We start from the raw sequence: 116,939 nt of genomic DNA, 5'->3' as shown, positions 1-116,939 counted from the left end.
AGCCGAAGCAGGAACAAAGCCACCGGTCACATAAACAGATATGCAAGGGGCAAGGGGGGCTCCTCACCTGTGCGTTGCCATTTTGAGCAATGCTGCCGCCGCTGAACGGCCTAACGTTTCAGCCATGTTGGGGTGTGCTAAAGGCGCGTCAGTGTGTGAATGGTGCAAATGTAGACCAACCCCGAAAGGCAGTAGCCATGACAAGTTATGTGACGTGTAGGTGGACCACAGTGGCCACAGCGAATGAGCTACTAATTCCTAATTTACCAATTCAAAAATTACTCAGAAGTAATGAATCAATTATACCAAATGTTAATTTTCATGAATAGGGCAGAACGCAATTTCGTCTGTTTCTTGCACAGGGCTTCCGATGATGTCAGAAAGTCCAGCCACTATTGACGGATCTACAAAAAATAGTGGGCAGACCAAGGCATCTATAGTCCGTTGCAGCTCAAGAAGGTAGGGCGAGACGGATCGGGGAGGAGGAAGCACACAGAACGCTAAAGAGGAGGAGGTTTCCCCCTCTCTTCTCCAGCGTTCCGTCTGCTTCCTCCTTTCCGGCCAGTCTTACCCTTGCCCTACCATCTTGAGTTGCAACGGACTATAGCAATTCAGCATTGAGGTCTACCCACTATGCTTTCAATCAAAGCCAGTCAGAGCTTAGCGTCGTTCTGACGTCACCAAAACTCCTGCGCAAGGAGCAGACGACTTGCTCTCCACGCTTTTTTCTGTGTGATGAATACTTGGTTTTTTGCAGGAGCGATTTGGCACGCGTTTCAAGAAACACTCTGCACAGGCTAGACAATGTTTCTTAAGCTTTAAAACGAATTGAAAAAATCAGTGCCTGCACATGGAGAGCTCACTTTCACCGAATGTGCATTTAGGTGGTGGGGCTTATATAAACTTTCGTGGCCTAGTTCTCTTCCTGTAAAAAATAATGCCAACAAACGTTCTAAATTCAATAGTCGAACTTGTTCACAGACGACCGAATTATGAATTGATGCAAAAATATATTCCAAAAGCCGGGAATCATTATGATCAAAGAAACTGCGCCGACTTTACATAACAAGATAAACAATTTAATCAAACTTTTCATTTCCCATGCAGGAAACATCATCAGTGAAACCTTCAAGCAGGAATGAGCGAAAAAACTTCATCAGTCCTAGTCCGCGTACACATCGGGGAGGGGGCTGCAGTTGAAGTTGCAGGCCGATGAGTCACTTCGGATGAACCATGATTCCACGAACCTGCACAGACCCTACCTTTGTTCACGCGCCAGAGTGGATGCAATCACCTAGTCGAAGCTGTGACCCGTATTCCAACAATTGTCTACGAGCTCTGTCTTCGCTCTTGTCGCATGCGTGGCCTTCGCCACGTCCCTTTTGTGTTCGTTTAGGCGAGTGCAGCGCCTCCGGCCTGTCTCCCCAATGGAGAATGCGTCACAGTCTAGACAGTTCAGTTTATACACAACACCACAGTGGGACTCTGGGGGAGGTGTAATTTTTAGGTTTAGAAATGAGGTCACATAGTTTACGATGGGGTCTGAAAGCTGTCCGGATATTCAAAGGGGCAAGGGCCCTGTGAATAGACTCAGAAACACCCTTCGAATAGGGTATTATTTTTCGCCCTGTCCTAAGTCTTCCATTATTCTGACTTCTTCTTTGTCCCATCTGCTTGCGCATGTTATCAATAAAACGTTTCGGATAATTACGATGGCATATCATCCGGTTGAACATAAAAAGGCCGACGTAAAAACCCTACTACATCGGTCCAAACGCTTTTCTTCTAATCCTCAATTGCGCGTATCTGAGGATGCTGTTATTGTTGACCTGTTGATGAAGCGGAATTATCCGAAACGTTTTATTGAAAACATGTGCAAACATATGGGACAAAAAAGAAGTCAGGATAATTGGAGACTTAGGACAGGGCAAGTAACAATACCCTATTTGAAAGGTGTTTCTGAGTCTATTCGCAGGGCCCTCGCCCCTTTGAATATCCGGACAGCTGACCTGGCCTAAGAGCCGCAAACTAACCCCCGAAACTTCCAAGAGCCACGAGGGAGGGGGGGCACACTTTTGTCTAGACAAAGAAACGAAACTCGAACTACTTGTAATCTATCCGAGTCAAAAGCAGTTCAACTGTACGTAAAGTAGCAGTCGCATACGACTACCAAACCACAACCTCTCTCAATTTAAAACGCGTTCCATTTCTCTTTTTGGGGACGTGCTCATCTGACCGGGAGGGAGACAGTTGTCTGTGTGTATGTGGGGGGGAGTGCTAGGGGAGGGAGCCGCGAGCCGCACTTTAACGCGCGAAGAGCCGCATGTGGCTCACGAGTCGCAGCTTGGCCACCCCTGGTCTAGACTGTGACGCATCCTGCATTGGGGAGACAGGCTGGAGGTGCTGCACCCGCCCAAACGAACACAAAAGGGACGTGGAGAAGGCCACGCATGCTACAAGAGCAAAGCGAAGATGGAACTCGTAGACCACTGTTGGAGAATGGGTCACAGTTTCGACTTTGAGAATGCGTTCACTCTCGTGTGTGAACAAAGGTGGGGTCTGCACAGGTTCGTGGAATAAGGGTTCATCTGAAGTGACTCATCAACTTGCAACCCTAATCGCGACCCCCTCCACGATGTGTATGTGGACTTGCTTAAATAGGACTTTTGAAGTTTTTTTGCTCATTCCTGTTTGAAGGTTTCACTGATGATGTTTCCCGCATGGGAAACGAAACATTTGATTAAATTGTTTATCTTGTTATGTAAATTCGGCGCAGTTTCTTTGATTACCAATTGATGTAATTTGCGGCACCATCTCCTGACAGGCACAGCTAGCAGACAACAGTGTGTGTCATATCTGCTCTACCAGGACTCCAAATAAGCATATATAAGCTCCGTATTTTTAGAAAATGTCTCATGACCCCTTTAAGACGACGAAGATTCAGAGATTATGACAGCTCACAGACACCCCTGGATGAAACATGGCACCTGGCTTTTCTCTTGCATGGTTAGACAGCTACCATCGTGGCTACCACCTTTGCACTTGAGGATGCAAGCAGGACTATGTATTCCTGCCTGTATAATTAAAAGACACCAGGACGACCCGGACTTTTTGCCGAGGGCCACCCGCTTCGCAAGCATTGGCGAAGAGCAAGGAACTAAACAGATGGCTGCTGCAGCAATAAACTGTGCCAAAAGACAGCGGTCCCCCTCCCCCCACTTCGTCCCCTTTTGGGCTAGCATCTCAAAGTCATTGCCTCACTATCCTTGTGGCTTCCATATTTCTGGCCTGGCTAGGTTGTCCAGCACCCAGACTAGCCAGCCACGTTTTGTACCGCACGGTGGCCAAAAGCACCATGCCATGCACATTTCGAGGGGCGCCGCCTTGATAAGGCACAGCAGAGCTGTCATGCATGGACTTGACGGCAGAAAGCCAAAGATCACAATATTAGTGATACTTGATCGTCTCATTTATGACCATTGAATGTAGTCGTTCACATTGGCTCTGTACGATTCCTCCGGGTCGGGTATGCAGCAACGCAGACCGACCATAAGCACTAAATCATGTTCACTTAGCGCCATTTTAGTGTCGAGTTAACACTGCACAGTATGTGTGAACTAGCCTTTAGCTGGGATTCTTAGGGGTAATGGATGGTGCTTTGCTGTTTAGCATAAAAGGGAAACTAGTAATAATTGAAAACAAGCGTGTTGTTGAATTGATACAAATACTTGAAGGAATAAAACATCAAGGACGAGGATGGAAACAGGACTTCTATGAAAGAAGTCCTATTTCCGTCCTCGTCATGTTTTATTCTTTCAAGTATTCGTATGGAAATGAGCCCACACTCTAAAACGTAAATTGCTATCTGAAGTGCACTAGCTTTAAGCTGGTATTCCACTCTTTAAAGCAATCTCAAGATGGATGCTAGTTGCAGTCAGGTACCAATTGTAGCCTCGAATTTCGTAGAAATACAAATGCACACCTTTGCAGACAAGGTACACCTGAAACATTGGACATGTTCATCGAATGAAATCTATTATATATATTACTGCCTAACAATATCTTCACTGTCATATGCTTCGTATAGACCGTGCACTTTCCAGTTTTAAATGAAAAACTGCTGTAAACATCTACCGGGATCAAAAATACAAAATTGGTTATAACCAAAAAAACACCTATTTCAAAAACATTTTGCCCTGAGCAAGGACCACTTTTGTCCAACCCCCTCCCCTTTCTTAGAATTCTGTCAAACATCTAATCTTACCTAGAATCAAGCACCCTGCAAGTCCTGAGTCAGGGGAATCATTGACCTTTGGAAGCAGTGGCAAAAGAGTTAGGTCAGTTAGTCTGCCACTACAAATTGTCCCAGTATTTTTGTTCTATTCAGGTCAGCTGGACAACAGCTTGAAACTACAGTGGTAGTCATTATAAAAAGAATCCTGCAAAAGAAGCAAAAACAACTTGCCTTCCTTATGACAGAAACAATTTGCTCGAGAACACCTACATTTTTGTCACCACACGGAGCAGATCTATAACAGGAAAGAAAGAAAATTATAAAGCTCCGGATGATAACACTAAAGAGTACTGACTTTGCCGGTGTTCTAACTCGTTCCTCGTTCGCAAGTACTGTTGCATTACAGTAAGCGTGAAGTGTTATAAGGGTGAATACAAATACTAAATTAAATTTGAATGCCTAGTTTTTCATGAGCTTTTTCCTTTGTGTCCAGTGTTTTTTATCAATCACAGTTTTCAGCATATCTACAATACAAAACACCTAAATACACAGTTTTGAAAAATAAATAGACATAAAAAACAATTCTGCAAATTTTTCCTTTTTTCTTTTAATGTAAATAAATATCGAAAAATGTGCACCCTAAACTCGTGACCTCAAGAAAAAAGCAAGTTTTGAGCATTGTTCATACACCGTGAAGTAGTTCCTACAAGATTTGGTTGTCGAAGGAAGAAGTGATGCTTCTGGCATTAAGTGTATGTCTCGATAGGATAACATATATCAAATCTAAAACGCACCTTTGTATATCTTAATTCGCCCCATAAAGGGGGACATTAGTAATGATCTGTGAGGAGAAACTCTTTTTATTACGATTCTTGTAGTGAAAACGAGTATACTACCTACCTACTCACTTATGAAAAATAAAATTTTCAAATGTCATTCAGGTCCAAGATGTTAAGTATGTAATCTATTTTCCTGTCCATGTTTAATGTCATCCGAAACGTAGTGCAAGTAAATATCATTCCTTGCCATTGAAAATGCATGTGCCTGTGTGTGCGGGATGTGAGCTTGGAAATGATACTTGGAGAGCAGAACAAAAGCACTGGTGACCCAAGAGTATGGCAGCACTTTCAACTGCAGACATGTGACTTCGATGTAATGTTGGTCATAATCAGAACGTCCCAATGAAGCAATATCAGAAACTTGTTTACTTTCAAACTTTGAGCAGAGTTGCGCTTGATCTTAAGACCAAGCTTAACTTCATTTATTTCCTTTGGTTTCTGTGGAGAATAAATTTCACCGCATTAGCCGTAACATCCGCCATGGACATTGAGGCCGGTGGAAGTACCAAGTACAGTGCCAGAACTTGGAGAAGCATGACTTTGTCGGGCCTGCCGTGACCTACTATGGAATGTACAGTGCGTCTTTGGTCCACAGCTCAGCAGCAAGGAGGACGGCACATGCCACGCGAACCGCCACGGACCCTTCAGAACTCGACTCGGGGAGCATTGGGATTTTCGCGCTCCACAATGTTCTTCTTCAGGCGCCTCGACTTCAAGCTGGACAGCGTCTCATAAGCCTTCTGAATTTCAATGAACGTCTCCTGCGCCTCCTGTTTCTGGAGGGGCTCGTGGAAGCGGTCGGGATGCCACCGGCGCGACAGCTTCCGGTAGGCGTTGGTGATCTCCTCCTGCGTGGCGCTGGCAGGAAGGCCCAGGACCTGCATGAAACAGGCCTTGTACGTGCTGTGCAAGGCCACCATCGGGAGAATGGCAGCAAGGTTGTTCACTTGTCTTCACTGCCTAGCAGAATGCGAGCTTCGAGGGTGCAAGCTAGTGATGCAAAACTATTGATAAAATGACTATCGAGAGTACTATCGATAGTTTTTGGATAGTCGACTATCGATACCACTATCGATAGTTTTTTAAAAGTCGACTATCGATACTATCGATAGTTTTGCATCACTATAGGCCGTAACTCAAGAAGGTAGGGCGAGGGTAAGACGGGCCGGGGAGGAGGAAGCAGACGGAACGCTAAAGAGAGAAGGAGGTTTCCCCATCTCTTCTCCAGCATTCCGTCTGCTTCCTCCTCCCCGGCCCGTCTTACCCTCGCTCTACCTTCTTGAGTTGCAATGGACTATAGCAAACACAGTTGCCGCACCGCCGCTCGCCTCCCTCTCCAATCTCCTCGCCCAAACTCACGTCTTCGTCATCACTGAAAGCTCAGCCAAAGTTGGGATGGTAAGTGCCTGGGCTAGTTGGTGTCCCATTTGGAAAAAAAATAAAGCGATATAAAGAGAGAAGAGGGAGCAACGCAAACTACTAGTGTCACCAAACTATTGATAGTAAACCGTCGACAGTACCATCAATAGGTGTACAATAGTCGACTATCGATAGTTTTCCGATAGTCGATTAATGATAGTTTTCCGATAGTCAACTATCGATAGTACTATCCATAGCTTTTCGACAGTCGACTATCGATAGTACTATCAATAGTTTTTCGATAGTCGACTATCAATAGTTTTTTTTTACTATCGATAGTCAGATTTCTGGCGACTATCGATAGTTTTGCACCACTAGCGCACGCGCAGCCCAGACATTGAGGAACGCAACAAGCGTGTGCTGGAGGCATAAAAAGAGGAGCCCTGCCGTTCACACCCTGGCAGTGACTATAGACCTTCTTCACAAGGGTGCTGCCATCTTGAATTGTTGCCACTTCCAGTATGGGCGAAAGCATTGTTTTGCCGACGCCACGCCAACAGAAGGCATTTAGAAGATAAGCGTAACCGTCACACTTTCTCGCTTTGCCTCCCCTCTTTCTTTTTACTACTTGTATTTTGAAACATTTTATTATTTGTTCGCCGCCCATACCGGATACGCCTATTAGGTGGCTGCAGACGAGAGTACACGGAAAAGGTCTATAGCATGAGTTTGTGATGCTGAGGACAGACAGTGTACGACTGGAAAAATAAAGATTTTAATTTTAATATTGCACGCTGACCGTGTTATCTTGACATTCCCTAAAGACTCCATGTTGTCTCTGCATTTGGCTTTCCCTCAGTACCTATGAACCTAAAGACACCTCTCCCATTTACAGTGACATGAGTAGCAAACACTATTGAAGCAGCCTGGATTGCAGACATGTTTGATGCCTGCTTTTACCTAATAAATTGCACTCGCTTCAGATTAACATCTCTTCAATGTCAGTCAACCTTTCTCAATCTGACAGTTCTCCGGCTGTCTGTTAATGGCAAGTTTATTTGCTCTAGTAGTTCTAGTTCATTAAAGAAACAAAGTGATAATTAGAGGATTACACAATTGCACGCTATAAATTTATCAAGTTTGCAGCACGCTTGAGGATGGTTGAGAATGACATTTGCCATTCTCACCTTCCGATAACTTAAAGGACCTCTTGCAAACCAGCCGAAGTGATGGGACTGCCAATCCCGGCGGGGTATTGGCTGATTATGACGACGACAGTATAAGTTAATCCTCCAGTACTTGCTTCAATATAGGCTGAATAGAAATAGAGGTTGACCCCTACACACTCTTTTACGTCACGCTGCAGCGGCGTTGTGTGGGGAACAAACACCAGGCAAGTCAGGCACTGCCATGTTGGTATGGTGGAAACCAGCTAGCCTTTCCATCACAAAGTTCTGCAGAGTTGTGTAAACTGGGGCTACACCAAAAGAGCTGACAAAGGTGTCAAGATGAGCTGCCACATGTTTCCTGCCAGCCCGGTCTGTCCGAGAATGTGGACAGGAACCAGAAAAACAAAAGGCTACACACAGTTGGAGAGTACTTTGCTACGGATGATTTGACAAAACTCGTTGCAAGTTTCACTTGTGTCATTTTAATGTGAATGCCAGACTTCTGTTACTCAGACTACTATAAAAACCCAAGTTAATAATATAAAACGAAATAGAATAATAAAAAAAAACTGACACCCTCCAAAAATTTATTTTTTATTTTCCTGACACACGATTCATTATGGTGCCAGAAGACTACCCAATCAATATTTTGCTACCACAACACATATATTTTTAATAAAGTCAAAAAACGCAACTGCTTGAAACCGAAACTGGACTGGAGAGAAAGAAGAAACAGAGGAGGAGGGAGTTGGAGGAAGTCATGTTGCTGTGCAACTTCTTTCAAATCGATTTATTTGGAGCTTTTTAAAAGCCACAAAAAATGGGTATCACATTTCTTTTTTATTTTTAATATTGTATGCGTGCCTTCGATGATCCACGGCTTTGATTATATTTGGTGGTTGCGTCTAAACCTTAGAAAACGGTGCATGACCACGGAGGAGAGAGTGAGTGCGATTCAAACCCGCCAGTTCTCGATCGGCGGTTTTCGCATGGAAAGAAACCGAATTTCGAGCCGCAAATTCTGTACTGGGCATTTAGGCTCTTAATGTCACGTACAACAAAAAACCTCGGCGAGCATAAATACCCTGTCAGTGTCCATTTAATGCAACCCAGGAACACTTACTTTGCACAAACACTTATTTGAATTATGACCATTCTGCACCGATTCATTGCCGCCTGTATAGCTACCCTGTTCTCCCCGAGGGCAGTCGCCTACAGTGCCACAGCCGCAATGCAACAAAGCTGCAACTTTAAAACCAGGTACAGCTAGACCTGGTGCTTCACAAAGCTGCTTTTCCACAAGCGATTTTGATTATTTTGTGCATGTGACCCCTCTACAATGAGTTGATGGTGAAAGGAAAAGGAAAGCACTACTCAAGCTCTGCCATTTAGTTATTTTAGCAGAATGTAACTGTGTTATCCGCTGGGATGTACACCCACTTGTTTGTGATTGGACATTCACAAAGTTTAACAAGGGTAAAGAGCCAGCCCCTAAGTTATTTGAGAAGAAATTTCTGAAGTAGAAAATAAATATGGTGGTTACTTCTACTTTCATACTGATGGTGTCAAGATGCCAATATTTGTTGGCTGTGCTGTTTACTCTAATTACATTATGAAAAGTGAAATGTCTTCATACATGGCAACTGTCCCCGAGACTTCATGCCCTTTCCAGCATTTTTACAGCTGAACTGTATGCTGCCTCCATGGCTGTAGATTATATAATGAGGGCTGTATTATTTGTTGAATCTCAGAGTGTTAACTATCGTAAAATACCAAGCAAGCATCCATTTAAAAGCCGGAGATAATCATGAAAAAAAGGGGTAGGCATGAAGGCTCTCTAGGGTATAGCACATGTTAGCTCCGAGAGCAGAAAAGCAGAAGGGCACATGGTAGGGTAGGCCCTTGTTTGATCCGAAGGAACAATACAGGGCCCTGGAGGAACCCCTAATGTTTAAAGCAGCTGTGCCACTTTCGTCCAGCCTGCTTTGCATCAGTGCTCACGCATAAAGCTCAAACGTTTGCTGGGGTAAGTGCTTGATAGGTTGTTTGCTTATATTTCAAATGTTTGAAAAGTATGGGGTGGGCACTTATTGCAATATGGGCACATACTCGGTATTTCATGGAACTGCAAAATATTCTTGGAAACATTTTGCACTACCAAATCGTAGGATTTAGTTGGTCGCCGAGTGCCATGGAAATAGAAGGCACCGAGGATGGCCGAAAGGGTTGCTACTTACCCAGGTGGCCCTCCCCAGCCTTGCGCATGCTTAAGGGGTGTCCAAACAGGATACTACAAAACGCACGACTCCAACAAATCGTGTGGCACTCCGCTTCCGGTTGTCTTTTTTTGCCGGGGGGAAACTTTCCCCCGTCAAATCTTCCCCTCGCTTCCACCACGGCAGCCTTGCTCTGCTCATCACATGGGTCCGAAAAGCCACTCACACGCTCTGTTGGCTGTCGGTCAATCGCTCAAGGCCTCCGCCGTTTTTCAAGTCCCGAAAACGGGAAAGGGAACGACACGAAGGTGAGGTACGCGAGGTCGTTGGAGAGGTCAGCAGGACGCAGGTGGCGTGTGACGTCAAAGCTGACGAACACCGACGTCAAAGAAAAGTGGAAGATGCGAGGAGAAAAGTCGAGATGTTGGCTTGACCACAAAGATTGTTAGGCGACACGACTCTTGCAAAAAATTGTCAAAATCAAAGCGTCCGCTTCAATATTCACGATTTGTCGGAGTCATGCGTTTTGTAGTATCCTGTTTGGACACCCCTTTACCCTACCAAGACGTCAAGCCCTTAATCAAGTTATCACTTTTTCATTCACGGCAGTTGGGGTGATCCATGGAGTGCAATAACAAGCTCCACATGAACAAGCCGGTTCTTTTGCTACCAAATCTCATTTCATCCTGCTCTCCATTAGCATCCTCTTGTGCCGTAATAACATGTGAATTACCAGATATATGACCTAAATAAATAACCCATAAATGTCAATATTTATGTTGAGTCTCCACTCACCGATAAAGAGGTCCCTGTTCGAGTTCAGGCAAGTGAGGTGAGAATGACATTACAATTAACGTTCATCGGGAAGGGGGGTCCTCCGCAAAGCATAATGTCTTGATTGCGTGACTTGAAATTTGGTAGTTACGAAATTAAAACCACTTCGACTGCCTATGGTATACGCAGCTGTGGCCCACGGTATATGCATCCAGAATACCAATAAGCAGAAATAAACAGCACAAAATGGCAAGGACACAACAGGGAGACACACAAACAAAACAAGCAAAGGGTGCTGACTAAAAATACAGGTATATCGTCTACAAGGCTAGAATTAGGTAGAAGAACACCATGAAAAATAACAATATACCCGCGAAGTCAGCACACTTGTCACTGATTTTTTACCAAGAAGGAGCTCGAGTAAAGCCCCTCCTGAAAGCAAGTGTTGGTATTATTAAAGTTTTAATTATTTCCTGCCGTTTATAAGATCTTATGTTACAAAAAGGTGAAACACTCTCCAACATGGTCTTGCAATGCTCCAAAGCTAGCCGAACCTATTAAACTCTAGCGACTCAGCTACTTTTCTGAACCTTTTCAAAATCTGTTTCAGTAAATGTTTTGCATCATCACTACTCTTGGCCAGCAGCAAGTTCCCTCCTGTTATGTACAAACTAAGCTAAACCAATGAAATGACTCAAAACCAATCCCTATGTCAAGTGGGTGAGCGGATCATGTTAAATTTTCTGCATTAAATTTTGCGCACGAAACTACAGCGGTGAAGTGTACTATGAAAGACATTTTGCAATTCACACGGTGTTCATTATAAAAGTGCTTGACTGGAGTCTCATCGCGATTCTAATGAAATTTTTCAGAATCCCAGGGAAGTCACAGGAATTGACAAGTGTTAAGTGTTTGGGTTTATTTTTAAGTGCTTCAAGTTTCATAAGTTTCAATTATTTTCCTTAATTGTACATTTGTTGTAGGCCTGATCAGTGGTTTTTGCTTTCTGTTGTATATTCCATGCAAACTCATACCCCCACCCCTCCACCTGTCACAGCCCCTGTTGAGAAGCATTCAGGAATAGATGTTTTTGTTTTCCACAAAGTGTGGCTCTCGGCACGCAAGCCACGTTGGCAAGGCCCATGCGAACAGGCCCCGCAGGGCAGTGTGGAAGCGCGTCATGGCCAGAGCCGGCACACACCTTGAGGGCGCTTGCTTCCCCTTGGGGGTCGAGGGCATCCACGAGCAGCCGCCACAGCTCCCTCCAGCCGTGGTGTCGGAGGTGGGTGTACAGCTCGTGCGCCACATTCTTAAAGTCCCGCCACAGGGGGCTGCCAAAGAAGTGGCGCAGCGAGTGGCGGCACTTGACCTGCGTACCGTCGCTGTCCGTCACGCTACAGTTGAAGTAGAGCCACGAGGCCCACAGCGAGCCATAAAGCAGGCAGCAGGCAGCGAGCACCAGGAGCCGCCAGCGCAATGAGCGCTGTGGGCGCGGCACCAGTCGCCAGCGCTTGGAGTGGTGGTTGAACATGTAACTCGACGCTAGGCTTGACCAGAAGACGCTGTGGGTGCTCCAGAAGTAGAGCGGGTAGGTCAGGTAGGCACCCAGCAAGGCCATCTTCAGGTCCCCTTCCTGCTCGCCAATGTTGCCCACCAGATGAACGCCTGGTAGGAAAGATCCCACCTACAACCACTGTGTGCGTTCCCCCGAGGGAGCAGGGTAACCTTGGACAACTCGAAGAGCCACACAAATATCACATTTTTGACTGCCCATTGAATACCAATTCATCCATTATATTTATATTTCCCTTAAAGGTCCTCATTGAGGACATCACAGGGAGGGAAGGAAAGGGGGGGGGGGGGGGGGAAGCACACTGACATAATAAAAAGAAAGTCAGCAAAACACAAAAAAGAAAAACATAAATGCATTAAAATCAAAAGAGCATGCACTCACACACAACAAAAAAAAAGTAGAAACACATTGATCCATTTGATGAGTTGAGCACGTGGACAGGGAATTATGCGATAGGCAGTCATTTATCTCAGAATAACAGTATATGCACAAATAACCAAACTGTTAGCACTCTTCTAAATATAAAATTAAACAAGGACGGAAAGCATCTGAACAAATGGTTGAGGCTATGTTCTCAGGAGGTATATTCCATTCATAAATTGAAAGTGGAAAGGAATTATTAAATGTGTTAGTAGATCCAGAGACACGTTGTACAGAGTTGGAGTTTGTTAATCTACGAGAAGATCGAAGAGGGGGATGTAAGAGCATCACTCTAATATCAGGATGAGGGTGGTAAATTTTATGAAAAACGAAGAGGCGAAAACATTTCCGGTGCGTAGCTAATGAAATAAGGCCCCAGTGTGACTTCATAGCCGGGACGTTTGCAGTGCCACTCATAGCTGGACAGGACGTAGCGAGCAGCACGGTTTTTAATGGCTTCGAGTTGGTTGAGGTAAACTTGGTGGGGACTCCAGATGGCAGCGGCATACTCAAGTTTTGGTCGGAGAAAGGTTTGGTAGGCTAATTTGCGAAGATTCGGAGGGGCAGAGTGTAGGCAACACCTGATGTATACCAAGGCTTTTGAAGCGGTGAGTGAAAGGGATTTGATGTGAGCAGTCCAGGATAAGTCAGACGTAAGGAACACACCGAGGTACTTGTTCGGCATGACAGCTTCAATATGTTGGATATTCACAATATATGTGCATGATGAAATCAAGCATGCACTTTCGAATGAATTGGACAAGTAAAGCACCGTTCACACATATGCAACCGAGTAAGATTGAGAAAGACCAGACCGGTTTTTAAGCCTCTTGCGACGTCTTAGGACCGGATGCACTGCTGCGGAGCAGGTTCTAAGACGTCGTAAGAGGCTTAAAAACCGGTCTTGTCTCTCTCGGTCGTACTCGGTTGCAAGAGTGTGAACGGGCCTTTAGAATTTGGAGCAATTTAGAGCCATCAGCTAGTCGGAAAACCAATTAATTATGGTGGATAAATCATTCTGCAAGAGCGCATTGTCATTAGGTGAAACAATTGGAGGATATAAAATTCAACTGCAAATCAAATTCGAATGTGAATATTTTACGCTCATTCTCTCCAAAAGCATAATTTATATCCTCTTTCTCACTCCCTCCATTTATTGTAAATTCAGCATGGATGCTTTAAAAAATCAAGGCTGGAAATCTTTTCTAGAAAATATACCTATATGAAAAGAAACCATTCTAGGCAAACTGCAAGTTCGTCTGCTTCTCTTGAGGGGTTGTGGTGACGTCAGAACGCCGAGTTCTGATTGGTTCGGAATAAAAGATAGTGGGTAGACCTCAAGGAAGCTTGCTTTGAGGTCTACCCACTATCCTTCAATTAGAGCTCGGCGTCTTTCTGAATTCACCGCAACTCTTGTGCAAGAAGCAGATGATTTGCTTTCCTCATTCTGCGAGAAACATCATGTCCCATACGGTAGAACCCCGTTACGGTAGAACTCGGTATGTATACTAAAACTTTCTATGTGATAAAAGGAGGTATCAGTCCTGAGTGAATTCCTATTTCGTCTAGAGCTCAAAAGGCGGGTATAGTAAACCGCCAAATCTCAGGATACTGGTTAAAGTCAAAATTGGCGATACAGGTAAAATATTAGCTCCCCATAAGTGCTTCCTCAGAGTGATCAGCAGCCTAAAAATGGTGCCATTTAGCTCACATATTCGAAACTCAGTCAACCGCCATATTCGCATTGAAAATTTATGAAAATCACTTACAACTTTTTAATAAGATAAAGGTTAGGTAGCTCTGAAACTTTGACATCTGGTTTGGCCTGCTAGCACGGCATTTCGGCAAGAAACGAGCATTCTGAAATTCATTGTTTATTTTTGCAAGAAAAAAAGAATTGTTAATTTTTTTGGGAGGACACTGTACATGATTACAGTCACATAGGTGATGGACACCACGATGTGAACAAATATGTGAATACTTGGGGCAGGTTATGTCAGAATTCTGTCAAAGTTGCTTGGTTGCCAGAAGCAAATGATCGACATTAGGAAATTCATTCCCGTAATTACTAAAGCCCTAAAAAAAGAAGAAGAAAAAAACGCAAAATCTGGCATGTGTACAATACCTATGAGCATTCCATATCAAGATTAATCTACCTGTTAAGTTTCATGCCCAAGGTGACCAACCATTTTAATTCTAGGCAGGACACATCACAAAATAAAACCGCCCTCTCCCATCAAACAAACAAATAAAATAATAATTAGCACGACATTTACATCGCGGCACAGTTTAAGTCAGGAGCGATTAGGTTAATAAGCGACTTGATTTGGTCGTACTCAACGTCATTCAAAAATACGCGCGAAACCTCCGCTCACGTGACCAGCACCAACCAATGCGGCGCGCTCGTTTTTATCGGCACGGGTATCGTCTGCTACACGCGCTTTTGACAAGCGTGCACACGTAGCACAGCGAACAGCCAATTTTATTTCTCGTAAATACGCACTCACTCGCTAGACACGCTTATTTTGGTTTCCGCAAGTGTTCAGGTAAATCAAATTGTGTCGAAATGTAACTGTTATGTCTAGTTTGTCAGAATAGTTTTGGAAAGCGTGAGGCCGTGGCTTCCAGTTTTGAATCGTCCATTCTTTTGACAACAAAGCCACCTCCATGCGACCTGCGATAGAACGCGCCCAGCCGGCCCGGTTCTGGAAGGAGCTTTGGACGGGAGAGGGAATCGGATGACCAGCGTCGGTCCCACTCGAAAGGCGCTAAAAAGATTGCGCACTACTCTCCACAAGCATCCTCCAAATGAAACCCACCAGCTGGTGAAAAAGTTGCATCTGCCTGGGTTCCCGATAAGAGCTGCCCGTGAAAGGGGACAGCTGTTGTTTCCCGAGCGGCGGTTCGCGCGTTCTGACGGCGCGAGCGCCCAAGGACGAAGGAGGACTCTTCCGAGAAGGGCTTTACTACGGATTGGCGTTCCAGGGCAACATAGGTCGTTGACAAAGTGGCTGGCTTACCGACAGCCACGGCCAGCGGCACCGGAATCGCGGCCAGGGGCAGCAGAGACTCCGGGATGACGTCCAGCGGCAGGGCGTAGAGCACCATGTAGCCCAGGGCGTCCGACACGACCATCTGGCCCACCGAGCGCGCTGTGCTGGACACGGGCTTGGCATTCCTCTGTATCTTCTCCTTGAGCTGTTCCGTCGCGGCCGGGTCCCTGTTGGCCAGCTTCACGTACTCGGGTATTCGCCACAGGTCTCGGAGCCACCCGATTCCGAAGTAGCCTCCCAGTGTCATCCACCAGACAAACGCATGCCGGTCGCGACCCAGGTAGAAGTGATGGGCCCCGAACCAGCCACCAGTTAGCCAGAGCACATAAGTTAATAGCAAACTCTTGGTCATCGCTGCACTCGCGCAAGGGCTGTGTGCCGACTACGGCGGAGCCGACTGACGGTTCGCAAACGCGCGGGAACCTGCGGGTATGGTGGCTCGGGGCCTCGGGGTCTCGGCGAGAAACACCACAAAACACCGGCCAACGTTGACACCGGCCCACCGGCACTACCACACACAACTAGAGTGTAGTTCACGCGGCCGTATGAATAGATAAATTAAATAGCCATAAATAACTATTACCGATTGTTACTTTTGTAGCGGGCGGTAGCTTGCGCCATCTATCTATAAAACTAAAAACAACGTGATTTATTATTAGAATGCAATTAAATGCAAAGGTGCTTTTTATTTTTTTTTATTTTAGGACCGACGATTAGTTTGCGCTTTCCACTTTTCCCCCGCTTCCTCCTCTCGACTCTTCTACACTTCTACTCTGTCCGCCGTGGCCTGTTTCCTCCTCCCCCAAGGTGAGGAGGATTTTCTGCCTTGCAGGGTCTCGAGTCTGAATGGGCATTTCTGTAACTACAGGGCTACAGGGTGATTCAAGAAGACGCCAGGCTCTTTAAATCGACCGCAAAATTCAGTTTCTTAACCTATCGCTACTATCGCGCTACGGCTTTGTGCAGCGTTGCCCACAGATGGTGGTTTTTTTTTTTTTTTTTTTTTTTTTTTAAATTTGCAAAGAGCGACCTTACCTGAAGAAAAAGTAAAGAAAGAAAAAGGCTTAGCTCCTATGGAAAGGCAGCGACGCTACCGGTCTTCAAACAACACGGCGCCGTTTCGCACGGGAGACAAGAGATGGCGCAACGAACGCCGCCAACGAACGAGAGCCGGCGTTTTTAGCAGACAATCTTTTCGACTCAAAAGCGGCGCGCGTTCATTTTTTTATACCACCTGAAACTGGGTGGAAGGAACACGACGGCTTGTAAGTAAAATGGTTAACTTACACCAGCTCGCCTGCGCCCTGACTGTTTTTTCAAGGAACTGCAGTTCCTTGTCTGCTAAAGACGGCGGCTCTCGGCGTCGTATGCTCGTTCGTTGGCGGCAGTTGGCGTCGCGACCGCTTGCGCCATCTCTTGTCTCCCGTGCGAAACGGCGCGTGTTGTACTACGTTAGAGCTCCCCACTACTAGTACCCTAGATACCCCTGGTACCTGCGCGCCTTTGTCCTGCGACTTATCTCCTGTCACCTGACTGCCCGACGCCTGGGGTGCTATGTTGCGCTTTTTGGACTCCCAGGAGACTAGGAAGAGGGAAGTGACGTCAACGACTAGAGCAAACGCAGATTGGATGTTGACAGAAGAAAACGAAATCAACACCCAATCTGCGTTTGCTGTGTCGTTGACGTCACTTCCCTCTCCCTAGTCTCCTGGGAGTGCAAAAAGCGCAACATAGCCCCCCAGCTGCTCGAAGGCACCATTGAGCTGAGTGTCACTCAGCTCTCTAGCGTCGTCGAGCCCGCCAGCCAACAGGCGGGCTGGGCGGGCTCGGTAAAAACGCAGGCGCGCCGCCGCTGGCAATTTTTGATTGACGCGCAGGACAGCGTGTTCTGCTCGATTGGGGTCACGTGGTCCGTAAGCGCTGATCGTCTGCAAGCGTCTCCACTTGCTTTCCTTCTTGCGTTGAGGCTCTCATTGAGGCCTCCTTACAACACAATAATGCAACACCTGGCAATTGTAATTAATTTCTCCTGGGGGCGTTCGTCAATAAATTTCAAATGCTCTTTATGGGTCGAGTTGCTCCCTCTTTTAAAAATCTAAGCTCTCTACGTGTCCAGCTTTTTCTTCTTTGAGACGCCAGAGGGCGAGTAGCGACTTTCCTGGTCTAGATACCGGATGTTGCGGTACAGAATATGGCGTTGCTTCCGTTATGGGTAATGAAATTGCCGTTTTCTTTTGCCGTCAAGCAAATAATTTCTCGTCTCTTCGTCTTGGCAAGTGTGCGGTTTTTTCGGTGTGCTTAGGCCCGACGTTAGTTGTCTAACCGCTCTACTGCATCCTGTTGCCCAGCGAGCAGGGTCTGTGCTCGGAGTAATTGCAATATGGAATTCGCCTGCTGCATGAACGACGCGCGTTTGCGAGCTGCGCCCAAAGCGGCAGCGTGATGGTGCTTTGTTGATTTGCTCACTTGCTCGCGCTTACTAACCGCTTGCCCATTGTCCGCTCACTTCAGATCTAACGCCAGCGGACTAGCGACGGATTGGAGGTCTGGGCATGACTCTTTCCCCGAGCGATAATGAATGATTTGTAAGTAACCGTCCTCTTCCTGCGCTGCCCCCGGCTGCCCAACTTTGCGTCCGTCACTTGCTGCATTCTCCTGCTGATCGTTGCAAGCACTCCACCCAAACTGCCGGGCACCGGTTCAAGTAGACTGGGCCTGGAAACCGAAGCAGGCCTCAACGAGCGATGTTGAGGCCTGCTTCTAGTAAAGTTCCTAGCCTGCATTGGTTCGGCTAATTATAGAATATTGCTCTATTGTTTGGCACTCTCAGCTGGCTCGCGACGTCAACAAACTTGACGCTGTCCGGAAACTGGCTCTACGGTCCATTTGTAATCAGTACGGTCGTAGCTTTTCGTTCTCCCTTCCACGGATGTAGCGGACCGAGTAGAACTCTTTTACCAAATTGTGAGGAACGACTGTTTCATCCCCTTTTCTCGTTACCATTTAATGTATCATCTATTCTACGAACGTTGTCACATATTCTTCTTTACTCGACTGTTTTAGATCCTTTTTTTTCCCCCCCTCTGACTGCTTTAGAATTGGCAATAATTTTTCCGGCAATGTTGTGGATTATTTCTTTTGGTTAACCACGTTCTGTAAATTGTGTGTGATTTGTATTATGTGCTTTCGATCTGGCATTGTTATGTATTATGTTCAATATTAATTAGTTTGCTTCTTTTTTTTTTTCTTATAAACTGACGTGTATGAGTGCATTTGAAGTGACAGATACGTTGTATATGCAAGGGTCACCCTTATCAAACTTTTGTATTTAAGGTTGAAATCATGTTTGTGTACCACACCTTCTGTAAACTGGTTGAATGTTAAGCACCATTCACACACTTGCAACCGAGTAAGACCGAGAGAGACAAGACCAGCCTTTTGCAACGGCGTAGGACCGGGTGCGCTACTGAGGAGCAGGTCCTGAGCCATCGCCAGAGGCTTAAAAACCTGTCTTGCCTCAGCCGGTCCCACTCGGTTGCAAAGTATGTGAACGGGCCTTAAGGTAAAAAATAAAAGCCACATGAGGGCTAATTCCACAGCACAGGTGGGCTAGGAAGGAAATTGAGCTTGGACCCAGGATTTTCGTGCCTGCTCAAAATGAGCTTTGAGGAGGCACAAGCCCCTTTTTCAGAACTGCCGTTGGTGCCTCCTTGAAGCTCACCAAGATTAATGAAGGGTCTGAAAAGGCAGGCTCTGAAATGTGGCCATTAGACCTTTCCAGCGCCAATTTATTTGCTCAACAGCCATGTTTTTTTTTGTTTTTTTTATTCAATTTACGTTGAAAATATTAAGACCATTTAAAAGGGCACAAAAAAATGTTTAGTGAAAAATACATGGCTATATAGTTGTAGCTAAAGACAGAAAAGGAAGGTACACATATCAAATATAGAATTATTCAAACAATACACATGGAACAAAATTGATCATTAATCAGCACATGAAAGCAATGTGATCAAAACAGATGCAGTGTGTGTACTTGCACAACTTTTCATCCAAGTGGAAGTATGAACATACAAAAGACTTCTACGGTAGGCAGCAAGATGTTCAACGCCTTGAATTAATTTAGTGTCGGGAAGAAGTTGAAGAGGTAAGGAGTTCCATCAGAGGAGCTCTGGATGAACGTGTTTAGTCCTCTTGGAATGGTGAAACCAAATTGCTTGTTCCCCAATCGCTCGATGACAACTTGTTGGGATAGATGAAGCTGGACTGAGGTTCCATGGCCCAGGGGGAACATAATGAATGTGTCACGAGGCACCCTCGGAAATCGACTGGTGTTCTTCCATATCTGGCATGTTAGTCGCTCAAATGTATTTATTCATTTGAATGGTTACATGTCAACCTCTCGACGAAAATCATCCAGTTGCAATGGGGATAAAGGAACTACACTTAACTCCAGAGGCAGCCAATGCTTCAAGTGCGAGCATGTGACCCTGAACAATGCACTGCAAGAGCATGTGTGCTTGGCAGGGACGCTGAAAGCCTGGAGCTCGCTCTTGTAGTTTCTGCTATGCTCACACTTGAAGTGAAATGGATTATAAATTATTTTAGCATGGTGAAACTTCAAAGCTTCTGTACACAATGTATTTCAGGGCGTCGTGTGAATCCTTTAAATGCTCAACACCTCATGACAAAAAATCTGTGGATGAAGTTACGTTGGTGGAAACACTCTATAGACCAGGAGTCTGCAACCTTTTGCTGCAGTGGACCAAATCGCTGCAAAGCAGAGACTGAGCGGGCCGGACAGAGAAATGGAGAGGGGAGGCAGAGTGAAGGGGGATTATCAGCCTATAAAAATATAAGATAAAAACGCTTTTGCCTATTTAACCCCTTGCCTACTAATAACGAGTGTTACTCATGCCACCCCTTAGGGACCATAAAGCCCGACCAGGAGTGTGACTCGCGTTTCAATTTCAGCCCTTGTTTACCGCGCTCTCTGACAGATGGCAAAACCACCCCTGTTGCTCCAGCCTACCTTGGGTAGTTTGTTTTGCTGCTTGACAGAGGGAGAACGCTTCATTTAGCCAAGGAAGAAAAAAGCAGTCGCTTGTGAGCGTTCATGCTAAAACAACATGGTTTTGGTACGGAGGTCCGCTCCAGCCGACAAAGAGACAAAACCTTCTTTTTGAAAGGGATTAACGCTCAGGCTTATGTGACGACGAATCCAACGGCCTTTCCAATTTTTAGGAACCTGACGATAGTTTGATGGGCAATGACAGAAGTAATGATAACAATGTGAATCATGCAAGCATTCCATCAACTTCGGCGTCTGCACGTCAGTGAGACTCTGACCATTAGTCCTGATTTGGAGCAAGATATGACGCCTGGAAGTTGAGAAAATGTTTTTGTCCTTTTTTAATGGAAATATTGTGCTTAAAATAAAACTTTTCTGTGCATTCCTTGAAGCGAAAAATAGGGACTCTAACCAAAAATTGAAGAAATAAGATGGGTTGGCAAGGGGTTAAAGGGATATGCAAATATGTTCTCTTGATTGAGGCATACGTAACATAAGATTACAGGAGCCTCCTTTCAGTAAGATTTTGGGTGTTCAATATTGCTTGCCAAGGTTGAGAGTCAGAAAGCATTTTGAAGGTGCTGAACTGACATTCGCAAGACCCACCTTTGACTTCACAGTTTTTATTCTGAAAAAGTATGTTTGCAGTTATATGCGTGCTGTAGCATCAAGGCCGCTGCGAGATTTCGTGGATTTAAAAACTTTAGGGAGGCCTGCGGGAAAACTTGACAAGGTTGTTTACCGCAAATGCCTTCTTCAGCTTGTCTGTTTGGGGATCAGCTGATAAACTAACTCTACATCCGATTATACATGGTTTAAAGCCAAACGTACCTGTTGTCCTGGAGTGTATGTGGGGGCTGGAGGGGGAGGAGGGTCATTTCCGGTGGCATGCTGGGGGCTGTATATATACTATTGCACTGTTTGTTTTCCGCTAATATGAATGGCCAACTAGCCCAATCGTCAACACTACGATACTATTGCCTCTCGGGCTGGACCCGGCCCACAGGCCATAGGTTGCTGACCCCTACTATAGACGGTTTGTTCCGTGGGGAGCACCATGTTGAATACTGTAGCACCATCTGGCGAGGTCGTGCGCCCTTACTGGGAGGAAGCTCTCTTCAGGACGCATCTGGTGCGTCTTGTGTGTTGCCGTGTTATGTGTGTTGAACTGCCTTTCTTGTTCAATGTTTACACCAACAGGCACTGCAAATATCTTTTTGCTTGGAATTATGGCATCCGTCACAGTGCAAGTGTTGCAAACAACAGCCAAAGCAAAAATGGAACATTGCTTTACTTAGATGCAAATGGTTTTATGCTTCACTGAGGTTTCTCCTGGCTGTAGATTCAGATGCAGGTGCATTGAAAATGCTTTTGTTCTGTGTCATTCAGAACAAGGAACGATCGGGTATGCAAAAGAAGTTGTGAGACGTGTAACCACAGGCTTTCAGATTATGGGCCACTTGTTTTTTTTTCTTTTAGACTTATTTATTTACAAATTCTTCATTCCCCAGTTGGGAGACATGGTACGGATAGAAAAACAACTTGGAATCCAACGGAATGGTCTAACAGCCGACAGTGCCTTTACACTGCAGAACAAAGGGCTCATACAATTGAAAGGTGTAGGTGTTAAATATAAATATTTTTAAACAAAACAGACAAAAAAAATCTTGAGTATTGGTCAAGAGGAAGCAGAAATACTATTCAAAGTACACAAGACGGCTTTCAATCTCTTAAAGACTAATAAAAAAATAAAAAAAAATGACAGAAAAAAAAAGATTACAATTACAAGTGTGGGTGATTAACAAAATCTGATGAGTTGCAGAAGTTTCCAGTAGCCGTTTCATTTTTGGGCCGTTCTCGAGAAATAAGAGTGCGTAACAGTGTCTATATTCTACAAATATATAACTGTAGGAGTTCAGCCATTTCAGCCTTCCCTTTCATTGCATTTGTTGTTTTGGGCCGTCTTGTTTCGTGCTTCAGGGGAAACAGCAACCAACTTTTTTTTTTCAAGAGCTAGTCTGGAAACTTGATATGCTCTTGCATATGCAGTCTCAGATAGCATCCGGTGGGCACAGCTTGTTGCAGCGTTTGCGCTGGAGGAACTGGCCCCGTGTATTATGGGTCCGATGAGGGGCTGTTGCGCAGTGCTTTTATCTAAAAGCTCTAGCACCTGGGTTACCTCCTGTTTGCATATGGTGAAAATTTGATTCAGTTTCAATCTTACCCACTGCTTGATAGGCCTCATCACCTTGCTTGCCAGCAGTGGAATTGGCTGCAGAAAAAGATAACATTTCTATACAGTTTTGGAGGAGTGGAACAGTTGGCATGCACACAGCTATATTACAAAATAGATTGATGGTAGAGAAACACATAGCATTCAGACGATCACAGAAAGGTTGAGCCAAAATTTGTGTAGAATATATTTTAATATAGTCGAACCCTAGTTTGTTTTTCATTTGGGTAACGCCAAAGAGTAACTCTAATTTCATAGGGTGTGCATGAGACTCAAGTGGTGTAACAATGCCCAAAAATAAGGGAGTCATTGCTGTTTTTTTTTAATACAAGCGTGCACATCTATAATCACATAATTTACAGTAAAAATTCGAAATTGCAAGTTTTTGTCTGGCTGGGGAGTTATATCATGCATTAGTAATTGCATGCAGCTTTTTGTTTTGCAAGGTGAAAAGCTTTTGACCCCAGACGAGAAAAGGGTAGCTTGAATGCTCGCAGGGGCTGGGTTGACCTTCGACATCCTGGAACGCATGCTGCACTCAAAGGAGAAGCTTCTCTTTCTGAGCCTTTCTAATGCTGAAACTTTCTCACTGATCCTTGCTCTGATTTATTTTTTTAACTCGACTTTACACCAGACTTTGCTACTAGATGCCGTCTTTACCAAGTCTTTTTTTTTTTTTTTTTTTTTTTTTTGAGGGACTAGAATTTTACAAAAAATGTAGCAGGTTTTTTTTAGCCCTGGATCTAAGTTGGAGGACATTAGAAAAAAGGTGGAATTGGTAAATTCGTTAGCTAATTAACTAAAACGTTTTGACTACTTTTATTTTCAGTTTTTAATGCTTCAGGTAGTTGTAGAATTGACGCTTGACCACCTTACAGTCTAACTGTGGCATGTAATTGTGATAAAAAATGAAAAACGTTTACAATTCTCTAATGCTAAATTGGAGTGCAGCTCTTGAGAGGAGGGGAGGGTATGCCCCTTCTCCCCCTCCCGTCCTCCTCTCCTGCTCCCCTGCCATTTAGCTGAAAATTTTCCGCTAAATTTAGCAAAAATTTTCCCGCTAAGTTTAGCGAAAAATTTCCTGCTAAATTTAGCGGGGGAATTTTTCCGTGAAATTTAGCGGGAAAATTTTCCTGCTAAATTTAGCAGGGAAATTTTCCCATAATACAACGTGCAGTTACGCCCACGTGCATTATTTTCATAATGCAACGCGCGCGTTTACGTTGACGCCAACGCCGCTCAAGCCAGAAACGGGTGCCTAAGAGCTGCACTCTAGGAACTTCATAGCGGGCACTATGGGATGAGAAATGTTATCCTTGTACATGGCCCCAAATTGAAACAGACCCACTGAAGCATGCCGGTGACGTCAATCTCTCTGCTCAGCTCCGGCTCCATAACCCACATATCCACGCCGCAGATAACCTTAGCAGTGCGACGTAAGTGCAGAGCGGAGGGATCAACATTACAGGCGCTCTTCAGTGTGTTAGTTTTGGTTTGGAGCTTTGTACAAGGATGACATTTCTCATCCTGTAGTGTCCGCTACTAATTTTTATCACATTTTGCACTACGGTCAGATTATGAGGAGGTCAGTGTCAATTCTCTGTTAATTGATGCCCCAAAAACTGAAAAAAATTTTAGTTAATTAGCTAGCTACTTAAACGCTTTCACCTTTTTTCTAGTGGCTCTCATGGCCGCCAACTTAGCTCCAGGTCTAAGAAAACACTAACACAAGTTCCCTTCTTTTTAGAAAATACCTTTCTGTAAAAAGACACCCTGTTTATTGCTGTGCTTTCATTAGTGGTGCAAAGGAAAAATTGCCCATTGCATAATGTTCATGCATCTCTATTTATAGGAATTACGTCCTTGCCTCTTTGCTACAATAGGCCCTTTTCTAAAGTCTGTGCCTGTCCGTCATAGCATGCTCATCAACTCTAAGCACGTATTGGACACGAGGGCTGCATCAGCATTAGGTGTGAATTCGGCTCGGCTTTGTATTGAAAATGGGCACAGCGTTGGCGTTCGGTGAGGACCCAATTACACGCTTTGTGTCCAAGTAGTGGCGACAGCCGATATTGCTTGATGTACTTTTGAAAAGGGTCTATTGTGAACGGTGCTGCTTGTGGAAGTACCCGGTAATTTTTTCCTTGGTGGTAATTTATAAAGCTTTGTTTATTTTAAATATCATTCATTAACGAAAGCTTCAGTGCCCTACCTAGAGACAAGTTACACCAACTTGCTGGGTTATTTATTGGAAGTGCTAGCAGGTACTGAGGGCCGAAAAAACATTGGGGATCAGTGTTTTTCAAATTCTTGGGGCGGGTCATTGACAAGCTTGTGAAACAAGTGTCGTTAGCTGTGTTACAAATCTTACCCGACCAAGTGCAAGTTGCTCCCGGAGGTCATTTGACGTGACAAAGTGGCGCTTGACGCGAGTAGGTTTTGGAGCACCCTGGTGCCCGGGAAACTTTTGGAGGGTGACCGTTGTGACATCCGCTCTCTCGGCACAGCACCAGGCCCACTGCATACTATGGCCAGTCGTCGACGGTGTCCCGCATGCAGCAGCAGTACTGGACCACCAAGCAGGCCTTCTTCCGCAAGATTGGCCGCAAGGAGGACGACTGCATCATTGCCAGCGATGCGGAGCTGGACGCCAAGCTGGAGCTGTTCGGAGCCATCCAGGATTCGTGCAGCAACCTGCTGAGGGTGCTCGAGGGCTACCAAGACCGCATCCTCGGTGGGTGCTCTCCCGCAGAGCGGCACAGCCGGCCGCTCAGAAGTGCCATTGCACGAGATGCTGAGTTGAGAAGTTTTCTCGCATTCTCACGTTTCTGGAGAATGCCTGCAATTTCTGATTGAGTTAACCAGCAACCATGATTTGAAGCAACGACATGGCTTGAGTGTCGCTACTCTGAAGCGTAGCCCAATGATTGACTCTAGGGGGGGTCTGGGGGGGAGGGAGGGAAGGAGCGAGGGAGGGAGGGGAAGGAAGGTGGAGGCGAGGTTGGTTCAGACTCTGGCATGCCTGCCTAAGACTTATAGTTCTTGTAGTTTTAATTGAATTGTTTCAGTCTTATAGTTTGAACTTAGAGTTGGAATTGTTACATATATTTTAATGCAGTAATTCGAAATGTCTTTAAATCTAAGCTATGTTTTGTTCACATCAAAGTAGGACACGGATGAAAGTAGGTATGAGAAATTGACCAAACTGTAGATCAAGGGCAACTAAAATTGAAGTATCATCGGCGTGAACAAAGTCCACTACTGTGGTTATTTTTAAATCACTTATGATAGTTTCGTTCGAGAGGGAGAGGAGCACTGCATTGTGGTCAGAAGTGCCTTCAACCACTTCACAAAAACAAAACTTTTCTACAAAATTTCCCCTCCCCCCCCCAAAAAAAGAAGAAAGATCTTAAATTGGCATTTTTATGCACTCGTGCAAAGGTTTTTACTTCCTGCAATAAATTAAAAGTAAGAGCTATGTCCAGCGATTCTATGTTATCTTCAAAGTCAACAGTACCCTGAAAATAATGAAGCCAATATGTATATGTTAGGTAAGTTTAAATCTCTGCCTAAAATAACTCTGGTTTTGTTGATCGAGATAACCCTTCAGACCTTGTAGAATAAAAATGGGCATGTGTGGAGGCCGTACACGACTCCAAGAAGATACCACACTGAACAATTTATTGTTTCTTTATAGCTAGAATATTCCCTCCACCCCGAAGATAAAGCTCAGGTTCACAGTTTCTTATGTTTTTCTGTATAGTATGGCATGTATCGTATGTTTCTCTGGTATCTTTGTCCTTCCCAATAACTAAGTGGACTCTAGACTCTTCCGACCGACAGAGGACCGCTCGGCATTTCCAGGCTGCAAGAGGAAGGAGCTTGGTGGGCGGCCCACGCGCCGCCAACTTCGGATTATCGCGCCTTCTTCCGAGAGGAATTTAGCCATCAAACTTCCGTGCTTGCTTCCGTCGAGGATCGCAAGCCTGAAAGCGGCTCAAGGTGGTCCCATCCACTACTGAGTCTACGTGCCAGATCACATGCTTCAGCATGAACACTTAAAATTATTTCCTCTTGAGACTTTTTTTTTTTTTTTTCCTTTTCGTTCATAACATTTTTTTGTAATTCTTACTCTAAATCAAAACCAACTGAATTAAAATATCTGCATGAAAACCAAACCGTCAATACACGCAAACAAGAAAATGCGTAGCTTCCCGCACGCACCATGAGCGGTTTTGCGCAAGTACGAAAGCAAGTGTGCGAATGCAGCGGCTCAATTCCTCTCAGAAGAATGATTGAAAAGCGGAGCCGGTGGCGAGTGGGCTGCCGTACCGAGCACCTTGATTTCGCAGCGTGGAGGCGCCGAGTGCTCCTCTGGCAGCCAGCGAGTCTGCAGAAGGTCAGCACAAGCGTCGGCACCTGCCCAACGCTGCACAATGGGGGCGCATGTTCAGAGGCGTGCTATCTCGGGCCCAGCGTCCGCCAACATATGTCGCACGCGCAGTCCGGAGTGCATCGCTCCTGCGCTCTAGACAGGTTTGATGCCGAGTGTACATACTCTGAGAATTTACTTCAAGTAAAGTGCAAGTATTCTAAACCTCCTTGAAGTAGTACTTCAAGTACAATGTACTTAAAGTACTTCCCAACACTGGTTTTAGATTTCATTCATGACTTGGGTGGTTAGCTTGTCTGGAGTTTCCACTGGTAGTTCTTTCATGTCTTGAATGGTAAGATTATTCCAGCTGTCTCTGTTCTCAAGGTTGGAAACTTTGACAAGTGGGAAAGTTACTTGCTCCTCTAACATAACCACTTTTGTATTGAACAAAGTTTAAGGTTGTATCGAGAGTATCCAAGTGGTGGGGGGACTGAGTTTGTTTATCACTTTCAAGGGATGTTTCCATAGCTTTAATTTTCTTTTTGCCATTTAACAGATGCAACGCAAGCGCCTGATCTGTCAGGCCGGAATTTGATTCAATATTCCCGCTCAACAGAAATTTAACACATGCAAACATTCAAACAAAAATGAGCTCTTTGTGGGCAGGGAAGCAGCACGATAAAACTGCTGTCACTGCGATAGCAGGGAAAGTTGTAAGAAGGAACATCCTACAGCGCAAAAATGTGCCGATTAAGCATGGTAGCAGTTGGGCTGCCACACTGCCTATTGAGGGTCCAATCTGTCGGTGCTTCTTTTGTAGCCGGCGATTGGTTGACAGCGTTTGGACGTTGCAATAGAAGGTGGCTCCCATTGGGTGCAATTCGGATGAAAAAGCAACCTTGTGAATGATTTGTGGCGTGTCTGTGGTTGGTCTTAATAGCTCCAGCACACATTGATGTCCGTAGAAAGCTTGAGGCTTCCATGAACAGGTATCCTGTTGCCAGGGGCGGATGGAGGAATTTCCTGAGGGGGGGTCAGGTGTTGGTCAGCGTACAATATGTTCAGGAAACCCCTCCCCCTCTCCCTCGTTTCATGCCCTAAATTTTACAGATGCAGAAATCAAGAGGGGGGTCCGGACATCAGACCCCCCCTCTAAATCCGCCCCTTCCTGTTGCAAGGAATGAAGATTTGCAGCGAGAAAGTGTGCCGATTAAGCAGGGTAGTAATTATGCTGCCCCTGCTTGGCATGCAACTTCACTGCACCCGCCACTGTCGGTTAGGTGACACAAGCTATTGCCCGACACAGTGGGGCTCATTTGAATGATCCCTATGCTGCCCGTCACTCTGCTCTAGCATACTTCCATGAAAAAAAATGCCCTGAAATGCCAGTTTCCTGTGAATGAGATAAAAATTGCCGGCTCTTCTTGACATGTGAGCTATCACCAAGTTTTTGCACGTTTCTTGCACAACAGAACCTGGGTTTGCGCATTGATTGCAATCTGTAGTATCGGTTTCTGTGACACGAATTCATAGTGCATTCCCACGTGTTTAGTACACCTATGAGCACGAATGTGCCTTGTCTGCGACCTGTAGTGTCAGTTCTTGTGCCATGCGAGTGTAAAGGAGGTGTCCCCGTGGTTTTCGTTAATTTCTGATAACATTTTGCTTCTCTCTTCACCACGGGTCGAGATTTTACGGCAACAGTGGTTCAATCTGATAAGCACTTGCAACATCGGATTTTGTATACTTCGCAGTACCTAACCGCATGTTGAAGGTAATTTTCTGTCGAGCAGTCAGTTCTCTCTCGTTCCCACAAGCAAAGGTCGACGAGCTTTAATGTTCTCGCAAAGTAGTTGCTTGACGGAAAAATGAGCAAGTATTTGAAAGGGACCGAAAATAGAGACGGGTAAAATTCCCCCCTCGGCGGTGCCTGACTTGCTGGCCTTGCAGCCCTGAGCCAGGAGGAGAATGCGCTGGGCCGCTTCCTCAAGGAGTGCGGGAAGCAGGACAAGACCCGGGCGGGCAAGATGATGGGGGCCACGGGACGGACTATGAGCCACTCGGCCCAGCAGAGGTAAGCTGCACTTGCTTGGTACACCTCTGGCATCTGCGGGATACACACCTTGCACTCCAGCCACCCAGGGTCAGCTCTTTATAGGGACACTGACAGGGTATTTATGCTCACCAAGGTTTTTATCTGTACATGACGTATGAGAGCCCAACTACCCAGAACACAATTTGCAGCTCGAAATTAGTTTTCTTTCCGCCCGAAAACCGCCGATCGAGAACTGGCCATTGGAGTCTCCTTCACTCTCTTCTCTCTGGTCACGTGCCGTTATTTTATGGTTTAGACACAACCACCAAAAATAATCAAAGTCGTGGGTCATCAAGGGCACACTTTCAATACTAAAAATGGACAAAGAATATTATGCCCATATTTTGTGGCTTCTAAAAAGCTGTAAATACGTTGATTGGAAAAAAAAAAAAAAAAAAACAAGTTGCACAGCCACGTGACTTCCAGTAACTTTCTCCCCCTCTGTATTTCTTCTCCCCCCCCCCCCCAAGTTCAGTTTCGGTTTCGATTTCGAGCAGTTGCGTTTTCTTACTATATTAAAGATATATGTGATGCTGTGGCAAAATATTGATTGGGAAGTCTGCTTGCACCATATTAAATCACGTGGAAAAAAATTTAAAAAAGTTTTTGGGGGGTGTCAGTGTCCCTTTAAAGGCGGGCATACACTTTCCACTTTGGCCCACCCCCTCCTTTCCTGTATCCTTTCCACTTTTTACCTTGCCCCAACTTGGCTTCCCTCATAGCTTAGGAAAAGGGAGCACTAAGAGGATTATCTTCCTTGCAGAAAACCTTGGTTGTACGTCGGCGTTTAGGATACAGGGAGACACATGGAGATTTATTTCAATTCTGCGAATTCAGGTAGATGTATCATAAATGTGTCGCACATGTAGAGACACCAGAGGACCTTCTTTTCACAGCTCTAGCAGGGGAGGATTATAAACATGTTTCGACGTCCACAGCTGTACGCAGGAAACGTGTTATGAAAAAAGAAACGAGCAAAACAGGCGACACATAAATGATAGACATTACAGCCTCACACATTTTGAAATTAGTTTATCACCCAAAAGTACACAAAAGGATAGCCGACGACGATGGTAATGTCACCTAGTTAAAGGGGGGGTACAACGATTTTCGGACTTAATCAGAAATGTGTGGAAGTTGCCCTCTGACACTTCTGAAGTAAAGAACAGAAAACCGATTTCGCCTGCTTGTCTTAGTTGTTGTGTAAAAAAAAAGGATAAATATTGGCATTTCTGGCAGCCCTCAACTCACTCCCAGTGTTCAGGGTCACACCGGGTTCCCCTCCAAGTGACGTAATTCGGGGTGCCGTGTAGCTTCCCGTGTGCCCTCTCGGAGGACGCTTCCTCTCCCTCTCTCTCTGCTGACATTAACGGGCATTATGCTACAACGTTTTGTCCAATGAACCGCCCCAACGGCCCACAGGAGTACTTTTTCCCTTTTAAATTTACACTGAGCTCCCAAAGATGTACGGCACAAAGTCAAGTTTCCCCAAAAAGTATTTGAACCCAATATTTATTTCGTGAGACTCATTTTGAGTTAAGAACAATTTCAGAACGTGCTTCTATTTGGATATCGATCTAAAATAGAAGGATGTTTCGGAATCGCTCGAATGAGTCTGGCAACCTAAATAGTTTACTAAAACTTTTGGGGGGGTGGAAGGAAGTTGATTTTGTCACATGCATGTCATAACCAAGCGCTGAAATTTAAAAACAAAATGTTTTTTTGGAGTGGAGTTAATCTAAAACTATTGGCAGCGACCTTTATCTTCGAAGTCCTATAATGCATGAAATGCATTCTAAGGAATTGGTGAGAGAATTGGTGTGTCACGTGACGTATATTTTCCCGCTGAATTTAGCAGGGAAACTGGATTGGCGTCTGGGTCAGAAGACGTGAATTTTACCACTAAATTTAGCGGGGAAACTGAGTTGACGTATAGGTTATGTGTCGTCAATTTTCCCAATGTGTATAGGTCACGTGACGCCACTTTTGCCGCCAAATTTAGCAGAAAATGCACGGACGGATGGACAAAATTTGTGGATTGGGGGTAGCGTTAAAAAGCATTTGATGCTTTTTAAAAGGCTCAACTGAATACTGAACTAGGTAAAGTGTAGTTTTTGTTTGGGAATGACCGGTTGGCTGTGGGGCAGGCTGACGCTGCGGCTGCCCCTGGTGCGGCTGTACCAGGAGGTGGAGACATACCAGTGCCGGGCGGTGGCGGACACCCTATGCACGGTGCGCAAGATGGAGCGCTCCCGCACGGACTACCGGGGGGCCCTGCTCTGGATGAAGGACATCTCTCAGCAGCTGGACCCGGACACCTACAAGCAGCTCGAGAAGTTCCGCAAGGTGGGTCACTCGAAGCACTGCTCTGCATGGGGGGCAGATGCCATTTATTCAGCTGGATAACTGAGAAATACAAGTAGTAGTATTCCCTACTTGGCCAGCCAGAGCATTCCACTCGGCTATTTGAGGAATTACGTGAGCATTGCTTGTCTTGTGGGACTGCGGCATTGAGGAATACAGGTACAGTCTAGGGTCAGTCTTTGCGAGGCGATTTGCTATAGCACATAATTCTTGTAATCTCTTTTCTAAATGATGAGCCGCACCTCATTTCTCATTGCAATAACCGACTCCAGGCGTCTCTGCTCGGAAATAATAAACTCGAATGCAAGGTTTTTTTTTATACATTCTATTTTACGACTTGGAAACATGTGAAACGGTGTCCTTGCCCTGAGTAAATTTGTTTGTAATAATAATAATAATAACTTTATTCACCATATCACATATGGTGGGAGCTGGAGAAAAAAAAGCTGACAAAGCAGCTTGATGGGTCCCCAACCCCCTCAGTTATGCAGGACCTGTGGGGGTATGCAGGTACCTATGTCACTGTGGGGGTATTATTGTAGGGGGTTGGAACAATCTACGAGGTGTGATCAAAATGTTCCGAGACTAGTTTTGTAGCATAAAAAGGGAGGGCGGCACGGTGATATGCCCGCAGTTGTTGTTATGCCAGAAGGCGTCGTTCAGTGAGCATTTGGAGATGCGCTACACAAATTTTTGTGACCACGTCTTTGAGCTGCATGGACAGCAGCCAGAGCAATTTCAGCACGAACTGAAACCAGAGTGAAGAGCAAACGTCAATTCTTCGTGAAACTCGGCAAATCTGGAACAGAGACCTTGAAATGAGCCGGCAGACTTGTTGCAAAAACGCAATGAGTCATGCAAAGTGTTTTGAGTGGCGCTGTGCTTGAAGAGTGGCAGAACATCACTGGAAGACGAAGAGAGGTAGAGCGACCTTCCCCAACCTCTTTCCTTACAATTCCCTGAATGAGGAAGTGTGGAAAGGTTGGGGAATTTCTATCCCTACAGGATCGGTCAGAGAAATTAAGCTTTCCTTCCTCTGAGCAACAGTAAAAGATGCGTGTGCGGTGCGACATACTTTACAGGCGCTTCAGCCCGCATGTCGATGCAGATCTTTGCTGGGAAACTAGCCTAACCCAGACACTCAGCTCGAATCCTCTTGGAACATGCAGACCAAGATGAAAATCCCTCTTGTCATCCTTGCGCCCTTCAATGGGGTGTTAATGCGTTTGGCACCTTAGCCAAATGGCTTCACAACGCAAGAGCTTGTCTTTCGAGCCTTCCCCACTCAACTCCTAAACGGTCTGTTTCTACGAGTTGTCCACAGCTTGCAGACAAGTTCATTTCTGCTGCTCGGGTGAGAACTCCTTCCAGTTCAAACTAGGAAAATGGAGAGGCCGAAGCGACTGGGCAGGCGCATAGCCGAGGGGGGGTGTTGAGATGTCAGAACACCCCCCGAAATTGTATTTGTACCCCCCCCCCCCCCCCTCCCCCCCTACTCTCACTGCCGCCGCCACCTTTGCCACTGCTGCTTTCTTTTCCGGGTGCTCGCAATTTCTTCCATACCTCGGCTCGCAGCCTCTTTGAAACCAGTCAATCTTTACGTGTTTAGAGTTTAGACGCTGTAGGGGAGACCAAGAGATGGCGCCAGGAGCGCATCGTGATCTAGATAAGAGCGTGCGCCGCGAGACGCGGGGGACTTTACGCCACTTGATGCTAGGGTAATAAACGTGGTGGGTTTGCTTCGTCTACCCTCGTCTGCTTCGTCTGCCCGGCTGGCGCGTCGCGCCCAGAGCACACAAGCTCTGAACATGGTGTCAGAAGTGGGATACACCTGCTCGTAGTCAGCGCTACCGCCATGCCGGACGAAGAAAAGAGCGTCCACCTCGGGGCCGCCACGGGGCTTCAACCGCCGTCGCCGTTCGTCTTCACGAGCCCAGGCGAATGGACAACGTGGATTCAAACCTACGAAAACTACGCCTTCGCCACCGGTCTACGTTCTGCAAGCGACGAAACGCAAGTAAGAACGTTGCTTTATTGCATGGGTCCGCAAGCTCGTACCGTACTAGCTTCGCTTGGCGTGCCAACCCCGGAGACGCAACCGTTTGTCGCCGTCAAGGAGAGGCTGACTCAACACTTCGTTCATCCGGCGAACGAAATTTACGAAAGCCGAAGATTTCACCGCAGGACTCAGCAGCCTGGGGAAACAGTCGACGCGTTTTTCACGGAGCTTCGAACCTTAATCAGACGCTGCAACTATAACAGCCCCGAGATAGAAGACCGCCTAGTGCGTGACAAGTTCGTAGTCGGCTTATTGGACGAGAAGCTATCGGACCAGCTGTGCCGTTCCACACGACTCACCGCTGACGAAGCACTTTTACAAGCCCGCCAGCACGAAGATGCTGAGAGGGAGCGCGCTTCTCGTTCGGCGCAAGCTGCAGCGGCCTTGAACGTCGACGCGACAAAGAAAAAGACTGCGTCATCCACTCCGTCGTCGCGCGCACGTAACCGGCAGCAGCGTTTGGACAACGCAGTTTGTGGCAATTGTGGGCGTTCTGCGCATGACCGCAAGGATTGTCCAGCACGGAAGGCAACTTGCAATTTCTGTAAAAAGCAAGGTCATTTTGCAGAAGTTTGTCGCGCGAAGAAGCGCAAGGAGAAGTTGGGCTCCGTCGAACTCTGCTCTGTTCGTACGCAACGGGCAAGATACGTCGAAGTAAGCGTCAACGGCCACGTGACAAGGTTCAAGGTGGACTCGGGAGCCGACGTCACCGTCGTTCCGCCGTCGCTTCCAGGCGTTCCTCGCAAGCTCGACGCAGTAGAAGGAGAGCTTATCGGCCCGGGGAACCAGCCACTGCCTGTTTTGGGCACTTTCCAAGCTACTCTGGCGTGGAAGGACAAGCGCACCGTCCAACAGCTTTACGTCATGCGGGCTCAAGCTACACCGCTTCTAGGGCTACCTGCGATAGAAGCTCTCGGCGTGGTCAAGTTTGTGAACACCACCTCCGCCGAGTCCGGAAAAACGGATGGACGTGTCCCGCCTTCCGACGCTCGTGTCAGCTGTGTTCCATCTTCTGACGCCCATATCTTTAAAGGACTGGGCGAACTCCAAGAAAAGTACACCATTCGTCTGAAGTCAGGGGCTCAGCCGTACTCGTTGAGCGTTCCAAGACGAATACCGCTGCCGCTCTTCGACGTCGTCAAGAGAGAACTTGATGCCATGGAAGCTCAAGGTGTCATCAGAAGGGTTGACAAGCCGACAGCATGGTGCTCCGGACTTGTCGTCGTCCCCAAGTCGTCGGGTGGGTACAGGCTGTGCGTCGACCTGACCAAGTTAAACCAAGTCATCGAGCGGGAGCGATACGTCCTGCCGACGGTTGACCAGATCCTGGGGCAGCTAGGCGAGGCCAAAGTGTTTTCAAAACTCGACGCGACCTCCAGTTTCCACCAAATCAAGCTCAGCGACGCAAGCGAAGAATTAACGACGTTCATCACGCCGTTTGGTCGCTACTGCTACCGTCGTCTGCCATTTGGTCTGGCGTCTGCACCCGAATATTTTCAACGTCAAATGTCACGGGTCCTGGAGGGGTTGCCTGGCGTCGTGAATATGATCGACGATGTCCTTGTTTACGGTAGAGACCTTGAACAGCACGATCAACGCCTTGCTGAGGTACTCCGACGACTTGAGCAAGCCGGGGTCAAGCTCAACGACCAGAAGTGTGAATTCCGGGTTCCCTCGGTCAAGTTCCTCGGAGTCGTCGTCGATGGAGATGGTATCTCGCCGGATCCCGACAAGCTTCGAGCCATTCGGGAGCTACCTCCGCCAATGGACGTTGCAGGCGTTCGCCGTCTACTGGGGATGGTGAACCACATTGGACGCTTCCTGCCGCACCTTTCGGACGTAACTGCCCCCATCCGTTCACTTCTCAACAAGTCAAGCGCATGGTCCTGGGGAGCAAGCCAAAATGACGCGTTCAAGCGGTTGAAGGCTATGCTGAGCTCGGAAACCTGCATGGCAAAGTACCATCCACGCTATCCTACGATACTGTCCGCAGATGCAAGCTCATTTGGCCTGGGAGCGGTACTGCTGCAAGATCAGCCGTCCGGAGCTCGTCGTGCTGTGGCCTTCGCTTCAAGGTCCTTGACTCCGACTGAAGCACGCTACAGTCAGACAGAAAAGGAAGCTCTCGCCGTGACCTGGGCTGTTCTTCGGTTCGACCAGTATCTGCGTGGGCTTAGTTTTACCGTGGAATCAGATCACCTGCCTCTCGTCGCCCTGCTGGGGAAAAAGGAGCTGGAGTTGCTGCCACCGCGAATTCAGCGAATGCGCATAAAGCTGATGCGCTACCAATTCGACGTTCGGCACGTACCAGGGAGACTTCTCGCCACGGCGGACACGCTGTCACGTGCCCCTTGCGATGTCCGGTCTTCTTCTACAGTATTCTCCGTCGAAATTTTCGCTAGCGAGATATTTAAAGGTCTTCCACCTCCCCTCGCTAACAGGCTGGAAGAGGTTCGTCGTCGACAAGCTGAAGATGGAGAATGTTCTCTCGTCGTCCGCTACTGCCAAGAGGGATGGCCAGACAAGAGGAAGCTGCCTCCCAACTTGGTGCCGTATTGGAAAGAGAGAGGAAGGTTGACAGTCTCGGAGGACCTTCTTCTGCTGGACTGCCGCCTCGTTATTCCTGCTGCTCTGCGTAGCAACGTCCTGGCCCTTCTGCACGACGGCCATCAAGGACTTCGCTGCTGTAAGGAGAGAGCCAGAGAAAGCGTCTGGTGGCCTAACTGCAACAGCCACATCGAACATTTGGTCACCAGCTGTGACAAGTGTGCGGAAACAAGGGTTGTACACTCGGAGCCCTTGATGTCAACGCCTACACCAGATCGGCCATGGCAACGCCTAGCCATTGACTTGTTTCAGCTGAAAGGCCGTGATTATGTTCTCATGGTGGACTATTACTCTCGATTTCCGGAAGTCGTCTCCTTGAGCTCTACGTCAGCCTCAGCGGTTATCGCGGCTATCAAGAGCTGCTTTTCCCGACATGGGATACCGGACGTTGTACGGACAGACAATGGTCCGCAGTTTGCTTCACAGGAATTCGCAAACTTTGCTCTGTCATACGGTTTCCAGCATGAGACCAGTAGCCCTCGGTACCCGCAGAGTAATGGCGCAGTAGAGCGCATGGTGCGCACGGTAAAGGATCTTTTGTACAAGTCCGAAGACCCATACCTAGCGCTTCTCAGCTACCGGGACACTCCGGGCGTCGCGGGAGTCTCTCCTGCCATGTTGCTGATGGGTCGGCGGTTACAGACGCGTCTTCCTGCTCTGCCGCAGCGACTCGCACCAGTTCAACCAAGCCACGAGAGGTTCCGGGCTCAAGACTCCAGGAATAAGGTCAGGCAGGCGAGAGACTTCAATCGCCGGCACAACGCTCGCTCTCTTAATCCTCTCAAGCCAGGTGACAGCGTCTGGGTCACGGATGCCAGCTGTCAAGCACGCGTCCTGAGCGCTGCCCAACGACCACGGTCGTACGTCGTAGAGACTCCCAAGGGAATCCTACAGCGAAACCGCCGGCACCTGGTGCCCTTCTCGCCGACCGTTACTGCGAGGGAGTCTGTCGAGCTTCCTGCTGCCGAAGAGCCTCCACGACAACCACCCGAAGAAGGTCAGCCTGGGGAGTTGCCCACTGCGGGCTGCTCTTCACCCTCTCTGGATCGTGCATCTTCCCCGCAAGGTGTTACAAGATCACGCTATGGACGTGCCATCAAGCCACCAAGACGGTTGGACTTGTAAACATCGCTTTCTTTCGAACTGTGTAACTAGAGTGCAGTAACGAGCTCCGGGGGGAGATGTAGGGGAGACCAAGAGATGGCGCCAGGAGCGCATCGTGATCTAGATAAGAGCGTGCGCCGCGAGACGCGGGGGACTTTACGCCACTTGATGCTAGGGTAATAAACGTGGTGGGTTTGCTTCGTCTACCCTCGTCTGCTTCGTCTGCCCGGCTGGCGCGTCGCGCCCAGAGCACACAAGCTCTGAACAGACGCTTTGACTAAAACGCCAAATATAACGCAATGCGTTATATGTCCGGCTTGCTCAAAGGTTATTCCCAAACAGAACCGGATTAGTGCCAAAATTCCACAAGCTCGCTGGGAGCAGGGGAACTCTGCGCACGGCATTACAGAGTGAGAAAGGCTTGAAAACCTGCCCTCGGGATCCAGAGACGCAGATTATCTCACTTCGAAATTGTCCATTCAGTCCCAGCGTAAATTGGCAAAAGGCGTAAGTTACGGCCCCGGTGAACCAGTCGGTGCGAAACAGCTGTGAAAAGTCTGCACAGGAGGAGCACGTTCAGACATTACATGGTGACATGTGTCATCTTTAAACGCTCTGATTGACTGGCTGAAGCCGTAGCCTTCGCCCCCTTTTCCAAGTTATGAGAAAAAAAATTTTTTTTTTTTTTTTTTATCTTTTGTCTTTTTTTGGTGAGTTACAAAGACTGGGCCAGCTCAGCACAACTCTACAGAACAAGAGTTTTTATACAGCAAATAAATAAAGAAATGAACTCGAAACTATGGTGCTCCTGCAGAACTTCAGGACAGAAGAAAAAGGGGGCCTTTCTTGCAAAAAATACAGAGAATAAAAAGTGACAACTCGCACACATTCTGCAGCAGTTGTGTTTGGGAGGAGAGGGGAGGGGAGGGGAGAGGAGAGGAGATTAGAGGAGGAGGAGGAGGAGGAAGAGGAAGAAGAAGAAGAGGAGGAGGAGGGGTGGGAGGGAGGGAGGGACAGAGAGGGTTAGGCTCTGGTCACCTCGTTTCTACGAGAGTAGATTGCATAGCGATGACCGTGGGGAGCTCCATAGAAATAACATCTCCATGCATTTGAGTGCGTGAACTGAGTTTCACATTGTTTAATCATTGTGATTGACAAATAATTGTGAGTATGTGTTTCCTGTGCATCGGTGCGCTGTGCCTGTTGTGAAAATGAAGTAAGCAAGTCAATTGACAACTTTATAGAAAAAAAAAAGAAACATCAGCAACCATTACCACTTCAAGCTCCCCATCATTGTATCCAGAAGAGCCAGCCCCTTCGGGAGAGACATCCTCGTCCTTTTTGTTAAAACTGGTGCTTCACTTGTAGGAGAGCACGTGTAAATGTAATTCTTCAAATTATTCGCAAAGAATATTAGATGAAGCTCACTTTTTCAGTATGTTCATTTGCTGTACGAACGTGCCTGCAGTGAGAAGATCAAGGAGAGTTATTCACTTGCACTTTCAAATTTGCTTTATACATCGGATCCTTTTATTTTTGGTTATATTACAATTGTTGTCCATCATAACTTTTTCTGTTCTTATTAGTAATGTATTAAAATGTTTCCTTTGCCATTGAGTTCTTGGAGTCTCCTGTGCACTTTCCTATGTAGGGATTATAGTTTAAAGTAAAGGCAAGTGTTTGTCTTAATCGTGTATACATGTATGTATATATATTGAAATGGAAGATTAAGATCAAGAGGGGCAGAGAAAAGAAGAGGAGGACGAGTAGAAGAGATAGGACATGGGTGGTAGATAGCTTTTGGAATACACGTTACTACAACATATATATATATATATATATATATATATATACTGTAAACGTCATATTTTTCACGGGCTCAAAAGTTTGCGATTTACGTCAAAGCTGAAGTTTTGGAATAATTCGCGGATTCTAATTTTCGCGACGCGGTGGGATCTTAATATAGATTCCAATGTGCTTACATTTTGGCGGAATTGTTCGCGGGACCTATTTTTTGCGAATTGTAGGCAATTTGCGAAACTCGTGTAAATTGTGTCTTTGCGAAAATTAAGTCGATCACAGTATATATACTAGGTAAATTTATAGGCCCTTAATAAGGGGAGTTTAAAGTTACAGCAGTTCCTTGGCAGCATGCTGTTATAAGCATACCCCCAGTCGCGGTGGCGTAGCCAGAAAATATTTTGGGGGGGGGGGGGGGTGTAAAGTACTAATGCAATCACAAAAAAAAAAAATATATATATATATAAATAAATATATATATATAGCCACTTCTTAAGGGCTTATAAGTTTACCTAGTAATTTATTTAACATGGGACATTTATTTAGCAAAAAATATCATAATGACAAGGTAAGCTGATACAGTGCTTGGCCACTGCACTGTTAGTCGTCAGATACACTAGACTTTTCACGTAAAAACTGCACTTCAAATGTGTCTCCTTAGGAGCCGATCAGGAAATTATTTTATAAAATAATAAGGGAAAACCTTGTAAAAGTCAATGAATTTGAATGCATTATTTTGGTAGACACTCGATATTTCCCTGTTAAATTGGACGGGTGTTGGAGAGGTTCTTGACAGCCTAGATGTGGAAAAGACGTAATTTGTGCGAAATCCATTCTAAGTGGCCATTTTGACTCTAGCCGTTCTAATTTTGCCCCCAAGAAAGAAAAGTTTTTAGCGCAATATTTACGTTGTGGAACTCATCCTCATTTAGGAGCAACTGTGAAACGTGTCTCTATATCATGATTGCGACCCTGAAATAGGTAGCACCTGTTTTGGAATCTCTCAAACGAGTCTCGCAACATAAATATTGCACTCAAAATGTTTTCTTTCTTCGGGAATTGTTGATTTGGTGGCGTGTCCTATCGAGGCACTTGAAGCAGCTGTTTTTGGGAGGGCTGACTTAGCTGTACACGCCATGTTTCAGGTGCAGGGTCACGTGAAGCGCACCAAGATGCAGTTTGAGAAGCTGAAGCTGGACACGCTGCAGAAGGTGGACCTGCTGGCAGCGTCACGTTGCAACATGTTCTCGCACGTGCTGGCCACGTACCAAGGCGCCTTGCTGGCCTTCTGGGAGAAGACCTCCTCGACCATGACCAATGTGGCCGAGAGCTTCAGGGGCTACCAGCACTACGACTTTGTGGTGGTCAAGGTGGGTGGTCCCTGCAGTGGATGCACCACTCGAGTCCATTTTGGGGCGGTAGGATTTGATGTTGTCCCTGTCGACTTTACTTTTGAACAGCGACCTCGTCCTGCTTTGTCGCCGAGTCTCGGGCACTTCTCCCCCAATGATAATTTTTTTCATCTTTCGTTGCAGCTTAAATTTAGTTGTTTTCCATGTCCAGTAGTGTTGCTTTGGATTAGTTGTTTTTGCCCCTCGGCTCCTTCCAGTTGCGTCTTCCTTGACTTTTCTGGACCCCTCGCCTCGTGACAACGTGCTCTGGTGCCGCGATCGGTTGATCCGTGTTGTCGTGCTCGTGGACTCGTACCATGCTTTTGGAGAGCAGAAAAGGGATCGAGTCTCAGCATATTCTCTGCTTATGATTTTTGTATGCACGGCAGAAGTTTACATAATCTCGAATAATGGCGTGCCGTGCCCACGTGAACTCGTCCGGACTTGTGGACCACGTCAGACGACATCGTCACCGTCTGCAATGCAGTGTCACTTCTTAGAAGTCGTTAAAGGGACCATGAAATTACCTTTTCACTTTTGCCAAATAACTTTTACATTAAACCTTCAATGTTCACTGAATGCCGCACAGGCATTCGTTTTCGTTTCGGTTTATTAACTTCTACACAAAAAATTAATGAAATATCAACTATTTCTTCCTCTCCAACTGGCCGCAAAACAAGCTGCGGCGTAATTTTGACGGTCGTGATGTACTCTGGCACAGGAACCGGAAGTTCTCTCGGCAGTAGGAGAATGAAGCGTTAGCGGCGGCAAGTTGGGGGTGCGCTGGTAGGTTTTACTGCACTGATGGCGCTGATATCACCAACGTTTTTTCTGAATCGGCACCTCTCATCGCCGCAATAGCCATGGATACATCATAGCTGAGCAAAATTCAATTAGATATGTTGCGGTTGTGGGTGACGCGGGCCCGTTCCGACGCTGGTCGAAACGGGGAAGTCTGTGTGTGCTTGGATGCTCTGTGCGATGCTCCTCGGCACCACACTCATCCACGAGCACACACACTTGGGGGCCTGCAGAGCCGCTCCGAGCTCTTCCCGTGTTCCGCTTTCCGCCGCACCCACTGTCACTCCCAACTTTCGCGTCGCATCCACAGGTCCAGTTTCGGCATACACTGACTTGACTCGGCTCGAAACCAAGCTGAGGTCCTCACTTTCCCATTTCTTTCCTTGTCAAAACAGCCACAACTAAAAAAAAAGAAAACAAATTGCCGGAGTTGGGGACAAAACATTCCGCTGCACCCTCCTCGAGAGGTGACCTCTCCCGCGGTTCCCAATTAGCGGGGGCCGCGAAACAGCACAAGCCGATAATCCCAGCTCTCCCGCTCAACCGGCGGGGCAAGGGGCGACCGACAACTCACGAAAACTCCAAAATAGAGAAAAATAGTCGAATTCTGTGACAACGTGGTTCATCGAGTGGCAAGCGGTGAAACTGCAACTGTTTCTTTTTAACCACCGGACTGCCGAAACTGTAATTCGGGCACTTCGGTACGGTACACTGCAGCCTTTTGGTATAGTCATCCAGCGATCGATCACAAACAACGTAAACACTACTCGAGCAACCAGAAAACGAAAGTCTGCTCCAGCAGCTCCGCGAAGAAAGTGCGACCAAGGGCAAACCTGTTCAGCAGACGACGCTCGGGGATGGACTGCGTAAGCGCAGTAAGGTCTTTCTCTTGCTTCGCTTTCGACACGATACAGTATAGACCACTTACAACGTAACCGCTTATAGTGCAGGACCGGGTATAACGTGGTTTTTTTAAACCACCGGTTCACCTCCCATAGAACTCCATGTAATTACATACCGCTTAGAATGCAGGCGCGCGAAGGGAAATACCGGTTATAGTGCGGTTTTTGGCACAGCCCGCCGACCGCGCCGACGACCGGAGCAGCGAGCTCGCTTCCCTGTGCGACAGTAGATAACGGCGCTGACGGCGCGAGCCGCGCGCTGCACTAGCGGGGCAAGGATGTTGCTCGAAAAAGCGGGGAGAAGCGAAGAGAGAGGCTTCCGTTGCCTTAGCGACGGAGGGACGCACGCACGTGTCGTTCACGTGCGTGCGTCCCTCCGCTGCGTTGGAAACAAAGAAACAAACAACCGCAACGACAGACCAATCGCAGGTCGAGGAGAAGTGTTCGCGCGCGTTGCATGCTTTCTCCTTTCCCCCCCAACCTCTCTTACAATGCTTCTCCTCCTCCTCCTCCTCTCCGGTCGCGGGCCGGCTGCTTCTATCCGTAAACATGGCGTCGGTTGTGATCGTCGTCGTAGACGGCGTTCATCTCATCGTTCTGCGTAAAAGCGCTATCCTTGATTGTGAATTTTCGTTGTGTGTCGCTGTGATAACCCAGCACGTAGTACTAGAAGGGAAGATCCACTTACTCGTGCGGCAATGTCGTGGCGGCGCTCTCAAGACGGCCGAAACGCCCGTGTCGTCGTGTTTGTTTACTTCGACTACAGTGGTGATTTCTAAGCATTTGTGTCCTCGAACATCGCCCGGATTTCTTATTTGGTGCATTTCATGCGTGTGCTCAAGTTCAAGGTATTACTGGCGCGTACGTATGAAGGATGCAAATTTTCACTCGTTTTCATCTCCGGAGAAAAGTGATTAGGGTTAGCAATCCTGAACGCTCGCGACGCCGTTAAAAGGCTGCGCCAGGCAAAAGCCGCTCATTTCTTTCAAAATGTGTGACACACTAGAGACAGAACTGTACTAGTCTGGTGAAATAAAGACTTTCCTCAAACTAAGCTTTATTTTTCATCTAACATAAAAATAAATTCTTTTACAAAGGTAAGTTGTTTCATGGCATGCATTTTGGCCTGAAAAATTGATGTTTTGGTTATAGCGCGGTACCGCTTATAGTGCGGATTTTCGCGACTCCCGAGACATACGTTATATGCGGTCTACACTGTAGATGGCGCTTGGCTCTGACTGAGCATTATCGAATTCGGCAATTTTCGTCACATCTCTAATTATCAGGGGTGGAAGCGCTGCACCAATTGCGCCATTGTGTGCCAATCCACTTTCGCTGCGCCATCCTGCTCCCTGGCGCACATGTTGCGCCAAAACTATCCAGACAAGTTTCTTTTTTTTTTTAAGGTTATATTTATTGGAGTATTCTTCTTTATTGGCCACAGTGGTTTACCGTGTTGTGTTCGTTTAGGTAATTCTGAACCAACAGAGCCTTTTAGCAAACCGTTACCGCGCACTACGGAGCCTTTGAAGCATTCCTTTAAGCACGCGCCCAAGTGATACAGCGACTGCGGGGCGCGCGCTTAAAAGCATGCTTCAAAGGCTCCAATAGTGCACGGTACGCGGTAACGGTTTGCTAAAAGGCCCTATTGTTATGAAGCCACCATACCGATGTGGTCGTGTCAACGGCGTGTAAGTCTGACTTTTGAATATGGCGCATGCGCAGGTCGCTTTGTCAGAGTACTCATCAGAACTCTGAAGTCATTGACTTCAGTTGCGAGTCAGCCGTTGTCCTGTTGTATTTTTTACCCATTCTTCGTCCCTGCTTACCTAAAACCGTTTTTCATCATGTTCATCTTTTTTTTTTTTTTTTTCTCAGTGGCATTGAGCATGACCGAGTGTATTTGAAATACCACACCCACAGGCATTAAATCGTGGTAACGTCTCCTACAAACGCCCGCCCCCAAATAATCACACATCCCTTTTTTTTTATATTGCATTTATCGCGTGGCTTGCTGTATCGGTCCACGACAAGCGTGCTCGCGCGGGTTCCCTCATGCTTATGGCGCCGTGCGTGGCAAGCGAATCTGCAGCATCCGTACTATGCAGGGTGACATGACATGCAAATTCCTAAGTCGTTCACGCATTTTTTTTTTTTTTTTTTTGATTTTTGCACGCGATATTGGTTCCCGTGACACCCGCGTTTGAAGGGGTCGGGTTCTTGCGTCTATATCGCACTGTGAAGCGCGAATGCGCTGCGTCCGCGTTCTGCTGCCGTACCCATGACTTGTCAGTTCATAGCGAATTCCCACATACTTATTGCAGACGCGAGGTTGCCATGTCTGCGATATGTATCAGTAACAAAAAGACATTGAGTGCGCAGGCGAGCTGGTGATAGTTAATCATGGTGTTGAAAACCCTAGACTATGGGGAGGGAAAAGTTGGGAAACTGAAGTTGAAGAGTTCCCGTTTCACATAGTTTGTAGTGCCCCACCCCCCCCCCCCCCCCCCCCCCCCCGACACGCACGCACGCACAAGAGATGCGGTGACTTCAGAACGATGCCAAGCTCTGATTGGTTTTGATTGAAATGATAGTGGGTAGACCTCAATGCTAGGTGCCCTGAGGTATACCCACTTACTTTTTTAATCAGGCAATAAGAGCTCGGCGTTTTGACGTCACGCGACCCCTGTGCAAGAAGCAGACAAACTTGCGCTCCGCATTGACTTAAGAAAAACCTTCCGTTTTATGGTCTTACTTGCTAGTTTTGTCAGTCAATTCTTTTATTAAACTCCTAGACAAGCTTTCTTGTTCTTTTTTAGTCAGTGATGCCTGTTTTAGTTAGGGTTAATTAAGTGCGTATGTGTATAGGTAGTAGCATGAAGTTTTCAATATTTGGCATTTGTACTTTTATGAGATGGAGTAGATTCATACTCTGTTGAGTATTGGAATACTTTGGTTGCTAAACAGGGACTTGAAACATTTGTATTTCCTAATAATGAACTGTAGTCAGTATTGGACTTTATTTCATACCATACTACTGCAGCTTGAAATGGTTTTGTTTTTAACTTATGGAACATGCGATTTAGGTTGTTAAATAGTGAAAATGTTTTGTTTTCATGAGGCTTAAGTTGTTCCTCTTTAGTTGCCTGTGCCTACTATTGTAAATCCATGAGAGGACCAACCCGTTACCACCAGGACCGTTCTCAATGGCAGCCCTTCAAATATTTTTTTGCTATGGGCTGGAATAGAATTAAGGAAAGGTCACGTTTGGAAATGGTCCTGGAACGTCACATGGAGATGCTTTTTTATTTATATTTCTTTTTATATTTCAAAAAACAGACCTGTGCTTATAGCACCGAGTTTGACTCAGGTTACCAGCTCCAAGATATGCTTATACTGCTACGAGACTCGATTTTTGTTGCTGCTCCAAAGCTGCTCCAAAGCTGAACTTTTACTGCTCCAAAGCTGCTCCAAACGGGCACCTTTGCTGCTCCCAGACCTGCTCCAAAAGGATGAAGCTTGCTTCCACCCCTGGATTACGCTACAAAATGTGGATCTGAATATTCTTAACAAACCTTTTAGAAAACATTTGCCGGCTGTTTATTGTTTATGATCGCGGTGCTGGTGAGGTAGGCTCTTACCCAATAGGTGACATGGATTCGGCTGACGTGCTGCGGTTCCGTAAATGCATAGTTGTGAAAAGGCAGAGAGCTTTCGAAGGAAAAAAGGTGCAAAAGAGTCCGGTTTTCTTTTTGAAAGTTCTATAGCGAGGAATTTTTTTTGGCTCTCTATTTTTGTGTTTTTATGTTTCTTTTCCCACCTTTTACGACGTGCGGTGGATGAAATTCGATTTCAAAATCGTTTCATGGTCCCTTTAAAAAGGGAACTCTATTCGATGCCGATACTTCGAATGAAGGCGTGCATGTGCTGACATACCTGTAAACATCTTGTTTTGATGGCATTAGACAATTCACATTCTTCCACGACGGCATGGCTCACTTGCTTCAAAAAATTGTGCCCCCCCCCCCTTCCTCCCCCCTCCCCCCCCCCCTTCCGAAAGGATATTACTAATCACTTTTTGAAAATAAATAAGTTGAAAGAAATCTTACGAGTGCCTCTACTGCACCCTACTTTGGTTTCGTTTTTACTTATTACAGGACTTATTAGCTTAGAAGTAATTTTAGAAGTTCTGCATATTTTTGTTCTGCAGGGTTGAGCACCGAAGACTTGTCATTGTTTTCAGGTTATTAAAATTGTACGACTCGCAGATTATGCGACGTTTTAGCGTGGTCCCCTGAAAGTCGTATAATCGGGGTTCTACTGTAGTGACATGCAGTGTGAAATATTCATCTGTTTCATTCCTAAAAGAAGGGTCTAGAAAGGATTGTGACTATGAAGTTTCTGCAGCGACGCAGTGTTTCTCGTGCCCTGTCAGTTTCGTTGTAGAAGGATTCAACTCTAGTATTTTACTCGGAGCACATTGAGCCCGGTGTGTTTACTACCTTGCACGAAGTACAAAACCTCTCAGTTACTTTGTAGTTGTGTACTTTTTCAGCGTCCTTATGTCTGGGGTGCCTGATAGTGCATTCCTTTCTAGGAGCTTCAAGAGCCCAGCAGGAGATTGGCCCAGGAGATGGGCAATGGAGAGGACAAGGGGAGCAGAGAGGATAACGACAGGTGGGTGCCGCCTGCACCACTCTCGCTCATTAAGCTCCAAAAGCTTATCTTTTCGGGCGAGGAGGAGGGGAGGGCAGTGAGCACTGCCTGTGCTCAGTGCTCTTTAACATCATTCTTGCCAGTTATTGAAAGCCTTATCTGATATCGTAGGAAACACTTTTCCGTCCTCCCGAAATGTCGAAAACAGTTTATGACGGAGCGAAGCGATACTGTTAGGGCTTCCCAACACTGTGCCTAAACCTCGGGAAGTTGCATTTTCGGATTGTAACAGTCGTAAGTGGTGCCCACTTTGCACCGGACACAAAATGGTGCCACCCGCGAGCAGTGGCGTAGGCAGAGGGGGGGTTTGGGGGTCCCCCTTCCCTACCCTCCCCCGGGAGACAGTTTTGCATGGGGGCATGGAGAGAAGGGGGAGCGCGGACTATCTCTAACTTATATGCTTTCAGGAGAAGTTGGGGCGATTGGTGGCTGAGTGGGCTAGCGCACACCAGTTCGGAGCACGTGGGGCGAAAGCTCACGCTGCAGAACCCAAAGATCCTGGGTTCAATCCCCACCCCCGCCCGTTTCGATCTGGATGAGCATCGTACCGGCATGCGGTCATGTATTACTACTGCGTGGTGCACGTTAAAGACCCCAGGCTAGCGGTTGTACTGCACTGACTAAATTTCTCATCTACAGCGAGTGACTCGCAGCAACTTTGAAATGGCTGACCTCTATAAATACCACACAGCCCCCAATCCCACCCTCCTCATATAGTTATTGGCATCTATGTTTTTTTTTATTGTCAAAAACCGTTTGAGTCGGACGCAGTGCAATAATGTTCCTGCTTACTATGAATGGCTGACTCGTATATTTTACCATACGCGCGTTTTATGTACCCGAAGTTGAGCACGTGGGAAAAGTGTTTGTGGGGTAGAAAATGCTCAAATAAATAAAATAGGCAATATTTCTTCATTCATGTTTATTTGATGGGATGCGGAACTTGATCTCATATATATAGAGAACGGATATTTCGAAACATTTGTGGGTTGAATGAAGGATGGCAATTTTAAGGCGAAGTATAACAAACTATCTTCACTAAAATGCACAGTTCAATCAAACGAAAGTTACGTAATGAAACAAACACATGGTCATAATATAAAAAGATGTCAGTGATATAAGTAATATAAAGAACTGCACTGTAAGCAACGGGTGGCGCTGCGCTCGCGCACACCTTGAGTACTACTCAAAATTACGTGCTTTCGACTAGTAATTACCACAAATAAAAAGTAACTGTGACTAGTTATTTCAAAAAGCAATTTTCAGGCTCTCTTGATCCTCTTATTTATGCCAAGCGCCTACACATTAAGATGCAGCCGCCTGCGTTCATGGCAAAGAATATTTAGGACGTCCTCCGCTTGAACTTCAATGTCGCGGTGAACATTCAAAAGCTCTAGACAGAGCAGTGGCTCATTTGAAGTGGACGCTCTCGGGTATGTTTTTAGCCGTTGTAGTGAGAAGGGAACGAGCGCTCAGCTTCCGCCGTTGTTACGAGCAGAATCGCTAAGACCTTGAGGAGACGATGGACGTTTTGGAATAGGTATTCCGGACAGAGGTCGACCGCTTGCAGCGCAGACATGACGGGCGTTTCATGTTTCTCCCTCTTGCATTTGGCAGCCCATATGAGCAGCTCTCAGTGGCGTTCAGGAACTGAAACCAGGCCTGAATAGAGCTCCAAAAACTGTTCAGCGCCGGGAGCTCCTCGCTTTCCAAGATCTTTGCAGGCAGAAGCGACGAAAGTAATTGCAATGTACGCCGGCACTTTTTAAATCTCCCATCTAACTGTGTAATCAGGTAATCCATGAAAGGAAGGAACACAGAGCGCTTAAAATGCTCTTCCGTGCTTTCAGCGGAAATGTTAGAGCAGTGACGTTGCCGACTTGTTACTTGCGGCATCTGACTTCCAACTTCCGCTGTCTCAGCCATTTTAATGGCGGCTTGGAATATTGCGTAGTATTTGTGCGTGGACACTTGCTCTGATTTTTCAGTGTCGAGATTTTTTTCTTTTTGCGTTGGTGTTTAATTCCTTGTGACAGTATAGCTATCCTTTTGTTTTGTCTGGCCGGCACACGTTGGTAATGCAGTGGTACCTCAAAAAGCGGGGCGAGTTGTGTGCTGTAAGGAAGCTTTTAAAGTTGGGAGGCCGCAACTACGACGACAGTAGAACAGTGAGCCACCACGCCCGTATTCCTGCGAATGAAGTCTGCTCCGTTTTGAAAAATGATAATACAGCTTTACCCATTTTATCTTAACAGCGCCTCCGTAATCTTTTCGTGATCGTCCGTACCGCCGAGTTCACCTTACTTCGTCATTGAGGGGGGGGGGGGGGGGGGGTAGTAGGGGGTAGGGTAAGGTAGGTAGGTAGGTAATGTTATTGAACCCCCCCCAAATTAAATCTTGGCTACGCCACTGCCCGCGAGACATTTGGGGAATGAGACGTCGATTCTCTACTCATAGCTTATTTAATGACTCTCCTGCCTGCTAACAACTGGTTGCAAGGTACTGTTGCAAGTCTCATCACCACAACAATGGGACAAAAAAAAAAATTGTAGAGCCCATCCACTTCATGTGAAGATGGAGGACCAGCAAAGCTGTTATCTCTACGACAAAAGCTACTAGTTTCCGCTTGGCATCAGCGGCCCGATCTTCGTTGCTCATTTTCGCCCGACGACGACGTTCACACTCCCGTTTCTGTTGCCGCTGACGCTCTAGACAGGCACGTTCTTCGTCGGTGAGTGGAGGATCAAAAGAAGCCGATGGACCCACACCATCCACCGCACCACGTTGGGCCGCTGCGCGTTTGGCTTCTCGACACTTTCACACACATTCGCGCTGTTGAGTGCACTGACGATCCCTCCTAGGTGCGCTTTCCTCTTCAGAGCGAACATCACGCGGCCTACCCATGGTGAGTCCAAAGGGCAACTGATAACGTCGCTAGGAAGTGGCTACATCAAAAGACAAAGGAATGCAGCCATTGGTTGGTTGCTATTTTAGGTTTTACAGCGACGTTACAGCGAATAGCTATATTGATTGAATAAAGACACATACATTCATAAATGTGATGAGCTCTTTCAATACATGACGTTGTAAGTTCTAAACCCCATTTTTCAAGGAATACCTTGACAGTTTTTCCCGATTGAGCCTAAGTCTCTTTAACAGCATTGCAGAAGCGAAAGAAAAGAAGGTTAGATGGAGCGCATTCTGCCCTCAGCTTCGTCACAGCACACTCTTAGCTGAGATAAGTCTGTGACCGTAGATGATAATAAGGGGTCAGGACCTGACTATCTAATAATGCCAAGGAAAGCTGTAAAAGAGGCGGGTTTCCCCCTCTTTTAGAGCGGAGCTGTTAAGGGCTAGGCTCCCCAGGATCGTGTCCGTGTATGTCGGCACAAACCTACCTGGACAGCTACCGCCATCTATAAGCGACGGCGGCAAGCACACAACCAGTGTGGTTTCCGCCGTCGCTCATAGATGGCGGCAACCTTTCCAGCTATAATAGAAGAATGGATAGTTGGGCGCGTTGGTGGGAATTCATCGTAGAAGACAGTGCGAAAGACAGACGATGACGAAGAAGAAGCACACAATGTATTGAGTACAGCTCTGCTGATCTTCCTTCTTCACGAGAGTGGAAAGGCTGAACGTTTCTATTTATTTATACTTGCCACGACCAATCGGAACAAAGGAGTGCCGTTTAAACGGGAGTTTTTTTTTGTTAACGTCCATGGACGCTTTTTGTTACAGATCCTAGCACATAACAGCTTCGCTGTAAAAATTGTCTGCATGTTTGGTAATTTTGCCAAACGTGTAGCTTTATAGGGTAGGTGGTGCTCTTAGTTTGGGTGGTGCCTAGGGTAGGGTTTTATATGGACACATTACATTGCACCATTGTCTCTTTAGGACGCTGCGTGCGCTCCCCTTCAGCACCACTCGGATACAAAGCCTTTGCCCTGAATTTTCTGGGTCACGAGGAGAGGGGAAGTGCACTTTTCTGCCCTTTTCACTCCTCGTTCTGCACGCTCTTTCTGCACCACCTGCTTCTGCACCTCCCATTCCTGCATGCTGGGTCCATGGCTCGGTCAGCAGAGCACTTGGGTTGCACGCCAATGACCGTGGTTCGATCGATCCCTGGCACCGGTTTCCATTTAGTATTTCAAGGTCGTTGAGTGGTTACGGACATAGGCAGGCGTCGGCAGGGGGGTGCAAAAGAGGCAGTTGCCACCTCTAAGCCAGACTGCCCCTCTCTCAAGCAAGTAAGGAGTGTGACCTTTGGTTTGCTAACAAGTGAAAAAACAACCGAAAGCAATTAAAAGAAATATTGAAATTAGCTATCAAAACATGAAAAAAGGGAGATGTCTTGCCCCTTGTTCCATAGAAGAAACATATGGAAGGAAAATTAAAAAAGCCAAGCCCCACTTTTGCTTCAGCGACCGCGACTCCTAACCCTGGGTGGGGGTCACAGTGTAAGAAAGGTCAGTAGTGATGAAGCCCAGACTCCAGTGCCAAGTAGAAAGTTGGTGAAATGACCCCAAAAACAAGTTCTCAAGTTCCTTTCTGGCCCTTTCATTTTTGTGTACCCTTACGTCTACATCCGCTTCTCCGTTGAGATATTGCCGCAGTGCGCGGCGTGTGCCCGGGGCCGTGCGGACATTGATAGGGAGGTTGGACCCCATGCGCCCCATGTGCTGAGGATGTGGGGGTTTAGGCTGCCTTTGCAAAAGCCACACCGAGTGCCGCATAGCTGATGCACCAAAGGATGTGCATGTGGTGGCCTCGAGGGAGCAGCTCTCTATAGTCGGTGACAGGTTAAGAGAGAAGTAGAAGTTCCATCCTACCTTCTTTCATTTTTGCAAAGTGAACGCTGGAGTGGAGGTCGCCTCCTTTCTGCTAAAGCGGAAATTGCTGGGAGGAGCTTCCAGTTTAAGTCTTAACCTGTCACCGACTATAGCCTTACTAAAGTACCACATGTTGTCAAGGCAGTTCACAGAAAAGCCAGCCATGAGCAGTGGTGAACATGACCTTTCAAGGAGGTTTGGGTGAGGGGTTGGGGATTGAAAGCGGGGCGTCTGCATTTGGACAGTGCAGTTCCGCAAAACCATGTTCGTGCCAAGTTGTCAATGCAACTGACCCTCAGGTCATAATTGACTGTCTCACCGTCTGACACCCAGGGAAAGGCGCGTCAGAAACCGCCCAGTCCACTTGCAGCCGTATACATTTGTTGTTTCCGAAAGTTTGTAGCGAACCTCACTCTTGCTTGCTCTAAATTTCTTCTCCATCGGTGTCTTCCCACACAAACGACTGAGAAGATTTTGCCTGTTACTTTTTATTTTTATAATATAATTGCTGGCTAACTTGGGTCAGAAAAAATAGCAGTGGATATCAGGAACTTGTTTATACAGAAAAAGGATCACAGCATTCCATTTTGTGGGACAAAGAAAGCAGTCACCTCTGACCAGACATGTATGTAATGCGTTACTAGTAATGAGTTACTTCTACATAGTTATTTCTTTCGGTAACGATTATCCTATTTAGTTAATTTTTACAGCGGAGCTGTTAAGGGCTTGTTTTCCCAAGATCGTGTCCCCCACAAAGAAATGTCGACACAAAACTAAGGACAAGTTACCACCATCTATGAGCGACGGCGGCAACCAGACAATTGGCTTGCCGGCCTTGCTCATAGATTGTGACAACCGTTCCAGCCTTTCCACCCTGGTTTTCACGAGAGTGGAAAGGCTGAATTTCTCTAGGCGTCGTCCTAGATGTCATCTTCGAGGTCGTCCTAGAAGTTGTCCTTGAGGTCATCTTCGAGGTCGCCCTTGAGGTTGTCCTCGAGGTCGTCCTAAAACTTGTCCTTGGCGTCGTCCTAGATGTCGTCCTTGAGGTCGTCCGAGAGGTTGTCTTCGAGGTCATTCTAGAAGTCATTCTTAAAGTCGTCCTAGACGTCGTCCTCGAGGTCGTCCCAGAAGTCGTCCTTGAGGTCAGCCTAAATGTCTTCAAAGTCATTCTAGAAATCGTCCTTGAGGTTGTCCTAGACGTCGTCCTAGGCGTCGTCCTTGATGTCGTCCCCGAGGTTGTCCTTAATGTCGTCCTTGAGGTCGTCCTCTAGGCATCGTCTTCGAGGTCGTCTTAGAAGTCGTCCTTGAGGTCGTCCTAGACATTGTCCTTGAGGTCGTCCTAGACGTCATCCTTGAGGTCGTCTGACCATAGTTTAGCTTCGCTGCTCTTCCTTCTTCACCCGAGTGGAAAGGCTGAAAGTGTTTTGAGAAAAGGAACGAGTAACATACTTAGTTCTTTTTAAAGCCAAGTAACGAGTAACAATATTTTGTTATTTTTGAGGAGTAATGTGTACAACACCGTTTAAACAGCCGCATTTTAATTCTAACCTGAGCAAGCGTCTATTGCGACAGAGGCAGAGGGGCAACCCGAAAAACAACTAAACAATATGACAGTATAGCAAACTTTGTCGCTGAGCACGGCAGTCATGCTCTACATTTGGGAATGTCCTTCGCCCAGCGAACACAATAAGATTCGTTAGCTGAACCTTCTAGAATTGTGTATAGACCGAATCTAGACCCGGAGGTTGCCGGCACGGGGAGGCACAGCACCCATTGTCAGCTTGGAACTTAAGAAGCAGGGAGAACAAAAAAGAGAGAGGGGAATTCACCAGCTCTTGCTGAAGCACAACACTGCCGTTTTTTCGAGCGCATCAGTAGAAGGAATCTTGAGCTTAGCCGAAGATGTATTCTTAAAGGGGGGTGCAACGAAATTATTTGCATCTCGTCATTTTAATTTTGTTTATTGTGTCCCGGAGGATAAAGAAAACATCTCCTCAATTAAAAAATGTAGCGATTCCACTGTATAATCGCAAAGCGAAAGTCAAGCTTTTTCCCCCACCTGCAGCCGCCAGTGGGAGGGAACAACGGCAAAAAGATTATGTGACCTCGCTCGGCTCTAAGCTGCAGCATAATGCCCGCTAATGTCAGCAGAGAGAGGGAGAGGATGCGTCCTCCGAGAGAGCACACGGGAAGCTACATGGCACCCCGAGTTACGTCACTAGGAGGGGGACCAGGTGTGACCCTCAAGGCTGGGAGTGAGTTGAAGGGTGCCAGAAATGCCAATCCGTTTTCCGTTCTTTACTTCAGAAGTGTCAGAGGGCAACTTCCACAAATTTTTGACTGAAGTTCGGAAATCATTGCACCATCCCCCTTTAATGATTCTTGTTTCAGTAGGTAGGTGTTGATAAGTATTTGTAATTGGAAATAAATTATAATTGGAGTTCTGCGTTTATGGACTCTGTATTTGGGGTATTGATATTTCTCAGTTTACTTTTCATTTATACTTTTGGAGTTTTATGACTTTGTATTATCGAGAGTGAAATTATGAGTTTTTCGGAGTTGTGTAGTTTCTGAGCTAGCACACTTATTTTGGAGTAATCTAGCTTTCTCACTCATCATATTTTGAACATTAGGAAAGGAGAGACTGTTCATCAAAGAAACTAAAATATCATGGAGGGAGGACACACGCATTACCTCGATCGGATCTTTGAACTGGACTTGACTATTTTATTTGAAGACTCTGGACATTCTAAACAAGCTTGCGTGCCTTATTTCATTTGCTTCTTTTAATGATACGGAAGAAGCCTATCTTGTCGTGTATATGGATAAACATTCGAGAGTATTTTTAAATTTGTATTATATAGCTTCGCCCAGTCAACTCCCACAAAAGACAGATTATGGATGCCTGCCTGGAAGATTTGCTGCACCAGGACTTGATCCAACCAAGCTCCAGTCAGTGGTCCTGTGCCCCAGTCCTGGTCGCAAAAAAGTCTGGAGTGTACCGGCTGGCAGTGGACTGCCGTCCACTGAATGCCAAAACCAAGGTTCCGGTGTACCCGATGCCCAGGACAGACTGGGTGCTTGCACAGCTAGGCGGAGCCCAATGGTTCACGAGCTTTGATTTGTCGCAGGGCTTCCTCCAGATCCCTGTTCACCCCGAGGATGTCCCCAAGACTGCTTTTATATGCCACCAAGGTACGTTTGAGTTTAAGAGGATGCCCTTTGGTGTGGCTGGTGGACCAGCTACATTCCAAAACCTCATGGACAAAGTACTGGCGGGGATAAAGCACAAGTTTTGTATGGCCTTTTTGGACGATGTGCTAGTATACTTAAGTTTGTTCCAAGAGCATCTGAGGCATATTGAAGAGGTCTTGGGCAGGATCACCCATGCTGGATTGACCATCAACCCTAAGAAGACACAAACTTGCAGGCGATCACTAAAGTTCCTGGGGCACATCATCTCGCCGGAAGAGTGCCGACCTGATCCTGACAAGGTTGCGGCCGTCAGGGACTTTCCAACCCCACGAACAATCAAGGATCTTCAGGCCTTCCTAGGATTGGCGAGGTACTACCGCACCTTTCTGCCGAAGTTCTCCGAGGTGGCTCAGCCACTGTCATTCCTCCTGCAGAAGAAGGTCTCGTGGTGTTGGAGGAACCCTCAAGAGGAGGCATTTCGTAAGCTAAAGTCTATGCTGGCTGATGACGTGGTGGTTGCACTCGCAGATCTCAACAGGCCATTTGTGGTGGAAACGGATGCCAGTGGGAGGGGCATTGCGGCAGTTCTCTTACAGGAGGCTGTAGGGAGGCTGAGGCCAGTGTCGTTCATCAGCAGAGCCCTGAAGGAAGCGGAGAGGCACTACACGGTGCAGGAGTGGGTGTGTTTGGCGGTAGTGTGGGCCGTTGACAAATTCCGCCCATATTTGGAGCACACCTAGTTTGAGATCCACACTGACCACGCCTCTCTTAGGTGGATGTTCACCACGGACCAGACTTCAAGCAGGGTGCGTCGATGGGTGCTGCGCCTGCAGGGATTTGATTGCCTCATCAGGCATCGACGGGGAAAAGCCAACATCCCAGCGGACGCGCTGAGCCGCTTCCCCGCCCCAGCTACATTAGGCTCGGAGACAATAGCGACTGACAACGAATGGTTCCCCATTGACACCGTGGAAACAGAATACCGGGTCCGGTTCGAGGAGAATGCGATGGTCCAGGAGACCGACATCTCACCCCTCCTCAGTGCATCCGAGCTTGCTGACGAACAGCGAAAGGACCCTGGAATCATCAAGTTGATTAGCTATCTCAAGGACGGCACCCTACCGACTGACTCTGCAGAAGCATGCCAGATTCGGAACATGGCTGAGGACAGCGAACTGGACCACGATGGACTGCTGCTGAAGATTGCAGGTGAAAGAAGACTCCTTTGGATGCCCAAACAACTATGCCAAACAGTGCTCCAATTGTCACATGATCACCCTCTAAGTGGCCACCTAGGTTATTTCAAGACACTGAGACGAGTGTCCGAAAGGTATTTTTGGCTAGGCATGGAGATCCGATGTCTCTCGGTATGTAAGGTCTTGCCATTCATGCCAGACACTGAAGCCTCGCCGCCATAAGTTAGGCGGACTGATGGACAGCACTTGGGCAGAGGAACCCATGGCAGAGCTGAGTGTGGACCTCATCGGACCATTGCCTACCTCAAAGCGCCGACACAAACACCTGCTGGTGATCATCGACAAATTTACCAAGTTTGTGGAGCTATTCCCACTTCGAGCTCCGACCAGCAAGGCCATATTAGAAAGAATGCTGGAAGTGTTTTGTTGACATGGCTTCCCCAAGAGTATATCTAGCGACAATGGGCGTGTCTTTGTGTCAAACCTGTGGAAAGCGGTAATGAAGCACCTTGGCATCAGAGACCGTCACACGGTGCCATACCGCCCAGCAGGACAGCTGGTGGAGCGGCATAATGCGACAGTAAAGCAGTGCCTGATGGCATATTGCAGTGCCCACCGTGACTGGGATCAACATCTCCCAGAGGTCGCCTTTGTAATGCGAACCTGTGAGAGCGTCACCACAGGGTACTCACCTGCCCTTTTGTGTTATGGGCGCCAGCTCCGCTGCCCTTGGGAACAAAACCCCGGCCAACTCCCTTTACCAATCAGGGGTACGCCGGGCTTCATGGCAGATTTGACATCTAGACTGCAGGACGCGTATGAGTTTGCTCTGGAGAACCAAAGAAAAGCGCAAGAGCAACAGAGGCGTTACTACAATCGAACCCGACAGCAGTCGGAGTTCCAAATAGGTGACACAGTACTACGCGACCTGCACACCCTCAGTGATGCCAGCAAAGGAGTGGCAGCAAAACTGGCTCCAAGACGTTCGGGACCTTTCGAGGTGGTGGGGAGAGTGGGAGCCAATGACTATCGTCTGAGGGACCAAAGAACTGGAAGACTGGCGGGACTGGCACATATGAACCAGCTGTTGAAGTTCCGCGAAGACCGACCGGACTTCGCTTTCTAAGGGGGGAGGATTGTGAGGGATAGCGTGGCACCGAACGGGCCCGTCCCGCGGATGCGGGGGGGAACGAGAGTAAAGAGGAAGAAGCGGCAGTGAAGAGCGAGCGTACGCGGGACTGGCCGCAGGTGACTGGAACGGTTTCGGAACTGGATACTGTGCATTGATACATAACATCTGGTAAATTAATAAATTACCAATGGTTCTTCCTTCAGTGCAATAACCCGTTGGTTCCAAAATGCTCATGCCCCTTTCACCATCCACGAGATTTTTTGCGTCTGGGCTGCGACAGTTAAACCGAGACTTGTCATATTTCTTCCAAAGGGCCCTTTTACAGAAGTGATTAGAACTGCCAATACATGCTTAAACATCTATGAGTATACAATGTTGTAAAAATGTCGCGGGAATGTATTGATTGTGACTCGTGAATATACAACCTCCTAGTTCAATTTGGCCATTATATATTTCTGTACATTACAAAAAATAATTTGTCACTCTGCGCCCAACAACAAAAACAAATGAACGTCGATGTGAAATTTTTGCCCTCGCCCAGAAAAAAATCCTGCCGATGCCCATGGTTATGCACTGACCAACCTACACATTTCGTGCTTACGTGGCTCCTGAGCTTAGTTGGCCCTATAAAGCCACCGCTTTCAAAAATGAAATAGCGTTGATATTGTATCTGTACGTGCATGCAACAATTTGCAAAATCCCCAACTGCCGAGCAGATAATTGAACGCTCGGACTGCAGTTGCTTTTAACTGTTTGGTTGGTTTTGCATTTGTCCAGCAGAGTCACTCACCTGTGGCATGTGTAGAGAGGGAAGCTTTGACTGCATGCTCACGGGGAGTGGGTTGATGGTCATAGCTTTTTTAGGATGCTTTGAGCATACACACTGAAAATGGATTAGTGCTTTTCTTTTTGGGGTAGAGAAATTATTTTTATTTATCTCTTACTCGATTCACCGATTGCTTGTACAGGAGCCAAGGCAACTACAACCATTCTATGTGTGTAATGTAGAATATAACAAACGAGGCAATAACAGAAAACATAATGACACACAAAAATACCAATACATCGAACTGGCACTGCATTCACAGTACGGACAGTCTGAAAATGAGAATGGAACATTTTAGAGCTGTTTAAAAATAATTCAAACGTCTGGGAATTTCGTTTTCGAAATTTTCGGGATTTCATTTGGAATTTAATTTTAACATTTTGTTGGGAATTTCATTTAAAAATTTTGAAAGTCTATAGAATGTGGATGATGCTGATGCAGTTTCTTACACACGTCCTCGGTGAAGAGCGACTGTACGCAGGAAAAAAGCATGTCGAGAGAGAGTGTCTTACACATTCTTCAGGAGGTTTGTTCCAATCCGCAACAGGCATCAGTGCGTAGAAAGTAGCTACACTTGGATACATTATTGTGGCAGAAGAACTTGCACATTGCTTTATTGTGTTTTTTTCTAGTTGGTCAGTTAGCGTCTGGTGCAACATATAGTCGCTGATAAATATTTCGCTTTTGCCACAAGTTAACTAGTGGAACAATTTTAGTTTGTTGATTCTTCTTGGCATGGCCAAGCGCGGTAGACTAAATGAACGATAAAGCTCTATTACCAACACGGGGCCCTGACATCACGCCACTGCAGTGGCGCTGCTATTGGGCGTGCGCATGCGGATACACTCCATTTCAAGCGAATCTGGTTCTTGCGCACACGCAGTGCCCACACCTCGTGTTGGCTCGTTTATAAACAGCACGTTGGCCTATAGAAGACTACCTTTCATGTTGGTGCGTGCCTTTTAAAGGGGCACTCCCCTTTAAAATGCGAGTTGGCATTTTTTTTTTAAATGTTGGTGCCCGAAGCATAATACTATCATGAATAGTATTCTATATACTTTACAGAAAAGTGCTCTAAAACAAGGAGAATTGAATTGTTTTTGGAAAAGTTGAGAAATTGGCAATTGAGCAGTCGACAACGCAAGCACCATTGAGTCACGGCAACACAAGGCATGTTAAAGGGGCAACCATGCTAGGGCTCCAAACAAATCAATGCTTTCATGTTAGAAGTATCTACACGAGATATGTCTACACAGAGCGATAAGTAAGGGAGGAACTGTTAAGGGATTGCTTCAGAAAAAGAGCAACAATCGATCAACATGGGTTACATAAAACTAGATGGGAGCAGCAGTCTGGACAGGGTCAGGAGCCTGTTGAGCACACTGCAGAACCAAGGAAGACCAAACTGGAAGTTGATTTCCGCCTGGATGTGGCCAAAACAGAAGAAAAGTGCCTGGATATACTCCCATTAAAAAAGTTGGAAATGTTACAAAAAAAAAAAAAGCTCATAAATCATCCTACAGTTTTCATTTATACCTTTTTGGATTCTGTAGACCTTCTATAGCCGGTTGCAATTCAAAAAGGTAGGGTGAGAGTAAGACGGGCCAGGGAGGAGGAAGCAGACGGAATGCTGGAGAAGAGAGGGGAAAACCTCCTCCTCTCTTCAGCATTCTGTCTACTTCCTCCTCCCCAGCCCGTCTTACCCTCGCCCTACCTTCTTGAGTTGCAATAGACGATAGTTTACTGAGGTATGCTTTTTTTTTTTTTCTATTTTCAGTATTTAAATGTGTCTTAATCCTGCCCACAATTTTTGCAAATGCCTTCAGTAGTAGTCAAATTGGCACTATATCAAAACTAAGTGCATATTTTCAATCAGGATGTAAAGGCAGACATTCTCTAGAATACCATTTTAATTCGACCACTAATTAAAAAAAAAAAAAAAAAAAAGCTTTAGAAGCAGTGTCTTCTCTTAAAGGGACACTGAAATGAAAAATTTTCAAGGGGCTTAAATGGGTCATTTTTTTCCCCTTCAATTTCCCCGAACAAAAAACTTTTCTTTTTGTGCAGTATTTACAGTGTTAGGCACAATTTACCTTAATATGCCGAGAGATGCCCCATCTGTGAGAGAAAACCCATTCCTATTTTTGTCTTTATTTTCTATTTTCTTTTAAACACCCAAAGATAGCCCACTCCTGGTAATCATAGTGTTTGGATCAATGATGACCTCGGCATAAATGCAGCTAGTTAGCTGTGGCGGGATATAAGGGAACATTGCTGACTGAAAAGTACAGTCATCTTTGCTTGGTTGCCCCTCACCGCAATAGCAAGTTTGTCAGGGAAACATGACCTAAAAACAACCCCATCTCCACGTGGTGAATGATGTTGATTGGGGCGAAGCTCTGGTGGCGCTTGTTTGCGTAGACGCTGAGCCGCAGCATGCCGAGCCTTTCGTTCGTTTCCATCCATGTCACGCTGCGGTCAAATGCTCAAATGCGTATATAACCACGTTCCATACCACACATTCTCTTTCTGACATAGAGGAAAACGAACGAAAGGTTCGGCATGCTGCGGCTCCCCGTCTACGCGGACAAGCACCACCAGAGCTTCGCCCCAATCAACATCATTTACCACGTGGAGATGCGTTTTTTTTTTTCCTACTTGAGCACGGGAGCACGTGCTCGTGAGCACGTGAGCTCATGAGCAGGAGCACGTGCACCTGACAGCGAACGGACATACGGACATGGCTAGCCCCTAAGGAGCTTCGCCCCTAATAGCTTTTGTTAAACTTTTCTTCATTAAACGCCGAAAGTTAACCCACTCCTTGTTTTCACCCGATTTGCTCTCGATTTTAGGTGGGCTATCTCAAGATAATATGGTAGGTGGAGTTAACCACCCGCTCTAGGCCCCGCCCACAGAATGGTGGCCCTCCCATTACTACCGGATTAGCTTGGCTGCTCGGCTAAACATGTTCGGAAGCCTAATGTCTCCCTGTCACGACGTCCGGTGCGTTCTAGTCTGTCACCTACACCATCTACTAGTCATGCGGGCAGGTGCGCTGCAGCGTATGGTGCAGCTACTATTAGAACACATTCTACTACCATCCACAGAACGCCCGTAAGACGCATTCATGAAAGTAGCGCATCTGTATCTGCTGTTGCTTGCGTATGTCTGCTATTTTGCCCTCGTCTAAATCCGTCTTCAATAATCGCCAGACACAAGGTGATTCTGACTCTTGAAAAGGGTCTATTGCGTCCAACAATGTAAATATTTCTGAAAAAATATTTGGAAGAGAAAATTTACAAAAAAAAAGTGTCTCTCTAAGCTCTTTTAAAAAAAAATACATTTTTCTTTTTATTTTAGTGTTTTTTTTTAAAATGATGGTGGCCATTTGATAAAGCACTGTTCGACAAAGGCTTCTGGGCTTGGCATCACTGGATGAAACACTTTTGACCAGATGGATGCCAGCTTGAACGGGTTCAGTGTGAGGCTTCATTGCCTCCCTGCGTGTTTAGTTGCAAAAAGGTCAAATGTAATCGATGCTTCATTCATCGCTTTGCTTAAAATAATTGTTGCCAACTGTCCAAGCCTTTATCTGAAATTGCAGAAAATTCTTTTCATCCTCCAGAAATGTTGAAATTGTCAACGGCTGAGCTTGCATTAGCAGTTGTTAACCACGGCCAATTTGCTAGCTCTCCACTGGGCCACAAAATGGTCACCGACAAGACATTCGAAGAATGGAGTGCTGATAATCTGAGCGTAGCCTATGCTCTAAGCGCGGGTGTGTGGATGGCAGGATGCTGCTGGCAGAGTCAGAATACCGCGACGAGGAAGGCAAGCGGAGGCGCAAGAAGGCAAGCCCTGGTAGGGCTGGCCTTGACGACGTGCCTCTACTCAGCCTGGACACCACTCTGGACAGCACTCTGGGCAGCACTCTGGGCAGCACTCTGGGCAGCTCCCTAGATGGTAACCGGGACGGCAACCGGGACGGTAGCCTGGACGGCAGCCTGGACGGCAACCTGGTCGGCAACCTGGTCACCAGTGGGCCTGTCTTGCCGGCCCCTGGCTCAGCAGACTGTGAGTGGTGTCTCTGCTACGGGGTTTACCAGGGTTTGCGAGCGCTGTTCAGTCATAAAAGCTAGAAATAATGCCCCTGTTCGATGGACACTTTAAAGAAAGGACCGTGTCCCGAAAGGAGGTCGTGCCACACGGCACTGTAAATTTCTCATGAAGTAAAAAGGCTATAACGTAATCTAAAAATATCTGGATTACTCGAGAAATAATTCATGCAGAAAGAAAACTCAAGCAGGGAAGTGAAAGGTGTGTTTGCACGCTAAAAATTAAGATTGCATTCATCCCATGAGTCAGTGAGGCACCTGGTAAGTTTTGTCGATGCATTAACCCAGTGGTTCTCAAATGGGGGTCCGCAGACTTTTGGGGGTTCGCGAAGGCATTTTAGGGGTCTGCGAAGCGTTGCCTCATCAGTTAAACCCAGCTATAAATGTTGTATTTTTTTTTAAATTGAGAAGAACATTCCAATTCTCGGGCAAGTTTTCTTATGTATATGTCAGTGAGAGAAGTATACTTAACACAGTCACTTAGTTATATCACTTTATTAAATCATTATCATAACTATTCTATACATTTTTTTCCCCTCACCACGAACGGGGTCCTCAATCATCTCCACTGATCCACGAGGGCTCCGCGAAACATTAATGGTTGAGAAGCACTGCATTAACCCATTTGTCAATGTCATGCTGCAACAGTGACACGGTTTTCATCAATTTTGGTAAAATCTGTGTTGAACATTGCAACCTTTTCTTTTTTTTAGCGGCAGCTGTTAGTGGCTTGTCCTCCTGTTTCACGACGGCACGAGCGTAAATGAAAAGTTTCCCCGTTAAATTTAGCGAAAAATTGACGTCATGTGACCTATGCACATATTCAGTTTCCCCGCTCAATTTGGTGCGAAAACACATCATGACCTTAAAATCATTTATTCATCAATAATGTATCGATGCTAAATCAACGCAACATCATTTCAATATCAGATCACTATATAACGCACGACTAGCGCAATTTCAATCGATCGTCATCGTCATACCAATAAATAAGCAGCGCAGCTGCCGCTGTCTAAACGCATCATGTTGTGTGATTGTCGCACAATTTTTCATCTGTTTTTACATCTGTTGATAAAATGTTGCCGAGTTTCAGCAATTTTTCTATAATCCTTCCATGAACAGTATAGAAAGACATGAGTAAAGAACACTGATACAAAAAGCATGGGGCCTGATGGAGTTTCTTCTGAATTTTTTAAAAGATACGCTGAGTAGGTATTCAAACATCTTACCCCAACCTTTCAATCATCTGTCATAAAGAGGCATTTTCCCAGTGCATGGAAATATGCTAAAATTGCTCTGGTTCTCAAAAGTGGCAGTACTTCAAACATTAGTAATTGTCGCCCTATTTCACTCACTGGTACATGCTCTAAATTACTTGAACATATTCTATCTAAACTGGTTACAAACCGGTTTTTAATTTATTAAAAGGAATGTAAAAATACATACTCATAAGTAGCTTTGCTAACATATTCCTTCTGATTAAATGCAATTAATGCAAAGGTACAAGCGAGCTGGACAAGAATGACAATAATAATTGTGTTTGTCCCTTGTCCCCTTTGTTCCCCTTCTCCAGGGATTATTATTGATATTCCTCCTGTTCTTGGGGATTCTGGGACAAGATAGCCATTGGTTAATTAGATAATTAAGGGGTAAATATTGCCACAGGTATCTAATTTTTCTCCTTCAATAGTAATGTTAAGAGAGATAATTTTATACCACATACTCGATGAAGAAGTGGATTAGAGCCTTTTTAATATTTTTGTTTTTAAATATTTTTAAAATTTAAAGGATTTGGGGTACAAATTACTTATTTTTAGGCATGTGCAAATGGTAGATTTTGAGTTAGAAGATAATTTGAAGCAAATAGTGGATTGGCAGAATATTTTCCAGGTAAATATTGAATAGTTTCTCCAAGCCTTTCACTCCTCCACCATGCCTAAACAAAGAACCCAGCTGAACTCGTGAAGGTTGTTCCCAAACTTTTACTTGTTCATTTCTAAGCTAAATTAAACATAATCTAACTAGATTTATGGAGCTGTGGACTTAGAAAGTCCTAAGCCTACATGGGATGGCAAGTAAACGACACATTTTACATACAATTAAACCTACAGAGATGCCCAGCTTTACCGAATCGAGAGGATTTATAAATCATCGTGCTATATGCAAATATCCTTTCTTTAAAGGGGTCATGAAACGCTTTTCCAACTTTTTCCTGTTTAGCTTTCCTCCTCAACTCATAAATCACGCATTCTACCAAACAGTTCAAGAAGACGAAAAGAGGGGGTCCCCTCTTGCTCGAAACTTGTTTGTATACCCGGACAGAGCCATTGTCCCCCTAGAAGGTTAGCCCGTCGCTAAAAATTCAGACAAAAGTTGCTTTCCCCACCCCGTTCACCCCAAGGCTGACAGTGCTGTGGAAGCTACGTGCTCGTTGGGCCAGCCACACTTTTGCCACGTGATCACGCTCTCTCGCGCATACCCACACGCAGAGAATGAGGTCAGGTGATGAAAGGGAGGCGGCTGATTGGTTGGGCAAGCGCGTAGCTTCCACCACAATGTCAGCTTAGGGGTGAAGGGAATAAGGAAGGTCCAGCATCGTGTGACGTGCGTTTGGACCCGGTGACGCGCTTTGGGAACCGCGGATGTATCACAGTGAAAAGGCAGAGAGCTTACGAAGGGGAGGAGGTACGAAATAGTCCGCTTTGTTTTCAGATTTTTGCACTGAAAGTCAGGCTTCTGTTTTTCCTTTTTTCTTTTGGCCTACTGAACGATGTGCTATTAGTAAAATCCCACTCTAAAGTGATTTATACCAGCCCAAAATTTGTTTAAGGCCCTTTAATCTCGAATTTGAGAAAATAAATATAGGCAATCATGAATAATGAATGCAGGTTGTCAGGACATCTCTGCCTAACACATACTTGTGCATAATAGCCACAGTTGAATTTTGATAATTTTAATGTAGTGGAGATATCAACATTCAAAAAAGATTTGTTTCTTTTTAAATGGGGTGTGCAATTATTTCCGGACTTCGGTCAAACATTGGTGGAAGTTGCCCTTTGACACTTCTCAAGTAAAGAACAGAAAACCGATCTCGCCTGCGTGTCCTAGTTGTTTTCTAAAAATTGTCATTACTGGCACTCCCAGTCTTCAGCATCACACCTGGTCGCACTCCTAGTGACGCAATTCGGGCTGCCGTGCAGGTTCCCGTGTGCTCTCTCGGAGGACGCTTCCTCTCCCTCTCTCTGCGAACATTAGCGGCCGTTATGCTGCAGCTTAGAACCAAGCGAGGCCACGTAATCTTTTCACTGTAGTTCCTTCGGCTGCCGCTCGCAGCTGCATGTGGGGGAAAATGCTTGGGTTTTGCTTTGCGATTATGCAGCGCAATCGCGACATTTTTGAATGAAGTTGTTTGCTCTATCCTCCGGGACACCATAAACAGCCTAAAAATGACGAGATGCGAATTCTTTTAATCCTAAAATCATTGCAGCCCCCCCCCCCCCTCCTCCTCCTCCTCCTTGAAATACATCAGGTGCGCACATGCACTACCCTGCTTTAAAAGTGTGCTTTTTTCCTAAGCACGTGACTACAATGTTTGTATTTTTCAAAGCTTCTATGTTTCTCTAAGAGAGGAAGATTGGTCTGGACTGAAAGCTCCAAAATTGATGTATTCCTTGCGTATAAAGTATCCCTTGCGACTGGCACAAGTGTTGCTGAGTGGCGTCCTGCGTGCAGGGGACCTGCTCTCGGCCGGCCCGTCTGAAGGGGACGACCTGGCTCTGCTCTCTGCGCTGTTGCTCTCTCCCGAGTCGCTCTGCGCCCTCTCGTCAGAGGAGGGCCTGGGCCGCCAGTGGCGGGCGGCCTTTGGGGAGCCCCTGGTGGACTCGCCCGCAGCTACCACCGCAGATGCCCCCCCGGCCGACTTCCTTCCCTCGCAGCTGCTCGACCTCGAGGGCGCCGCCCTCACCGCAGGTATGTACCCTCCTTCAGACACAAGCTCAGATGGCATGCTTGTCCGTGCTGTGACCCAACGACCCAACGTCGCTGTGTCAATGATGGTGTTGGATCGTCACGCGGGCTGTCGGGTCATGGTTTTACACGATGTCACTTCGTGTAACGTCGTGGGACACTGTGACATCGCGCGACCACATGTGCGACATTGTGCGATTAATCGGAGTGTGGCAATCGAAAAAGTTGCAAAGATCCACCATTTCTCGTACATTGCAATTCTACGTACAACAGTTGGAAATACAGCTCTCAGTTGTTTTTACCAGTACTGACAATCTCGGGAGATTGTAGCAAGTGGTACACGACAGGATAACAAATTCACAAAGGATGATGACGTAGGGAGAAACATAATCTGAGCGGAATTGCAAAAAGGAGTGCATAAGCAGTTTTAGTGAGACATGCAACAATGATGTCTAGCGATTCCATCATATTACAAGGAAGCCTGTTGCACTCCTCCGCAAATTATGGAATAAAATAATTTAAAAATTAACAGTTCTAATTCTTTGCTCTGCGAAAAATTTTATTTGTTTTATTTATTTATTTACAACTACTGCAGGCACCAGTGCTGCCCAGTCAAGAGGGAATTGCAACAGATGTGGCAATATGAAATGTTTAGATGCATCAACATTTGTTGATGCAACAAGATTTTTGTTATAATCTTGATTCAAAAAGATTTTTGGAATAGTTTAGTCTTGGCAAAGTGCGATCATATATGATCTTGCTGATCTATGTGGTGCTGTCAGTAAATAAGTATCCATTGGCAGCCCAGCTATCTGGTAACGGAGTAAATTGAAAAACATTAGCCTGTCAATTTACTGTCCAAAGGGCTGTCCACACGGGACTCGCTTTCTGCTATGGACAGCATATGCTAGATGGAAGCAGCGGTCTTCCCTTCTCTTCCGGTCCGCTTTGGGACGTTCCTTGCCGGGAAAAAGTCGCCCTCCATCCACTAGCACCCTTGGACAGAGTCTTGGAGCATCTTCATGACGTAGGACAGGACATAGCCGCTTGCGCACTCTGCTGGCTGTCGTCAAGGCCTCAATGTCAGTCCCCAACCTTCCAAAAACAAAAACAGGAAAGGGAAATAGAAAACAGCGAGGATGAAAGCCGTGCTGTTTGCGTGGTTGATGTCCTCACTAAAAACGTACACGCACGCTGTTATGTTCATGCCTTTTGAGAAGCGTTCATCCTTTTTTTGCCATGCACATCAGAAATCGTTTCCTGTTTGGACAGCCTTTAAGGTGGAGCCATTTTAGTTCGAGCTGCTTTTTGCATGATTTGCACTAGCAAACTAGTGCAAGTCATCTTTGGTACAGCACTAAAAGCTCTGGCAGTTTGGTTGCGAGGCTGGAAAACCGTTTGTAAATTAGGCTTCACAATATGCACATGGAAAACTCGTCAGCTGCTGACAAAATCTATGTGCGCTGCAGATTCGGCACTGCTCGCTCGGCTGCCAGGATGAGCCGCCGACTTTCTTCCCCTCACAGCAGCTATCCAAGCTGTTTTCTTGGTGGGGTGCAGCGTTGCGGACAGACATCTGAAAGCCTTTGTGTTCTTTTTACCGTAAAAATATCATTTGTGCAGCCATATGCAACACGGTGGGTTACAACAAAGGGACCCACAACGCAGTTCTCGCTTACACTGCACCCTTGAACCGGTGGGTTTGCCCATTTGCTTTCAAACTGGATAGGTGGCACCGAGGTTTATCCATTTGCTTTCAAGCTGGACAGCGGGCTTCATATGACATACAGTGTAGACCGCATATAACGTATGTCGTGGGAGTCGCAAAGATCCTCATTATGAGCGGTACCGCGCTATAACCAAAACATCAATTTTTCAGGCCAAAGTACATGCCATGAGACAACTTACCTTTGTAAAAGATTTTTTTTTATGTTAGATGAAAAATAAAGCTTAGTTCGAGGAAAGTCTTTATTTCACCAGACTAGTACACATCTCTCTCAAGTGTGTCACACATTTTGAAACAAAATGAGCGGCTTTTGACTGGCGCAGCCTTTTAACGGCGTCGCGGGTTGCGGGCGGACGTTGCGAGCGTTCAGGATTGCTATCCCTAATCACTTTTCTTTGGTGATGAAAACGCGTGAAAATTTGCATCCTTTATACGGTACGTGCCAGTAATACCTTCAACTTGAGCACAGGCATGAAATGCTCCAAATAAAAAATCTGGGCGATGTTCGAAAACACAAATGCATAGAAAGCACCATTGTAGTCGAAGTAAACAAACATGACGACACGGGCGTTTCTGCCGTCTTGACAGTGCCGCCACGACATCGCCGCACGAGTAGGTGTATCTTCCCTTCTAGTATGTGCTGGGTTATCATAGTGAGACACGACGAAAATTCACAGTCAAGGATAGCGCTTTTACGCGGAACGATGAGCTTCCACCACGCCGTCTACGTCGACGATCATGACCGACGCCATATTTGCGGATAGAAGAAGCCGGCCTGCAACCAGCATGCAACGCGCGCGAACGGCACGAACATTGCGTTGTGGTTGTTTCCAACGCAGCGGAGGGACGCACGCATTGGTCGTGGATGCACGCACGTGAACGACACATGCGTGCGTTCCCCACTACTTCGAGCAACCTCCTCGCCCTGCGAGTGCCGCTTGCGGCTAGCGCCGTTGTCTAGTGTCGCACAGGGAAGCATGCTCGCTGCGCCCGTCAGTCGGCGCAGTCGGCGGGCTGTTCCAGACACCGCACTATAACCGGTATTTCCCTTTGCGTGCCTGCATTTTAAGCGGTATGCAATTACATGGAGTTCTGTGGGAGGCGAACCGGTGGGTTAAAAAAGCCGCATTATACCCGGTCCTGCACTATAAGCGGTTACGTTGTAAGTGGTCTATACTTAGGGCTTCGTGTTTTCGGATAAATCCGAAAAACTCCGAAAAACACCCGCCGGTAAAATTTTGGTCAATTCGGATTTATCCGATAAACTCCGAATGTTTGTGCCAATGCAACTCCCCCCCCCCCGGCAAAAAAAAAAGTTTTTTTACAGTTTGATGAACACGGTGTCAATGGTCCTGGGAAAATGGCACCATAATTATCTTTCAAATCTCAGACCGTTGTGAACAGGGGTCTTGCCGCTTGTCTCTTCAATGTTGATTCAGGGCAACAGGTCATTGTACATTCGGGCCACGACAAAAGCCACTCTTTTGGTTTCCAGTTTGAGCCATGCGATTTGTGATTTAGAGAAAGGAGAAGATATGTTTTGGTAACAGCGAAAGCTATGGACCATAGAGATTGTATTAAATAGAGAAAGGGGACAGTTGAAACTCTCTATTACATCCTTAACCACTCCACCTCGCGCAGCTGCGGCCTAGATTGATGGAATAGGATGGGGTGACTACGAGCTTCGTAGCGACTGCCCTCGGGATTTATTGATTTTAAGGTATCGACGTTTATCGAAGCAACACTTGTGTGCGACTTTTGTCATGGGACAAATTAATATTGCCAATGGCAATGGCACGAACGTCAAATTCAACTGAAGAAATTTTAATCTATACAAGCGCGTTTTACTTTTTATCTGGCATACGTTTACATCCGGTTATTATTTGCATATTTATTTTCAATAGAAAACACTGTGAAATCAAACTCCGAATTTCGTAGAATTGGGAATCAAACAAATATAAACTCCGATATACTCCGAATCTTCGGCAAAAAATTAACTCCGAAAAACACCCTCCGAATTTGACGAAAAATAAACTCCGAAAACACAGAGCCCTATATATACTGTATAACAGGGGTCTCAAACACGCGACCCACGGGCCGCATGCGGCCCGCGACTCGCTGGGACGCGGCCCGCAGAAGGCCGGCTGCGAGTTCCGGTTTTCATGTCTCGAGCGCTAGAAACGACATGTGCTATAGTGATCTCATCTCGTCGATTCATTTTCACTTGAAAAGTAGCTCTGCTCTTTTAACATATGCACTCATCTTATACTTCTCTGTGTTCATTTGCCCTTTGTTTCGCTTTATTATTTTGCTTCCCCTTTTGTAATGTACAACAATTCCGCTACCATTCTGCAACCTCGAGCTGTCCGTTGAAGGATGCATGCCGGCCATGCAAACTCTAGCTTGGGAGAAAGTGCCAAAGATAAAGCTATGAGCTCGGGATTCTCCCATCAAAAAAAATATTGCAATTAAAAAACGAGTATTTGTTCAGAATGTTATAATAAACGTTTTGTGAGGAATTCAAGAACTGCCAATTAAAATTTTTTTTTTAAGACATGTTGAGTTGGGAATGACCGATTACTGGCTTTCTTGTTCTATTAAAAATGCCAGCACGTTGCGGGGCAGTGTAGTTTTAATTTCTGCTATAATATCAGGTCAGGGCCCAAAGTAGTCATATAAACAAATCAAATTTAAAGATGTCACTGGCAAAACTGTGAGCTTACGAAAAGCATAGGGCACGAGGTCTCTTCTCATTAAAATCTTCTAACCCCCCCCCCCCTCCAGTTGTACGTTGGCCCTCGGACTTTCCGGTGTGGGCTATCTGGCCCCCACACTCAAATGAGTTTGAGACTACTGCTGTATAATGTCACGTGACACCACGACTTCACACCATGAGTTGTGTAACATTACAATGTCACATAACTCATGGTGTGAAGTTATGATGCCACGTGACATGACGGTGTCAACATTATTACATCTAGTAACATTGGGTGTCTGTTCAAAGTGTAGTGACATCATGTCACGTCATGGTAAGGCCAGACACTGGTTCTAAAATGAACTTTTTTATTTATCTACAGATTGTAATGAAAATTGTTGTGTCTATGCATTTTGTCACCCCCTTTTCAAATATGCAATTAGATTTAAGACATCTCAATTATTTTTTTTGGTTACATAGCAATTAAGGAAGCCGAATGAGGTCATTCCTTACGGGGCTTTAAAGGCGCGTTCACACCGGCGATATAAAGCAGTCGCGCGATGTGGCTAGATCGCATTGCAAAAAAATCGGATCATTACAGTGGCTGCGCGATCAGTGAGTTACTTCTCGAAAACTCTCACTCTGAACGCCACTGATTGGCTCAGCCGCTTCGTGACTAGATCGCATCACAAAAGGTTGGATCAGCTACCAACTGCTCGAAATGCGCCGCTTTTTTTCCGCAATGGTCGCTTTTGCAATAAAAGTTATCGCGCGACTGCTGCACATTGCCGGTGTGAACGCGCCTTAAAGTCCTTTCTAGTAAGAATTTTTTTTATAAGTGATTTGGATTTGTAGCTAAAGACCTGCCATGCAGACCTATGCTATTTATACTTTTATAAAGAAGGATTATTTTATCAAATTAGTCGAATCATGTCAAGTACCCTATTTAAAATATAACGAGGTCACATTATCCCTAATAAAATTTGTTTAAGTGCATTCAGTCATACAAAAATAGCAAGCTCCACAGTTCACTTCTTTCTGAATTGAACGTATAAGGTTTATAAAAATTTTTAAAAAAATTATAGCTTGGGAAAATTTTTGTTAGGTTAAGCATATAGACGAAAAACATGAAGCTGAGTAAATCGCAGTTGAAGTTTTGACAGTGATTGCAGAAAATTGTATGAGGGATCCTATGCAACAAGTTTCATCAACTTGTAGAATAGTTCTTTCTGAAAAAATTGAGATAAAATGGGCTGTAATTCATACATGGGAACCTTAAAAACAAAAATATCTGGAGATAAAAATAACTGCAAAGTAAAAATAAAATTTTGCAAATCAATGAGCTGATTTTACAAGAGACAGCGGGAGGGGCAAGCAATAGTGTGAAGCCCCAAACACAATTTTGTTTGGCCCTAAAAAGGGCCTTTGGTCTTTGTAGCACTGGGAATTAAGTGCCTCTACAGCTGTCCAGGGCTGTAATCCTGAGCTGATCCTGCCTTGTGTCGCTTGGCGTACTCCTTCTTTGTGCTGCTGCTGGTCTGGTGCACAGCGTTTGCTTTACACCGTCCTTTTCGACACTTCGGCGTTTGAGGCAGCTACCAGTCGCATAGCCCAGGCAGGTGGCAATGGACTCGCCGGTCAACTTCCTTCCCTGGTTGTAGATGGCAACAGCCTCAGCTGCAGCCCTCTTCACACTGTCCAGGGAGGCATTCGCGTTCTTGGTCGTCTGCGTCCAGATTACCGAATGTAGGTTCTTGCTCGCGTGCTGGGTCTTGCCCTCACTGCACCGTTCAAGCAGATCTTCATTGCTGAGCCTTGCAAACATGGGCTTAAGTGCAGCCCGAACACAATTCAGAAGTGGATTCTTGTGCGACGGAGGAGGCTCACAGCTTGCCAAGGCCCTGTTGAACCTGCACCATGACTCGGCTCCATCAGAACGCTTGCTGTGCTCTGGGGTGCTGTCCGTGGACGTCATGTACAGGAGGGTGGCCTCCACTGCCCTCTTCATCCCCAGTACATTGTTGCTGTTGCTCCTCAGGGCATAGCCATAGTAGTTCTGGATCTTCTTGATCTTCTCCCGAGTCAGCTTGCCCCTTCCACCAAGTGCTTTGCCCTGAGCTTTCTTGGTCACGAGGTTACGCGAGACAGCCCCCACTAGTGTGGTGTAGCGCAGTCCATGCTTGGCCAGGGATCTTTGAAACATGGTCAATGCAGCTTCAACCTCCATGCGACCAGCATTAGAGTCAATGTTCCTTTGACAGTTGTATCAGTTGCTGTAACCCTCTTCCTCCGCGGGTCCGGTCCCCGGGCACAGCCGAGGCAAAAGTTTGAGTAGGCCACATGGTCAAGGACTAGGCCCGAATATAGTTCGACAATGCAGCCCACACCAATGCGGGAGCTGCGTCCTCTGGTCATCCAGGATCCATTAAAGACGACGTCAGTGTTGGCAACAGTGTTTGAGAAGTCTGCGCATAGCAGTCTGCGTACAGCTTCTTAATAACTACCACACTGGCAGCTTCACTCGCACTTGCCGAGTTTTTGCAGGCTTTCACAAAAGTCTTCAAGTGCCCTTGGAAGGTCTTGTGGTGCAGGCCACGATGGGACAAGTTCAAGCACGCACAGAAGTTCGCCAGGGCTGTAATTCCTCTACTGATCAACTGAATCCCCTTCATGGCCCACATGTTCACGTCAAAGGGAGTGATCTTTGCCATTCTGGACACAAAGAGAACTGCTTTTTCTCGAACTCGCATGTCGTGCAGACGAGAAGAAGTTTGACTACTAAGCCATACTCCTTTTTTGTAGCCTTGGTGATCGGCAGTGTTTTTGCACTGTAGCTTCCACACTTCGTCTGCGCGAAGAAGTCGTTCAGGACCTTCATATTCACGACAGTGAACTGTGTCCCGGCATCGCTTGTCTGGCCTCCCCCATTGAACTCGAGAAGGTCAAAGTTGCACTGGGTTGCCGACTTTTCAGATAAGGCACGCTTGCACAGCTCCTCTTGTTGGACACATTGCACACGCTCAACTGCGGAGAAGTATTCGGAGTCGACTTGCATCGTAGTTCCAGAGCTGGAGAAACAGCCCGTGGTGTAGCTAGGACCCGCAATGTCTTTGGCAGGCGACCCGGCCAATCTTGCTGGTCGATCCAACGATTCCAGCAGTGCCGATCCAAGTGACGCATTTGCAGGAGGCACATTCAGCGTCTTATTCCAGGCATGTTTCTTCTTTGCAAAAGCTCACTGCATGCTCACTTTCAACCGAGCATTGGTCTGCATCTCGAGATTTCAAAACTTTTTCAGCTTTGTAACAGAGCAAGGCAACGATCAATGTTCAATCTAAGTGCGCAAACAGGAACTAAAAACGTGCGCTTGATCACTGAAGAAACAAAGCAGACGAGCGAGCAGCCAGCAACACAGAGCAGGCAACAGTTTCGTCGGCGCGTTTGAACTGAGAGGAAGAGATGAGAAAAAAGAGCAGAGGTGCGCGTCTTGGCCAATAGCAGGAGTGCGAGATATGACGTGTGCGATCCTATGAGCGCTGGCCAATTAGCAATCGCTATTGGAGCCTGGAAAACCCGCGGAATGCGGACATTCCTCTAGGGTGTCATGAAAATGAGTGGCATGGGGAAGGAGGGAAGAGAACCAGCTTTTCAACAAGCCCGACGAGCAGCTACAGAACAGCCGCGGGGGGCGCCACATTCGAGTTCGACTACTTGTTGCTTTGAAATCGCGATTGAAACGCTGCCAAGGCATCATAGTTAGCGTTTTTCTTGTACTTTGACATCCAATTGGACATTGAAACTTTGCATGCAGGTACTTTGGACTATATTCAATCCGAATATGTGACTAAAGTTATGGTGAGCGCGTTGATGTCTCGTTTGGTCCGTCTTTTTGTTTATTCTTTCTGATAATTTAATCAAATATCTGAGTTTCAAAAAACGAGAAATTTAGCGTTTTTTTGTTTTTTTTGTTTTTTTTTTTATTATTTTAGGACTCCTGTCTCCCCTTAAATCACATGACATCATGTTAATATACAATGATGAGTGTTCTATCACAAAGTACAATCTGGTGCCTCAGAAATCTTGAGTGTCTCAAACAGCCCCTCATTAAAATGTTGCCCACATATTCCCAGTGACAGAGATGGCAGTGATGACAGAGGCACGTCATAGCCACCATTGTCTACCTGCGAAGACGGTGACTCTCGGCAGACACAGTACAGAAGACATTGTTTAAGGGCCAGGGGAACGTCACAAAGAACTGTCCCGCCACAATAAAACGCTACGAAAAACCATCATACGCCCGTCAGATTAGTGGACGGTGTTCACGGGAGTTCATCAGCATGCAACTTGATCAGGTGTTCACGTGACTACCAGCATAATTCTGTGGCACCATGTCACGTGATAGGATATATAGTTCAATATGTCACGTCATGTCACATGTTATATAGTTCAGTATTCAGCGCAGCTGAATACTGAACTCTGCTTCAAAATTAAATCAGCTAAGCATACATTTTTCAATGTACATCACGCTTCAGTCGTTTATTAAATCGTCACCTTGCGAATTCTGGAGTCCCGTTAACCCTAAACCTAAATCACACCTAGAATTACTTTCAAATGATAAAGCCAATCTTGCAAAAACATTTATAGAGTATTTTCTTTCTGTATTTACTATGGCTAATGGTAATTTATACCTTCTTTTGTCTCTGCCTTCAGCTCTGGCCACATTGGGCGATGTAGTAGTTACCAAACAAGGTGTCTTGCAGCTCTTACTTGACCTCAATATTAAAAAGAGTGCTGGCCCTGACAGTATACCCAATGAAGTTTTAAAAAGCTATGTGGAATGGATAGCAAAGTGCCTCATAATCATCTTTAGACACTCCCTCAACAGAGGGAAAATTCCCATACACTGGAAATTGGCTAAAGTTATTCTCATATATAAATCTGAAAACAAAAATGAGTTTACTAATTACAGGCCTATATCTCTCACCTCAGCTTGCTGTAAAATATGCACATTATCCTAAAACACATTTCGACTTTCGTCTAGCACAATAATATAATAACCCCATTCCGGCACGGCTTCAGGCGTCAGTTATCGACTATTACTCAGCTGACCGAAAGCATTTATAACTTTTCTACTGTAATTAACAACAGGAACCAGGTTGACGTCATATTCGTAGATCTATCGAAAGCATTCTACAGAGTATCCCACACAAAACTACTATTTAAGCTAGAAACTATGCTGGGAGCAGGTAAAATACTTAATTGGACAAGAAACTACCTTTCTGATCGCTATCAATTTGTGACAATCAATGCTGATTCATCGTCAAAGGGAAAAGTTTCATCTGGTGTTCCACAGGGATCGGTACTGGCACCTTTCCTGTTTCTGATTTTACATAAATCACATAAGTCAAAATGTTAATGTAAAGATCCGTCTTTTTGCTGATGATTGTATACTCTACTCGCAAATCAACAATGAACAGGATCAAATCGACCTCAACAATGTACTTCAACGCATTGTACAATGGTGTCACGACTGGCAGATGTTATTAAATTTAGATAAACCTGTATCAATATGACCATGAAACAAAAAGCAACCCGAGTCGTTTTTCCTATCGCATAAACAATAAACCCCTGGAGCAAGTCTTGGGGTACAAGTATCTTGGCTTACATACATATAAGCCATGACCTCCGTTGGGACTTACACATTGACTCTATAACTCAAAAAGCGCTAAACGAACTTAATTTTGTAAAAAGAACTTTAAAAAGTGGTTCAACTGAGATGAAATTATTAGCCTACAATACACTAGTCTGCCCCATGCTTGAGTACTCCAACGTCGTCTGGTTCCTGTACACCGCCTCTGGTGTTAGCAAGTTAGAAAGTATACAAAGAGTGGCTGCAAAGTTGATATGTAACAAATATAGTTGGCATGATTCCCCCTCCGTGCTATGTAAGCAATTAGAACTGTTGTCTCTAGAAAAAAGGGCGAAACTTGCAAGGCTCAAGTTTCTATAGAATTAGCTAACAACAACTTCAACATTCCCGCAGAAAATGATCTAACTCCTACTAGCAAACGGCTAACAAGGTGTAATAATGGTAAACTTTATGAAGAACTTCCTACCCACAATAATTGCTTCAAATATTCCTTTTTCTTCCGAACTAGTACCAACAAATGGAATCACTTGCCACGAAACATTGTACATTCCACTAGTGTAGAACATTTTCTCATTAACTTGGAAGCGCACCTGTCGACATAGGCTTGCATACCATCATCTTCATGTGTGTGTAAAAAAAAATGTTCTGTATGATGTACATCCCTACAACAATCCCAAATGGGATTAGTAGTATTGGAAATAAATTGCCCATGCAACATCATGATGTGGTGACGTCATATCAAACCATGGTGTTATGCAACACTTTGACGTCACGTTATGTGACATAATGTCATATGACATATCGAAACACCATGACATGTGACGTGACACCAACCAGCTAAAATATTAAGGTGGGCCAGTCTGTGTCGATTGCCTTGTCTGTCCTTCGCGCTATATACATTCATTAAGACACCAACCACTTTATTACTTTATTGTGACAAATTGAGTGGTGTCATGTGTCTTGATGCCACGTCATGGTGTCAGTGACATCACAGTGTCATAGGCACTGTGTCAGAGACACTGTGTCACAGGCAATGCATCACAGGCATTGCATCACATGACACCGTGTCTGCTAATCCAGCTTAGCTCAGAACACACATTCTGTATGACTTTATCCACGGAATTAAGAAATTGTTCAACGTCACGGATCTCCCCGAGTCTCGCCTGTAATGCCACACTTCTGACACTGCCAAACCATTCAGTGCACCATTACCGCATGCCATCCTCGGGCCAGTGGCGGGACGATTTAACCTCCCAGCTGCTCACCAAAACTGGGACAGAATACTTCCTCTTCTATTTTATGCTTGCAACCAGGCTGTTGAACCCAAATGTTTTTCATTCTTGTTTTCGTTTCAGTTCGGGGAAAAGGATTCAGGTCTGCTTCAGCTCTGGAGTAAAAAAATAATGGTTCATACCAGTTGGAGCAGGTTTACATTTGTTTGTTGAAAAAACAATTGAAGACAGTAAAAAAGATGCTATGTTTCTTTTTACCAAAATGGTTTAGAAAGAGAGCTCAAAACTGTTCATAAATTGTGAGGAGCAGCAATGAGCCTGTTTTTGGTCTAGGTGGTTTACACACTTCAGAACATGGGAATCACAGTGTAGCAGCTTACCTTTAGTGCAGACAAGTTTTCTTGTCAGAAAGAGAGCAAAGTTTTCATGTATAGGGTGTGTGTGAGGCGCTAAAAAACTAGATTTTTTTTCATTTGACCATGTTTAACATTGAATAAATTATGTAATGATGGTGTTTATTTAAGGTATCTGCCACGGCTGCCAAATGATATTTTAACGCAGAAGGTGTTACATGACTAGCTCCTAGCAGTTTCTTGTTACGTGCTTCCTTTAATGGAAGAGTGTCACGCGAAAATTCACCAATATAAAAATCCGCCGGAGAAAGCATGGAAATGTTTGTTTTCGAACTGGCGTCCCTTCAGTTGTGAATCCGATGCTGAACCAACTATGCCAGAAGTCAACAACCCGCAGGCCGCATCCGGCCCTCAAGGCAGTTTTATGTGGCCCCCGGCACAACACCAGAAAAGCACCCCTGCCTCTGCCACTTCCCCACACATACTCAAAAACCACATGACCATTTTGCCCTCAAATGGGGTTAGACAGGAACAAGGAGCACTTCGAGTTGGCATTGTCCGACATCCCCATACCTGGACAAAGAATGTGTTCACTTTCTTTTTGCCTTTTCTTTGCCTGGCCCCTGCAAAAGGGGTCGGCCCACCGCTGCAAAAGGTTGCCGACCCCTGAATACGCCAACATCGTGCACGAGAACAGCAAGTTTGAAATGTCGTTGGCAGTTAGTGTGCCAGCGCCCTCTACGCAACAAGGCTGGGTTCAAAGAAGCTAAGCACGACAATGTTTGTGCTGTCGAGGCGTAAAGAGCGTACCAAATGCATCTGTGCAACCTAACTAGAACACATTGCACATACACTCTGTGTCACCACTCCCCTTGCCACGCGGTAAACCGGCGATTTTCAAAGCAGACAAGGGCTGGGATCCCAGAGGAAAGCTTGATGATAAGGAAAGTCTAATGCTCGAGAGACTCACATTCTCGTAACTTTGTAGGTAGGGATACCCTTGTTTTTCTCCGTCTGGCTGACCCCGCTGCGTGTTCCGTCGCAGGTGTGGATGCGCCCAGCCTAGAGCCCCTGAAGCCAGCCCCCAAGCCGGCACCCGTCGACAAGCCGTTCAGAAAGGTGAGGACGTCTAGGAACCTCCACACGACATTTCTAGGTCTTTATGATCAGTAGAGATTTCCAATGGTCCCGTAGAAAATTCTATCAGACGAATAGAAAAGCCTATTTGTTCTGCAGAGACTTCTATTGGTCCTATACATCAAGGGGACATGTCTGGACGATGAGCTGTCTCAGACTATAGAGATAGATGTATATGGAACTGACTGGGTTGCTCCATTTGAACAAAGAGATGCTTATTGGAGCATTAGAGATTATATTGAACCACTTTGTTAATCATGTTTATCAGTGTGCTAGACACTGGAGGCACGACATGTGCTCATTGACAGTAGTTTGTTTGGATGGTAGCCTTTTTAAATGCATTGCATTTTAAGGGCAAGCCTTTCGGACTTTGTGTCCGTGGCATGCAGCTCAGATTATGTCACAGCGTCATGCGACACTATGACATCATCCCAAAGGCGCTCCGAGTGCATAGGATTTATAGGTCTTCTGTGGCATCATGTGACATTGAGACATCACGTGACAAACGTGACGCTGATGCAACATAACATCATCATGTCACGTGACAGTGTGATATCATGATGTCATGTGACATCACGTCATGCGACACTGTCATGTCACATTGCATTGTGTTGTCATGTGATGCTACGTCTCATGACACTGCATCATGTGACGTCATAGTGTGATGTGACAATGCATGGTCACGTCAGGTGACACTATGACGTGGAATCTTGACATTGCATAACACGTTGACGTCAGTGTCACGTGAAAAAACATGACATCAGGTGACATGACGTCACATGACACCAGAACGTGACAATGCGACTTCACGTGACACCATAATGCTGTGTGATGTCACAGTGACACGTGACACCTGACAATTTTATATATTCACGAAACCCTCCCAGTGTGCCCGTGCGACGAGAACCTATAAATGTTATGCATTTATAGGGCCTCATCGGGGAATGCCAAAGAGATAGCCAATTTTTATTTAGACGGTACTACCAGCCTTTGAAGGAACAGGTAGGAGGGGGTATAAGAAAAGAACAAGAACAACACCTAATACAGAAAGAAATCATGGCTCTGCAGTCCGAGTTTAAAAAAAATTAACAAATCAAATATACATTTAAGGAGGTGATATAGGTAACTTGGTTTATTATCATGAAAAATTAATTCAGAGAACAGGGAACCAAACTGAACAAGTACTGTCTCTCAACTGAACATGTAATGAAAAACATACCAGCAACAACAATCAACTCGGTCATGGCCAATGTGCACATGTCTAAAAGACTATATTTTTACTATGCAGAGTAACCGAAGTTTGGCTGATACAACCTCCCCCTTCCTTTTTAATGGCATAAGCCTCTGGAGTCGATGACAGCTTAACCCTTTCATGGGCGGTGTGATATATACTTCCCACCCACGCTTGGTCTGTACTGGGCTCAAGGGAAGGTGAATTCCCACCATTGTGCTGTTCCACCATCTAGCAAAAATCATATTAAAAAAAATATGTGTACTGGTGCCATCTGGCTGTGCAAAAGCAAAGCTGTACTATCGCGGACAATATGAGCTGAAACAGCGCTCCGGCCTGTGCACGGTACTTTCTGCGCCACCCGTCACATCGCTCCGCAAACACAGCGCGCCCTGTGGCCGAGATAAATTCTCACTTGCGTCCACTGCGTTGCGGAGCTCTTCCGGCCGTCTACTAACGAAAATATTGGCCGGCGGAACCACCATCACGATGCTGTGCCGTGCAGCCCAATGTTCATGTTTTCAGCTATCATACATTTCTGTGCATTTCAAGAAAGCATCGAAGTGGAAAATACGTTGTCACGCTCTTATCTCCTCGAGGACAGCTGCCTGACGGAGCTGCCTTGGCCCCCAAAATAGCTGATCTGAATATCATTGAACACGTTTGGAGGCACATCAAGGTAGCCATGTCACGGTGTCCCCTCCATTGTGCCAATGCTGACGAATTGTGGGGAGCAGTGAGAGGTGGAATGGGGAGATGTTTCGGGCCAAGCCAGACTTCTGGGCCGCGCTCTACGATTCCTTACCAGACAGAGTGAGACCCGTGGACGCGGTGTTAACTTCTTTCATAAGTTTTACTGCACCTCAGGACCCCCTGAACCGGACCTCTGCCGATCGGAACAAAGCTTGTTGTTACGATTGCGACACACAGTTTGATGCCGTTAACCAGCGCAAACTTTTGAGTGGTGCATCCTTGATTTCAATCTTTTTGTATCCTGCAGTTGAATTTCCACGCCGGCTATTGAACTTTTTTGTCTGTCATTCTCCTCTGCGAATATTGTTTCGATGAACTTTCAAGCTCCTTCTCCTGGCAAATATATGATTGTTTGTTGCACTTTATTAAGGCTAGGAATTTGTAAATAAAACACTGGTGTCTTGTCAGCACTTGTTTTGTTTGAAACAGACGCATAGGCCCAGTAAAAAAGAAATAATATTTTTGAACCCTTTCATACCAATCAAGGTTACAAGATTTCCGCAGTAACATGTATGGTTACCATTGTTTTTTTTTATACAGCTGTGCATAAGCATAATAAAAAAAAAAAAAAATAGGAAATGTAAATACCTTGGAGCCGGCCTAAATCCCGCATACAAATTTTGGCCTATATTTTACTGTCCTACTTTGTGCATGCACTTCATCAAAAAAAAAAAAAAAGGTACAACCTACGTCTTTTGATGTGACTTTTAAAAAACGATAATCGCAGCTGCAATTTAAGATACTTCAACATTTTTTCTTCACCCGCCAGAGTTTTTTCTACGTGATTCTACATGATAGAATGAAGTAAATCAATTGCAAAAAGGAATGACAAGCGTTATCTTCTGTCCTCGCCCTTCCCTCTCCCTGCCGCCCCACCCACACACACGCCCGCTGTTGCACACGTCGTCCCGCTAGCAGCCGCCCGGAAGAGCGCAGTGGCGCAGCTGGTGCAAGTGTTAATTCATCTCGGCCTCAGGGTGCACAATGTGTGTGGACCTGGCACGTAGCCAGGATTTTGGTTCGGGGGGAGGGGGGGTGGCGGGGTGGCCCACTCATGAAAAAATGGTGTATGAGGGGGAGAGGGGAGAGGAGGTCCCAGCAAAATGGAAGTTTTCGGGGGGGGGGGGGCCTGGCCCTATGCCCCCCCCCGGCTACGTGCCTGTTGCGGAGCAAGGCGACAGGCTCATATTGTCCGCGATAGTACATTTACTAAACATTCCCGCACACAACGTTTGCTGGCCTTTGCACTTGTGAGGCTGGCTTCTGGTATCTGCTGATGATCAGAGCTTTATAAGTTATGTAGTAACCACCGAACCTACAAATCGAGCCCTCTGAGCAATCGAATGAATCTGAACATTTTGAAAGCACACAAGCTACTTTCTTGGTATTTGTCGAAGAGGGAAGTATGGCCGCCGTGACCTCAGCAACTCTCTCCCACACAGCTTTTGGAGCTTCAGTTCTTGAAGAAACAAGCACTTTCGTTTCTAGATGGCTTTGAGAAAGAAGAGAGCACATTGAGTTGCAGAAAAGTGATCTTCAGCTCCTGCAGTCTCTCTCTTCAACAATAAAATTAATTGTTTGACTATTTTTTGAGCAGGTGCTGGGCCATGGGAAGCATATTTCCCACCTTGGTATATTTTTTGTGCGTTGCAGAAAAAAGCTGAATTTGGCACAGAGCTCTTATTAAAATACTTCCATACGAAAGGGGAAAAAAAAAAAGGTTCACCATGGGGCCTACAAAAAAGTCACCCGTGAAAGGGTTAAGAACAGAAACTATACGCCTCGCAAGTGGGCTCATTTTCGTCTTCTGCGCATGAGAAAGGAAGTAGCAGTGACGTCAAAACGCCGAACCCTGATTGGCTGATCGCGACCCCCTATCTGAGCGTCGTCTGCTCCTTTGCAACGTCGTCTGCTCGCAACGTCGTCTGCGTCTGTCTTACCTTTCCTGCGACTTTCGGAAGTCGAGCGAGCTGAACTTCGCCTTTCAGAGAGGGCAGACGAAATAATGCGAGCGGTACGTTGTTTTTGTCTAACAACTAGCAGACGCGCATCAAGGAGGGAAGTCAAAGGACTCACTGGCGAGGTGTCCCGAGGCGCCGAGGTTTGTTTGCTAAAAACTGAGAGTGAGCGTGTTAATATCCGCAAATTCCCTCCCAAATACATTTTCCCTCCTTTCGTGTGCGGCGAGACTCCTCACTCTTTAACGGCGTCGGTGGGTTGGCGCAGTTAACGTCGTCTGCTTTACGTCTGCTAGTCAAAGCGATGGCTGCTTTACCTTTCCTGCGTCTGTCGGAGATTCACCGCTGCCTCGAAAAACAAGGAGATGACAAGAGGAAGAGATTGACCTCTTAATCTAAAATTGAGGTCAGCGATCAAAGTATAAGACGGGAAGGGTTCACAAGGGTCGCGTGGGCATATTCCATTCAGCACGCCAGCCGGTCGTGGGCAGACGGTCGCCGAGTCGGAGTGCCTTCTAGGCCTATCTGCCGAGCTCGCTTGGTCGTTGTCGGTGGAATCGTGGCCGTTGGAGCTTTTCCCGGGTGTTTGTGGATCCAGCGTTCTTGTTCGTCGTGGTCTGTTTCAAGTACTTTTTACTTTTTTCTTGCTGCTTGAAGTCGGGACGCGTGAGAAGCGCAGGTAGAGAAATAAACGTCCATTGGTCGTCGCGACCGTGACGCTGTCGGCCATGCTGATTTGATCGTAAGAAGTGCATAAGACAGCTTCGGAGCTGTCGTAGGATTTCGTCGTAACCTGCGCAAAACTTACGAAAATTTTGTTTCGTGAATACGAATTTGTTCTTAAGTTTTGCCTTACGCACATTTTTGGCGTAAGATCGTTTTGTGAACCTGGCCTCTGCACTTTTGAAAGTCGCAGGAAAGGTGAGACAGACGCAGACGACGTTGCGATCAGGCGACGTTGCAAATGGGCAGACGACGCTCAGATAGGGGGTCGCGATCAGCCAATCAGGGCTCGGCGTTCCGACGTCACCGCTACCCCCTGCGCAAGAAGCAGACGAACTTGCCCTCCGCATAGTTTTTTTTTGTTTGTATGACCACAACTAAAGCTTGAATCTTGTCAGATGCGCGTTGTAAAACGGCAAGCTGTGTTGCGGAGTAAAATAACTTTTACTCTACATTACGCACAATTTTGCCTATTTCTAATCTTGCATAATTTAGCAAAGTATTAATGTTAGATAATTCATTATATCCATGCCACAATGTTGACCGGCGCATATGTGAGGACACAGTCACAATGAACAACTGACAAGATTCAAGCTTTAATTGCAGTCATACAAACAAAGTACTATGCATATTTTTTTATTTTATTTTCTAATAAATCACTATCATACCTTGCTACTAATAAAACATGCAGCAAATAAAAAATTTGTTTTTTTAGATACTTGGTCTTGAATTCATTAGCTTTTCGAATCACTCATTCATTCAAATTTATGTTACAAGTTTGATTTTGAATATATCATTTTGAATTTGCATTCAATGTGTATATGCCGCGGCATTGACTTATGCCGTCCGCGACATGGTAATCCTTGTGTTCTTTACCAGTAGTTCATGAAGTCTGAACTTTACTACTTGGAAGAACTTTCAATTGTGACTGCTAGAGCGGCTCGTTAAATAATTGTGGGGATTCCAGTGGTTTATATGTCTTGAACCGCGTAATTAAGCTTGTATTGGCGACCCAACAATTTTTTGTGTTAAAACTTATTCAGCAACATATCAAAACTTTTTGCTCATAGTGCAATCGCACTAATGCCAGAACATTCCGTACATACTGGCTGAACGTCATCATCGTAAGCTTGGCACATTTTTTTTTTCAAGTTTACAGGTAAAAAACTGTTAGGTAGCTTTATTGAAAAATATTGTGCATGTCAGCACATGTCTGGGCAGTTAGCAGCATTCTATGCCTTAGTTCTTGTTAAGCACATACGCGCAGTGCGAAGTCAATCACCAGCATGGTGGTGCAGGGTTCGGTCCTTTCCTAGCATGATGTCACGTGCAAGGTAAGTATAGCTTGTAGGCAAGTAACATGTCTAATATTCGTTAGCTGCAATTCACGGCCTACTATATAGGTAATTAAAAACCCCATCAAAATGCACCTCTAATCAGACGTGAGGTTCCTTTCCTATGATCACCATCAAAAGGAGTTTTGCCACATCTTGACTGTTGCTGGTGGGAGATAATAAGCAGAAAGAATAGTTGGCAATCTCTACGTGCTCGTCGATTTCGTTTTGCAGTCGGGAACGTTGAGTAGCGATGTGCACGTACCCGGGCTTGTGTCGACAAGATTAAAAGATGACCATTTCATAAAGCTCTGCATTGTAGAAGGACTCAGTGTTTTTGGAGTTTTAGTAAAATTTGGAGGGTATTTTTCTGAGTTTATTTTTTGTCAGTGTTTATCGGTGTACATTTTTTTGTTATGATTTTAGTTATCCGAAATTCTGAGATAGTTTAGTTTTGCTGCGTCCTAAACTGCCCAAAGTTCCCATAAAAAATAAACCATATTAATGCGAAAGCATTAATTGTCCCATGGAGCGAAGCTGGCGTTGTCTGTAACCGTATGTAGCAGCGAAACGGCAGCTAAATTCCCATCTGTAGCAGCGAAATGGCAGCTAAATTCTCATTGGCTGCGACGCGTCATGTGGCTCCATAGCAACGGCGTCATCGTTGCTAAGGTTGGCTGGCACCGCAGCTGGAAGGGGGGGGGGGGACGCGGGTATGCGTCGTTAACCGGTACATTAAAGGAGCTGTGCAATGATTTTAATATTGAAAGAATTTGTATCTTCTACTTTTGGTATTTTTTATTTTGTCACAAAGGACAGAAAACACATCTCCTGCCTTCAAAATGTTGCGACTCCACCGCAAATCGCGAGACAAAAATTATGATATTTTCCGACCTGCAGCCGCAAGCGGCGGCCATGAGAACCACGCGGCGTGACGTCAATGGGGGACTTGTAAAAATCACGACCAACTCTATAATGGGCGACCAGCTCACCTTCTCCTGCCCCAGCGCGCCACTTTTTGTTTTGCTTGTTTAGTTCTTTTTAGTTCGCCTAGTTCCCGCCGCTCCCGCTGGCGCTGCTTAGAATCTCCACTTTCCCCGCTGCTTACTACGCTCGGGAAGCCTGGGGAGGCTAGTACAAGCTGTCTTTTGGCACGTGCACGCGTGGACGCGTGGTTTTTCTGGCTGTAAAATAGCTCTACGTTAATGGTAAAGTGGAACTCAACGACGGGCTGTGATGGTCTTCTGCTGTGTGCCGCTGTGCAAGTCGAGCACGCGGACTTCGACGGGGGTCGCTTTCCACGAGTTCCCGGTGGCGTAGATCCGGAACGACTGGTTGAAGAAAATCTCTTGCCAAGCAGAAGGCGAATCAGTTACCCACCAACTATGTAGCATAAAGAGAAAATAGGTTCTCTTCATGTTCATAACACAAAATAGGTCGTGGTACATATAAGTTTACAGCGTCATCCTTTACACGCCGTGCTGCCAATGTTGGACGCTGTATATAACCTTCCTCATTTTGAGGGTTTAGTTAAATATGCAGTGATGCTGATACACCTACGTACCGGATCAGCCGTCATTCATCGGAAGGAATGATGTTCACGTGTTAATGTTGCGAGCTCGCGAATTTCAGATGACGCGGAACTTGCTGACAGGGTGTATGTTTTAATTATGAGCGTGTTAGACGTCGTTTGTTTATCTGATACTGTTTACTGTATTCCTTACTGTTTTTGATTTAGTGCGTCACTAATAAAGAAGTTAGTTGTCTGTGTCCTAGTGAAAATGAAATAATAATAGTAAATATACAGCTTGTCTCTATCTTTCCTATTTTAACCATTGTTATGATCCTGCCTATTTTAATGGTCTATTTTAAACATTTTTACGCTTTTGCCTTTCCTGCAGTATTATTTCAAGAGATTGAGTATACGTTTTTCCATGTATACAATAGTATGTTCATTACTGGCCTGGCAAAAAAATTTATGAGTGGAGAAGAGCCATACTCTAACACCGAAACTGATATCTTTTCATTGAAATTTGGAGTATTTCTGGGTGCGCATTCTTTACAAAACGTATCAAACTGAAGCCGGTCGTATTAAGTGAGCAAAAACACTATGTCTGGCCGCGCTATAGGACTGGAAGCTATATACTGATAAGCAAACACTCCCATTGCTCTACGTTGGCTTCACATAACTTAGCTCTTCCCAAAGGAAGAAAAATAAATAACAATTAATAGACCGGCAATCGAAAGCGCTGTCGCTTTACTCTGTTTACAGAACATGTCAAGAAAGCTATGCGGGTGTCGACAGAAAAAGTTACAATAAACTCGTGGGTTTTATCAACACAACCGCCGCCCGTCGCGTATGACCGCGCGCGCATTTGGAGATGATACGCGGCGGCGCCTGGCGGATTTCGCTGTCCCCAGCCGTGGTCACGTGGTATTTTCCGGTACACGCGCTCCCGTAGAGAGGAGAGAGCTGACCTGGTCGCCCTTTATAGAGTTGGTCGTGGTAAAAATATAGCAAGTTGTGCAAATACTTGCTCGATAAAAGATAATTTTTCTATAAATATTGTCATTCCAACATAAATATAAATGTGTCAAGAACCTGGTATCGTTGACATAAGTTTTATTATACGGAGTTTTAGTGGCACCATCTATCCGAGGTCAACAAAACCGTCGGCTCTATCTGCAACCGCAAACAGCCACCAGAAGTCGGAGGGGGGGACGGGGGCAGAGCCGGACGGGGATGACCGTACCCGGATGAGCACATTGGCACTTTCCTCCTTTCGCCTTGTTGGTTGCATTGCGCAAGCACGTGGTCATGTGGTCGCGAACGGGTAAGTTCTCGCTGCTCACTGATGGCTCTGGAGAGAGAGAGCTTCACCGGAACCCTGCGCATCCTCCTTTCACATCACAGCAGACGTGATTTGGAAGATGGTGAAGGAGTTGAGAGGTGCCGAAAGCCTCAATCTTTGTCATTTTTTAAAATAAAAACTAGGATATGCAGGCAAAAGCATTTTTTTTGTTTTTTACTTCAGAAAGATTGAGACACCAATTCCCGAATTGTGTAAGCAAAACACTGAAATTATTGCGCAGCTCCTTTAAGGTCGTCCTAGAGGTTGTCCTAGACGTCGTCCTCTAGGCATCGTTCTAGACGTTGTCCTAGAGGTCGCATTGAAGTCGGCCTGGACGTTGCCTGAGAGGTTGTTCTATACCTCGTCCTAAACTTTAATACGTGTAGAAACATTACTCGAAATCATTTCACCCGCGGGACTATAATGTTTTCGCATTCCTACACGTAAGCAGTCTTACATGTCCTCCTGTAATTTACACATGCTTAGGATCATGTCCGTCAGCAAGCAAATGATGACGCAGAACTCTGGACAGCCATCGCCATATATGAGCGATGGCATCAATCAGACAACCGGCAAGCCGGTTGTCTGGTTGCCGCCATCACTTATAGATGGCTTCAACCTTTCGAGCCTTTCCACTCTGGCTTGCGGGCTTGCGGCCGGCCATTACTTCATTCCCACCATAGTACAGCTTTGCTGGTCTTCCTTCTTCACCAGAGTGGAAAGGCTGAAAATTTTTTTCACTAGATGTACTTTTCAAAAATCAGTAAATTGTGCTTTGTAGTCGCTGAGATTCTTTCCTTTTCTTCCCATATTGAAGCAACCAATTCCACAGAAAAGTGACTTGGCCACACTGGGTGGAGGGGTAAAGAACACTCGCCTTCACTCAGGTCACATGTTCAAAAGGGGCTCCTGTGCTGCCCCCCCCCCCCCCCCCCCCCGCACCGCTGCTACACTAGAGAAAGAGGGCAAAAAAGAAAAGGGAGAGGAGGACTTTCTACTAGGCGGAAGAATCTTTTGGCAGGTCTGCATTTAACCCTTTAGCGCCGTTTTTTTTTTTTGTTTTTTTTGGCCCGGCGGTCCCTTTGTGCTGGGTGTTTTTTTCTTTCACTGCACAAACAAATTTATTTTGGGTGTAGTAACATGTTTACATGCTTCAATGTGTATGTTTATTTAAAGAATACATTTGTTTTAATCTTAACAACGTTCCTTAACCTCTTAATGTTCTCAGTTTATTTTTGTGTGGTATTCTTCAAAACACGGTACAACGCAAAGTGGCACCTCGCATGCTGAACACATGTAACACGATTCTTTGCGCTTCGTTTGGCGGTTCTTGCTATGGGCACATACATGGCAGACCCTTGTGGGTTTGTGAAGAATGCCAACTGCGAAGAATGGGAGCGGAGTCACCTGTAATCCACTTGTATATTCCGTTTCACCTTATGTTGTACCGCAGCGAAGGCTAGAAGCGCAAGCTCATAGCGTTGGCAGCTGCCCTTGGTGCACGAGAGCTTGTGCCGCCGAAGTGTGCCATAGAGCAAGGAGCTCGCGCTTGTAGCCTTTCCTGCGGTAAAACACAAGGTGAAACAGAGTATTCGCCTCGAGATCGAATCATGTCGCCACCGTGCGGCCGAAATTGGAAACGCGCGAAAGCGGGGATATCGCTGTGCGTCGTCTGCTACAGGCGCACGCTCAGAAGCATGGATCTCGACGACGCAAGCCCGTTTCCGGCTGAGCTTGACATTCCTTATCAAATGCTTTATGTTTTTGTTGCCATTTCTTCTTACTAAAGGTTGTGTTGTATCGTTTCCCATGCGTAGAAATTCAGCAAAGCGATTATTATTAAGTCGGAAACTTCCATAATCTTAGTGTGTCGGTTTGTATGCAATCGCTGGTCCTACGCATTTCTGTTATCTCGCACAAACCGTGGCTTTCATAAAGCATTAAATGTTGAGTGGGTCTCTGGTTTGATTATAAAATTAACCCAACTGATCACTATCCTTTAATAGACTAATCAATCAATAAATCCATATGTGGATTTTTCGCCGGTCATATTGCGTGAAAGACGTTAAAACTACACATTTTTTTACTGGTTTTACTATGTCATAAATGGCATATTGCATTCCCATTCTAAACTTCACGTTGTGAGTCCTACATAAATATGAACACGGAAAGCCTTTTAAAATGAAGTATTTTTTAAGTTATTATTTAAACAGTATAATCACCCTCGGTGAAATGACAAGCGCGCTGAAGCGGTTTACTGTGCAAGCCTGTGTCACAAAAGAAATAATATGTCAAAAATATTAAAGCAGGCATTTTTTTACTCCTTATTGACTCCTTGTTGAACCGGCAAAACAAAATTGCAAATAAAGCATTACTTGAATAATCTGAAAGTTAATCGATGAACTGCCCAGTCCCGATATACATTAGGTGAGGGCGGAGGGTGATCCCAAAGTCTCGTGAAGGTCGCTAGCCCTCATCAGTAAAAGAGTATCACTGCGGCCGATGCTGTCTGTATCGTGGTGAGAGTCGTTTGTCGGGGTTGCAAAGTCTACTGTGTTTGAATACAAGATTATTTAGCCAGAAATTTATAGTAGTAGCCTCTTGACATCCGCGGCCTTCACCAAGAAAATTGAAGCGGGTGAACCCGCACTACCGAGAAAAGCATTTAATAACAGGAACATTGCTGCGTTGCTCGGCCACACCCATTTATTACGGTCACGGCAGATATATTAGAACAGTTTGTTTCACTTGTTTCAGTTGTCCTGCAAACCGTGCAGTTTGCGGATCTTAACTAGAAGAGACACTCTCTCCTCATCGCAACGCAGTAGATTTGTTCAGACTCCAAAAAAACTTACCCACACTATGGCACAGTAAAAGGGCGGAGGAACTCAGTAGCATGGTAATTTCCAATACAGCGCTAACTTATCTTCATTCTCAATATTGTCACGGGTGGTGACCAGAATAACAATAAATAAACAGGAAGAAATAAATGTTTAATGTGGCGAACTTGTGCCAAAACAAAAAGGGAATAGAAAATAACAAAGCGTCGTGAGCGTCGAAGTTGGCGAGACAGCAGAGTCGAGCGCTATGGCGAAACTGACTCCGGCTTGCCACGCGGAGCCGCTTTTGTATACGCGTTGGCTTCTGGAGCATTCGATGTAGAAAGTTCGACGTGTAGAACACTCTAAACTCGAATCAGCTAGACGGTTCTCGAATTCACCAGAACATCTCATTACAGTGTCAACAAAATGCGTAGCCGCGGCCAGGAATCGAACCCTGGTCCTTCGCGTGGAAGGCAAGCGCGATAACCGTTAGGCTACGGCCGCGCTGCCTACTTGGCGCGCGGCAATATTTATATTACTGCAAAAGCTAGAAGTTAAAAAAAAAAGCATAGAAGCTGCGATTTCACAGACCAGTATTATGTTATCTGGGTTGGAATTTATTTATTTTTTTTTAATTCCCACGTTGATGAACCGATACATCCATTTTAAAAGAAACAAATATTTAACATAAATATTCCAGTTCAGCCGGAGGCAGGCATCAGTTGTGGTGATCCATGCCTTCCAACGTCTGCCTAGAGCAGACGACGCACCCACAGAAGCGATTATATAAATTTAGGCCGCACGCTGGCAACACGATTCCATCTTCACTGAAGCACCGAACGGTACCTTATCGTTTTCCGCTAGAATCGCTTTCCCACCAATAGTATGCGACAAAATAAACGCAAGAATCTACGCCGTCTCGCGCGCGAACGTGGGGTGTCTATGGGGCGGTCGTTCTCCTATCCCCGCTTTGATGATGATGATAGCACGACTGTAGCACCACCTCTAGGTCGATCTCGAGGCCAATAGCCAGTGTCGTCGAGTTTTTTCTTTCTCAATTTCACTGTCATCAGATTCTGAATTCATTAGAAGTTCCTGTATTTCAGCATCCGTCAAAAAGCACCAAATCGAAGCATGTGCGTTTGTTATTGTAAAAGAATGGTGACGCGGAAACGCAGAGGAAAGTCGCCTTTACAAAAATCTCCACCTGCCGTCAAGAGGCGAAACCACCACTCAAAACATTGATTCAGTTGGTTGTCCATAGATGGCGTTTCTTGTGCGGAAGATTATTGTCAGCCCGAGTTTAGCCGGGAGAGGCAGGGAGTAAATTGAAAACCCGAAACGAGTATATCGGGCGCGGCAGGGAGTGTACCCAAGTATAACATACAAAAACGATACTGATACAGTAATCTTGTAGAATATTACCTTATTTAGTAATTACTGCGTCAATATGCGTTTGAAAAAAAAACACTATAAACTTTTTTCCCACGATAAAACAATATATCAACTTTTAGGTCTGGTAACAATGTATTTTTGCTGAATCTTCGCCAAATCTATCAAAAAGTTTGGCAAAAATTCGGCTTTGCCGAATCCGTAGATTCGACGCCGAATTTTCGATTCTGCAAAGGTTCGGCCCATCACTAATATCAACGTAACTATTTGGCGTATGGTTATCGAAATTAGTGTAAGTGTGTATAATTAGTTTCTTAAACCAAAAAGCTCTAATTTGAAGAATGAATTTTTTCAAAAAAATTTGAAATTTAGGCTTATGTCCCCCCTTATATGAAAGGTTACTTGAGCACATGAGGGCTGTTAAGAATAACTCTCTAAACTCTGAATTTGCAAAACATCTGGAGCAATGCAGGAATCGTTTGCCTGTGTGTGGGTAAAGAGAACTGTGCAAAAAGGGTTTTGAAAGGGGCAATCAGGATTGTGTCTGTAAGCAGTTGTATCGTCCAACCTTCAGTCGCATTGGATGTGGCAACCTGAATGTTTTTGCTTTTGTAAGGAAAGGGGGGAAAGGGAAAAGGTTTACTGTCTTCAGTCTGGGTTTGTTTGTCAACCTATTCCATTCTCTGACATGGCAATTGATTGTATGGAGTGGTCTGGAGGTTGTAACGTTGGAGGGCATGGCAGGTGGCCGCAGGAACGTGCACAAAATCTGCGAAGGTTGTGCGTAAGAGTGTCATGTATAATCGGGTGTCAATAAAATTTTGTCAACTGCATTTGAGACTTATTGCGTGTTGTCTCTTTTTTTCGTCGGTCGTTTCCGGTTTAAATGATGTGTTAAGTGCTGGTGCTCATGTTGTAAGCATGCAAAAGTACCTTGAAGGTTGTAGAGTTGCTATTGCACTACATAGAACATTGATTACTGCAATTTTATTGATTTACTATCAACAGTCATTTATATTATTCTATTCACTCTATAATAGAAATATATATATTTTATAACTTCTGCTTAAAGGGATGGTGAACCGAAATTCGGATTTAAAAAAAACAATGCTGGACGATGTAGGCGGGACGCTACAATCCCTACAACACTACTAGTAAGGCGATATCTCAAATGGACGGCCGTATTTTTGGAAAAAGAAGTCGAGATTGAACCAGGCTGACGAGGCACGTGACCGTCAAGATACCTAGTTTCCTCCTCTCTTCTCTTCGCTCCCTAAAGGCTGCGAGGCGGAGAAGACGCAAGGCCGTTCCCCCTCCTTCTCGGAGAAACATGACATAAACATTCCTGCCAAAGGCGCCTTTTTTTTTTTTTAAATACGGTCATCCGTTCGAGATATCACTGTACGAGTTATGTTTTGGTGTTTGTAGCATCCTGTTGCACGCTTTTGCCGTGTGTTTTGCGGAATATAGATTTCGGTTCAGCATCCCTTTAAATATGTTTTATGTCCTGCATCTGTCCCCCTAGGTGATTACAGATGACAAAGAGGGATGGTACTATAAAACATAGAAAACAATGGCAAAATTAGCACTCAATTATGGTTCCATAGAAGAGTTAGAAAGGAATTTGTGAAAACAGTTGGGTCATGAATAGTAGTCGCACTTTATTGGAGGAGGTTGTTCTTTTCTACAGAAGTGTGAGGAATGAACGAGTGAAAACATTCATTTATATGATGTGGAAAAATGCCAGATTTGTTTTGGTGATTTAAGCAATTGAAAAATATAGGACAGGGCTTTGAGTAGGCGATGACGCAAGGAAGGATGATGGTAAATTTTGCGAAAAAGGAATAAACAAGAATACTGCCTACATAAGGCAAGGTTCGGTAATGATAATGAATGTTTCATGGAGGTTACATTAGCAGCATGATGGTAGTTTAAAGTATGAAATGTGCGGGCTTGTTTTGAACAGATTCTAATGACAAAGCGAGGTATTCCATGCCGGGTTCCCCGAGCGGAAGCTACATACTCGAGCTTCTATGTTACGAGTGACTTACAATTCTTGCCCACTATTACCTTGTGGTTATTATTCCATTTGCTTTTTATGTACAACTGGCTAACTCTAGTGGGCGTCGAGGATTTGCAAGGCAGAAATGCCTTTTTTCTCTGCCGGCCTTAACTGCAAAAACAAATGAATTAAGAGAAATGGGGCCTCGAGTACTGCGTTTTTGGAGATGGGCTTGCCCGACTCTACGGGGTGTGTTCTAGCTGCTTGTAGAGTGTGTAGGTGAGACTGCTAGCAGATAGCAGCAGAGTGCCCAGGGCTGTTTGGAGGAAGTCCGGTGCGTGGAGAGCAGCCTGTGAAGCGTACGCTGTCCAACCCAGAGGGTTTGGGGGAAAGATCTGCCTCAGAGTAGAAAACAATACTGGTTCATATTCACTTGTTCAGAAAAGAATTGATGACGGTGAAAGAGAAGCTACGGTATGTATATTTGTATTGAAACTGTATAAATTAAGAGTTCCAAAAATGTTTATAAATTTTGTGGAGCAGAAACAATGTGCCTGTTCTGGGCTATGGTGGATTACACACTTCAGGACGTAGGGATCGCGATCTGGCAGAAAATGTTTTCTTGTCACAAACAGGAGAGATTTCATGCACCAAGGCCTGTGTGAAAGCTCTCAAAAACCCTGTGGTTTTTCTTTCATTCGGCCAAGTTCCCAAGGAATGTTACATGAAAATTGAATATATACCCACATTACACTTCTTTTCACAACACATGTTAGACACACCCCATTTTTTCCCAGAAACCGAAAACCACAAAGATTTTTCGATTTTGCTTTAGACAGCATGGGTTGAGTTTTTCAAAAGCTGGATTTTTTTTATTGAGTCTTCCCAGGGCATGTCTGAGTGTGGTGTCCCCTTGCAGGAGAAGAAGGACATGTCAGCCTGGTTCAACTTGTTTGCCGACCTGGATCCCCTGGCCAACCCAGACGCCATTGGGAAGAAGCCTACCGAGGAAGACCGAAACTGCTGAACCCGTCGTCCCAGTGCAACGTGCCGGACACACGGTGGCTCGAAAATTTTCCGGTGATGTGCATTAAAGGAGAAATTCGGCGCTGAATAATTCTCCATGTGTCACGTCCGGCTCTGACGAAACGTGGTTTTCTCAGGTGTGTTTGATTGTGTCTGTATGTCCGCTCCATCTCCCGATCGCCTTGCAAGTGCCATAATTTTATGGCCAGGTCCAGAGTAGATGCATTTGGCCAGAGTTATGAGGGTGCAGAATAAAAAATCAGATTTAAATTGCGATTTAAATCGGGATAGCTTTACTATAATGGTTCAAATCAAACCTTCCCCACAAAAATAATCCCAAAAATATTGCGAAGCGGGCTGACGCAGGGAAAGAAGTTTAATTCTGACCGCTTTTGTCCAGCCACCAATATTTCTTATTTACCATTTGTCTATCAATTGATGCTTTCTGTGTGCATTTGTTTTGCATTTAAATCAAAGAATCGCCAAGCCAAAGATTCATATAAGGCTGATCTCGAGCAAACAGAAGTGCTCTTCTGAGCAAATCACAGCATAGAACTTGATTTCTAGCTTCCACTTCTCTACACAATGTCCTATTCCAACAAACTCTTAACGCAAAAAAAAACAAAAACTAGAAAAGTAATGTCCTATTGCAATCAAGTCGGAACTTGAAAGAAAAATCAAGTGCAGCTTTTAACCGACAAAAAAGAAAGAAAGAAACACCAAGCTGTATCAGTGATCAGACTGATTGATCAATCAATCTGCCATATTTAGAAATCTATCTAGTGGTGAAGAACCACTAATTTCTAGCTCAGTAATGTAAATAAAATTAACGACTTAAATAAAATAAATCCAATTTGTTTCTTTTCTTTTTTAATCTTGGTTTTGATGAAATATTGAGACTCGCTAACCTTGGGCGAGGTAGTGGGAACCTGGGGCCTTATTGTTCCGCTTTGTGGCAAACTATTTTAACATTTCTGGAGGAGGGTAAAGCATTTCCTGCAGTTTCAGGTTGAGCTTGAGATAACTGGGAACGAGGGGGCTGAAGTGTGGCTGCTCCGAAGCATAGCTTATTTATCTGGCTCTAGTCTGTCTGGAGCGAGAGGATGGAGCACTGCTCTGCCCAGCTTTCTCTCTACCTGGTCTGCTCCACTGGAGTTGAAGCGTAGCTGTTAACGGGGGTATGGTGTTTGGGATGGGTTATGCATGTTGTATGCGGTGTTCTAGTAAAGATTGCCCTTTAGTGCACAATGCAGTCTCAACCTCTTGGGCATTCTGCAAATCGCATCCCTACCGCAGTCTCCGAAAGCCACCTTCAGTTGGGACCCAGTTTATCCGACGTTTGCCCAATCATATCCTCCTTGAGCTAAGATTATGGTAACGTCCGATGGCGAGGCAGCTAGATTGCCAAATTTCTCACTGTCCAACTTTAGCTCCAAGTCGTCGGGATCTTTTGAGAGAAACTCCTTTTTAGGAGTTAGCCAACAAACTGATTGCTTTCTGTTCAACCCATCCGATTTGGGCAAGTGTAGTTTTTCACAGGCATCGAGATCATATGAGAGCAGCATTGGCGTTAAGCTTTCAAGGTTGATCCCCTCTTGTTAAAGGGGCAGGAATCTAAGAACCGACATGCACACAGACACCAGCTCTGTTTCCGGAGGTTTAATATTGAAAATTGTGCAATAAAGTAGATCGTCGAATCTTGCGGGGAGCTAGGGGTCGCTCAGCAGAACGTCCACAAGCTTCTGGTACGGCACCCGCCCGTGGGCGTCGGGTGCACCCACGTCTTGGAGAAACTTGTCCGCCTCCGCAGCAGACAGCGGCTCGCCGATGGTCGTCAGGAGCCAGCGGATGTCCAAAACACTCACCAGGCCGTTGTCTGGGGAAAGAGATTACGGCATTCAGACCAGTTTTGTGTTCAGATCGGCTAGCACTGTGCCATGGAAAATAATGGATGGATTTGACAGCAAGAATGCAGTCAGTTGGCACCGACTAGAGCCGCTAAATAAGCTATGCTCGGAGCAGTGGCGCCCCATTTTCCTACGTTCTTCTCACAAGCACCACCCTTTTGCTGCTCGGCGCAATCTGAAAATGAGACTTCCCGAGCTTTACGGCAGATATTGGGAAGCTCAGGCGGTGTATCCTTTTGCTGTGCCGTGGGCAGTTTTAACGTTTCTGGAGGAGAGGAAAAGCATTTCCTGCAATTTGAGATGAAGCTTCAGATAACTGGCAACAGTGATAAAGTACCGAGATGGCTGATGTGCCGTTACTGTGAAGTGTAGCTTATTTAACGGTTCTAGTAGCTCCAACGTTTTTCGATTTTCAATTCAATTTTTATTTACTCCAATTCACAGTCTAAAAAATGTCTTTATGCACCGTTTATGGGGAAAATAAGAAGAAATGTGGCTGCGTTTTCGGCAGAGCTTCACTGCAGACTACATGGGGGAGGGAGGCTGGTTTGTGCAGGTGAGTTATACAGTCTAGGGGACATAATACAGGGAGTGAATCGTCACGATAAGTCCAATAAGTAACTAGAATATGTTAGAGGAGCTATGCAACGATTTTAACGTTGAAAGAATTTGCATTTTCTACTTTTGACATTGTTCGTCTTGTCACAAAGGACAGAAAACACATCTTCGAAATGTTGAGATTCCGCCGCATAATCGCGAGGCAAAAGTTGGAATATTTCCGGACCTGCAGCCGCGAGCGGCGGCCATGAGAACCTTGCAGCATGACGTCAATAGGGGACTTAAAAAAAGATAGGAAGTTGTGCAAATACCTGCTCGATAAAAGGCAATTTTCTACAAATCTTGTCTTTCCAACATAAATATAAATGTGTCAAAAACCTGCTATCATCGACAAAAGCTTTATTATACGGAGTTTTAGTGGCACCATCTATCCGAGGTTAACAAAATTGTCGGCTCTATCTGCAACCGCAAACAGCCGCCAGAAGCCGGAGGGGGACGGGGGCACAGCCCAAGGAGGATAGAAGGGTAGGAGAGGGCATGACGTCAGCCGCATAGCCTCCGCAAGCCATGCTCGCTTGACGCCTCGCCTTTCTCATTTTCCTCCTTACTCTCCTCACTTATCAGCCCAACATGACCACATCACGTGACCATAGCTAGCCTTCGTCTAGCCTACGATCTGATAAAACCTACCTGACTGAGCGCGCGCAAGCCTGCAAGGAATCCTACAATCAACCATCCATCTCGCACGTGACATGTCACGCGCACCAAACGCCAGAGAAATCTGCAGTCACGTTGGGCGCAATATCGTTTAAAATTTTTATGACTAGGCTTCACCAATATTGCAACGTACCCCTCCTAGTTGGCAGAGCCGGGCGGGGATGGCCGTGCCCGGATGAGCACGTTGGCTCTTTCCTCCTTTTGCCATGTTGATCGCGCTCAAGGAGGTTATAAGTACTAGGAGGGGGCACGTTGCAATATTGGTGAAGCCTAGTCATAAAAAGTTTAAACGATTTTGTGCCCAACGTGACCGCAGATCTCTCTGGCGATTGGTGCGCGTGACATGTCACGTGTGAGATGGATGGTTGATTGTAGAAGGACTCCTCGCAGGCTTGCGCGCGCTCCGTCCGGTAGGTTTTATCAGATCGAAGTCTAGACTGTGGTGTATTCTAGTACCCCATAGCAAGACGAAGGCGAGCTACGGTCACGTGATGTGGTCACGTTGGCAAGGTAAGTGAGGAGGGTAAGGAGGAAAATGAGAAAGAGGCGAGGCGTCAAGGGAGCATGGCTTGCGGAGGCTACGCGGCCGACGTCATGCCCTCTCCTACCCTTCTATTCTCCATGATAGCGCTGCGCCTGCGCAAGCACGTGGTTACGTGGTCGCGAGTCCAATCACGTCACAGCGCACGTGACTCAGAAGATGGCACTTTTCTAGCGTTTGCGTTCGCGCACGCCTTTGCATCGGCTTAAACAATGGGAAAGAATAAACACGAATTCGGGACGAAAACAGACGTCCCGAATTCGTGTTTATTATTTACCAACACGCTCGTTTTTAATGGTAATCTTTTCATCGGCTTCTGCCCGTCCGTGGTGTAGATGCCATTTGCCTTTCGTTACATGAGGCCATTTCCACGCTTCGAGCGCACCTTCGGGCTTCAGGGCTCCCGGCTGAGTATGGACGAGTGTCGCGCCGCGAGCCCGGCCCGAGGCAATCGGTCGGCGGCGGCTCCCGTGTGCAAGCTCGCCGAGACGCCGCCGCCGGGCATCGGTTTGTGCCGTCCGCAAGACGGTAACCTTTGCAAGGAGAAAACATGCAGGCGAGCCGAGGAAACATCATAATATTAACCCGGAGACAATGAGAGTTGTCTGTCATTTTCTTTATACTTGTCTCAGGGTTTCGATTATGACGATAACCTTGCGTACTTCGTACAACCCGCAACAGTTTTTCTACAAGCGACTCCTAGGGCCGCCCGTCAAACTTTGCGGCGCGCAATTTTTTTTTTTTTTTTTTTTTTTTTTTTTTTTTGACGACAGTTTTTTGCGCGTTAGAACTTAGTCGGCGGCACTGATTCAATGGTCGGCGGCATATCGACACTTTCTGCTTGTAGCGGAATCGCACTAATGCCGAAAAAAATCCGCACGTGCTGGCTAAAGGTCACCATCGTAAGCTCGGCTCGTTTTTTCCAAGTTCACATCTAACCAAACTAAGTACCTTCGATGAAAATATCGTGCATGTCAGCGCATGTCCGGGCAGTTAGCGGCATCCCAAGTCCACCACCAGCATGGCGCAGGGCCCCGTCTTTCCCTAACGTGACGTCGCGTGCAAGGCATGTTATTTTTACGGAACTGTATGGGCCCTGTCCTTTCCAGGCAGTGCGTTACAGGGTAAGTTACTTTTAAACCCAGTTCATTTCACAATTCATTATAAAGGCTGGTTCTCAGCGTTTAAAAGTTGCCGAAACATTTGTGTCTCCAATATTGCGTGCCAGGCTGGCTTCTTGAACTGGTAGTCACGCTTAATATGAAGCACAGATGTCCCAGTGACTTGTACAGAAGCTTTTGCAACTGAACGCAAGAAAACAGCAGCCGGTGTGCTCGCGCACACCGGCGGCTGCTGGCTCGTGGAAAGATAGTGCTTATGAACACTGTTTGGTTCAACTAGGGTGCCTTCATGTGCGCTTTGCTTGGGGTGATGACATCTGGCCATTTTGTTTCGAACCCTTATTTTTATTTTTTGTTCTGAAGCGCGTGAAAGAGCGTGTCCCTGCACGCGCTCGTGGCGCTGACTGTGCTACGGCGACATTTTGTTTCCTGCAATTTCTTTGTATTTTACCCGTGAGCGCGTGCTGTCGGCATCGGGTACTACAAACGATGGCATCACCCTAAACAGAAGGACATTGAGGCACCCTAGGTTCAACCACATATTCCCGCATTAAGAGGCTCAATTAAAGAATAGACTACAAGACTGTACTTCGTTGATAACTTCATATATTAATTAAAGATTAACTAATGTCAACCGAATAGACCGATCTCACCAGCTAGTTTGAGTACGCCATCGCTGCCGATATGCATCGTGGGAGCTGTAGTCTTTCTGCACGCGCGACAACCCTGCTGGAGGTCTGCGCGAGCAGAGCACGAGGCGACATGAGCTCGTGAACTGGCGTCTGCCTCCTACGAACTACAGTTATGGCGGCGTCACGCATGCTTGGAACGCTTAGTGAGATCGGTTGAATCGTCAATATTATCTGGAAGGAATCGTTTCTTTATTTCGTGTTTTAATTCCAGTTATTCTCATTCGTTATATACGGGGCGTTTAATTTTAATTCAAACAGATTTATTGTTAAAAAGTCTTGAAAGATGCACCACCGTAATATCTCGTATGAACCCCTCCCCCAAGAGATTGACCATCCTTTTTTTTTTATATATTTTTTGCTGAATTTTTATAACAGTTATGCGCTATTTCCGCCATTTGCGTCGAACTACGCCAAGGCGCTTACGCGGCTGCATCCTGTTACGTTTCGCCAAAATGTGGGGAATTGCGCGAACATTGCACCAAAACTTAAATTTCACTTTACTGATACTCAAAATACGGCTCAAGCCCCACTACACGCCGGATTGTGCAAGCTTGTGCTCATTTTCGGTACTTTCGATTATCACTTCAAATAGCGTATTTGATCTATGTATCAAAGCAGACAGTACCAATGAATTTTGCAGTATTTCGTACGTGTGATAATGGTTAGTTAGCTTCATGAAGTGGGCTTCTCTCCATGCACTGCTGCGCTACAGCGAAGCGACGCGATTTTATGTATTTTGCTTCGCCGTAGTGCATCCGCGTACTAAGTGCTCCAGCCTTCTGGCTATACATCTTTCAAATTCGGGATTTAGCAAGGACGCTTGGGTATTGCGGGAAGATTAACTGCTCTATAATGTATTTTTTATGTCAACTTTCTCGGTTAACTGTCACCTTTATACATGCTCCATTTGTTGGATAGCGCAGTGAACGGAGTAAATTAAAAATAAATTGGCTAGAGCGGCGGCATATTTATCTTTCACATGCCAATTTTTCTTGTGAAGTTTGACATGTCGACCATGTAGGCTGTCATCGTTTTTATAAAATGACAAAGGGTGTGCGAATACTCGTGTTTTAAATTCCAATAATGATCGTCCGAATAATTCTAATCGACTTCCGGATTCCTAGTACGAGTTTTCGAATGCATTGAATATTAATACTTAGCAAGACTTGTTGGGCTTGTTGGTTCGTGGTACAGAGTAAACTTGACTGCGCAAACACGGAGGACGAGCGAGTGGAAATGGACAAGCGCTATTGACAATAATTTTGTTTTATTCAGGAACGCTGTTCGGTGAAATAGTCATTACTAGCAGTCATCACTGTTTCATTTTAGGAGGCTGGCCCTTTCTCCCTCGTAGGGTGCGAAAAAACACACAGGAGAGAGGCATTTTTCGCTTTTCTTGCGCGTTTTTTGCTGGCGTGTCAAAGAACCGCTTTGGTCGTAAGTCATTTTGGCCTAGAACAGTTGCCACTCGCCACCAGCGCATCCGAAGCACTAATGACGTCACTTTCCTGTCGGCTTCTTCAAAGGCTTTTTCCTCTACAGGGTCATTTGACTTTTTCCAGCGCCGTCCATACTTCGTGTCATCTCGTGTTGAACCACAAAGGAAGGCTAGGGGCTTCCACAGCCAATCAAGCGCCAGTCCAGAGGTGTCGTCACGCGGTACTAATATTGCCGCGAGCGCAGCTGACCAAGCAGGCAGCGCGCTCGTGGCCTAACGGTTATCGCGCGTGCCTTCCACGCAGAAAGCCAGGGTTCCGATTCCTGGCCGCGAGGACGCATTTTTGTTTACTCTAACGTAATGTTCTGGTAAATTCGAGAACCGTGTTGCTTGTTTGAGGTCAGAATGTTTTACACGCCGAACCTTCTACGCCGATTATTCCAGAAGCCCACGCGTGTACATAAGGGGCTACGCGTGGCGAGCCGAAGTTAGTCTCGTCCCAGCGTTCGACTCTGCTCTTACGCCGACTTCAACGCCCGCGACGCTCTGCTGCTTTCTTCTGTTCCTTTTTATTTTTGGGCACAAGTTCGCCCCATTAAACGTTCAGTTTACTCAGTCATTCGCCGCCTCATCACTTGTCATTCGTGACAATATATACTTCTGAACTTGCGCTTGATTGGCTGTGGAGGCCCCTAGTCTTTCGCTGCCGGTTCGACGCAGGATAACACTTTTCTTTCTTGCGGGTCGTTAGAAACCGATATTTCGAAAGGGGGGATCATACTGAGCGTCTGTACTTTCTGGGTGGCGTTGGGGTGTTTTGAAGCCTCAATCTTTGGATTAAAGGTGCACTGAAGTCGATTCTGCGATCGTCCTTTTGTGGTCACAACTCAGTCTACACGCTCAAAGCATCCCAACAAACCTGAAATCGCAATCGTGCGTAGCTTATTTCCTCGTTAAAAACGTGTTCAAAGATCGCGACACTCCCTTTTTGGGAAGAATTTTCTTCCGAGTGAAGTGGCCGACGAAGGGCGCTTGTCGGCTAGTTGCAAGTGATTGCTTCGCCCGCGGAGAAAAAGACGAGTCTTATCCGAATACGTACCTATCAGCAGCGACCCCGGAAGTGTATTCTACATGGGGGGGGGGGGGGGGGGGGGGGGGGGGGGGGGGGGGCTAGCGGTCAAAATTTAAAAAGGGGGGGAAGTGAAAAAAAATTGAAATTGAAAAAGCTACCATTACCAATGTTTTACTGTTTATAGAAGCTTTATTATCACTACATATACCGTGTGTCCATACATTCAGACTAGGACCAGTACGCCTCTTCAAAGTCATCAACATTCCAACCGGATATTGTTTCATAACCCCTTTAATTACCGACTTCTTTCTTTTTCAATTCATTCTTGAACAATGGAGTAAAACATACAACAAAGTAATCTTGGTGGTTAAAGTATTTAAGGCTCAAACCGCCTCGTCCACCCTCTTGTAATACTAAACTCTTGTGTCCCAGACTAACAGACTTCTGCATACTAATAATCAAAGAAAAAACAGACTGGATGTGATTGTAATATAGCAACCACTGTCATTTCGGGCACATCCACGAGCATATCTCATGGAGATCAAGGAGGTATTTCCAAACTTTTCCACAACGACATTTCGACACTATTTTTGGTCTATATGTATTCAGAGGAGCAGTATCACATCGGACACCGATACCTTGTTAAAAAAAGACACGAAAAGGACTTTTAAAACGAATTATCCGATTAGCAAACAGCACCTGGTGGATGTCGCTAACGCCTCGTTTGTAACGCGTCTATAAAGAACCTTGACAGGTTCCTAAACTAGGGAGCCTACATGTCTCCCCTCCGGCCACCACGAGAGAAGAGGGGAAGGAGGAACTCCCCTCTTCCCGAGAATCTCGTTTGTGTATCCCAGAGGTCGCTATTGTCCCTTTACAAGATTATAGAAGATTAACCCGTCACTCAAAATTCGTACAAAAGCAGCCGCTTCGGTGGCTGGAACGACTAGGCCATCCTCTCGACGTCAGCCTCGCCGCAGCTTTGCTCGTCCCGAGACGAACTACGTCACGATTGCGTCGAATGTCACGTGGTCTCCGCTGGCTGCTCTCGGAGCGCTTGCCAGAGTGGGCCGTTTATAACGAAAAATACAGCCACCCAGGTGCAAAATACAAACGTACACTTGTCATTTACGGGTATCTTGGATCATATTCAACCTATTTTTGAACACGACGCGTATATTTCAAATTTCGTTGAACTATTCCTTTAAGGGTAGAATGTTTCAATTAGCTTTGGAAATGGTCTTGTTTCTTCTAAGTTCGGTAATTTAGAACTTCGCAGCCATTTAGACGTATTACTCTAAGCCAGGGTGGCCAGGCTGACCTGACCTAAAAGGCGCAAACAAAACCACTAAACTTCCAAGGGTCGCCTAAAAAAAAAGAAAAAAGATAAAAAGCAGAAAAAAGGGGGGTCCCAACTTTTTTTAGACCATTAAATGGAACGAAGTACTTTAGATCTGTCCAAGTCAAAAGCAGTTCAAGTGTTCGTACGTATAGTAGCGGTGGCACAGGACCACACCGTAATCTGTCTCGATTTAAAACTCGTTCCTTTGCTCTTCTTGGAGAAGCGCTCATGTGGCCGGGAGGGAGGCCTGGAAAGGAGGGGGGGTGTTAGGTATACTAGAGGGCGAGCCGCACTTTAACACGCACAGAGCCGCAGCCTGGCCACCCCTGCTCTAAGCTAAGAATAAAAAGTCATACCCCAGAAGCTCGCAAAAAAAAAAAAAATCAGCGATCATATCATTCGATGGCAGAAAAGGTGTCTCGCACTGGCAGATCGGACACGGGCTCCAGAGCAGTTGCTTGCAGCCACTGCCCCTCGAAAACTTTTTGGGGCATCTCAAGAGTCGGCTCCTTGAAACGCCTGTTAGTGGTTAGAAAGGAATGTCTCGAGAGGTTCACCGATATTTCTTTTAAACTTGTCGTTTCGGAGGAAACGTTCCATGTGGAACTACGTACGCTAAAAGACCAAAACTACATAAAAAATGATATGTAGCATGTACGTTACTCGCGTAGCCTTCGGCAACACTTGCTTGCCTTCCAACACACTATTGTCCGTACAACGCGTCGAGGGTGCCCCAGTACAACAGAAAACTCCGTAACCGTCCTTCCGTCAAGTTTAAATTAGAAGAGACCTCAAAGAGACCGCCAGCGTCGACAGCTTTGCTCCCTTCGACAGGGAGGGCGGGATCGATGCAACGCTTACATTTTGTTGCTCTAACACAGTTTTTTACAACAAGCTCACAAACACCAGCTCGTCTAGAGAATGTATAACTTTAAGCTCGTTCACACTCTTGCAACCGAGTAAGACCGAGAGTGACAAGACCGGTTTTTAAGCCTCTTGCGACGTCTTAGGACCAGCTCCGCTGCAGCGCATCCGGTCCTAAGACGTCGCAAGAGGCTTAAAAACCGGTCTGGTCTCTCTCGGTCTTACTCGGTCGCAAGAGTGTGAACGGCGCTTTGTGGCATCCCTGTTTCACCATTGAAGAAAAAAAAACGGTGGGGGTGAGGGGAATATGGCATGACGTCAGAAAGCCAGGGCCCATAGTTTCCTCCGAGTTTTGTTCCACTTTAAGGTCTGAGCCATTCTAAAATAAAACCGACTAGCATTTTTTTTTTTTTAATTTCCGGGGATTAGCATGGGGCCCCCCGGGGCACTGGGCTGCAGCCCCCTCAGCCCGTACCTTAATTCGGCCTTGGGGGAGAGGGAGGCCATGAGCCAAATGCACGGGGACTCGGGGCATATTGCCCAGCACCCCCTGGAAAATGACAGCGGGTGCTCGCGCTTCTGTAAGCTTTTGCTTGCCACTTCGCTTTTTGGATAGCAGCACGTTGGCAAGCGCCTAATCCACTTTTTTTTTAGAGCGCAGCTTTTAGGCGCCCGTTTCCGGCTTGAGCGGCGTCGCCGTCGGCGTAACCGTGAGGTCACGTGACTCCCGTGACTCACGGTTACGCCAACGGCGCTCGGAGGGAGGAGTAGCAGACAGGATGATGAGGAGGGGTATACCCTCCCCCCTCAGTACCCTTCCCTCCTCCTCCTCCTCAAAAACTGCGCTCTAATTCGGTGTTACAGAGAGTTGTAAACGGCTTTGATTTTTCTTTTTTTTTTTAATTACAACCAGACACGAACCTTACAACCGCTCGATTTACGACTGCCAAAATGCGTGTCCCGCTTGGCGCACGTGCATGCATCATTTGTTTCACTTAAAATTGTCTGTTTCGAGAAAGCATTGCACGCAGACTACCCGAGAGCACGGCCCTGCCTGGAGAGAACACATATGGCAATCATTCTCAAGCGCCACTTGCTGCCTGGAACGTCTATGGTGGGAGGAGCCACATACACAGATTTCTGCGCATTATCTCTTGATTGGTTCTGCTGGGTTGAAGGCGTGCACATACGCGCGGACAACACAGTGACGTAGCGTGTTTTTTTTAGATTTGATTGGACTATTGGACTAGCTCATTTTCAGCCTTAGTGTCATTCACGCGCAAAGGAGAATACATAAGATTGTATTCCGTATGATACTGATTGTATGTATTTTATAGTCAGAAATTCCATCGTTAATATTGTTAAAAGATATCGCGCTAACTTAGTACATTTCTAGGCATTCGAAGCCGTGACGTTTTAATAAAGTAGGTTTTTTTTTCTTTTACTGAAACTTCATTTTTGACAAACATCATCATCATCGTCGTCGTCATTATCATCATCATCTCAAATTTCGGGGCCCTGGCCAGCATTAGCCCAGGGCCTCCGGCCCTGTCCCGAGTCGTCGGAGTAAAGTAAAACGCTGCTCAAGAGGAACATACACCTTGACGCACAACAGACCTCCAAAATGATCCACACTGCGTCGATTCTTGATTGGTATTAAAGCCTGCGAAGGCAGGGACTCAGCACTTCGTCATGCAATGGAATGTCCTTTGATGACTCCGCGAGACGTACGTTCGACGAGTTGTGCTTTTTTGCTGCAGTGCTGCACTTTCGTTAAAATGTCCACGTGTTCTCAAAGGCAACTACAACATTTTAAACAAGGTTTTAAAAAAAATTATTCGGCGAATGACGGCTAACGAGCAGGAAACATGTCTTCAGCACACTACCGCCTATCGTCTGCAACGCTCCAAAAGGTCGACTTCCGGTGCATGCAATATGGCCGTGTATGCGGTTCGGCAGTGCGTTTCTTTAGGCTTTAAATTGCCTTTTTTTTTTTTCCTTTTTTTTTACGCGGTGAAAGCTATATTAATTCTGTCTGTACTGTTTAGTTATATGGCCAGGGGTGCAATGTGGAGAATCATCGTCACGAGAAGACGGATAATTCACTTAAATATATTAGTATTTTAAGTAGGGAAAATTTGGTTCCAATTAGAAACTTGTTGTGCGTCATCAAAAAAGTCGCGTTTTTCGCTCACAATGTGCGAAGGAACGAAAGCGATAGCTGTAGCACGGTTGCACAATGCGGGTGGTGTGATGCCGTCACGTATCTGAGGACGAAGGTGAGACGTGGTTAGTTAGCATAGCCGTCGTGGTTGGCATCGTGGATGCCACTGACGACTGCCACCAGTAATCCGTAAAGCGGGTAAGCGCGGTGGAAATCTCTATAACCATCCTTACGCGTAGCAACTCGATACTGGCAAAGTGGAACTTCGCGCAACGCGAGTAATGTTTGAAAACAACTCTTTCAAGCAGACGATACATTGATTCGCCCTTCGTTGCGCAATTCTTGGCGGGACGCCGGGGCTCCCCTCTTCGCTTGACTTCGCCCGCTTCGCGCGGCGTGGACGGAAACGGGGAGTCCTAACTTCCCACTCCTCGCGGGAAAAGAAAAAAAAGTTTCCATATTTCGCGCGCGCGGCGACGACGACAAGCGAAGAGGACGAAATCTCTGCAAAGTGTTGCCCATATAAAACCACTCGAGCAGGAAGTCTGAGAAAGATTTAGAGCACGTGGGAAGCGCGATGGTGCACTAAAGTTAACCACTCGTGCAGCAGGCGCAAGGCTAGCGGTGCGAAAACGCAGACGATAACACCACCGCGCAATTATCGCCCGCGTTTTGGCACTTGGCACAAACTAATAGAATAAATAAAACAAAGACCTTGGAGGTCCAGCAGTTGAAGTGCCCGTTTCGTGGAATCCCGAACATCATCCGATTCAGGCCCGAACAGGTTCTGGTGCTCCATCTTGGCCAGCACGGAGAGAAAGCCCATGTAGTCGACGCTGCTCTTCCCCGTGTCGTTCTCGAGGTCCCGTTGGAGCGCGTCGCATTGTGCCTCCGTGACTGCCAACCCCATGGCCCGGAGGGCCGTCTTGAGTTCTTCGAAACTCAGTTCCAGGTCACAATCCCGGTCGAGCAGGGCGAACACTTGGCGTATTTCTGCGCTTGCTTCCATCGGGGATGTCGCCGACGCCCGATGATGCACGTCAAGATATATGGTCTGTCTGGGCTGCGGAACCTATACGATAGCGGTGCACCAGCTTCGCCTAGATCTCGAAGGACTGGCAACGCCGCGCTTCCCGCGTTCATTGCGCTGCGCATGCTGAAACGATGGCAAATCTGTAGTGTTTAGACACATCACTGTCGCTGTCGAGATAGGGAGTGGAAAGTGCAGTTCATCGGGAGTGGGCGGAAACTGGTCAAGTTTAATTAAAAAGGGGCTTGGTCATAGTGACAAGCATCAACCGGGAACCTTGTTTACACCATAGTTATTATAATGTACGCTAGAGGTTCAACTGGCGCTAGTGTGCTGCTGCAAATTGAAGCAGACAGCAACCAGTCTGAAATTGACTTCCGGTAATGCTTTTTTATGGGAAAACGCGGGTGCATTTTCTCGCTGCGCTCGATTACAAGAGCAAATATCACGAATATTTCGTACGTACTAGGCACATTGAAACATTTTTCGGTCACGCAGACGAAATAATTGGTCAGTTACGGCGTTTTTATTTGAAATTCGTGGCATAAAAAACGGTGCTAAAACCGTTTCGTACATGTATTTGTGTGCACTGTCGGACACTGTTAGCGCGAACACGGCGTCGGCAGGCGTCGGCGCTTTCCGCCATGGGGGATATACGTGTCAAACGAACGAAGGACATGTGGAAAACCAACAGAGACGGCAAAAACTACGCAGTAACACTGGATAAGTAACTCCTCGTGCATACAAGCGATAAAAATATATTGAAAGCCACGTAATATAGTCCGATTTGCAATAAATAAGTACTGCTTCATACTTTCTGCTCGTGATAATGTGCGAAGATGCATCGTTCTGGGTTCAAATCATCAACCGCTCGCTTCAAATCTTTACAAGTAGGGAGAAGTCAGAGAACAGGTGCCCGATAAAAACTGCCTGCCATAGGAAATAATAAAAAGACACACCTTTTGTAGCCCACGTACTTTATTTTTTTACATTCGAATGGTAACCGATCGTAAAGATGCACGACGGAGTCATATTCATAGAGTGACAGGACGGGCATATTAGCAATATATAAGCGCCACCGGAATGCTAGCGAACCTTGAACACACTCTACATTTCTTTCGATCGTTATTTAGCTCAGAAGCGTCGCTCGTTATTACATACCTGCCATAGAACAGAGGTTTGGGCTTGAAATATAGCGAAGCGTAACATCGTTCAATAGTAAAGAAAAATGCTGTAATTAAAGCAATTACACTTTTACAATATTAATAAAGGTACATACTATCCGGTACAACCGAAGTAATAAAAGTTATTTATGTTATTTTCCGGCGAAGAGACAAAATTCACGCGCGTTTTCCCATAGGGATGCACAGGAGCACCGCAAAAGTAGACTGGTTGCTGTCTGCTTCAATTTGCCTCCCGGAAGTCGCATAGACACTAGCGCCAGTTGAACCTCTAGCGTGCATTATAATAACTCTATGGTTTACACGGCCCGCTGTTGCTCAGTCACTACGTTTTCGAGAAGGCGCAAGAGGTCCTTGAATTTGAGCAAGCAGTAAAAGTTGTAATGTATACACCTTAAAAAATCGTGTCATATTTCGATCTTAGTAGGAGCGTCGTAATAGCCAATTAAAATTTCGACGAAGACCCGCCCGTTGCGGCGCGCTGACGGAGAGAAAAACTAGCAAAAGTGACGTCATCAGTGGGGTCAGATGACCCTTGCTCGCCACTAAGCTGGCTCGGGGAGTTTTCGTAGATTGTTTTCGCTAGAGTTCCTGTATATGCTCCCCCGAAGGGGGAGCAGAGTTGCGCATTTGTTTTCCCCGCGCCGCCACGCCGTTATTCGCCGAGATCCATCACGTGAGGAGCAAAGCATCCACGCCGTGCGAGAAAGCCACCTTTACGGTCGCCCCGCCGACGTTTCTCGCGCCCCGGCGTATGTTCCCCTGCTTTTCGCCTCCTTTTCCTCCTCTCCTGTTTTCTGTGCGCGGCGGCGCGCGCGGCGCCGCTATTCGCCAAATTTAGTCACGTGAGGAGCAAAACATCCATGGCGTGCGGGAAAGCCGGCGCTACGGCCACCCGCCGAGGCTGAATGCGCAACTCTGCTACCGTAGGTAGCATATACAGGAACTCTAGTTTTCGCCGTCCCGCAACGCCCTCCGCAAACCGTTACGATAACCGGAACTCTACAGTCAAGGCCATCGGCGCGCAGGCGCAGTAGCGGCTTCTTCGTTGCGGACGGCTTAGCGGTGGGGGAAACGCGGTCTACGAAAACTCCCTGATGACGCCACGACACTCTGGACAGATAACAGTCGCCAGAGAGGATCGCCACATGCCCGGGAGATCGATGGCCGAGTGGGCCCAAAGCTGTCAAGTGGGCCGCGTCTCAGCTCGGAGCGTGGAGCGAAAGCTTGCGCTGCACAACCTCCAGGGTTCGGTCCCCACCTCCTGCCCGTTTCGATCTGGATGAGTTTCGTATGGCACGCGTTCGTGTAATCACTACTGCGCGGTGCACGTTAAAAAATTACTTCAACGAAATTTGAAAAAAAAAAAAAAAAAAAATGACCGCATCTTTACGTGGTGAATGATGTTGATTGGGGCGAAGCTCTGGTGGTGCTGATGATACTGATTTTATTGTTCATAGGTAGTGCTGATGGTGCTGATTTTTCTTTTATTGCTCATAGGTAGTGCTGAGTTCCGGGTTGCGTTTCGACTTCATTATTACTGCTTTATGGTCGGTGAAATGCAGTGCCAGTGGTTCTTCTAGCGGATTAGCTTGGGTCCGCTAGAAGCTGTGGAAACGCATCTCCACCGCTTAAAGGGGCCCTGCAATCATATTTAAGCGCCTACCTTTTTTGCGGTTTCCACGTCTCTTGGAGTTCGGGCAAGCCAACGGGCACGGAGAGAGTATCTAAATATCAGTGCGTCATATTTTAACCGGACGACGCGGAAACCTCCTCCACCGACGAGGGCGACCCGCGGTACCGAAAGCGCGCAAAATGTGACGTCTTTGGTCCTGGGCTTACTACTGGTCAGAGCCGCTAAAAGCTTCTTTTTAGTCGAAATACAAAATATAAGTGTCGCGAACCGTTTCAATTACTTAGAAAAGTAGTTTTTGTTCACTATTTTAGATGAGAAAAGAAACAAATGCAGTTTATAAAGTACGAAAACAAGAAATGACTCGTCGACATACCCGCCACCAAGCGGTGGAAAAGGCGGCGCATACTAGAAAGAAATAGTGGGATCAGGCGCCGACACGGAAAGGTCCCGGATGTACGCAGCAGCGCTGCGGTCGTATGGGAAGGAGGATCCGACCGGCTCCGAGCCTTCTGAAGGCCGTCGGCGAGATGCTTTGTCTTGCGGTTTGGCCGTTTCGCAGCGCGAAGTGGCTCCCACTCTGAACTGATCTTTACCCCGTGTTTGCTGTCGTTTGTGGCCAATGAAGTGTCATGCCGAATTAGTGTTTAATCACGCAGCAAAGGCAATGAGGGCCGCTCTGGCTACCCGCTGCATGCAGCCTGTCCAGAACATGCTTTAGTGGCGCCCTCTCGCGCCGTCGACACGGAATGCGGCAGCTGTGAATGCTCGCGATGAGCTCACTACCCCTCCTCTAGTTCACGGCCGCTCGAGCAACCAAGGACGTCATGAGGGAGGTTATTTTTTGCTTGTTTTTGTAATTTTGATTTGCCTATAACTTTTAAAATAAAGCGAATTTCAAGAAAATAAAAGTTACACTAAGTTACTACGTTCAGTGCGCTCAGGTTTGGTGCAAATTAAAAATTAGTAAAAAAATGTAAGCCGTTTACAATTCCCTGTAACGCCGGTTGGAGCGCAGCTCTTGAGGAGGGGGATGGAAGCGTACTGAGGGACAGGGGACTACTTAAGGTCACGTGACCTCATGGGAGGTCGGGTGACGTCAAGTGGGTCACGTGACCTCAGAGAGTCACGTGACCTCAGAGGGTCACGTGACCTCAGGAGAATCACGTGACCTCAGGCGGCCACGTTACCTCAGGGGGTTCACTTGACTCAAGGGGGGGTCACGTGACCTCAGGCGGTCACGTGACCTCGTGGGGTCACGTGACCACGGGGGGTCACGTGACCTTGACGATGACGATTTGATGACGTCATCAGTGATGATGACGATGCGGATGCCAATGACGTCATCAGTGATGATGACGATGCGGATGCCAATGACGTCATCAGTGACGTCACTGATGACGTCATCAGTGATGATGACGATGACGATGCGGATAACGTCATCAGGTTGCATATGTAACGTGATGGCCAAGAAGCGACAGCGTTCGATCTTAGGCTACCATTTTTTTATCTGTTCGCATTTCTGTGGCGCGCACTCCCAGAGCGCGCTTCTTCTCCTTCGCCGTGGCGGTACTAGCGATCATCACACCATCCCCCTTCACGAGGAAGTTGCCGTCCCGGCACTAGGCTTCTCATGCTAGAAGCACTCAATCGCGATACCGCGCGGGTCGACTCAATGTTTCTCGTGGCCGAAGGAGGTATCGCTCTGCTGGCTTTGCCTGCTGTGGCACGTCTACAGGCAAGTCCGTTGAAGTGACGTCATCAGGGGGCAAAAGAACAACTGGATGTTGATCGTCGTCCAGGAGTTCGGCACCGTTCGCTGGTGGCGTATTGTGCTGGCCTCCGTCAGTGCCTTGGTCCCCGTTTTCTTCTACTTGGTCTGCAACGTGAAGCTCGTTGTCGAGGATGTCTAACAGCGGTGGGTTCTCATGAGCGTCGGCCAGGTTCGGATCCTCAGCTGCTTGTACCGGCGGTAGACTTTCGACCGCATCGACGTACAGATCATCGCCTTCAATGTCTATTATGTCTGGGTAGTCTGGGACTGCTGGGCGTGTAGGAGTCGGGTCGTTATCTTTGTTTTCTGTGACGTGTGATAACGTCCTGGCAGGCAACAAGACTGGCTCCTTCCCATCGGCTACCCGCTTCAAACGGTTGTGGTGTACAACCCGCCGCTTTCTTTTTCCAGTTTCTTCCTGGATTCTGTACACGTTGTTAGGAAGCTTCTTGAGGACTACATAAGGACCCAACCATGGCAAATATAACTTCGAGGACTGTCCTCGCGGCACAGCGGGAGAATGTAGAAGAACTCTGTCGCCAGGTTCGTAGTCTTCTTCCCTGGCCGTGCTCTCGTAGTGGCGCTTCTGCGCATCCTTTGCTTTCATGTCGTTTACAATTGCGTGGTCGCGAGCCCTTTGTAATGTTGTCAGTAGGCGCGATGCGTGTTGCTCATAACTGGACGTCGACGCCATGTTGGTATGGACGTGCACGTCGAGCAGCATGTCAGCTGGTATATTCATGTGTCTACCGAAAAGCAGATAATAAGGACTGTAACCAGTCGATTCATGCACGCTCGAGCGATAGGACATCATGACGAGAGGGAGCTTGATGTCCCAGTCAGTCTGTGTGTCATTGACGTACGCACTCAAGCTGTTCATCAGCGTGCGATTGAATCGCTCAACCAATCCGTCCGACTGGGGGTGGTAAGGGGAGGTCCTTGTTTTTCGGATGCCCAAAATTGAGCACATCTCTTGAAAGACGTTGCTCTCGAAAGTTCTGCCTTGGTCAGAGTGTAGTGCTGACGGTATCTCGTAGCGACTGAAGAAGTTATGGACGAGGCTATTGGCGACCTCCTTGCTTTCTTGAGTCTTCAGAGGGAACGCTTCAACCCATCGAGTAAAATATAGTCGCTCACCACCAAGATGTACTTGTGGCCTCTTTCCGTCGTTGGAAACGGACCAGTGATGTCAATAGCCACTCGTTCAAAAGGGAAGGTGGCCGCTTCCTGAATCAGTGGTGCTCGTGGTCTGGGGTTTGGTGCCTTACGAGCGGAGCACTTAACACATCTCGAGCACCAGTCGGCTACACTGGGTGCCATTCGAATCCAGAAAAACCTTTCTGCGGCCTTCTTTAGTGTCTTGGCGCGCCCAAGATGTCCGCCCCCCGGTGCATCATGAACGGAGTCTAGGGCCAGCGGTATCCATGTCTCGGGGATCACGGGAACAGGGGTTGACTCCGGTGTTTTTTTCCACATGAGGCAGCCGTCGACTAGCCTTAGCTTCTGCCGGTTGCGGAAGAGCACTCCCGCGCTGCATCGACGAATATCTCCTGCCGGCGTGCCTGCAAGCAGGGCGTCGATGATGGGCGAAAGCTGCGGGTCACGTCGTTGTTCTTCTCGAAGGTCTGTCATGGTGAATGAAGACTGTGCAACTGTCATGAGCGCGACATGTTGGCCTTCATTCGCCGGGGAAGGCCGTCTGGACAGCGAATCTGCATTTCCATGTTGTTTTCCCGGCCGATGCGAAACGATAAAGTCATACTCGCTGAGTTGGTCAATCCAGCGGGCGACTTGGCCTTCCGGTTCTTTGAAGCTGTGTAGCCATTGAAGCGCGCTGTGATCCGTCCTGCATGTGAATCGCCGTCCCAGCAGGTAGTGCCTAAAGTAACGGACGAAATAAACCAGGGCCAGCATTTCTTTCCTGGTCACACTGTAGCGGCGTTCAGGCTTCGTGAGGGTACGACTGCCGTAGGCGATTACCCTCTCCTTCCCATCCTGTACTTGGGATAGTACCGCGCCGATACCGTTTTCACTTGCGTCCGTGTCGAGGATAAACGGTAGGTCGAAATTTGGAAACGCCAGAACTGGAGAGTTTGTGAGGCGCTGTTTGAGCTCTTCAAACTAGTCTTGGCACTGTTGTGTCCAGACGAATTGAACTTGCTTCTCCAACAATTTGTGAAGCGGGGCCGCGATGCCGGCAAAGTTTGCAACAAATTTCCGGTAGTACGAGGCAAGTCCTAAGAACGAGCGGAGATCCTCGACGCTTAGAGGCTGTGGCCACTTCGAGACCTTTTCTGTTTTCGTCTCGTCGGTTCCGATTCCTGTGGCCGAAATTTTGTGGCCCAAGTACAAAACGCTGTTGCTGAAGAAGCGGCACTTTGAAAGTTTCAACTTGAGACCTGCATCTCTCAACGCCTTGAGAACTTGTCGAAGATGCATGAGATGTTCGGCTTCCGTTTTGCTGAAGATGATAAGATCGTCAAGATAGCAAAGACAGAAGCCAAATTTTCCCATGATTATTTGCATCAACCGTTGAAAGGTCGCAGGAGCGTTGCACAGCCCAAATGGAAGGACATTAAATTCGAAAAGTCCTTGATGTGTGGCACACGCTGTTTTCTCCCGAGACCCCGTCGACATCTCCACCTGCCAATATCCTGACGCCAGATCGATGGTGCTGAAATATTTAGCACCGTTCAGGGCTTCGACTGTGTCGTCGATCCTAGGCAGTGGATATGCGTCCTTCTGTGTGACCTCGTTCAGCCGACGGTAATCTACGCAAAAGCGTAAGTTTCCGTCCTTCTTTTTCACCAGAACGACGGGCGCAGCCCATGGGCTGTTAGAAGGACGAATTACTCCCGTGTCCAGCATTTCATGCGTTTTCGTGGTCACAACTTCGCGGCGGTTTGGAGGTAAGCGGCGCGGGGATTCTTTTATTGGTCCGGCCGCACCAGTGTCGATCGAATGCGTCAGAACTGACGTTCTCCCCAAGTCCCAATCACCCTGAGAAATTACATCCTCGAAGTCAAGAAGCGTACCTTCGATCAGTTTTTGTTGATTACCCTGGAGATGTTGTGATGCGGCAAGCTCATCTTGCAGCGAGGTGAGTGTCCATTTCTCTCTTTTCGTCGCAGAGCAGACGCTGTCTCGTGCCGCCTGCGCGTGCCTCTTGTCAAGTGGAGCAGCGGAGTACTCGCCTTCAGGGTGGTCAAAAGCGTGCAGGGTTCCGAGATTTGTACCCTTGAATAAGGTGACCGGCTCTTCGGAATGGTTGATGACACATACTGGTAGCTTATCGGACACTGTCAACACGCTCCAGGTGACTTCAGTATTCCTTTTCACGAGGAGATCCGGGCGAGGTTCGAGAAGCCCAGTACCGAACTCTGCCGTATTCGGTGAAATGGTCCCGAGAACGATGGTTGCGGTCCTCGGTGGCAGAACCGACGTGACAGAAAGCTGAACTCTTTGGGTCTGGGCACATGGGCTCTCTGCTTGTCGTTCGAGTTTTCTCTCGCTGAAGTCAACCCGAAATCGGTGTTTTATTAAAAAGTCCAGTCCCAGGACGAACTCATGTAGGATGCCGGGAATAACAATGACAGGGTGGC

The 116,939-nt window shown here is 46.3% G+C and overlaps 3 protein-coding genes across 13 annotated transcripts; 1 reads left to right on the top strand and 2 right to left on the bottom strand.

Moving 5' to 3' along the window:
- Positions 1–5,416: 5,416 nt before the first annotated feature.
- On the bottom strand, positions 5,417–16,188 carry LOC8038526 (dnaJ homolog subfamily C member 22). The gene is made up of 3 exons (XM_029978931.3): positions 15,605–16,188; positions 11,793–12,256; positions 5,417–5,951 (listed from the first exon to the last, which is right to left on the bottom strand). Exons 1-3 carry the CDS (start codon positions 15,987–15,989, stop codon positions 5,718–5,720), a joined length of 1,083 nt encoding a protein of 360 aa, XP_029834791.1. The 5' UTR covers positions 15,990–16,188; the 3' UTR covers positions 5,417–5,717.
- A 1,563-nt stretch (positions 16,189–17,751) lies between these two features.
- On the top strand, positions 17,752–95,421 carry LOC8038525 (islet cell autoantigen 1). 11 transcript variants are annotated; one of them, XM_029978934.4, is made up of 11 exons: positions 17,779–17,849; positions 18,149–18,222; positions 25,449–25,675; positions 29,267–29,390; positions 31,559–31,757; positions 40,491–40,715; positions 47,037–47,116; positions 62,130–62,410; positions 66,184–66,420; positions 79,119–79,192; positions 95,197–95,421. In XM_029978934.4, the coding sequence occupies exons 2-11, from the start codon at positions 18,212–18,214 to the stop codon at positions 95,302–95,304; spliced, it is 1,566 nt and encodes a 521-aa protein (XP_029834794.2). In that variant the 5' UTR covers positions 17,779–17,849; positions 18,149–18,211; the 3' UTR covers positions 95,305–95,421. The 11 variants fall into 11 exon arrangements, with proteins under 11 accessions (XP_029834799.2, XP_029834792.2, XP_029834794.2 ...); XM_040504712.2 differs by having other exon boundaries at positions 17,831–17,909; positions 62,232–62,410; XM_040504709.2 differs by having other exon boundaries at positions 17,831–17,909.
- A 1,519-nt stretch (positions 95,422–96,940) lies between these two features.
- On the bottom strand, positions 96,941–109,029 carry LOC8038528 (calmodulin-like). The gene is made up of 2 exons (XM_029978940.4): positions 108,434–109,029; positions 96,941–97,179 (listed from the first exon to the last, which is right to left on the bottom strand). The coding sequence occupies exons 1-2, from the start codon at positions 108,726–108,728 to the stop codon at positions 97,013–97,015; spliced, it is 462 nt and encodes a 153-aa protein (XP_029834800.2). The 5' UTR covers positions 108,729–109,029; the 3' UTR covers positions 96,941–97,012.
- Between the last annotated feature and the right edge of the window lie 7,910 nt (positions 109,030–116,939).

Source organism: Ixodes scapularis, unplaced genomic scaffold, assembly GCF_016920785.2.
Source record: "Ixodes scapularis isolate PalLabHiFi unplaced genomic scaffold, ASM1692078v2 PGA_scaffold9__187_contigs__length_104089568, whole genome shotgun sequence".
NCBI lineage: Eukaryota > Metazoa > Arthropoda > Arachnida > Ixodida > Ixodidae > Ixodes > Ixodes scapularis.
This window is presented reverse-complemented; position numbering and strand designations above follow the sequence as displayed.

What these genes read in the sequence shown, in the direction of transcription:
- LOC8038526 (XM_029978931.3), bottom strand. Translation starts at nt 15,989, where the DNA reads ATGACCAAGAGTTTGCTATTAACTTATGTGCTCTGGCTAACTGGTGGC. An exon ending in GCCGCTGGCCGTGGCTGTCG is followed by an intron (nt 12,257 to 15,604) that starts GTAAGCCAGCCA and finishes CTTTCCTACCAG; the next exon opens with GCGTTCATCTGGTGGGCAAC. An exon ending in GGGAAGCAAGCGCCCTCAAG is followed by an intron (nt 5,952 to 11,792) that starts GTGTGTGCCGGC and finishes TGTTTCATGCAG; the next exon opens with GTCCTGGGCCTTCCTGCCAG.
- LOC8038525 (XM_029978932.4), top strand. Translation starts at nt 17,812, where the DNA reads ATGTTGCGGTACAGAATATGGCGTTGCTTCCGTTATGG. An exon ending in AGCCACTCGGCCCAGCAGAG is followed by an intron (nt 29,391 to 31,558) that starts GTAAGCTGCACT and finishes GCTGTGGGGCAG; the next exon opens with GCTGACGCTGCGGCTGCCCC. An exon ending in GGGCGCCGCCCTCACCGCAG is followed by an intron (nt 66,421 to 79,118) that starts GTATGTACCCTC and finishes GTTCCGTCGCAG; the next exon opens with GTGTGGATGCGCCCAGCCTA.
- LOC8038528 (XM_029978940.4), bottom strand. Translation starts at nt 108,728, where the DNA reads ATGGAAGCAAGCGCAGAAATACGCCAAGTGTTCGCCCTGCTCGACCGG. An exon ending in TCAACTGCTGGACCTCCAAG is followed by an intron (nt 97,180 to 108,433) that starts GTCTTTGTTTTA and finishes CTCTTTCCCCAG; the next exon opens with ACAACGGCCTGGTGAGTGTT.